At 36.2% G+C, this 121,896-nt stretch overlaps 1 protein-coding gene and 1 pseudogene across 3 annotated transcripts; both read right to left on the bottom strand.

The window, feature by feature from the left end:
- Positions 1 to 4,758: 4,758 nt before the first annotated feature.
- On the bottom strand, positions 4,759 to 118,956 carry MICU3 (mitochondrial calcium uptake family member 3). Of its 2 annotated transcripts, XM_007516278.3 has the most exons (15): positions 118,527 to 118,956; positions 76,947 to 77,100; positions 67,274 to 67,305; positions 58,356 to 58,434; positions 54,312 to 54,359; positions 50,928 to 51,010; positions 50,006 to 50,077; positions 46,424 to 46,462; positions 31,632 to 31,727; positions 24,830 to 24,930; positions 23,155 to 23,326; positions 15,289 to 15,397; positions 11,397 to 11,554; positions 10,097 to 10,165; positions 4,759 to 7,145 (listed from the first exon to the last, which is right to left on the bottom strand). In XM_007516278.3, exons 1-14 carry the CDS (start codon positions 118,911 to 118,913, stop codon positions 10,097 to 10,099), a joined length of 1,599 nt encoding a protein of 532 aa, XP_007516340.1. In that variant the 5' UTR covers positions 118,914 to 118,956; the 3' UTR covers positions 4,759 to 7,145. The 2 variants fall into 2 exon arrangements, with proteins under 2 accessions (XP_007516340.1, XP_016040724.1); XM_016185238.2 differs by lacking the exon at positions 46,424 to 46,462.
- LOC103107478 (tubulin alpha-1A chain-like) lies at positions 81,718 to 83,378 on the bottom strand (annotated as a pseudogene). The gene has a single exon (XR_474966.3). The product of XR_474966.3 is annotated as a tubulin alpha-1A chain-like (transcript).
- Positions 118,957 to 121,896: the final 2,940 nt, after the last annotated feature.

Genomic DNA, 121,896 nt, shown 5'->3' with positions numbered 1-121,896 from the left:
TTGTTGCCCTTGTAAGCCTTGTTGTGGTTATTATTATTGTTGTTGATGTCGTTCGCTGTTGGATAAGACAGAGAGAAATCGAGAGAGGAGGGGAAGACAGAAACGGGGAGAGAAAGATAGACACCTACAGACCTGCTCCACTGCCTGTGAAGCGACTCCCCTGCAGGTGGGGAGCTGGTGGCTCTAACCGGGATCCCTATGCAGTCTTTGCGCTTTGTGCCACGTTTGCTTAACCTGCTGTGCCCACCCCCCTCTAGTGCTGTATTTCTATGAAGTTATTTCATAAATGAATCCCTTTTCCACCCCTAATTTCAAAGTTTAAACCCTCTGATAACTTTGTATAGTCACAATCACTATTATTCTTTTAAATCTTCCCTACCTGCTTTAAGAAGTAACCTAACCGTGATCTATGTTAGGTAGTGCAGTGGAAAAAGCATTGGACTCTCAAGCCATGAGGTCATGAGTTTCAACCTCCCGCAGCATAAGTACGAGACTGATGTTTGGTTCTCTCTCTCTTCATTATAAATAAATAAAACCTAAAAAAAAAGTAGCCTAGCTATATGTGGAGAAATCCTCAAATACATGACCTTCATGATATAGTCCCGATCTTCTAGATTAACATTCTGGGTTTTAAAATGTGCTTTTTTTTTTTTTTTTTTTTTGAAAAGTAAACCATTATTAGCACAATATAATTTTCTTTAGAAAAGGAAAACATATAGTAAAAAGCAGTTCAGTGACAACTCATTAAATACATGAATTTATGCCTCCCCCTTGTTAAATATACTTGTAGCCTATCTTCAGATGTAACTGTTATGTTCCCAATAGGTGTTTCCACATATATTCTGTGTGTTGAGGTTAATTGTTTTGGGCATACATTTTCCCATTCCCTCTTAAGACCTACCAAAATGACAGAACATACAGAAATTAAACAAACATGACAGAAGACTAGAAAAGACAGGACAGGTATAAATTTTTTAAAATTCAGAAACAGATGAAAATACTTTATAGTTCAATGAGACCTTAAATACCTGCAACATAACACCTGAGACAAGGCAGGCTGAGTCTGAAGACTTTCTGAAAGATTTAAGAACTGAAGGATCCAAGTTTCTCTGAAGGCTTTAGTGTAAATGGGGTCAGCTGAAATTTTTTATGAAACATTTCTGTTTTAAGACTGTATAACTCATGCTATTCTAACATACATGTATGCAAATAGAAAATGATTCAGAGGGCAAGTCAATTCAAAGATACAGACTAGTCCAGTTGAAGTCAGGAGCAATGGTATGAAGATAGTGGTTTTAAATAAAGACCTTTATCTACTCAACTCAGAACAAAATAACATCAACTTTGAAATACCAGGCAGGAGAAATCTGACAGGACAGATAGAAATGATCTTTTCTAAACAAGGTCTTTTCTATGAAATACAGCCAGAATAGCAGTAAGTGAAACCTATTAGTCAATATTCACAACAGTACTATTTATAATAGCCAAACTTAGAAACAAACAACCCAAGTATACAAGAACTGGCAGGTGGTTAAGGAAGTTGTGACATATATACACAGGAATACTACTCAGTATAAGAAATAATGAAATCTTTTATTTGCTACAATATGGATGGAATGAGAGAGAATTATGTTCAGCAAAATAAGATAGGAGAAAAAATATTAGATAATCTCACTCTTAGTGGATCATAGGAAACCAAGCAAGGGACAGTGAAACATAAAGCCTTAATGGACTGTGGTCTTTCCCATAAATTCTGAAAATTAAGAAAGATAGATGTGCAATGGGGGAAAATGTTAAGGGGTGCTGGGGAGCTAGTGTCCTATGATGGTGGAGTAAAATGGCTGATGTGTGAAATGATGTATTGTCCTTATTGATTTAACTTGAGTCTCTTTACATTTATTTTTTTCTAAAAATAGCCTACTCAATGCTAATGTTAAAAAGTCTATCTTTGCTCAGACTGACAAGGACACAGAAGTTTCAAAGGCTCCTGTGTTAAATATGAATATATATATATATATATATATATATATATATATATATATATATATATATATATATATCCTAGATCAGATTGATGGGGTATGGGTTAATGATAGTTACATGCTTTCCTCATGTTTGGGAGCTACTCTCTGCCCTAGTCCAGTTTTCTAGTCCTATTCTCAACTCTGATACCATCTTCCCAGACAATATTTTTAGTTCACCTGTATGTTAACTATCATGTTTCCTAGCTTTTTCCCACATGAAGGCCCCTGATTTCATCTGCTCTTGTGCTACCTTTGGGTTCCTGTTTATTAAGCAATTCATCCTGCTTTATATCCTATTACCTCTCAGCCACCAAGTTGCAGATGTTATTATTATGCTATCCTGACTTCCCTTGGGAAAATGACCTCACCAACGTGTCCTAAAGTCTCACCTCTCCAGAGAACTACCCCACTAGAGAAAGATAGAAACAGGCTGGGGGTATGCATTGATCTGCCAACTCCCATGTCTGTGGAGAATCAATTACAGAAGCCAGACCTTCTACCATCTGATCTTTATAAAGATCTTTGGTCCATACTCCCAGAGGGATAAAGAATAAGGAACCCTCCATTTATATACTTTTCCCATATTTGGGAGCTGCTCTCTTCTCTGATCCAGCTTTATAGTCCTATCTCCAACTCTGACACCATCTCCCCAGACAATACCATTAGTCCACCTGCATGTTAGCTGTAGGGCTCAGGCAACACTAAGTAAAGTCAAGGACCCCTTAGAATATACCTAGAGATTTCCTAGCTTTTTCCAAAATGGAGACCAACATCTCCTGTATTCTAACCTCTGGGTTCCTATTTAAGTAAACAAATTGTTCTGTTTTGTTGTTGCTGTTGTTTTTTGCCTCTAGGGTTATCACTGGGTTTGGTAGGTATTTGCATTATAAATCCCCTGCTCCTGGCTGCCATCTTTTTTCTTTTTTCCCATTGTTGTTGTTGCTGTTGTTCGATAGGACAGAAAGAAATTGAGAAAGGAGGAGAAGACAGAGAGGGGGTGAGAAAGCTAGCCCCCACCCAGCAGGTGGGGATCTGAGGACTGTAGGAATTATCCTTACGGGATGTTTGTGCCATCATTGCACTTTGCACTTAACCATGCCATTGCTGGTCCCCAGTTTGTTCTGCTTTGTATCTTAATGATTTTCAGTCACCAAGTTGCAAATGCTACCATGATGCCACCTGGACTTACCTGGGCAGATCACCTCACTAGTGTGTCCTGCAACCTCACACCTCTCCAGAGTCCTGCCCCACTAGGGAAAGACAGAGACAGGCTGGGAGTATGGATCAACCTGCCAATACCCATGTCCAGTGGAGAAACAATTACAAAAGCCAGAGCTTTCACCTTCTGCACCCCACAATGATCCTGGGTCTATATTCCCAGAGGGCTAAGGATAGGAAAGCTTGCAATGGAGGGGATGGGAAATGGAACTCTAGTGGTAGGAATTGTGTGGTATTGTACCCCTCTTATCCTACAGGCTTGCAGATCATTATTAAATTAAAAAAAAAAACAGGAGCCCTCCAATGGAGGGGTGGAACACAGAACTCTGGTGGTGGGGAATTATATGGAATTGTACCCCTGTTATCTTAAAATCTTGTTAATCATTATTAAATCATTAATACAGAAATTTTAAAAGGTCTATCTTCATTCAGGTATTTCCTTTGTTTTACTTTTTTTCTGTGCTATATGCTATAAATACTTTCCTTTTTTTCTCTTACAATATTGGACAAAATGTGTCTTTTCTGGAAAACTTATAGCAATGCTTTTACATCTGAGAATTTTATATATATACAGATATAACTACAGACATAGTACTCAGCTTTTAAGATGCTTATCAGAATACTGATACAAAGGTAATTATAAAAGAGAAATTGTATCTTGTGTTGATTTTCATCCAACAATATTTTATAGAATTTAAGATGTAATTGTGAGGTGTGCCATTTTTTCAAGAGGTAGTAAGAAACAAAATTCTGCCAACCGAAAGAAAAAAAAAAGGTGCCAGGTGGTGGCATACCTGGTTGAGCACACATGTTACTATCCACAAGGACCCGGGTTTAAGTCCCCAGTCCCCACCTACAGGGCAGGGAATTTTCATAAGCCACAAAGCAGTACTGCAGGCGTCTTTCTTTCTCTTTCCCTGTCCCCCCTCCACCTCTCTCAATTTTTCTATTCAGAATAAATTAATAAATATTTTTAAAAAGAAAGAAAAAAACCCACAATGAATTATCATTTAAATTTTTGTTCTATACTGATTGAATACTACAGTTAAGAATTTCATATCCTGTAAACTATTAATCCCCCCAGTAAAGAAATAAAAAAAAAGAAAAAATTTTCATATCATTTGGAAGTAAAGCATTGTTTTAAAATGTAAAGAAAAGGGGGTTGAATTGTTATGTGGAAAACTGAGAAATGCTACACATGTACAAACTATTGTATTTTACTGTCGACTATAGACCATTAATTCCCCAGTAAAGAAATTTTTAAAAAATGTAAAGAAAAAGCACACTAAGTATTAATTTAGTAAAACTAGTAAATTTCTAGAGTTGATTAGTGTATAAAATCTTATTATGTACTTTGAGACTTTATGGCTATGTGATTTATTTACCTATAATGCTATTTGGCAAATTTAATTCAATTGATGTGTACTGCCAAAACAGAGGGTACAGTGACCAAAGAACAGGAATTACATCTTTCAAAGATAATAGTCCATAGCATAGATTAATGCAAAGTACAAAGTTTCTTGATCCAAGAGCAGGTACATTTATTTCAAGATAATATAATGATGGGTATGGCAAGTTGTTTATAATTTTATACTCAGAACCGTAAATGGGAACTTAGGGTAAATTAATTCAATATGAAATAATTAGGCTTTTATCGTGCAGATTTTTTGTTAAAAGGATACTAAAAATTTATATATATATATTCTCTTCAGAAATAAACGTTTGTAGGAGGGAATATTCAGAATAATAGCATACATGTATTTAGCATATTACTACTTTGAAGAACTTAAAATATTGATATAAACAATAATCAAGTGAGACATTTTATCTCCCATTTTATAAATAATAAACATCAAGATGTTAATATTGAAGGGAACCACTGTAATCTACTACTTTTCCTATTTTAATTGATCAGTATATTTCTTATAATTTCATTCTTATATTATGTCTATAATATTGTAAATAGATAAATATTCATTCTTCCCAATAAACAACAAAGAATAAAAAATTGCAAATGTAGTATCACTTAGGGGAGTGTCAGGATGATAATATTAATGAAAAAACTCAGTTTTTAATCTTTATTTCTAAGACTGTTTAAATAGAAGTTTTCCCATGTATGCAAAATAAATCATGGTCAAAGGTAGAAATAAATTGCATTTAAAAATTATCTTAAGACTAAAACAGACCTGGAGCATAATAAATGAGTGGTAGCCATTTTCATTTGGTCAGTTAAATCAACCTTCAAAGTAGGTGAAATTAAGACATTATTATGTGAGTCACTCAAATTTATGAATTACATATTTCTGTATCAGTGTAATAAATAATATCAGGTAAAGAATATAAAAAGTTTAACATATACATAACCAATGGTAATAACATTTACTAAAAAACAATACTTTTACAAATAGGCTAAAATAGAATTAATCAATTTCACATTAACAACTTAAAAAACAAAGTTTTCAATTTCATATGCAAAAACAAGAAAATAGTTGGAGTGTTTATAATTCACATTTAGTACATTTTAGAAGAGAAACTAAAGAACTACTTTCCACATGTAATTTAGGAATATGTCATTTTTAATAATCATTCTACTTTGGTATACTATCCTTTAACAAACTATTTATTTTTAATTAAACAGATTTTCATTAATTGCTATCACATTATTTTTCCACAGAAAACTTTTTTTTTTTCTCCTTTACGACACAAATTAGAAACCATTATATTTAAGTTACTGATTGTTTAGCATCACTTTTGTATCAGGTCCTTTTGCAAGAGATAAAATATTAATTTGTATCTAATATATACTATCAGTTATTAAGCCATTTGATGTTAGCCTATCATAGTATTTATTTTGAGTCTACACACATGTACTAACAATATATAACAAGCTATACAGGTGAAAGATATTATTTTTACTACTAGTTACTAACATACACTTTTGCAATCAGAGTAAAATCATATTTAAGACAGAAACAGTAAGTACTGCTACAGCTACCACTGTTTATACCATCATCAACAACATAAGACTTATTTTTTTGAGAAAAAATATCCTACATTTTAAATTACTGTATAAATAAAAGGATATCATTATGTTACCTTTGGTAAATGAACAATAACAAAATGATTTAAACAATATATATTAAGTACTTTAAAAGTTATACTACATGGTCAGCAAAATAGCTCACTTGGACACTATGCTTGCTTTGTCATGGGCATCAACTAGTTTCAAGCCTGGCCCCTACCATACTGAAAAAAGCTTCAGTAAGGCTGTGTTTTTCTCTCTGTGTGTCTCAAAAAGTTAACCTGGAGCACTGAAGTCCCAGTGAAGACAAAAACAAATAAACACAAACAAATAAAAAACTTAAAGTGCAATGTAAACTATGATTAATTTTAATTTGTTTTTAAAAATAGTTTTTATAAGGGCAAGTAATGAGGATTCATTAACAACTCTAAAAGTGGGCAGATAAATCTCAAGGAATATTCATTTTTTTGAAAAGTTCACAGTTCAAAACTAAAACAAATACATTGTTCATTTTTATGTGATCTACATTCTTAAGAGTCATGTTACTTTGAAATGAGGCAAATTGCTGATAAATAAAAAGTAATGAAAACACAATTTTATACAATCATCAGAAGTATCCATATACTTCTGAAGGGAATGAAAAAGTTCAGTAAGTCAAGGTAAGAGCTCAGGTTGATAATATATAACGTTTTTAGTTGACAATAAGACACATTTTATCTGTCCTATCTTCACGAATTTAGTTCAAGAAATGTATACTTTTCTTAGTGTTTCATCTTTTCCTTCATTTCTACAAGTTCTGATCTCAGAACTACTTCTGCTCTCTGAAACGTTTGCTTCTTTTGTCATTTATAGAATAATTACTCCAACTCTGCTTTGAGTACCTAATTAAAAAAACAAAAGCAGTATTTACTTAGGATAAAATTGAGGGTGATAGTATTAATCAGATATTATCATATTAATAATATGAAACAGTAAGATACAAATTAAAAAGATCATCAGAAAATGTAGAATCAAGGATAACTGAAAACATTTCCTACAAAAGGTATTTTGTTTTGTAACTTTATCAGTTTTATAAAAGCTTACAAGTATTCATGTAAATCTATGATTCATTCATGTAAATCTATGGTTTTATGTACTACTACTGAGAAATTAAGGTGTCAGTGTGACACTACTATAAGATGGTTAGGAATACTATCTATATGGACAAATAAATGACATGGTCCTACTCTTTAAGTGTTTTTCATATGTAAGTTCTTAAAGGCTAATATAAAGTACCATAAAACAAAGATTGAAATGTCTGACTTTTTTGCTGTTATTAGTTTAATCACAACAGTTAATAGCCATAGATAAATCTGCCTCAAAGCTGCTTTACAAATAATAAAGACTGTCATCTTCTGTTTAGAGACAGATGAATAGTAGCATATTAGGATTTGCTAAATTACGGGGAGGGAATCTGTCTCACGATATTTCTTATGCTATTTCTCAAATTCATTTGACTAAGGAATTTTTGTTTCTTTGTTTTTAGAATAGTATACATAGGTATCCTTTGGGGCATTTGGGGAAATACTGGTATAGACAAATGTAATGTTTTTCTATGCAGTGCTGGGCCACAAATCCAGGACCAGATACATGTGCTGAGCTGCCCCAACCCTTTTTTAAAATTCTGTATTTTTCCAAAAGAGAAGGAAACAGGAATAGATTGATGGGAGAGAGGAAGTGAGAAGACAGACAAGAAAGCACTGTTCTATCATTCATGAAGTTCCATCTATCTCTATACTTGGAGCTGGGATTGAATTCAAGGCCTCATGCATGGCAGGTGTGCTTTCTACCTGCTGCGCCAACTCCCCAAACACCAAATATAAAAGTCTTAAGTCAACGCCCATGTTCAGCGGGGAAGCAATTACAGAAGCCATACCTTCTACCTTCTGCAACCCTCAACGACCCTGGGTCCATGCTCCCAGAGGGATAGAGAATGGGAAAGCTACCATGGGAGGGGGTGGGTTATGGAGATTGGGTGGTGGGAATTGTGTGGAGTTGTACCCCTCCTACCTTATGTTTTTGTTCATTAATCCTTTCTTAAATAAAAAATTAAAAACAAACAAACAAACAAAAGTCTTAAGCTTGAGAAAAGCAGGAAGAAGCACACAGACTTGCAGCATATATAAATGAACAAAACCTGCATATAAAGACCTAATTGCTCCAAACATAGAGAAAATAAACATTTTTTATAGCTAGAGTTTATTTTATTCTGTTTTTGGCACTAGGGCTTCATGGGGGGATTTGAACCTGAGTGATTCCACTGATCCTGGTGAACTCTATTTTCTTCTTCATTTTTTTTTCTCTGTATCGTTCCAATTTTAGTATATGTGCTGCCGAAGCAAGCACGTGAACTCTATTTTCTCTCTCCTTCCTTTCTTTCCTTCCCTCCCTCCCTCCCTCCTCCCCTTCCTTCTCTCCTTCCTTCCTTCCTCTCTCTCTCCCTTCCTTCTCTTCCTTCCTTCCTTCCTTTCTCTTTCTTTCTTTCTCTCTCTCTTTCTTTCTTTTTATCCTTCTCCTTCTTTCCAGAAGCTACCCTCTCTTCTCTACCCATGGTGTAATAGGTACCCTTCCAGGTGAGTTATTTTGCTAGCCCTATATTTCACTTTCAAAAGGAAAAATGAACCCCTCATCACAGAGTTCAGCAGTTTGATGCTTCTCTGCATTGAAACAATTTGAAATCTTTCTTAACTATGGTAAAAGTGTAGTAAAAATATTAAAATTATACTTATACAAGTATTTCCCCAAATGATTCCATATGGTACCAAACACATACTATTTTCTCAGACAGAATGAGGCTGATATCATAGTTCTCTAGTAACAAGCTATCTTGGACAAATTACTCACTAAGTCTCTATTTCTCTGCTATAAAATGCAGTATCAGTCTATGGAGGTTAAATGAGAGAACAGCTAGCATAATAGCAGGTACTTTAAAAAGCTCAAAAAGTAACTCCTATTACTGTAGCAGGTGATTGGAACTATGATAGTAAAAGTTAACAATAAATATGGTTTATATGACAATGATCATAGATAAAATCCAATTTTAAACATATGTTCAGAATAAGAGAGAGAACACCAGATTATCACTATAGCATATGTGGTCTTGGGAATGGGAATGGAACTTGGAATCTTATATATGCATATCCTATGTGTAAACCATCACCCCAGCCTCTATAAAATAAAGACCTGTTTTGAATTCACCATATTGTATTTGCTTTGATACAAAATGGCAGTTAAACAGAAAAAAAATTCAATCAGGGTACTTGAGGAGACTTCCAGTCAGATGAGTATTTATTCATGTTCATTTAAAAGACTGATTTAATTGTGACAGAGAGAGGGAAAGAGAGAAGGAGGGGTGGGGGGGGCAGAGAGGGAGAGAGGGAGAGGGAGGTGAAAAGGAGAGGGTGAGAGGGAGTCTGAGAGGGAGAGAAGGAGAGGGAGAGATGGAGATGGAGATGTCAGAGTACTGCTCTAATCTGGCATATATGGTAACCTGAGGACCCATGTATACAGGCTTTGTGCTCTATCTGCTGAGTCACCAGGGCAGTTCCAGTTTACTTTTGGATCACCAAAACTCAGTAGTAACAACCTAATGCTTTGTTATAAAGTCTAAGGCTTAAATTGAATTATTAGTTTTGAGTGAAATCATTGAAATACTAATATTTAAATTCAGCAAGTGGCTTAAAAATATAATATAAATTCTATTTCAGTTTATTTCCTAGGTGTCATAACAGAAAAATTAATTGACTTTTTCTTCACTGTTATTGAATAAATTTAGACAGAGAAGTTAACATACTTATCTGCTATGAAGTTCCTTCTTGAGGCAGGATTTGAAAGTAGTATACTTCTGAACTGTTTTATAGCCCTGTAGACAAAGGATTTAAAAATTGTACAAATGTCAATATGAAGATATAATGATACAGGAACATGATATGCAATATATATGTAACTAAAAATAGTGTTAGAGGTTTACTGCATAGTTCACATTTTAATTTTATCAAACTACTCTAGAACTTTTCTACTGATTTAATACTGTGTGATGTGTGATGTGTGTGTGTGTATGTGTGTGTGTGTGTGTGTGTGTGCATATGCAGCTCACTGCACACACCATCAAAGTCACAGTGCCTTTATACCAGGAGAGCTTTTTTTTCCTGTCTCCCCCAGAAGTGGAGCAGCTTATCAAAATTTTTGAGGAAAAGTAAATGGTTGTCAATACCTTTTTAGTTATTTGTGTATTTGTGAGACCATTGCAAATGTCAACAACTAACCACTAGGTGGCAGTTAAGTCCACAGTATCTTTACTAAGATAAGTCAAGATTTTTAAAAAATCTTCAAAAAACAAATAAAAAACAGTAAGAGGAAGGCCAGCAAGACACTTTGGCAGTGTGCTGTTTTGCCATGTGTGTGATCGAAGTTTGAGCCCCCCCCCCCCCCCCCCCGGCACACAGCACTGGAGAAAGCTTTAGCTCAATGAGGACAGTGACACACACATACACACACACAAAAAAAAAAAACATCAAGAGGAATCTTGATACTTGATGAATGTAACTACTTAGAGGTATGTATTCTTGCCAAAGAAGAAAGATGTATTGGGTCGTGGTATATTTTGTTCCTAAAAACACATTTCAGAGGAAAACTGAATTCTTAGTAGTTCAGTATAAGATATTAACAGGAAAAAATATTTCAATACACAAAAAAAGTTTGTTCCATTATTTTCCTACATAAAATTACTGAATATGCACAGATGAAAATTTTCCTAGTAGAAATTTGTATTGTGTAGCATAATAAGTAGAGGTATTTCTTTGTATACTTATAAATGTGAACAACGTGTAGACTAAGTTAATCAAATATATTTGGCAACTCCAAAAAAACTTGGGATGAAGACTTTAGATTACTTGAGTATTCAAGTAAGCTACTGAAATTCAAACTGACTACCTTTTATCAGGTCAAATTGTTCTTGAAAGCAAACAGAATCTTATATTTTTAATGTATCATATTAAGCTTATATCATAAAGTATTTTTGAAATATGCATGGGTTTTTTTTTTCTTTCAAATTTTAAAAAGGATATCAATAGGATTGAAATGTATAGGTTTACCCGGAATCCTCTATGCAGTCTGTCTTTCATAACTCCAATAAATTCTTTATAACTTAATTGATCATCTTTGTCAACGTCAAAAATCTTGAAGACTGTGTTCACTAAATGTGGTGAAAGTTTGAGGCCAGTAGCTACATAGACGGCACGCTTAAATTCATCTAGATAAATGTTACAAAAAAGGAATGGATTGTTAATAAAATTCTTATAATATGTTAATTACTAGGGTGGTTATAAAATGTCCTTTTCTAAATATGAGTCATGCAACACATGACTTTCCATTAATTGTGCTTTTTTTTTTTAAAGAGAACAACAACTTCTTGTAGCTTTAATTAAAAGGGCGAAGAAGTAGCTGTATCTTCGGTTAATATGTTCACATCTGACAAATGTTTAATGAGCATCTATCAGTCATATATTTTAAAAGTTATTGAGACGATTAAGTTAAGAAACTTACAGTTCAGCAGCACATGGGTTACCAGTTATTGCATAGGACCACACAGAAAGTACTAACAAGGAATTACGGATATGGAAAATTAGTCATTACTTCTGTTTGTAGTGTGGAGCAGGGAAAGGAGAGAGAGGGACAGTGATTAAGAAAGATTCCAATTTTGCATTTTGAACTACTACTGAACTACTCTCTGTAAGATGAGATCTTACAGATTACAGAAATAGGAGATGACTTGAATAAACAAAGGCAAAAGCACCACAGGAAAGTATAAGGTATACTCATAAAACAGTAAATATAGTGAGTATATTGGTTTGAGCAGACTTTATCGGACATAGAGGAGCTGGAGAAGCCCTAAAATGTGACTGAGTCAAGGAGCCTGTGCTTTCTTTAGAGGCACTTAGAGACTAAGAAGACTTCCATAGGAAGTGTGTTATAGAAAGGTTAATCTGTGTTTTAGAGAGATTATTCTATGAGTTGTCTATGAAACATCAGAGAGGAAAATAAAAAATGGCAGGAATACCACCCAAGGTGGTTATTACAAAAGACCTTTCAAGAGGTATTAAACTGAATTAATGTACAAGTAGTAAACATAGGAAAGAGAGAAATATAGCTCGTGTGATATTGTTTCTGTTTTTTAATTTACTTCCCAGCTCCACAAAGTAAAAAGTGCAACTTTATGTTCTAAATCAGGTAAACAGAGACTGATTTTTTTATTTTTAAAATTAATTCGTAAGTTTATTATGGTAGCAAAAGCAAGGTCTCCAAAGATATTGGTTATAAAACACTAAATTGGGTTGTATTGAGAGAATGCCTATTTTAAACATGTAGACTTGACAGAGAATCTATGAAGTATGAATTTTTCAACTTTTCGTCAAGAATAAATAATGAAACTATGTGACAGACTCATGTTTTTTGGGAGATACATATTTACAACTAGAATTTAGGTTCTGCATCTTGGCTTCTCCACTAAAATTGGTAGCAACATCGTAAGACTGTTCATGAGGTTTAAGATTGGGAATTAGCATTTACTACATTATGATTATGGTTGACACAGATAAAATCATACAAAATACAGTACACAGAAATATTCATATGGCAAGAATATTTAAAAAGAAAAAAAAAGGATATAACCATGAGGGGATAGAAAGTGGTTGTAGTCACAGAATCTTAGAAAAAGAACTTAATTTGTTAGATTACTTCTGGAAAGAATGAACTAGCCCTGAGGAAAACAGCATTCTGAATTATTTGACAGCTGTATTTTTTAAAATAAATAAAATTAAATTGATGTTCAGTTTTATATGCCATTTTTAAAAGTTGTCTTATTTTGTTCATATAATGTCCTTTTGACATGTACTTCATTCTTTTTAAATTTCTTCATTGGGAGATTAATGGTTTACAACAGTGTTTACATGTATAACATTTCCACATAATAATACAGCCCCATAAGGCCCTCCTCTGCCATCATGTTCCAGGACCTGAACCCTACCCCCGCACCCCAGTCTTTTACTTTGGTGCAAAAAAACCAACTCCAGTCCAAGTTCTGCTTTGTGTTTTCCCTTCTGATCTTGTTTTTCAATTTCTGTCTATGAGTGACATCATCCCATATTCATTCTTTTGCTTCTGACTCTCACTTAACATGATTTCTTCAGCTCCATCCAAGATAGGGTAAAGAAGGTGAATTCACCATTTTTAATAGCTGAGTAGTATTTCATTGTGTGTGTGTATATATATATATACCACAACTTACTCAGCTACTTATCTGTTGTTGGACACCTGGGTTGCTTCCAGGTTTTGGCTATTATAAATTGTGCTGCTATGAACATAAGTATACACAAATCTCTTTGGATGGGTGTGTTTGGTTCCTTAGGATATATCACCAGGAGAGGAATTGCAGGGTCACATAGGATAGGTCCACTTCTAGGCTTTTTTTTTTTTTTTTAACCAGAGCACTCCTCAGCTCTGTCTTATGGAGGTATGGGGGATTGAACCTGGGACTTGAGAGCCTCAGACATTAAATTCTCTTTGCATAACCATTATGCTATACCTCCACCCTATTTCTAGCCTTCTTAGAGTTCTCCACAAGGTTGTTCTGCAGGGGTTGGACCAATTGACATTCCCACCAACAGTGCAGTAGGGTTCCTTTGTCCCCACAACCTCTCCAGCATTTGTTGCTGCTACCTTTTCTGATGTATGACATTCTCACAGGAGTGAAGTCATATCTCATTGTTGTCTTTATTTGCATTTCTCTAACAATCTATGACTTGGAGCATATTTTCATATGTTTCTTGGCCTTTTGGATCTCTTCTAGGGTGAATATTCTATTCATGTCCTCTCCCCATACTTGGATGGGGTTGTTTTCTTGTTGCTGAGTTTGGTGAGCCCTTTGCCTCTTGCCTGATGTGTGGCATGTAAAGATCTTCTCCCATTCTGTGAGGGGTCTCTTTGGTTGGGTGGCTTCTTTTCCTGTGCAGAAGCTTTTAAATTTGATGTAGTCCTATTGGTTTATTTTTTATTTAGTCTTCTTTGTAATTGGATTCATTTCATTGAAGATGTCTTTAAAATTTATAAGGAAAAGAGTTCTGCCAATATTTTCCTTTAAGTATTTGATAATTTCTGATCAACATTCAAATCATTGATCCATTTGGAATTTACTTTTGTGTTTGATGAAATATTTTAGTGGTTCAATTTCATTCTTCTGCAAATTTCAACCTAATTTTTCCAACACTATTTGTTGAAGAGACTCTCCCCATTTTATGCACTTTATTCTTATAACTCAGATAATATAACACTATGACTAAGAGGTGGCTCTGTTGACAAAATTCAGGAATCTGATCCAGAAGGAATGGTGAATAAAATTAGTTATATAAATCTGATCCTTCTCACTCATAGACAGAAGTTGAGAAATATGAACAGAAAAGGGCTATACAAATTGAACTTGAACTGGGTTTGGTGTATTGCACCAAAGTAAAGGTCTCTGAGGTGGGGTGGGGGGGAGGGAAAGAGTAGCTTTGAGGTCCTGGTGCATGATGGTAGAGGATGACCTAGGCTGCAGAAAACTGAGAAATTTTACACATGTACCAACAGCTGTATATACTGTAAAACCATTAATCTCCCCAATAAAAAAGTAAAAATAAATAAATCTCATAGTGATGTTTGGTTCATGACTGGATCTTTTATAGGTAGACACATAGTCTGCAAGATTACCAAGCATTTTTATGATTGATATTAGGATTTTTCTTCTTTGAAGTTCTACAAAATTTAGATTTTATGCATAATATGTAATAAATAATACAAACATTTAGCTATAGTTCTCATAATTTTAACTTAGAGAAAACAGATTTTCTATTGAAAGCATATAACAAATTTTAGGCAATGTGATGGCTGTTATAGGTTCTAGAAATTATATAGAATTATTTTCTGTTTTAATTTTAAAAAATGATTGCTTACCTTGTCCTATAGAACGACTTGCAAAGTTATACATATTCAAGGCTATTGCAAAGTCTTCTAAGTTGTTCAGAAACTGGAAAAATGACCTGAATTCATCAAATGTGATGCCCTATATTGGGAATATATTTAGTAGTTATATTCAGTATTGCCAAATTTATTGAAAATAAGTATTTGTATTTACTAGAAGAAAATAGGTTAGGTATCTTCAATACAATCTATAAGTAAACATTTTTAGGGCACATTCTGAAACCTTTCTCCAAATAGAACGTAAAATTTACTTAGGTTTATTTTTCACTGGGAGTACTACTATTATGAGTGATAGGTGAAATACATTTTATTTAATTTTATGGAAATATTTTTAAAACACTGTCATATCATCATAGTTTTCAAGAAAATGTGGCAATCTAAATGAATTTAAACCTTTCAATTTTGAAGTATGTATTTCAGGCCTGAATTTTTAAAAAAGATTCATTTATTTTTATAAGAGAAAGAGAAAACAAGCACTTCTGAGCTCTGGCGGATGTGGTTTAGGGAATATAGAACCTTGAGCTTCACACATGAAACTTCTGTTTCTGCTGCTTTATCTCCTTGACTCACAGGCCTGAGTTCCCCTTTTCCCTTTTCTCCTTTCCTTCTTTCCTCCCTTACTTTTTTCCTCCCTCCCTTTCTTTTTCTTCCAACCTTTTAATAGCAGATCTGAATTTTTTTTTTTTTTAGTTTAAAAATTTATTGAGTTTAAAAAAAATTAAATGCAGGTAATATAAACTTAGATTTAAATTAAAATATAGGTAACAGGTTGAACTATTACATAACTATATTATGTGCTTGGATAGACCTGAATTTCTTAAGCCCTGAAAGTAAATATAATAAGGAAAAAAGGGAAATAATTCTTAATTTTTTATTATCTCTATTTGACTGGTAGAAATTGAGAAGAAGCAGGATATAGAATGGAAGAGAGACATAGAGACACCGGCAGCAGTGTTTCATCACTTGTGAAACTTTCCTCCTACAGGTGGGAACTGGGAGCTTGAACCAGGGGCCCTTGTGCACTATAATGTGTGTGCTCAACCAGGTGTGCCATCACCTGGCCTAGAAATAATTCTTTAAAAGTTTTCCATGTGCATTTATTCCTTCAACATAATTCAACATAAAGCCATTAATGTCTTTATTATGATGATGCAGAACTAAGATGTTGCATAAGCTAACAGAAGTGCATTTTTACTTCCTTTTGTAAAGGCTGCTAGCATAGCAGAAGGAGGTAAAATGACTCTTGGGAGGCCCAACACAGGGCTTAGTATGGAATTATGGAAAGGATCTGAATGCCATTTACATAAATAGCAATCACTACTACTGAATAATACTAATAATTCGTTTAAATAGAAATGTTATTTGAAATAAGTACAGTGTATCTCAGATAATAAGTATTATTCAAACACAAGGAGTTTTATTTAATTTACATATACCTTTCAGCAAAATTAATGTAACTGAGAAATAAACAGCAAAGAGTAGAGGGTCAGGAGCATAAGCTTAACAAATTTTGACCTTCGTATGGGAGTAAAAAGAGAAAGGACAATAACAAGGCAGTGCTGAGAAATTAGGAAAAGATCTAGAGGAGAATATTTTCACTTAAGTCACTCACTAAAATTCAGTGATTCATTATATAAATAACATGTTACCAATCTGCTATCAAGACAATAATAGCACTTTTGTAAACACTGTTTCCACTTCAATCACAGCTCTTCTTTACTTGCCACAAAAAGCCTTACTGTATTTCCCTTTCATATGTTTCTTTTCCTTGTAATTCATTTATGGCCACCCCAACCCTGGGTTCTGCTCTGTGAACTGTTCCCACCTGCTATGTTTTCCAAAGAAGGCTGCTTAAATCACTTAGGGAGACTGAGCCAAAAGGGGGTTTGTCCTTATGCAGCAAGCTTGTTGCCAGGGCAACTGGTCACTGTACTACTTATACTGTGACCAGCTGCCATAGCAACAATTTCTGTTTCAAGGTGACATATTAATGCTGGTAAAAATGAAAAATAGGAGCATGAGAGTTTTAAGCAAGGCATAAACAAAAATGCAATACTTCTAAAGAGTGTAACATTATTAAAAAAGTAGAAGGGTATATTTTTTCTTTAAGCATAAGAGAAATGATCTCAGGTGTCTGCAGTGACCTACCTCATGTGCACTTGGTAAGGATAAAGCCATAACATTGCTCTTTTGTCAGACTATTTTTTTGGTGGCTTGGGTGTAGTAATTTAGCCCTAAATGTCATGTTTTTAATCACTGTGACCCTTTACAGGCCAAGTGCTGCAAAGTGTTTTTCTTAGCTATAAAGTGATAAAAAAAAAAAAGCAGAACATTCCCTCAATCTAGTAGGTCCTTAAGGAATCACATACTGTCTAAATTACCACCGCTGCCCTGATAAAACAACTGCTGTTTGTGACCATTTCCCTTCTTTTGTATCAACACCCATGTGATTCCCTGTGTTGGATATTACATTGTGAGTACAGCAAGGATCAGTGCCTCTTGAATAAAAAAAAAAAAAAGCTAATCAACATTCAAGAAAATACAGTGCTTATTAGTCAGACTTTATTTATTTTTAAAAAGGCTTCTTGTTTGAAAAGGCAGGTCAAATTCAAAACCATAAAAACATTTAAACATTATTTATGAGAGGGAGGGAGAGAGATAGAGAGAGACAGAGCCTGCCGCTGAACCAAAGCATGGCTCAACTGTAGCCTATAGTGGTTCTGGAGATTGATCCTGGTATACAGTGTCTCAGATTGTAAATTTTCTAGTCTAATACTGAGTTATCACCTGCTTAATATAGAACTTCTTTTATGTATTTTGAACTGTTGTGTTTGGAAATTTGCAAGGTATATATTTAAAGATAACAGTTTAAAATACATAAAAGAAGTACTGATCTCATTGAAGGCAGTAAAAAATTGTTTAACTTAAAATCTGGGAGTGGGACAGGGACAGAAGATAGCTTACACAGTAGAGCTTGCACAATATCATAGTAAAGCCCCAGGTTCAAGTGTGTGTACCGCATGGGAGCACTGTGGACAGCACTAGGAAAATTCCATGGATAGTGGAACACTGCAGAGGTGCTTCTTTACCTCTTTAACTTTCTCTCTGGTCTCTTTATAAAATAAAGAATGGAAAAATGGCCTGGAGAGGCTGTTCAGCAGTGGTCTAGTGAATGTGTGAGGCCCATTTCCTGTGTAAATCTCATTTCTTGGAGTCACAATAAAAAAAAATCAAATTGTATTGCTATAGGGATAATATATAAATACTATGAAACTTTGGGAGTGCAGTTTTACACTTTTATACATATAGCAGACTCACCATACCTACTGACACAGTTCCAGTGCCATCTATACTATCAAAATAAACCTCTCTAACTATTTCTCTACCACTTTACATCTGATTACCACCATATTTCCCGGGGTCTAAAAGTTATTTCTGTTGTGCTTTGTCCTTTCATTTGCTTTGATTATTTACAGTCCACATATGAGTGAAACTATATATTATTGCTTACCTGGTGAATTATTACACTTAGCATAATCACCTTAAGTTTCACTGATGTTGTCAAGAGTGGCATAATTTCTCTTTCTCTCTCTCTCTCTTTTCTTTATAGTTGGGTAGTATTCCATGGAATTCCATTGAGCAATTAGGTAGAATTCCACTGACTAATTCCATTACTCTTTTAAAATTTTACTTTAGCTTATTTCACAGAAAGGCATTAAGAGGGAAAGGGAAGTAGAGGGAGAGACAACTGCAGCACTGCTTCACTACTTGTGAAGCTTCCCCCTGAGGTGTGTACTGGAGGCTTGAATCCAGGTTTTGTTCATGGTGATGTGCTCATACACTGTGTGTGCCACTGTCTGGTCCTGAAACCTATTCTTAATTCTGAAATCTATTCTTAATTACATTGAGGACAGTCAGTCTGAGAAGCTGACAGAAAAGGTCATTTCTTTTTTTTTTTTTTAATTTTTTATTTAAGAAAGGATTAATGAACAAAAACATAAGGTAGGAGGGGTACAACTCCACACAATTCCCACCACCCAATCTCCATAACCCACCCCCTCCCATGATAGCTTTCCCATTCTCTAGCCCTCTGGGAGCATGGAGAAAAGGTCATTTCTTTTCTACCTCCTCCACCTCCACCACTGAAATAAAAACAAACAAACAAACAAAAACCTTGGGGATTTGAATGTGTCCTAATTATTCTAAGTGGAGTGCAAAGTAGTTTGCATTGTACCACAAATAAAATGATGATAATAGCTAAAAAATTAAAACATCAAAGTATATATACTGAGAATCGTCAAATGGGCCCAATTATCTAAATTTAGGTGATTTTCAGCAAGGGTACCAAGACCATTTATGACACAAATTACAGTTTGGACAGAAAAAGGAAAAAATTTGAACTCTTACTTGGCTCAAGACAAAAATAAATTCAGTGTGTCAAAGACCTAAATTTAATAAATAAAACCACAAAAATCTTACAAAAGGCATAGCGACAAGACTTCATGACTTTGAAAATGGCAAAAGTTTTTTTTAAGTATGATACAAAATGATTAAAAAAGAGAAAAAACAGATCAATGAGTTCTATTAAAATACAAATCTGTGTGCATCAAAGGCCTCAATCATGAAAATAAACAAGACAACCCATGGGATTTAAATATTTGCAAAACATATACCTGATAAGAGTCTTGTGTCGGGACCAGACGGTGGCGCACCTAGTTAAGCGCACACACTAGAGTGTGCAAGGACCCGGGTTCAAGCCCCTGGTCCCCACCTGCAGGGGGAACGCTTCATGAGTGTTGAAGCAGGGCTGCAGGTGTCTCTCTGTCTCTCTCCCTCTCTATCGTCCTTTCCCCTCAATTTCTCTCTGTCTCTATCCAATAATAAATAAATAAAGTTTTTAAAAAAAGAATAAAAAATATTTTAATAAAAAAAAAGTCTTGTGTCCAGAATATTTAACATAAAAAAACCTATCACAGGAGGCCAAACAGTAGTGCACCTTGTTGATGAGACATATTACCATGTGTAATGACCTAGGTTCGAGCTCCCACTCCCCATTTGCAAAAAAGGATACTTCACAGGCAGTGAAGTGGGTCTGCAGGTATCCTTCTCTCTTCCTCTCTGCCACTATTTCCCTTCTCAATTCCTCTCTGTCCTATTGAGTAAAACTATAAATCAGAAGGGAAAAAAGGCCTCCACGAGCAGTGGTTTCACAGTGCAGGTAATGATGAGCACCAGCAATAATACTGGTGGCAGAGAAACAACAACTAAACCCTACTACAAATCAGTAACAAAAAGATAATCTTATTAGAATATGGATGAAAGTCTTGAACTGTCATTTTTCTAAAGATATACAGATGAAAAAAAGCAAACAAACCAACCACCACCACCACCACCACCAAAAAACAAAACAAAACAAAACAAAAAACAGGAAAAGATGCTGAATCTCATTGTTCCTTGAAGGAATGCAACTTAAAAACATGATACTACTACTTTCATCTGCCAGGAAATGAAAAAGGCAGATGGTAATAAGTGTTTACTACGATGTGAAGTTAGACCCTTCATAAATTATTAATGAGACTAGGAAAAACATTTCTGGGGTACAGGCAGGATTGCCCCAGTAAAACACAAACATTACCATACACATGGACCTAAGTTCAAGTCCCTGGTCTCCACCTGCAGTAGGAGAAGCTTTATAAATTATGGAGCAATTCTGCAAGTATCTCTCTTTTTCTTTTCCTTTCTTTTCACTTTCCCTTTCTGCTTCTCACTGTCTCTATTAAATAAAAAAAGGGGGAGGGGGGAGTGGTGTGAGGGGGTTCACCAGGAGTAGTGGATTCATGGTGCAGGAACTGAGTCCCAGCAATAACCCTGGTAACAAAAACAAAGAAATGAAAATACAATTTAGAGGAGTTGGGCGGTAGCGCAGCGGATTAAGCGCACATGGAGCAAAGCGGAAGGACCTGCGTAAGGAACCTGGTTCGAGCCCCCGGCTCCCCACCTGCAGGGGAGTCCCTTCACAGGTGGTGAAGCAGGTCTGCTGGTGTCTATCTTTCTCACCCCCTCCTCTCTCCATTTCTCTATGTCCTAGCCAACAACAATGACATCAATAACTACAACAATAAAACAAGGGCAACAAAAGGGAATAAATATTAAAAATATATATTATTATTATTATTTTATTATTCCTCTAAGGTTATCACTGAGGCTTGGTGCCTGGACTATGAATCCACTCCTCCTGGAGGCCATTTTTTTCCCCATTGCTATTGTTGTTGTTGTTATTGTTGTTGTTGCTGTTGAGGACAGAGAGAGGAAGAGAAAGATAGACACCTGCAGACCTGCTTTACCACTTGCAAAGCAATCCCCCCTTCCAGTTGGGGAGCTGGAGATGGGGAGGTGGGGAGATGGGGAGATCGGGGGGTTGGAGGGCTTGAACCAGGGCCTTGCTTGTGCACTTAACCCAGTGCCCTACTGCCCAGCCCCCCAAAACATTTTTTTTTTACTGTAATGATTATAGTGCTAAAATACAATCAATTAGAGGTTTTCAGAAGCTACATATAACCTAAAATTTAAACTCTGAAAATATTTTAGATGTAAAAAACAGTATAGATAGCTCCACATGTACTGCTTACTCTGTATTGAACTTATCGAATTACAAATTTCTGTAATTTTTCATTTGATAAAAGTAAAAAGAGGGGGCTGGGTGGTGGCCCACCTGGCTAAGCACACACATCACAGTGCACAAGGACCCGGCTTCAAGCTCTTGGTTCTCACTTGCAGGGGAAATGCTTCATGAATGGTGAAACAGGGCTGCAGGTGTCTCTCTGTCTTTCTCTCTCCCTACCAACCCCCCAATTTCTGGCTGTCCCTGTCCAATAAATAAATAAATATAATAAAAATATTTTAAAAATATGAGCAAAAAGATCAAATTCTTCAAGATTTAGATAATATCCTTGGAACTTGAGAAAGAAGTACAATTTTAATGTTTATGTTTGGGAAATAGCTATGAATTCAAAAAAATTACTTTGACATGTGAAGAGGACAAACTTCACTGATCAAAAGGTTATGTTACTAAAGGCCAACTACATCAAATCCCCTTTTCTCATTCATCAGAGGTCTTGGAGAATTGTTAGCACTGTCACAGTGTGTCCATTTTAAACAAAGTCAAACTCTGCAAGTTTTTCTTGGGTAGATTAACTTGATCCTATTACAAACACAAATAGAAGACAATATAGCCAAAACATCCCATGCTTGTAAGTCAGTTCTATTTGTTTGCACTGATGCATTCAAATACCCCTAGATAATGCAAGTGCTCAGAATTACTGACAACACATTTGCTACAAAACAAATAGACAGTCAGGTGTCTCAGGTTTTTAACCATTCACACTATCTAAACTGAGAAAAACCTCACTTCAGCTGCTGATAAGATCACTTACTCTTCAAAGACTGTCTTCAAATGACCTCTTATTAAGGAAATCATAGAAGTGAATGAAGTGTGAATGAATTGATGTCAATATAAGCTATTTTATATGAGGCAATGTTAGTGTAGTAATCAAATAACATATAACTCAGCAGAATTCTTTTGAAGAATGATATGTATAATTTGAGAAAAAACAACTGATAACAACCTTAAGGATTTTCAGTATATCTAAGAAAAACATGGGTGTGTATCTAGGAATGTAACTAGTCAAAAATTCGCTGGAGCATTTGGTTAGAGGGAAAATATAATGAAATATAGTCAAAGTGTCTATTAATCAATTGGTGAACTAACAGGAAAAGATAATATAGCTCTTTGTAATCACATAATAATGCCATGTAACTGTAAATATGGGGGCTAGGTACCTTTTCTTCAGGTATACTGTAACGCACATTTTCCAAAAATACTGAAGTATTTTCCACATTTGTGTATCGTAAAAGAATATGAGCAAAATCTTCTTCACTGATAGTATTCATTCCATTAGAGTAGGAAAGGAATTCTATTTCTAGAACTTCTGTTTGGAGGTTATCCATGAATCTATGACAAAAATATATAAATGAACAAGGGAAATGAGGAGTGTTGGTAGCAGATGGTATTTGGACTCTCAGGACTTAGGCTTTCTCATCTGTATCAATGGTGATAAAAATCTTAGAGGTGTAATAAATCAGGAGTGACTGTGTAGTAAGCACTATATACACTCTTATTTTTTACTCTAACTTATTGAAAATGAAGAATTCCTAGTAATATACTTTAATCTGAGTATACATAAAACTACAGTCACCCAAATGTTCATATTTTTATTATTCATTAACTTCTTATATTTATCAAAATAACCACAAATATATAGGTACGGATGGCATTGAATACTAGTAGAAAGTATCTTCACTTAAGATGAAATTAACAGTCAACGCAACAATTGCCACCTCAACAAGCTTCAGCTCAGACTGTGTCCAGAGACTTCAGGTGTGGAATGACAACCCTTCAGCTTCATTACTCAGGTGAGACCTTTCCTTTCATAGTATTCTCTAATTCCATCCCAGGTGGTTCACTTTCTAACAAAGTCCCAAAACCTAGATATAGACCAGGTTCTGTGAGAGAGCGCATATGTTCACACTTACCCATAAACTAGTGCAAAATATATACCTGAAAGCAGAAGTACACTAGAGTTTGCAGTAAGTACCCCCCTAACACTTCCTCTCCACTATTCCAACCTTTGGGTCCATGATTCTTTAACAATTTGTTTGGCTTTGTATGTTAACTCTCTTTTCAGTCACCAGGTTCCAGATGCCATCAGGATGCTGGCCAGGCTTCCCTGGACTGAAGACCCCACCAATGTGCCCTGGAGCTCCGCTTCCCCAGAGACCCACCCTACTAGGAAAAGAGAGAGGCAGACTGGGAGTATGGACCGACCAGTCAACATCCATGTTCAGCGGGGAAGCAATTACAGAAGCCACACCTTCCACCTTCTGCAACCCACAGTGACCCTGGGTCCATGATCCCAGAGGGATAGAGAATGGGAAAGCTATCAGGGGAGGGGATGGGATATGGAGATTGGGTGGTGGGAATTGTGTGGAGTTGTACCCCTCCTACCCTATGGTTTTATTAATTTATCGTTTCTTTAAAAAATAAATTTAAGGGAGTCGGGCTGTAGCTCAGCGGGTTAAGCACAGGTGGCGCAAAGCACAAGGACTGGCATAAGGATCCCGGTTCGAACCCCGGCTCCCCACCTGCAGGGGAGTCGCTTCACAGGCGGTGAAGCAGGTCTGCAGGTGTCTATCTTTCTCTCCTCTTCTCTGTCTTCCCCTCCTCTCTCCATTTCTCTCTGTCCTATCCAACAACGATAACAACAATAATAACTACAATAATAAAACAACAAGGGCAACAAAAGGGAATAAATAAATAAAATAAATATTAAAAAAAAACTTAAAAAATAAATTTTAAAAAAAGATGAAATTAACAGAGTTGTCACTGCACTAGATGATGTCTATAAATCTTTGTAACGTTAACATTTCTCAAAATAAATATATAAATTAATCTCACCTATAAAAATCTTCAAAGTTGAGTTCAGCTTTTCCTTTCTTTCCGAAAAAGTGTACAAGAAGTGTGGTATCTGTTACTAAACTTGTAATGTCATCAGCACGCTTAAAAAAAAAAATCACAGTTTAAAGGTTAGCTACAAAAAATACAATAGAGATACTAGTATCTTTCACAGAATTTTATCAGTATATATATATATCAAGGATATAAATATGTTAACTTTAGAATGTGAGCATAAGGCTTTATTAATAAATGTCACTACAGTTAAAATGAAGTCCAAAATTTGAAATATAAACAAATTCATCTTTATGTTTTGGAATTTAAGACATAACACTTAAAGTTTACAAACTCAAAGCATGCACATGTGTGTCTATATTTGAAATCATCTAAAACATTCAAAATCATCTAGTAATCATCTAAAATTTTCACTATATCAAGTAATCAAAAAGTTTTTAAAATATTTTTTTATTTTCCTTTTTGTTGCCCTTGTTTTATCGTTGTTGTGGTTATTATTATTGTTGTTATTGATGTTGTCGTTGTTGCTAGACAGGACAGAAAGAAATGGAGAGAGGAGGGGAAGACAGAGAGGGGGAGAGAAAGACAGACAGACACCTGCAGACCTGCTTCACTGACTGCGAAGTGATCCCCCTGTAGGTGGGGAGCCAGGGGCTGGAACTGGGATCCTTAGGCAGGTCCTTGCACTTAGTGCCATGTGCGCTTAACCTGCTGCGCTACCGCCTGACCCCCTATATCAAGTAATTGAATATGGATTTTTCTAATATCTTGAAAAATACATTATTTAGAATGTCCAAGAGGTAAATTATTCGGAATTTAATTCTTCAGCACTGAATATATGAGACTGATAAAAGAATTACCTCAAGCTCCACAAAATGACTTTCTTTAACCATAACATTTTTCTCTTTATTCTATATATATATTTTTATATTTATTTTATTTATTTATTCCCTTTTGTTGCCCTTGTTGTTTTATTGTTTTAGTTATTATTATTGTTGTTGTTGTTGGATAGGACAGAGAGAAATGGAGAGAGGGAGGGGAAGACAGAGAGGAGGAGAGAAAGATAGACACCTGCAGACCTGCTTCACCGCCTGTGAAGTGACTCCCCTGCAGGTGGGGAGCCGGGGTTCGAACCGGGATCCTTATGCCAGTCCTTGTGCTTTGCGCCACCTGTGCTTAGCCCGCTGCACTACAGCCCGACTCCCTCTTTATTCTATATTTAAAGTACTTTGAATGGACAAAAGTTCCAGAAATTTTTTTCCTCAATCAACTTTGTATATTAACTCCCAATAGATATATTATTAAGGGTTTATGTAGTTCTCAGAAAGTTTAATGAGTTATGAAAATCTTCCATCTGTAATATAGTTTTATAGGTTTCCCCTGCCCCACACTCATTCCCTTTCCTTCCTTCTATTTTCATTTAGATATTAACTCAGACATACAAACTTAAGTACAAACCTTAAAAATTTCAACTATTTTTTACATCTCTTAATAATATCCTGGAAGTGTACGAAAAATGGGAAATTACATAACTATAATTTTCTATACTAAAATAGCTGTGAATGTCTATGTAAAAGTACACATAAAATATATTACTTGGCAAGAGTCCCTGACAAAAAGTCACATCTCAGCATTCTTGCACACATTAAATTTAGTAATCGTTTGACTCTTTATATCCCTCGGTTCATGAAAATAGCAATTTCATCTTTTAGGTCCCACTAAAACAAACACTACTGTTCTACAGTTGATCTTAGCCAGAAGACTGAGAAGCAACAAATAGTACTTTTCTAATGACCAGTATGCAATTATAAAATCACATTTTTTGAATTTTTTCTCCCCTCTAACATGTCCTCTTCAATCTACCAAACTGTTTTTATAAAGTGAACTTTGCTACTTTGGTTACAAATTACCTGAAATTGCTAAAATATTTACTAATCATCAAAATGGCCTATTTACACTTAGTCATTTAATTTGTGTTTTCTGAAATTATAACATATACCTTCCTTATAACTGTTTTTTTTTTTTTTTAATTTCCCTACTAACACTCAGTTTAGTTTGCTGAGTTCACTACAATTGAAATAATTGAAAAATTATTTATAATGTAACCACCTTCCTTGAAGATTTGGTATGGGGTTTGATCTGATTATGAGGGGGTAATTAACACAGCCAGGTGTTACATAATATAATTTAAATATACATTCTTCAATAAGCTTAATAAGGATGAAGAATATTAATGGTACCAGTCTTTCAGGGCTCTTTATTGTAATAGTGAACTAGTGGAATTTTGAGTAGTACCCAATAAGCACTACCATTTTTAACAGTAACATGAGTTGAGGAGTCACACTGCTATAATGGAAATAGGCCAGGATATAAAATCAGAATATCTACGTTCATTGACTTTTTGATCCTTATTTGTAAAATGGGATTGTCCCTATCTATACCAGTAATTAAAATTGATAAAATTAGAATGTAAATATAATGAAGGATATAAATGTTCTTACTGACACTCATGAAATAATTTGGGGCTTGGGGAGCATAAAAATTTGAGGGGGGGTCATAATTCTTGCTAATTATAGAATTATCTTGTGGTTGTGTATAACCAAGTCTAATTGGTTTATTATGCATGGAAAGCTTATTTGAGTTAGATAGAAAATGGTTCTGAAGGTATTTGCACTGGGTGTCCATCTAGAAGCTAGGTAATGGAAAGTGGGGGAGGAACAAATTGGATAAGAAGAGGCCGGGGGTGATGGTTTGGAAAAAGTCATTCCACAAATGAATAATGATCAACAAATAAGATGATGGGCTCAAAGGTTATTTCTGGCTTTGAATCTTGATTCCTAGTGAAATTGAAATTAATCTGTCAGAGGGTATTATCCTAAGGAATAACAGTATTACTACACAAAAGGTTGTTGTGATGATTAAGTATCAGATCTGTGACTGGCATATTGGAAATACTCAATATAAAGGAGTTATTATTGATTTCTTTCAAATAAATACACATCAGAAAATTAAAATGGACTATGTAAGATAGATGGAACTATAATATTAAAGTTTAGTGCAAAAAGCATAATTTTGGATATGCATACTTAATTCTATTTTAATTGGAACAGCATGTGTAAGTTAGACCTGAAGAAAATGCCTTAAAATGAAAGGTTCAAGGAACACCAAAAGTTAGATAAACTCGGATGACACAATTGTGGAGTGTTTTCCTCTAGTCCAGTGATGTCCTTAACTTAAAGACTTAATACAATGAAATGAGATGGTTTTGTTTTATACAGGTTTTAAATAATGACCTCATTCAGCCAGTTTTTCTCATGCTCATTGAGCAGAGCTTCACTTACAGTCTTTCATCATCAAAATCTTATTAGACTTAGGTTGCACTTATCCAGATAATCCAGAACCCATGGAGGCATAAGTAACTATTTGACATTAAAAAAAAAAAGAAGGAAAATTAGAAATAGAAATGTAGAAAACTCCTCTCCTCCACTACCAGTCTCCACCCCCTTTCAGTGAAAGGGAGTACTTTGGGAGTTACTGAAAACTATACCAGTGTCCTTTGGTATCCTAACTGTGTTATATAACTTAAGTCAAAGGAGAGTTGAGACAAAAATAGAGATTTTATCCCTTTTGATTCTTGTGTTCATTGTTAAAATAAAGTGAATTCAGGTGTTTTCATAACAAAGAAAGAACACAAAAGAACCCATGGGCCATTTATATGAAAGACCATTATCTAACTTTGTTTTGATTCAAACTGAAATGATATCATAAAAAAATGAAATAAACTGACAAACTGTACATAAAGTAAGTATGGTTAATGATTAAAATAGGGAGTTGTAAGGTAGTCTTTCAACATAATTTTATTGGTTGTAATTATATGAGTCATAACAGCCTCCAACAAAAGACTGGAGAAAATCTTCAAACTCAATTTTTTAGTGAAGATCTGAAGAAATACACGGAGAATAAGTAATGTTTATTACAGGTAAAAAAAAAAGACTCAAAGGTGGGGCCAGGTGTTGGCACACTGGTTAAGCGCACATATTAAAGTATGCAAGGGCCCAGGTTCAAGCCCCTGGCTGAAAAGCTTCATGAATGGTGAAGCAGAGCTGCAGGTGTCTTTGTTCCTTTCTTCCTCTCTATCTCCCCTTCCTCTCTCAATTTCTCTTTGTCTCTATCCAATAATAAACAACAACAAAAATTTTTAAAAGAAAGAAAAAAAAAAGAAAAAAGAAAAAATTCAGTGTCTAGTAAGATAGCTCACGTGGATATTGTGCTTACATATTCATGAGCACATCCCAAGCTTGATCCTGGCCTCTACTCTACTGCCCTGAGGGAAGCTTCAGGGGTGTGGTGTCTTCCTGTCTCCATTTCTGTCATTCTATTTGATAAAGTCAGCCTGGAGAAGTGAATTGCTTGAGGAATGATAAAAGGGGAAAATCATATATTCAAACTTTCATCATAATGTCATTTATTTATATGTTTACTTTACTGCCACCAGAGTTGTTGCTGAGGCTAAGTGCTTGTGGGACAAATCTACCATTCATGCTGGACATTTTTTTTAAATAATAACTTTAATAAGTTCTGACTTGAGTTGGAAGGAGGATAGAGAAGGAAAGAGAGACAGAAAGACAAACACCTGTCTCATCACTCAGGAAGTCTCTCCTGCTTGAGGATTTGGGACTTGAAACCAAGTCTTTAAGCATAGTAATGTGTGTGTTCTACCGAGTGTTGTCCCCATCATAACATGGTTTTGCTATTACTGAAAAAGTCTATGGTCAGAAGCAGTTCTAGAATAAGAATGTACAAGGTCATTTTCAAATCTACCTACAATATTTAAAAATTTTTCTAGTCAATGATTATGTTTTAAATAAATAATAAAATAAATACACAAATACATATCTTTCTTTATGAACTAATTTGAATTGAACTAATTCTGAGATACTGATACTACAAACATTGAATATCATACTAGTATCAATATTAACCTATAAGGAATTACTGTGAGCTGTAACTTAGCTATATTTAATTCTTTTTTAAAAAAATATTTATTTATTTTCTCTTTAATTGCCCTTGTTGTTTTATTGTTGTTGTTATTGATGTCATCATTGTTGGATAGGACAGAGAGAATGGAGAGAGTAGGGAAAGACAGAGAGGAGGAGAGAAAGATAGACACCTGCAGACCTGCTTCACTGCCTGTGAAGTGACCCCCCTGCAGGTGGGGAGCCTGGGGCTCAAATCAGGATCTTTATGGTGGCCCTTAAGCTTTGCGCCATGTGCACTTAACCCATTGCGCTACCGCCTGGCCCCCATGTCTATCTTTCTCTTTCCATTTCTCTCCCTCTTCTCTGAATTTCTTTTGACCTATCTAATAAAAAAAAGAAAAAGAAAGAAAAGGATCAGGGGAAAGGAAAAAAATGGTCTTTGGGAGTGGTAGATCCTTCTTGCAAGTACCAAACCCCAGCATTAAACCTGGTGGGAAAAAAATAATGAAAACAAAGAGAAGGGGGAGAGAGAGAAAAAGAAGAGGAGGAGGGAGCGGGAGAAGGAGGAAGAGATGACTTGGTTTGGTAAATTTTAGTAGAGTTTAGTGAGATTAAGGATAGGATGTAGGTTGAGATGGAGACAGTCTAATATGAGGAAAGAAAACTGGTATTATTGTCAGTTTGAAGTTAGGCCACTCTAAGAACTAGGACTCTAAGAATTCCGATGTTTAGGTGGTCTTACTTTCAAATACTGATTACCCCTGTGTAAATGAACACAGAATTATGTACTCAAATGTATCAGTAAATGGATTATTAACTACTATACTATGCCTAAAAGTAGTTCAAATTTAAAAGGCAAAATTTAAATTAATTGTTTATATTTAAATATTTACATACCATAGATAGATAAGACAAAATGCTTTAACTATTTGTTGTCAGCTTTCAAAATCAAGTTTTGGTGACAAAATTAACATTTCCAAATGTTTGCCCCAGGGTAGAGTTGTCAATTGAGTAAGGCTGTATGTTTGAATAACAGAAGTTGCATATACTTTCAGCTTACTTTTATATCTTTAGGTGTATTTTTTCAAAGTAGGGAAAAATAATTCAACATTAAAGAGAAAAAGGTAATCAAAAATGTAGCTCAATCATCACTGACAGTCATCTAGGAAACAAAAGAGTGCTTAATCTACAAGAAGAACTCCATTAAATAACAAAGGAGTAGTTTACAGTGGGATGATGGGCCAGTCTACCTGAAGGTCTTTTATCATTTTCAAAAACAGCAAGAAAAAACTGGCAATAATAATTCTAAGAATTTGAATTGTTAGTAACAATTACATGGCAATCCTAACAGTGCCCTGCATTTGAAAATCCAGCTACTATAAATAGTAGAACATTGTTAAATCTGCCATAACTCTAAAGTACTAGCTGTGGGTTGTCAAGTAAGACATTTCAGAATTTGAACATGGAAAATTGTAAGATAACAGTTTCACTGAGAATGTAAAATAGCATTTCTGAATACCTTGAATTTGATTTTTAAATGAATAAACTCTTATTGAGTTGAAAAGTTATCTTCAGCAAGTTAGCTGTTTTAACACAGACCTTGTAGGTGACTACAGCTCTTATCAGCATAGCTGACACATTCAAATACCACATATACATATTGAATTAATATATATGTGATGGCTTTACTAGAGACAAGGAAAAATAGAAAGTATATTTTTGGTCTCATCATTGAAACAAAGATCAAATTAACAAAATGAGAAATTGTACAAGGAACTGGTTAAGGGTTTTTTTTGTTTTGTTTTTTATACCTCTGCGAGATCTGAAAAGAGTGCTTGGCTTGTATTGCGTCTCAGTGTATCCCAATAGCTTCTGGAGACATGTTCCTCAGCATCTGTTTTAAGTACCTGTAGAAGTTTCAAGAGGCACAACTTAAATCTCAAGAACAGTCACAAAGAATGATAATTTATACACTTTAAATATCTTCTAACTAGCCTTGAAAAGAAAGCACACTAGCTTACCTTTTGGTTTTGTTTTCTGTCGCACACAACAGTATTACATTACACAGCTGGTAAGCTCAGCATATTTTCAATGGTGTAATGGTATATAACTACTATTTCTAAGTAGAATGTGGTGTTGTCAAATAGAATTGTGTCCCCTCTCCCATTTCCTTGTACTCAAACAAGCATAACTTCTAAGAAAGAGCAAAATAATTTTATTCACATTTTATGTGAAGTGAATTTATTTGAAAAAGTTATTGAAAACATTGCAGCCATCTGTAAAAATGTAGTGAACATGTAACTCTAGTAATTACAGTAACCATAGTGCGCCTGCACAGTGTGATAAAGACAGAGACATATGTATGCATAGGATAAGATGTCAACCCAAACCTGATTGGCCAATGGAAATGTAACCTTAAAACCAGAGGCAAGTTAAATATAAGTAAAGGTTCAGAAACCAGTTGAATGAAGCACTTTCACCATTACTGACTGGTGCTGCTAAAGAGTTAAGTACACATGGCTAGGCTAAGTAACCGCTTCCCCAGCTTCCAGGGACCCTTGCTCATCTCTAGTGGAGAGAGCAACAATGCAGGAAGTGCCTAGCATACTAATGAAAACTATAGAGGACTTAGACAAAGACAGAGTATGGGGCAAAAGGCTAGCCATTAATATGGTAAAGAAATGGAGAGAAACTAATCCTTTCAAGGGGATGGATAGAAGATGGGCCAGAAGTCACCCCATCCTTCCCAGTTACATCATCCACAGTCCAAATCCCAGGTCCATGCACCCGGGGAATAGGCAAACCTGGTGAAATACTGACTGAAACAAGAACTTACACTCCCCAAGAGGTACAGCAGATGAGACAAGAATATGCCCAAAACAGTATGAAGGACGCTTCATACATGGTCAAGTTCTGGGAAAAAGGAGCTGACACTATAATGTTGACAGATGCAGAAATGAGAAAGATAAAAAATATTATAGAAAATCCGACTATACATGATGCTCTAGAGCAAGTTTTAGAAACAGGCAGAGAAGACACTAAACCCCTGATTGACTGGGTCACAGCAGCTTGGAGATTAGCATTCCCCACGCTAGACCTAACTAATTTTGAAGCCTCAGGAAAATGGAATACTTATCAAGACACTATAGCCATGTTAAGAAAATTAGGTATAGTTGGGTATATATATAACCAAGCTGACATTCCACAAGCTTCACCTATAACCCCACAATTCAGGACGCTTATGCTAAGGAACACTCCTCCTAACATGAGGCTGTCTCTGGCAGGCATACTACAAGTCTGTAAAACTATTGCAGAAAGGATAGAACTCTTTAAACAATATAGGGAACTGGAACAGGATAAGGTAGTCTCCGTCCAAGTTAATGTAAAACCCAAAAGGAGAACCTTTCACAATATTAGACCCTTTGGGAATATACCTATGACTATGCCCATTAGGCACCCACCACCGAGACCCTGGCACCCCTTTAAAAATATAACAGTGAGACCCATATATACAGACCCATGGGAAAAGCTGTGCCAGACTCAAACCCAACAGAACTTTTTTTTAGGGCAGGGTCAGGGCCATTGGCACCCCAGATTGGCACCCCAGGGAGCCTACACGGATGCTCCTTGGCTCCCATGGAGCAGGAACAATTGCTATCCCCAGGGACCCAGGCCCCCACAGCAGAGCAGACATTGGTTTCAAAACTGAAACCAATTCACACTGTCAAACAACTAATGAATCATTGCTACCATGTGACTTTACAGGGCTTAGCTGGTAAAGCCACAGCACCTTCAGTCACTATGACTTTGCTGGTATATCAAAATAAATTTGATATTATCTTTGCATGCAGTAATTCCCCACAAAATTTGCTAGGAATCAATCATTACTATATTCTCTGACTTTCTAAATTAAAAGAAAAATTACATCGAAAAATCCCATGCAATTTTGCAACAGTAAAGATACCAGACATAAAACTCCCACCCACCAAACCCAGTTTTACCAACCAATATCCAACTAAGGGAGGTTCAACTGAACAGAAACCATAGAAAACTTACTGTAAGAAAATATAATAGAACCTACCCAAAGCTTTAATTATAACAGCCCAATTTGGCCAGTGCTGAAACTTAATAGCAAATGGAGAACGACAGTTGACTATAGAAGAGTTAATGAGCTTACTGAAAAAATGCCAGGCCAACTTCCAGATGTTGAGGATATATTTCTCAGAATTAGACAATTTAACCCTAAGTGGTTGGCTACCATTGACCTTAGTGATATGTTCTTTGCCATCCCACTTGCACCTGAATCCAGGGAACTCACCACATTTTCATGGCAAGGCAAACAATATCAGTTCACTAGAGTTCTACAAGGCTACAAAAATAGCCCTATTATTGCACACAACACCCTTAGATGGAGCCTAGAAACACTTCAGTTACCTAGTGATTGTCAGATATTTTCTTATATAGATGATTTATTACTAGTGGGAACAGACAAAAATCAGTTAGGGACTGCCCTACATAACACTATAACTCACTTAAGGTCTCATGGATGGACCATTAATGAGGACAAAGTACAGGGCCCAGCTGAATCAGTTAAATTTTTAGGTGTCCATTGGTCTACCACTGGTCCCAGAATACCTGACCAGGTCATTGATAAACTAGTAAACCTCAGACCACCCACAAATAAAACAGAGACGCCACATGTGATAGGCATGTTTGCCTACTGGAGACAGCATATTTCATACTTACAACTTATACTAAAGCCCCTATATGATATCATGAAAAAGGCTTCTGATTTCATGTGGGATAAACCACAACAAGAAGCATTCTCATTGGCAAAACAAATGGCCAGTGAACACAAACAATTCACTTATATATCTGAAGGAGACATTGTAGTTATAGATCTCCTGTACATGAGTGGATATGGCAATTGGAACATATTTAGCAAAAGAAACTCATACTGACCCCAGTGGGATTTTATTGCCGCAAATTCCCATGGTCAGAGAATAAATTCTCTCTATTTGAGAAACATGTCTGGACTGCTTATGAAGTGCTGCGTACATGCCATTCAATCCTAAGAAATAACCTTGTGGCACTCAGATCCACAGTACCCATTACTGACTGTGTAAAGATACTGGCAGAGGCATGTGCAGGCTTACCCATGGAAGGTAAGGTACTCCAACGGAAATGGTACCTGAGTATCTTCATGGAGCATCCCTGATTGCAAAGGGGACAATACCCATGATGTCGAAGCAACCCTACAAAGCACATCAGCTCTGGTGGAAGGTTACACGCCTCCACTGACATCTCCCCTCCCCAGAAACAGGTACCAATAGGGCATTGGGGGTCAGGGCAATACTCTCCCTCTCTGGTTAATGCCTGGTTCACAGATGGATCAGCCACCATCACCAAGAATAATGTGGTACACTGGAAAGCTGCAGCCTTCCATGCAGAGGATGGTATGATCATAATAGACCAAGGCACTGCTAAATCAGCACAACATACTGAGGTTATTGCAGCACTACTCACATCCAAACAATCATTGGCTGAGAAAAAAGCCCTGCATTTATTTACAAACTAATGATGTGTTGCCAATGGAATTACAATGTGGTCAGTAAAATGGAAATTAACTGACTGGAAAACTAATGGCAAAGACCTATGGTCCAGAGAGGCTTGGAAGGAACTTGATCTCATAAGTAAAAATATCAAAATCTATGTTTATCATGTAGATGCTCACAAAAAGGATGGGAAATTGTTATCTGAATACAATAATAAGGTAGACAGACTAGCTGCATTAGCCATAAAGCTGAAAACTAAGTGGGATGTAGACAATTTAGGTCCAACCAAACAAAATTAAAAAACAATGGGAAACTGAGGACCCCAATACACAGCAAGATGATATCACCACGTAAGAAATATTACACATACATAAATTTTTAGGACACACAAGTACACATGGAACATATGGCTGGTTTCAAAGAAGGAAAATTAAAGTGATATGGCAAAGAACAAAATCTGCTATTAGCAACTGTAAAGAATGCCCCAGAGATATTAAAATATTTAACCACAATTATCATGGCAGCATTTCCCACAGGTTACGGTTCAATAAATTACTACAAATAGATTTCACTGGACCATTGAATGCATATAAAGGCAGTTATGCATGCAATATTGTGGATATATGCACTGGTCTAGGACTGGCTAGAGCAGGCCAGCACCTAATCAGAAACTTGCTACCTTAACTATCTGGAACTGGATTTCAAATTTTGGTATACCAGACATTATTCAATCAGATCAGGGAACTCACTTTATAGGCAAACACATTCAGGACTTTATCAAACTCATGAAAACACAATGGGATTTTTGTACAGCCTATAACCCTACAGCTGCAGGCTCCACTGAAACATGGAATGGTCTGATAAAAGCTTAATTACATAATAATCCTAACAAAAATCTGAACGAAGCCTTACTTACTGTCTGTTATGAACTAAACAACAGACCCAGACTAAATAGGGACAGCCCCATCCAAGAAGCCCTTAGATATGATATTAACATAGATAACCCTAATTTACCAGACAGATGCTTAGCCATATTCCTGTATCCAAAGGAGCAAAAAAGATCAGTACCTATCAAGTGCTGAGATCATTGCCTTGGGACAAGGAAACACAGTGTGCATTACTCAGGGAAAAAGTGACTTAAAATTATCCAACCTAGAAGATCTTGCATGACCTATGTGCCACTAAGGATGTGTAGGACCATACTCTACACTGCCTTCTTCATTCGTATAGCCATTTACAGCATCTCACCACTCATTCACTGGACAACTCATTTTTGTGACTCTGTCCATAAGACCAACGCTAGCACAACCATGAGAGCTGTTGGAGTAACTATTTCAAATTGGACTGTTTGTTGGGCTGAACACTTTATCAACAGCACATAAGAATGGAGAGCTCTCACCCACATCACTGGTTTTGCTTGTTTATCTTGCTAATAACATGTACCCTCTCTTCAGCGGATGGCACTACTTCCCCTACCACTCTTAGTAAAAGACTCCTATTGTGCAGAAGGCATTTGCACTCTAAATATATTGCAGATATTCCTTGATAACACCTACATAGCATACCATACTCAATCAGTGCCACAAAAATTAGGAGACCAATGGGTAGTTACCACTGACCATTTCCTGTGGTCTGCCCTGAACACAATAGATACAGCAATGTTCATACATTTGTTCTATAGAAGATAGTATTCGGGAAAATCAATTGTATGTCTCAAAGTTTCTCAAAACACAAACTGAATCTTTTTAATATATAGGCTGTGTATTTGATATGCAGACTCTCCCAAAAGCCTAGACCAAGTAGATTAGAAGCATCCAATAGCACAGCTATATACAAGATACTGGATACTATACAGCAAACCATAACAAAAGGACTTTTCAAAGTTAACCCAATTACCAAGTAATGTGATGATAACATTAACTATCGATTGTCTTTTTGAACCCTAAGACAGCAGGAACCTCACATCTCCACTATAGAGCCCCTCCTTCCCCCAGTCCTGGAACCCTTGGATAGGGCCCACTTTCCCGTATGCGTCTCCCAATCCATACAAATAATATTGCATCTGCCTATCACAACCTAACCAACGCAACGATTGCCACCTCAACATGCTTCACCTCAGACTGTGTCCAGACTTCACGTGTGGAATGACAACCCTTCAGCTTCATTACTCGGGTGACACCTTTCCTTTTATAGTACACTCTAATTTCATCTCAGGTGGTTCACTTTCTAACAAAGTCCCATAACCTAGATATACACCAGTCTTTGTGAGAGAGAGCTTATGTTCACACGTATCCATAAACTACTGCAAAATATATACCTGAAAGCAGAAGTACACTAGAGTTTACAGTGAGTACCTCCCTAACACTTCCTCTCCACTATTCCAAGCTTTGGGTCCATGATTGCTCAACAATTTGTTTGGCTTCCTATGTTAACTCTCTTTTCAATCACCAGGTTTCAGATGCCACCAGGATGCTGGCCAGGCTTCCCTAGACTGAAGACCCCACCAATGTGTCCTGGAGCTCAGCTTCCCCAGAGACACATCCTACTAGGGAAAGAGAGAGGCAGACTGGGAGTATGGACTGACCAGTCAACACCCATGTTCAGTGGGGAAGCAATTACAGAAGCCAGACCTTCTACCTTCTGCAACCCTCAATGACCCTGGGTCCATGCTCCCAGAGGGATAGAGAATGGGAAAGCTATCAGGGGAGGGGGTGGGTTATGGAGATTGGGTGGTGGGAATTGTGTGGAGCTGTACCCCTCCTACCTTATGGTTTTGTTAATTAATCCTTTCTTAAATAAAAAAAAGAAGATAGTATTCGAATTGGACCCACAGTGTACATATACACAAATACTCCTGAAAAAAAACTGACTACTACAAACTTAGCTTCAGCATATTATTCCAAACATGTTGAAAGATTTAGGCGATTACTCATTCCTGGCCTGCACTAGAGACAAGACCATCTTAACATGCTCATTCCTAGATAGACACTCCCTTATAGAAAATAAAACTCTATATGAACTTGATACTGGCTGTTATGTTGTATCTAACTGCTCCATGGTTTCAATGTATAACACATCAAGAATAACCATTAGACCTGAACAAAAACATTACTTTGACTCTACTGGTTTGTTTGACTTTAACCTTGAATGGGATAACTACTAAAATTATTTAGATAGCTCAAGACATAATGGACATTGTTACACACAATGAAAAACAGCTTGACAGTATACACAAAATGATAGTACAGCACGAATCCATCCTCAATGCACACCTTCAGGACGTAAACAAATTTGTAGGAATACTGCAGACTAATACATTCATACAGGAAGATTGGGCCAAAGGTATACAGAAATGCTCCTTTTGGGAGACTGTTGTGAGAGCTGTACAACTTGATTTTGTTTGCATTCCCATATTTAATTGGTGGCATTGGATAAAGGAAATATTTTGGTTCATGTGCTTGATTATTGCACTTGTAATGCTGGCAAAGGTTTTTGTTATTTTATTTAGACTGAAATCATAGTTTTTGTTATTTTCTTTAGGTTTTTGTTATTTTCTTTAGACCACCATGCTTCCAAAACGTTGCAAAAGAAACAGGATCGCGAATCCTTGGGACTCCGGCCGTGAATGTGACCTAGGCTCTCCCAGGAAGAGACTTTGCTTCTATAGCTGCTACAAGAAATACTGCAAAAGCACTGAAGATGTCTTCCATATCAGCAATGGCAGAAACCCAATGAGTGCCCATATTGTGAAAATAAATTCGCAATCATTCGTCTCCCAGGAAACCCACATCTGTGAACGTCCCGCCAAAAACCATTGTTACACCCGTGCTGCATCACTCAATGGACACTGAACCCTCCACTTAGCAGACTTCAGTGCCCAGAGGATGGAATGTAGTGAACATGTAACTCTAGTAACTATAGTAACCATAGTGCACCTGCATAGTGTGATAAAGACGGACATAATGTATGCATAGGATAAGATGTCAACCCAAACCCGATTGGCCAATGGAAATGTAACCTTAAAACCAGAGGCAAGCTAAATATAAGTAAAGGCTCAGAAACCAGCGGGATGGAGCTCTTTCACCGTTACTGACCAGGATGCTGCTGGTGCTGCTAAAGAATTAAGCACACATGGCTAGGCTAAGTAACCGCTTCCCCAGCTTCCAGGAACCCTTGCTCATCCGGTTGCGCCAGTGGATGAAGGACCTCCAGTCTGGCAACACAGCAGCAGATGGTGACCACGTAGTGAGCCTTACCTGGGAACAACTATTTAAGGAGAGGTATCGGGTTGACTGTGTGTTGTGTGAATTGTGTGACCTTTCTCTGCCATCTAAAATAAGTAAAGAATTATTGCTTAACCCCGACACACTCTCCAAGTAAGTCCTTGCTCTAATTCCTTGCTCGTGACAAAAAAATCATGCTTAATTTACAAATGAGTTATTATTATTTAGCATTCATAATGTCAGTGCATTAAAGAAACAAAATGAGTATATTCTTTTTGAGAGACAAAATTAAAAAATGCAAAAATAAAAAAAAAAATTCTACTCAGAGTTAGTTACTCAAGGATTTGGTAAGTGTGTTGATTGTAAAAAGCAATGGACAGTCTGTTACAAAGGTAGAATACTTGCCCCTACCACAGTATTGGCCAGTGTGAAGAAGGCAACACCAAGGTTAATAAGTCTTTTGAAATCATAGAACTATAAGCTTAACTTGGATTTCTATAGACAAAAAGATGTATTTTTCTGGCAGGATTTATTAAGATGAAGATTTCATATGTTTTTAGGCTTGGTGTTCTTCTGGCTATTGTGAGAAGAAATTGTTGCAAATATAGTTTTCTTGGTCTTAATTTTTAAAAATCTATTACCACTAATAAATTATTATGCATCTGGGAATTATTTCATAGGACAAAATTTTAACTCATTAATAACTAGAAAAGCACTGCTCATGGCTCATATTTTCATGTAATATTAATAAAATGATACTAATGTTTATCAGAAATTACACTTACGCACAAATACAGTGTGCCATAGGTACAAATGCAGTCATGTAACAGACTCTGGCCATGTGCATTTAGCCCACTGTGCTACCGCCCAACTCTAACAGACTCTGATCATTATCCCCTTTAGTAATAAGCTCTAGTCAGGGAGTCAGGCTGTAGCGCAGCAGGTTAAGCGCAGGTGGCGCAAAGCACAAGGACTGGCATAAGGATACCGGTTCGAACCCCAGCTTCCCACCTGCAGGGGAGTCGCTTCACAGGCGGTGAAGCAGGTCTGCAGGTGTCTATCTTTCTCTCCTCCTCTCTGTCTTCCCCTCCTCTCTCCATTTCTCTCTGTCCTATCCAACAATGACAACAATAATAATAACTACAACAATAAAAAACAACAAGGGCAACAAAAGGGAATAAATAAATAATAAAATAAATATTAAAAAAAAGAGAAAAAAAGCTCTAGTCAAACAGCGGTAAACAAAGTAAGTAAATATAATCGAATATAAAATTAACAAAGTTCATTTTCTTTTATGTGGCTATGGCAAAACTTTGATAAATGGTAGCTACAATGAATACTCTGTAAATATCATCTGAATATTTTAAGTTGGATGCATTTTTAAATTGTAACTTGAAAAGTTACTGCATGATAAAGAGTTGTTAACATATCGAATTGGAAAATGGTGCTTACTCACTATTCCTGAGAAGATAACAAATTACTTATTTTGGGAAGTCATATCTGTGCCCAACTTCCCAATAATACCATCTCTCTCTCTCTCTCTCTCTCTCTCTCTCTCTCTCTCTCACACACACACACACACACACACACTAGCATTAGAAAAAAAACAACTTAGTAACTGACAAGATTAGTTTAACAAGCTATACTGGCATAGATCTCTTTAGAAAAAAATATTTTGAGCATAGAAAATTTATACTGAAATAATGTGAATGTTGAGATTTAATACTTTCTGCTTTGTTATATTTGAAAATATCTTAAGAATATATATTCATCTTTCAAAGAAATAAGGTCTTAAAAATCTTTTTTTAAAAAAGATAATTTTTATTATTTAAAATTTTTTATTATCTTTATTTATTTATTGGATAGAGCCAGCCAGAAATTGAGAGGGAAAAAGAAGACAGAGAGGGAGAGACACAGAGAGAAACCTGCAGCCCTGCTTCACCACTTGTGAAGCTTTCCTCCTGCTGGGGGGTTTTGGGGACTTGAACCTGGATCCTTGCACACTGTAACATGTGCACGCTCAACCAGGTGCGCCACCATCTGGCCTCCAAAAGGTAATTTTTTTTACATGTGAGATCATATAGATATATTGAGAGAGTGCAAGGGTACATGTTTCAAGTATTCACATTCCTGGCTTCCAAGCAAAAAATTTTTGGGGGGCAAAATAGTTTCTACAGGACTATTTACAGGAACGTCTAATGTGTAGGATTTCACATCTCCCCATGATAGATGTCAAAACAATAACTCTTATCTAGAACACTCCAACTTAATGTTCCCCTCTGCAAAATGCTCTTCCACTCATCATTAAATTCTAAAGAATAAATTATGTAGTATAACTGAACTGTTATGTAGTATAACTTAACTGTTCTTAAGACAACTATTGTAATTTCTTTTATTAAGTATCATGTACTATGTAGGTCATATAATCAATAGGAGAAATAACTGATACATGAGTGATTTTCCTGGAAGAGTCATTTATGCCTATTTATCTATCTACTCAGGAACCAGTACATACTTTTAAAAAAGTTGATTGACAGATATAAAAGAGACAAAGAGAGACCAGTTTTGCCATATGTTGATGCCAATGACTGAACCCAAGACTTCTGGGGTTCAAGCATGCAAACTGGTGCTCTAGCAAGTTGAGCTATCTCCCCACCCCTCAGTATTTGGTTTTATAATTAAAGACTTGGATGATAACGATGATAAAATTATGAATAAATTTATAGTGGACTAGGAGATAGCTCACCTGGTAAATTGCCTGCACCATGCTTGAAAACCTGGGTTCAACTCCCCTAGACACTACATGGGAGCATCATGCAAAGGGTAATCTTTCCAAGCTGTAGAGGCGTCCTGTGCTGTTTCTCATCCTTTACACTTTGTTTCTCCCTCTCTTTCCTACATCCTCTGTCTGGAAAAAAAAAAAGTAAAAGAATCTGCCAGAAACAGTGAAACTCTGCAGTCAGGCATGAAGCCTCAGCAAAATCCTTGATGTCTTGAGAAAAAAATATTTGTGTATTATGTTTCCATTCTGATTTCCCTGGGCAGATGAACTCACCAATGTGTCCCAGAACCTCTCCTCTCCAGAGCCCCATCCCACTAAGGAAAGAAAGAAATAGGCTAGGGGTATGAATCAACCTCCTAATGCCCATGTTCAGCAGAGAAGTAATTACAGAAGCCAGAGCTCCCATCTTCTGCACCCCAGAACTTCAACTCCATCAGGACCCAGGAAGAGAAGAGGAAAAGGGAGGGACATCTGGATGTAGTAATAGGTGTATGTGTGACTTGGAAAGGAAGAGAAAATTGGACTATAGAGAAAAATGGGCAAATATATACAACTATTGACAGATAGTTGTAGAAATAATATTAACTCACATCTACAACCTTAAGAGAACTACTCTAGCTTACAATGGAGGAACTTGGGATTCAGAATTCTGGTGGTAGGAATGTGTGGAATTGTACACCTGTTATCTTGTAATTTTGTAAATCAATATTAAATCACTCACTAATAAAAAATAGTGTGGAAATGTAAACTATCCACTCTTTTCTCCCTCCATGACTCACCATTTTACTTGAAAGAATAGGTATTAATCAAGCTGTGATTATTCAGATGTTGATATCTGAGCAATTATTTTTTTGTGAATGAACAAAATGAGTCTGTCAACTCAAGGTAAACAAGAGGTAGTCTGTTGCCAAAAATAACATATTGCAATATATTATATGGAGATTGATTCATGAGAAATCATATATCTTCTATTGAGCTAGATATTAGAGATTTGCAAAAAATTACAAAATATCACCTTCTTTAGTTTTTAAATAGAAGCATTTACATTAATATAAAATCTTGACTGCTACTTTAAAATGTCAATATTATATAATTTGTTTTAACTTTAGATATGATAAATAAAGGTAGATATAAAAAAGCTCTTTTGGATCTTCAATAATTTTCAGCAATGTAAAGGCTATCTAAGGTCAATAATATTTATGAGGACATCTACGGATTGCAACAAAAGTGAATGAACTAGGTTGAGATGTAATTATATAGGTTAAATTGACAATCATGATACTGAGTTACAGAAGGAAGGAAGAAAATAAAGTCATTATATAAAATAATACAATTTATATGAAATGGGAAAAACTAAGCCATAATATTTACGATGCATACATGGTGACAAAATTACAAAGCAAGGAATTAATTTACATAAAAGTCATGATCAGGATTATTTTTTGGAGGGGAAGGAAGAATTATGATTGGAGAACTAGTGGGTTGTCATTATGTATTTTTCTGTTTTCCTATGTCACTACTTTTCCAACAACCCAAATATATTAAAGATTTTTTTTAGCAATGTTTTAGTGATTTACCTATATGGTGGCTAAACTTTTTTTAAATTTATATTTTATTTATGGTAATTAATAGGGATTTTAAAAGTCAGGGAAAACTTTATCATTAGTAAATGAAGGAAAAAAAAAATACCCAATGCACGATGATGAAGGAGGACCCAAGTTTGTGATACAATTGGTATGCAGGCACCTATCAGAGAAGGATGAGAAATTGATCTCATCTGTACCCATATGTCTAGTAAATTATTGTTTTTCTGATACAACAAAACTAAAAACAAAGTGATAAGTCCCTGTCAGTGAATATTACAATAAAAAGAACAATAATGAAATTACTATATAATAAATTTTTAAGTGATAATAAAATAAAAACATCATAGTTATTTTGACAACTAAAACAGATTGCAAGGCAATTGGTTAAGGAAAATAAGAAAAAATAAGTGAAAAATCATATAATCTATTTAAGACTGGATAACAATGATATCAAATTGCATCACTTTAAAATGTGTTTTAGGGGCTGGGAAGGTACAGGACATGCCTTGCTTACATATGATTCTGCGTATGCTCCCCAGCATTGCATAAAATGATTTATTAATACTCTGTTCTCTCTCTCAACAAAATGAAATTGAACAATTTTTAAATGTGAAAACTGTTATATTTCACATATGCAATTTCCATCTCCCTGGGCTTTTCTTTTTCTTTTCCTTTTTTAAATCCAGATAGAGAGAAGAGGTGATATCACACCACAGTACTGACTCATTGTCTCGTGTCATGGTACTTCCCATGTAGTACTGGGCTTAACCCTCGCTCATGTGCAATGAAGGCAGCTTACTTTCCAGTTCATAAATAAGGATTAAAAAAAATATTTCAGATTCTTAGATGGACAAAGATAAAATCTTTAGAAAAACAGCATATATATCACATAGTTTAAGAAAATGTAAAATCACAAGCATTTATGAATTTAAAGGAAAAATGACAATTGCTATGGTTGATAATCAATTACATGTTAGATTAAAAAATAAAGACATAAGTATTATTAAGTTTCACAAGAAACATGGCACATAATGTCAATTAGATTTTACACATTTTTGTAGTTTTGAAATGATTAACAGAGAGATACTTTAGAATTTTAAGCAAGTGATAGACTTTAATAGAAACCAGTAATAAATTTTACAGAAAAATCTTAAAATAGGGGAAGAGGTGGTGGTACACCTGGTTAAGTGAATAGGTCCTGGTATATGCAAGGACTCAAGTTCAAGCTCCTGGTCCCCACATACATGGGGAAAGCTTCGTAAGTGGTGAAGCAGGGCTGCAGGTATCCCTCTGTCTCTCTGCTGTATCTCCCCATCCCTTCTTAATATACCTCTGTCTCTACCAGTACTAAATAAAAATATTTATAAAGTAGTTTTAAAAAAAGAAAAGAAAAATTTTAAATGATCAAAATAATCACAAGGCTCTTAGCTTTAGTATCCCATTTCTTTTGACTTAAACAAAAATATCTCAGGCTTACTTTATGGTCAATTATTCTCCAGTGTATATGTTCAAGTCTAGTACAGAGACAGTTCTTATTGTATGAAATTTTGACAAACTATCCCATAAAGGAGACACCACATCTACTTTTGTTGATACAAATTATAATGGGAACACTTTCATCAGAAAAATACAGAGTTACAGAACTCTGAATTCAAGGACTTCCCACAATAGAATTTATATACTTTGAGGGATCCAACTTATGGATTTTTAAAGAAATTAAATGAACTGTACATGTTTACATCCAAAAGGGCTCTTGGTTTGTTTGGTAGTGTGGCTTACCAACAAGCTCTGACTTTCCAGGAAGAAGGAAAATTAAAGGAAAGAATAACATAAGAGTGCATTTAGGAGGTCATTTGCATGAACTCCCAACTTTTTCAAAATCAGCAAGGTTTGAAAATCATAGTCTTCCTTGAAAACTAAAGTGCATGACTTATATTTTAAACACATCAAGTGTCATTTTATAAGCCTTTTGTATAGATCGATCATAGGCAGTAGGCAGGCACTGAAGGTTTTAGAAAGCATTTGAAGGAAACACAAAAACTATAAAAAGTCTATCAATTAGCATATCCCTTCATTAGAATTGAGAAAGACCTGTATTATGGATAGATTTAGTACTTAAAAATACCTATGTTATGCAGAAGAATAGTCTGAGACTTTGTTTCATAATTGTATTTAACTCACAGATAATCTTGACAATAAAAAATTTCAGTTATTCTTCATGACTTTTGGTTGTTAAATTTTTTCACTGTTTTTCTTTATTTTGATATAAAGTTAAAACATACAATTGTACTGTATACTTTAGTCTTCTCAGAAATCTAGGAAAGAGATATGAAAGTTTGCTTTGGTTATATCTATTCAATAATTTCTCAATAGCAAATAATATATATATAGAAATTACATTATCAAGTATAAAGGTGAGAGCTATTTACATAAAGAACATTTAAAGTATGTACATACACTATTAGTAGGAGAATGGTATCCATAAAGTTGAAGACGCTGACATAGAGCACAAAGGGCCAAATGAAGTGTCACATTTCAGAATGAACCCAAGTATAGCAAAAGAAAAAAAAGAAAAGGACGACAAAATAATCAATTAGGAAGGGCAAATCATTATGCTACATTCTAAATAGAGCACACACACAATTAGGATAAATGTTAAAGATGAGTAGCAAAGTTTTTTTTAATGTCATGTAATTAAACATTCAATGAATTTGTGCTTACTCCAGCTATTTTCATTAGCTTTCTGATAGAACTACTTCTTTGAGTAAAAGGTTCTTTTTAAGTAAGTGGCATTATTTAGACATACTTCAGTAATTTCACACAGGATAGGGCAAAGTCTAGATGTGAAGCATGACAGTGGAAATGGTATGAAAGACCTGTCTAAGAATCTTGTCCTGCTCTTATTGTTGTGTTGTTCTGTCAGCTTGAGCAAGTTAATCAAAATCTCTATGACTGTTTTCTTATCTGTGGATGTATTTAATACTTACCTGACAGAAAAGTAATGCTAAATTGCTAAAATAAGGGGCTGCAACATTTATAATGGCTATAGCAAGGAGCTTAGCACAAAGTGTCTAAAGAAATGTTATGTTTACTATCTTCTTTTTTTTCTGAAACTTAGTTTCATTTTGCTATGTAAATATATCTAAATTTAGTTTTGATTTAATTTTTATATTGGTGTATAAATGAAGAAACTGAGGCACAGAGAGGTTAAGAACCTTGTTCAAGGTCACCAAGTTAAGGAGTAGCAGAGCTAATAGCCCATTTCTGAAAAATTGGCTGCTGACCTTGTCCTATACTGTCTCTTAAACATAAATTATGTATTTTCACTACAGATAAATTTCAGTTGCTTCAAGACTCTAGTATATCACCAGTTTAGATTAACATTATTAATGTGCTGATTACAGATAAGTTACTAATTACTATCATCAAATACTGTTTAAAAAAAAAGACTAGAGCTGTATTGATGTAGAGCACTCTTTAGTTCAGAGGCTAGAGAATATGTATGAATTGTTTCAAGGAATATAAAATTTGAATTATGTAAATGAGATTTTAGTGGTACTATTTAACCTAAATTCCTCTGAGCTAACTGTGGAGATCACTAAATCCAGTAAGCATTCTTTTACATATGTAAGCAAGTTACTTATTTCATTAAATATTTTATTGGGAGGATTAAGTTTATAGTTGACAATACAATAGTTGGTACATGTATAATATTTCTCAGTTTTCTGCATAAACTATCCACCATTATGCTCCAAAACCTGAACCCTTCTCACTCTCCCAAGAATGTTTTACTTTGGTGCAATACACCAAACCCAGTCTGAGTTCTGCTTTGTGTTTTCCCTTCTGTTCTTATTTTTCAACTTCAAGTATGAGTGAGATCATCCCCTATCCATCCTTCTCTTTCTGGCTTATCTCACTTAACATGATTCCTTCAAGTTCCATCCAAGATGAAGTGAAGATGGTAAATTCACCATTTCTAATAGCTAAGTAGTATTCCATTGTGTATATATACATATTTAAAATTTGTTATTTATATATTTTTAAATTTGTTATTTAAAACTAGATTTGTGAGGGCTCAGTGGTGGCACAAGCAGTAGAGCACACATGCCACCATGGACCGCCTGCAGTGGGGAAGCTTCAGGAATGGTGAACTGGTGCTGTAGCTGTCTCTCTTTCTCTGTTTCCCTCTTCCTACTCCTCTCTCTATTTCTGATTGCTTCTGTAATGAAACAAAAAAGGCTGCTGGGCCCAGTGGAGTCACTCTGCAGATATTAATCCCCAGTCATAACCCTAGTGGCAAAAAAAAAAAAGTAATTCTGTGCTGATACTGTGCTTTTCCCAACATGGTTGGTTGCTATTATTTAATTCTAATATTTTTGAACCTTCCCCAATCACACGTTGACAGAATTTATGAAAAAAACTGAAAATAAGGTTGATTAGAAACTTAGCCAGTGTTAAACAGGATACTAGGAGTTCTCTAAATTCAGGTCTCATGATTTTCAAATTATAGTCAATAAATCCTATCCATAAATTAATTTTTAGAGAAAGTACCTATGTATCTTCCAGTAATCAATATGCAACTGTACTGATTAACATCTACTAAATACCTAAGTTTCTTACTAGAAGATACATAAGTACTTTCTGGCTGTAATGTAAATAAACAGAAACATTATATTTATACCTATTAAAATATTATCAATTTTATTACTACAGCATCACAAGGATTCATTACCATAATTAAAACTCCTAAATGTTACTTTATTAAAAAGTTTCCTATTAAGTCAATTATAGTTAGTATGTAAAATTTTAAATAATTAATTTTTCTATATATTATCTATATAAAATAAAATTTATGAATATATTTATCTCAGTCTTATTTATTAATACTCTAAAATTTCAAGTCGGCTTGTGACTGGGGGAGGCTCAAAAATTTTAGAATATATCACAATCAAATATCCTACAAAATAATCTATTTCAAAATTATGATCCTCTGCTTTTATCAATATATACATATATTTCATAAGTATAGTGGAGTTGAATAGAGCACCTATCTCAACAGATAATCATTTCCCCCACTAAAACTAATACATCTCATTCTAACAATGAGAATAATAAATAATGTGACAAATGTCTTGATTTTATTATTTAAATTCTAGGTAAAACAAATTACTGGGGGGCTAATTGGCAAGAGAAACTTACATGCCAAAAAAATTCAGTGTTTTCGCTGAGTGCCAGATGAACAAATGTGTTATAGTTAGTAAATGTAGAGGTTTGGGAGCTGGTCAGACATAGGTTTATATCTTGACCTTTCCATTTAATAGCTATGTAATTTTGGACAAGATTCTTAAATTTTCCTGCTATCAGTTTCCTCATTCACAATTACAAATAATAAGAGTAGGATTGGGTGGAAAATGTATATTGAGCATTTAGTACAGTGTTTAATAGTAAGGTGTCAGTATCTGTTTATTATTTTTATTATGTGAGCATGAAATTTTGTCAGGCTAGAAAGCTTGAGACAAGCAAAAAAAAAATACTGGTAGGAAAATGGAGAGAAGTGTGGCCTATATGTACCTTCAGAGTAACATAAAACACTATTCATCTAAGATGAAAAATTTATAATATATACTTCTAAGAAAGCAAAAAAAAATTTCTTTGTTTTATTCAACATTCCTATTGTTATAGTACCACGAGGTAGATTTATGTGTGTAATTAAGTCTTTGCAATTCACCTTTAAATTTTACATGCATAATGATCTGTTTTAATCTATCATAAGATAAAACCTTCAAATCTCATGAATAACAACAATATAGATGAAAATGATTAAATGAATGTAGTTATGGATACGTATATTGAATATCAATATTTGATCTAAATATTGATATTGATGCATATAGATACTGAAGCGATTTTCTACATAAGAACTTTAAAAAAGCTCTTGAGAAAGGGACAAAGTTATCGATTTTTATTATTGTTTTCAACATGAATAAAAACAATTCTTTCTTAGAAAACCCACCTGACACTACTATAAACTATTCTTACCAGCATCGCACGCTTTTCTTCATCTCCTTTAGTTTCTCTCTTTTCATTTTTTTTTCTGAATATCTCTTGAAGCTGAAAAGAAAATTAACCATGAAGCACATATGCAATAAGAGTTTCTGGGTACTATGGGGAATAAATTGGCATGAATCTCTATTTGGGAGAGAAAACAGCACACACATTTTGTCACAGTAGTAGATGGAGGACACATGAGTAAAATGAAATAGAAAATTTGGAAGGGAGAGTAGTAGAATGAAAAAGCAGCAGAAAATGTCAATAGAGCACCACCAATATAAGATGTTTGGTGAGACAGAGTATGTTAGAACAATCTTACTTCTCCCACTTTATTTTTTGTTAAAAACTTTTATTTGTGATGAATAATGGTTTACAAGACTATAAAATTACAGAGGTATAGTTCCACACTGCACACATAGTCTAAGTTCTGTGCCCTCCCCCACCCCACTTTGATCAGTCCCATTAATCAAAGATAGGAGACTGAATTAGGAAAATAAGAACAAGACTAAAATATAAGGCAGTAATGAATGGAAGAAAAAAAAACAAAAAGAAAAATAAATCCTATAATGAGAAGGAAGGGAAGTTCCAGTGATAGAGTTATAATTTGATGGCTAATATGATAGGGAGAGAGTATTAAATGGATATATGTTTAATCTCAGAATTACCTGTTACCTACCCGACAGAAAATATTTGATATATTTCAAACTTCCATAAAATGTGTAAACAACTATAATTATCTTTATACACTATGTATAATTTATATTTTTATAATATAAAATTATTCACAGTACACACCTTTATAGTTTTTATTAAATTAAATCATACTTTTTACTCTCCAACAGTATTCCAAATAATGCAAAACACAAAATATAAGTATATAATATTTAATTAATAATCAACACATACTTACCACCAAAAACTCCTTTTTATCTACCATCTCATTGCCATTAGTGTCAAACATGTTGAAAGCTATTCTAAAACCTGCATGTGGCTCTGCCAGGAAGAATGGAGAAAAGAAAAAGATTTGTGAAAAAGAAAAATGTATTTTAAAGTACAGAATCCATATTAGTAATGATAAGCTATTAATATTCTGTACTGAAATATTATCTTTTGCAAGAAGTAAAAAGCAATTTGTTACTTTTACTTAAATTTAACAAAGGCTACACAAGTCTACTTCATACATTACTAAGACACTTAGAACCAGAATTACAAATGCACTTTATAAGTACTATGCAATACTTGTTTAATAGTACTGACAAATTTTTTGACTCTTTTCTTCTCAGAATATTTATTTTTCTCTTTTAGGACATGTTTGTTTAAAAGGAATATGCCAGGATCATCATAGTAGAAACATTTTCATCATATTCAATTATTTAGAGTAACAGAATAAAAATATGATGTGATAGAATAGTTTAAATTCTTGGGGAAATTATATTGGAGATAAACTACAAAAATAAATGTCAAATAAGAGAAACTACATATGTGTGTTTAAACTTCTACCAACTTCAAAAACAAATATAAGAAATAAAGATAGCTTGAATAATCAATGCTCAATTCTCCTCAACACAAAACACAATTACTTTTTAACAGTCTATAAACTGCTTTAATTTTGTGAACCTTGTAATCAGGTTCGATCACTTTTCTATTTTTACTTGTAAAGCATAAATAAAAAAGATCTTGGACAAAAGAAAACTTAGCATTTTCTTCAAAGAGGAGGTTAGTGTACATGTCTTTTGTACAAAAAAATTTTTTTTTAATAAAACCATCTGACTTCTTTTGAGATGATCAACAAGAAATTTAAAAAAAAAGGACCTCCCACAAATACAATTTCCATGGCCTGTTGTACATTCTGGAACCTATCAAAAAGGAAGTATATAGCCCCACTTTCTAAATGAGTAATGGCTGTTTCTGAAAATAATAGAAACGGAAGCCAGTTTTTATGCAAGCTCATACTGTGTATGTATTTTAAGAATATAAACTTAATTTCATTGTCATTCATGTGAGAAGAAAATTTAAAAAACTGTGCCTTAAAACCCAGCTCTAAGGCTTTTTTTTTTTCTTTCTTTTTAAAAATTTTATTTAAGAATGGAGACATTAACAAAATCATAGGATGGGAGGTTACAACTCCACACAATTCCCGCCACCCAATCTCTATATCCCGTCCCCTCCCCACTAGCTTTCCCAGTCTCTATCCCTCTGGGAGCATGGACCCAGGGTCATTGTGGGTTGCAGAAGGTGGAAGCTCTAAGTTTTAAAAATACCTTGTATGTAACCATAGGAAGGAAATCCTTATAAGCATTGCTTGGAAGGGAAAATAGAGTCAAAATAATGAAAGGTACAAAGGAGAAAACAATAGACAGGCTATGCAGATCATCTAGCTCACTTCTTGCTAGCTCTGTGTTCATAGTTTTTCTTGTTCCAAAGTAAACAACATTCATAATTTTTCAATATAAATCTGAGAAGTTTCTGAGATAGATCCTATACTACAAAGGAAGATTTGCATCACTTAAGGTGATAGATAAGCTGTGTATTTTTTCCTACTCCTTGGTGAAAAAAAATAGTGACTGAATTTTCTCCTTTAACTCACAGCCAGTCCTGTTTTGACAAGCGGCTTTCTGAACCAGTTCTATTTTCTTCTTGTTTATTACAGTTGATTTAAATACTTGAACATCTTCTTTTACATTCAAAGTTATTTTTATTTTAGCTAAGAATATATCTTTCCTTTCTTTTTTTTTGTAGCAAGTTCTGAGATATTGGTGACAACTAATTTGTCTAATTTTCATGGTAGCATTTGTTACTGTTTGGACTCAAGTAAATTATGCCTTTTCAATATGAAGCAAGCTCAGTCTTATTAAGTCCCATTATCTAATACACAAACTTATTCTATAGATAATCATAATCTTGAAACACACACATACACCACATCAGACCTCATGCAGCAGAACTCTAACGTAAGATAATACATTTGTTACTAAATTTCAAATACTATTGACTGAATTTTCTAATTATATAAGCACAAGAAATTTAAGAAAACATTTCTAAAGATAGAGTTTTCTTGTTCTTTCCATACATCTCCACAAATTCCTACAATAGGGAGTCGGGCTGTAGTGCAGCGGGTTAAGCGCAGGTGGCGCAAAGCACAAGGACTGGCATAAGGATCCCGGTTCGAACCCCGGCTCCCCACCTGCAGGGGCGTCGCTTCAAAGGCGGTGAAGCAGGTCTGCAGGTGTCTTTCTCTCCCCCTCTCTGTCTTCCCCTCCTCTCTCCATTTCTCTCTGTCCTATCCAACAATGACAACAACAATAACTACAACAATAAAAAAAAAAAAAACAACAAGGGCAACAAAAGGGAATAAATAAAAAAAAAAAATTCCTACAATAAGAAATTTCACTAGCAATATTCCTTTATCCATTCCTTTCTTCATTCGTTAAAAACAAAACTATTTTTCAGAGACTAGTATATGTCAGACACTTCCTTTATAAAGAAACTAAAAGATAAAAATCTTTCCCATCATCAACTGTAAATTCAATTAGGGGAGACAAACAAGAATATATCACATATAATAAATACTTCCAAATAGTCTCAGTATTATAAGAAAACAAAAACATGGTGAAAGGATAAAAAGGTATAAAGTGAGAGAAAACTATTTTCGGGAGGACCATCAAGTAAAAATTCTCTACATCTTTACATTTCAAAGGAAACCTGCATGATGTTTGTTATCACCAGGATCTTAAGACACTGATGGTAGAGTGAGCAGTATGTACAAATTCCTAATGTAGGAATCCAAAGAATAAAATGGTTAAGGTATATAGAGTATGGCCAGCTCCAGTATGCATGTTCCTCCATTAAATAAATAAAACTTTTTTTAAATAAATAAAATTTAATTGAAAACCTTAGCAAACCATTCATATATTTCATAACAATTACTGCATCTGAAAGGAAAGCAGCAACACTGTTGAGGATTTATAATGAGTCTTTTGACTAACTAAAATACTCATCCTTTCATATTAGTCTTACAGAAAATGGAGGGAAACTTACAAATAATTATAGGCCCTGATTAAACCAGGAGAACTGACTTATGATATTATACTATAATTTTCTATCTATATTTGTGACTCTTGATCGTGCTGTCTTTGGTATTTTCTGCTAGCATTTAGCCACAAATTTTACAAAACAGCACTGATAAATTTAAAGTGATTTTCAGTAGCGAGAGAATCAAAGTCTGATTTGTTTTCCAATATTCTGATTAAGAAAGAAAATTACATCCAGAAATAAATTTAATAAGCATACTTACTTGTTAAAATACATAACAGAAACAGATATTCTGTGTAGGAAATCACACCTAAAAATAAGAAAATAACAGTTGTGCTATACATACATATTTCTTTACATTTATGAATAAATAGTATTACTATGATAGCTATATTAAAATAGTAAAAGAAACAAAATTAATTCTACTTTCACATATCTCTACAGAAGCCCATATAAAAGCAAAATCATAATTAGAAAAACAAATTTGACAGTTGTTTCTAGTTTTCAGTGAAATAATAATGATATTAAAAGGTTGCAAGTACTTAACACTGTATAATGCTAAACTACTTGTAACACTTGAATAAGACATTCAGACATTTTTGTTTAGAAATTTGATTTCTGTATTGTATTAAAAACAATATATATATCACTTTCTGCTTGCAAATTATCATTCTGAACATAATTAATGCTCATACTAAATGTGCTTAAGAAATTTTTATTTTAGCTAGATGACTTACTCTTTCTGGATAATTCATCCTGAGTTCTCTGTAGTCCTGTTATTATAGACTATAAATAAAGTTTGTTTGGAGTTAATAAAAATTCACATTTTTATCACTCACATTTCTGTGTGGGGACTATAACACCCCAAACCTGAATTCCTGCCTTAAGTGATATTCCACGTGAGTCCTGAGAAAAAATCAGGAAGAAGGCAATAACACTTATCAGATACTCCTGGTATTTGGTAAAAAGATATAAAAATCCTTAAGTAATCAGATTGTGCCCTTTAAAACCCCATTTTACCTGAGGTTCTTTGAGGCTGCCCTCTTTGTTAAAGAACAAAGACAGAAGAGGAGTCACTGTCAGGCAGTTTGTCACAGGACATGAAGAGAGCTAGCCAGGAGGCTTTGAAAGCATTCCCTTCTTTTGTTTATACTAGAATATTGTAACCTATAGACAGATAGTTCTGGTTGGTTGCCATGAATGTTATGGGAGAAAGATTTTGGAATCTTTCTCCCATATGTATATAAAGACAGTCTACCTAGATTCCATACAGATCCCTAAAAAAATATTTTTTAATTAAAAAAGAAAGGAAGGAAGTATATAGGTAACAGGAAATTGGCTCTCTCTCCACAATCTCAGTTTATTGACTTGTTCTGATTGATATGGTAGAATAGACAAGATACTTGCTGAGGTTTAAAGAAGCTTAATACTGATATACATTTCTGGTTTTTTTTGTGGTACCAGGGCCTTATACTTGCACTTAGATATTATAACCAAATCTGTATGAGGTATCTCCTATTGTAGATGCATTCACTTGATAATTCAGCCCGTTTGACAGATCTGCAATGTCTTAGAAAAAAGTCTTTTAGTCACATGTGGCTATTTAAGTTAAAAAAAAAAAACTAAAATACCCAATGGACTTGATAATTATAACTAAATCAATTTAAAAAAGAAAGAACTAATATAAATAAAATATTTAGTTCCTCTATAACATTTTAGCTGACTAATAGTCACATTTGATCAGTGGCTACCGTATGAGACAACACAGAAGTAGATTTCTATCATTGTAGTTAGCTTTATTGCATAGAAAATTGTTCTCCTGAAAAAACTATGCAAATAACATGAGAATTATGGTATGCCTAAACCCAGAGACTCCAGATTTGACCTCTCCCCCTAGCTAAAAAGAATGTCCTTCTTCTGTGCATTTATGTTTCTAAGGTATTTAGTCTACTTTGTATTTTCCCATGAGAGATATTAAGGAAATTATTATTAAATTTACTTGATCCTTTTGAGCTTGAGTTTTTCTTTATCTTATCCTACCCTAAAATCAAATGACAATCTTTAAGACAAATTCCAGGTAAAAAAAGATTGTCTTAGGGTTTTTCAAAGATAGCTTGCCTCAAATTTTATAAAGATAGAAAAACTCCAATTATAAGGGAGTCGGGCGGAAGCACAGTGGGTTAAGCGCATGTGGCACAAAGTGCAAGGACGGACGGAAGGATCCTGGTTCGAGCCCCGGCTCCCCACCTGCAGGGGAGTCTCTTCACAGGTGGTCAAGCAAATCTGCAGGTGTCTATGTTTTTCTCTCCTTCTCAGTCTTCCCCTCCTCTCTCCATTTCTCTCTGTCCTATCCAACAACGACATAAATAACTACAACAGTAAAACAACAAGGACAACAAAAGGAAATAGATATTTAAAAAAAACTCTGATTATAAAACAACAACAATAAAAGCTAAGGTGCTTTAATTATCCATATTACATAGAACCAGGTGGAAACAATGTGTACTTTTAAATTTACTTAGATTAAAATGGATGTATTATAACTATTCTTTTTTATTGGGAGATTAATAATTTACAGTACAGTTGCTGATACACGGGTACAATTTCCCATCTTGCCATGATAGGTGTCTGCAAAACACTCTCACTTCTAGACTGGGGTTTTTTAAAAAAATAAATAAATACTATTTATTTATTCTTATTTTTTTATTACCTTTATTTATTTATTGGATAGAGATAGCCAGAAATTGAGAGGGAAGTGGATGATAGCGAAGAGAAACAGAGTGACACCTGCAGCCCTGCTTCACCACTCATGAAGTTTTCCCCCTGCAGGTGGGGGTCAGAGGCTCGAATCCGGGTCTTTGTGCACTGGAACTTGTGTACTCAGCCAGGTGCACCACCACCCAGCCCTGGGTCTTTTTTCATCATCATGTATCAGGTCCTGAAAGCCCCACTTCACCCAACTCCTCTCACTGTCCTCCTTCCTGAGAGTCCTTTGCCTTGGTTCAATATTCCCAACCAATCCAAATTTTATTTTATTTCTATTTTTCTTTCTTAAGTTCTGCCCATGAATGAGACCATCTTGTACTCATTTTTCTCTATTTTGCTTATGTCACTTAACATGATTCCTTAGAGCTCTATCCAAGATGATGTGAAGAAATTGAGATCATCATTTTTAGTATCTGAGTAGTTTACATTGTATATATATATATATATACCACAACTTTTTTAGCCACTTATCTGTTATTGGAGACCTAGGTTGCTCCAAATTTTGGGCTATTATAAATTGTGATGCTATGCACCTAGGTATAATGGATCTCTTTAGATGGGTATGTTTGTTTCCTTAGTATGTATCCCCAGGAGAAGAATTTCCAGGCCAACTACTCTTCTAAATTTTGACTTCATATGGATGCAAAATAAAAGTATAATTTTATGTATTTAAAACATTCACATTTTGTAATATTTTTAACTTGAGAATACAAAAAGCATATTTCTATGAAACATTCCTCCATCTTGCCATTTTTGTTGGGTTGTAGTTAAATGGTTTAAGATACGGTAAGATATGGGTATGATTTCTCCCTGTGATAGGTATCATCAAAACACATAAACAATTCTTGTTATATGTATAAAAACTGCACTGTCATATTTGCTATAAAGGAAATGTAAGAATTAATGAGGTAGCTTAGATATGTAGATATGGATAATATAATATTGAAGCAAGTGACTTTTGCAGTGAGTAGTGTTTTTAAAAGAAACATATGGGTACTGGTCCAGTACAGCAGCTCATCCAGGAGACTGCCTGCTTTGCAACGCAAGATCGAGTCTAGCTCCCACCACACAAGAGGAAGCTTCAGTGCTATGATGCTTCCCCCATTCTCCTTCTTTCTCTGAACAAAGTTGAACTGAAGCAGTGAAATCCCTATTGTAGAGAAAGAGAGACTATCGAGAAATATATAGAAAAAGGAGGGAGAGAGGAGAAGAGTAGAGAGAGAAAGGAAAAAGAGAGATAAAGGAAGAGAGTACAGATGACACACACGCACAATTTTCTCTGTTGTAAACATTTCAGAGTTGTACATAATGGAAAAAGTAAACTATAAAATTACTCTTGATCACACCACTCTCCCAAAAATCAGTATTAATATCTTGGTGCTTCTTTTTCATTTTTTTTCATTTTTTCCTCCATAAACACACATCCACACATATGTGCACACATACACACAACTGAAATTAAGCATGAAGAAAATATGCATCTATAAATATTATAAATAATATAATTTTTAAAAACATATAAGTAGCAATATTAGTATACCTCTTTCTTTAAGACTCCGAAATAGTTTTGATGATCCCTTCCAAACTGGAGGTGTTTCTGACAGCATGTGATTTAATTCCTATGAAATAAGTTATTATAATACTGATTAATAGGCAGAAAAACTTATCTATAAAGAAGATAAAAAGTATTTAAATGCTTAGGCACAAATTTTTTCCAGTTAAAAGGTTTGAGACATAGATGTATTTATCTGACTTTATAGCTGTTGTTCATTCAACCAGAATCCAAATTTTACTCACAAAACAAACATAAAATAAATACATAGCAAATAAGCTGTTTAAATTCAAGTAGAACTACAAAAAACATCGGATAATTTGATAAATAGGAGTATAAAATAGATATAAGAGACTCAAGGTAAGATAAAATAATGCGTTTAAGTTCTGGAGTCACAAAGGGATAATTTCATAAAACACAGAAAAAAAGTAAATTACGCTCTCTTTCTCTCTCTCTTTTTTTTTTTTTTTTGTAGCCCTTCTGAATAGAGGGTGTTTTTTGGTAGTGGGATTAATGGGCAAAGTTCATAATAAAAAGGAAGACAAGATAATTTTTTAAAATTATCGTTATTTATTTATTGGAGACAGCCAGATATTAAGAGCAAGGGGAAGGTAGAGAGGGAGAGACCTGCAGCGTTGTTTCACCACTCACAAAGCTTTCCCCCTGCAGGTGAACCCGGGAGCTTGAACCTGGGTCCTTGCACATTGTAGTATATGCAGTCAACCAGGAAAATCAGTTATTTGTTTCATTGTCCCCAGTGTTAATGCTGCGGGTAGATGTCTACATGATGATTCCACCACTCCCACTGGCTATTATTATTGTTATTATTATCATCATCATTATCTTCATAGAAACAGAGAAAAATTGAGAGGGAAGGAGACAGAGGAGAAAGAGAGATACCTGCAGTACTGCTTCACTGCTCATGAAGCTTACCCCTGCAGGCAGGGACCAGGGACTTGAACTCGGGTCTTTGCTTATGTAATATTCTATCATCTGGCCCTCTAGAGGACATTTTAACAAGAATGATGACATGAGATGAAGTGAGCATACAGGAGTATTGGGTTATTTTGGTCACTTTCAATTTTTCTTTTTTTAATTGTATTAATTTTTAAAAATTTATTTCCCTTTTGTTACCCTCGTTTTATTGTTGTTGTTGTTGGATAGGACAGAGAGAAATGGAGAGAGGAGGGGAAGACAGAGAAAGGGAGAGAAACATAGACACCTGCAGACCTGCTTCACCGCCTGTGAAGGGACTCCCCTGCAGGTGGGGAGCCAGTGGGGCTTGAACCGGGATCCTTACACCAGTCCTTGTACTTAGCGCCACCTGTGCTTAACCTGCTGCGCTACCGACTGACTCCCTATTTTCAATTTTTCTAATTTTCCCTTACTGATTAAAGAACAATCATTTATATTGCTGCTTAATCAATGTCTTTTAAAAGTTATCAAACTATCACAGTTGTAATACTATTTGGGGTAATACATATTTGAATCATTGCTCATATGCTAAAATAACTTTGAGTTTATTGTGCACTCTTTGTTAAAATAGCTAAGTGAAAAGTATAATGGGTTAACTGTGAAGAAAGAAAAAACTATTAAAGTATCTGGTGAGATAACTTAAAAACATTTGCCGTTAAAAAAAAAAAGTAGTTTGCAAAGTAACACAGAGCAAAGACACTAAAGAGGCCAGGCGGAGAATGTACATGTGATCACGTGCAAGGACCTAGATTCAAGCCCTTGCTGCCCACCTGGGATGCTGGGGAGCAGTGTTGCAGATGTTTCTCTTTTACTCCTTCTCTAGTCCTGGGGGGGGGGGGGGGGAAGGGGGAGAGAAAAAATAGAGAAAAAGAAAAGACACTATAGATTGTTCTATTTTTTGAATCTGAGTTTTGATGCTCAAACTGTGGGTCCTTAATAGAATGCATTGATTCTGTGAAGCCTTTCCTTTTCTCCTATTTGAAAAATTCGGTCTGGAGCAGTAAAGCCCTAGAGATGACCAAAAAAATAAAATTAAATAAATAAATAAATAAATACATTCAATTGGTCATTGTCCCTTTTTCTGGAAGGGAGATACAAAATCCTTGGAACACATCTGAATTTTTTTTTTCCTTTTAATTTTATTGAGGGGGGGGGTCTGTGGGTTAACAGTTTACCATACAATTGTAATATGGATACAATTTATCTTTTCCCCATGATAGTTGTCTGCAAAGCACTCTCACCTTCAACAATCCTTTTCTGCCATCATATACTAGGACCCTAACAACCAACCACCTCCCCACCCCAAATGATTCAAGATTAGACTCATTGTCAAAAGGCAACGATGTGATTAGAAGGCCTGGTCTTTGAGCTAGTCTGACCTCTGGGAAGAGGAGAGGGACTGAAGGTTGAGTTCAAGCACATGACCAGCAATTTAATCAACCAAGCCTACATGATGAAATACAAAGCTTTGAACACAAAGCACAGTGGACAGTGGAACTTTCCAGTTGCTAAATATAATTATGACCTGATAGGATGATGCATGCTGATTTCACAAGGAAATGGCAGAAAACCTCTCTGTTTTGAAGCTTCCTAAACTAAACCTGATCTTATGTGCCACTTCACTTGACTTGCCTTCAAAAATTAACAGACTTGTGAGGAGGAGTTGTGGGAATCTCCTGGATTTGAGTAGACTGGGCAGAATTGTAGGTTGCTTGGGATTTCTGAATTTGTGACTGTATCTGAAATGAGGGTAGTCTAGTTAGGAACTGTGCTCTTAAACATGTCACCAAAATAATCTGAGTCACCAAGATAATCTCGGGTAGTTAGTGTCAGAATTATAACTACTAGGTATAAAATAAATGTTTCTAGATGAAATGACTATTTCCTAGAATTGCAATTGATTTGGGTCAGGAAGATAGCACAGCCAGCAGCATACCAGACTCGTGTGCCAGTGGTCCTAAGGTTCCCATGTTAAATGCCTGCCACCACCATAAACCAGAACTAAATGGTACTCTAGTTATTGTCTCTTATTTAAAAAAAAAAATCAATGCATCATCACAAAAAGATGTATAGTTGTTCTTTAGAGGATCTACGAATGTTTTCTTAAATGAGTATATTTTTCTCATTAAAAAAGTTTTATGTATTTATTTATGAGACAGAGGAAAAAGAGGGGGGAACCAGATCATCAATATGGTACATATGGTACTGGGGTTTAAACTTTGGACCACATGCTTTGGTGGAGTCCCAGGATTTATTCATTATGCCACCTTCCAGACCACAAATACACTTATCTTATTATATAGTTAGTATGTATTATAGAAAAATTAGTAAGTCAGTAAAAAAAAAAGGAATTGTAATTCAGAGGTTGCCTAGAATTAAAATTTTATTTCATTCATTTAGTGCGTTTATTTTCTTTTTGTTGATTATTTTGCTATACAGAAAAGTTGTTTGATATAGTCCTATTGTCTATTTTTGCTTTTGATCTTGGTGTAAAATTAAAAATATTGTCAATACCTATGTCAGAAAGCTTAGCACCTGTTTTCTTACAGACGTGCTATGATCTCAGATTTAAGGTAATTTTTGTGCTAGCGGCCCAGACCCATTCTTTAGCATGTAGTGGCCCAATTTCCCTAGTATCACTTGTTAAAGAGACAATTATTTCATACTACATATTCTTGACTCTTGACTACTCTTGTTGTAAATTAATTGCCCATATATGCATGAAATATTTCTGGACTCATGATTCTGTTCCATTGGCCTGTATATCCACTTTTTTCCCCAATACCATACCATTTTAATTACTACAGGCTTGTACTATAGTTTGAAATCAGGAAGTGTGATGCTTCCAGCTTTGTTCTTCTTTTTCAAGATTGTTTTACTTGAAATTAATTACAATTCCATACAAATTTTAGGATTGTTTCATTTCTGTGAAAAATGGCACTGGAACTATATTAGCATCTGCATTTCATTATGATAGTTATAAATTCTTATGAATATATTAATTTCTTCTAGTTGTCCAATTTGTACACATAGTAATCCAATGTTATTTTGTATTTTTATATATTTCCTCTTTCCTCTCCAACTTCTAAATCTTTTTATTTTCTTGGTAAATCCAGCTGAAATGCACTGTTTTACTCAATCGTGTGTTTTCTGTATCTCTTCATGTTGGTAAACTTAGTTCTTATTAATTTTAGCTGTGGATTAATATGTAGTCCCTTGACATATATAGATTCACAGTTGTTTTATTTCTCTACTGATCAACATTTATATTGCTTCTGTCATCCATTTTTTGGGTATTGAAATCAATGCTGCAGGGAACACATTTAGGGCTTCTGGAGCAAATACACAAATGCATTTCTAGTATTAATATTTAAAATTAGAAATTTTATATATATTTTCAACTTTATTAGATATTGCAAAATTTTTCCCAAAGTGAATGTACCAATCTACTTTCTTATCTGGTTCTTTCTTTGTTTTACCTTGCTAATATTAGTGCTATTAAATTTCTGAAAGCTGACAATTTGATCACTATAAATAGCATCACGAAACTGGTATAATCTGAACACCACTGACTTCTAGTGAGGTTGAATTCCTATACAGTGGTCATCCTAGCTAATTTTTTTTTTTTTTTTTGCTTATTAGTGAGATAACTAGACTTTTAATCTTTATTACAGGAAAGTCAAAGCCAAAACCAGGAATTATAATCCATTTCATAAATTATAAAACTAATTCCAGGAACTGAGTACTAGCTCACTCAGTAGAACACATGTCTTACTATGCATGAGGTCTTAGGTTTGAGTCCCATACCACATGGGCACATCCTAGATAACAACTGGGGAATTCCAGGGAGGGTGGATTGGTATTGTGGTATCTTTGTTATCCCTTTCTATAATTAATTAATTATGGATAGAGATAAAGAAGTTGAAAGGGAAGAGGGAAGACTGAGAGGGAGAAAGACATCTGCAACACTGCTTCACCACTTTTGAAGTTACACAAACTGCAGGTATGGACCTGGACTTGAACCTCGGTCTGAGTGCGCTGTATAATGTGTGCTCTACTGGGTGCACCACTAACTGGCCCCTTTTCTCTTTCTTTCTCTCTCTTATTCCTTTTCCTTTCCCCTTTACTAAATACAAAGAGGGAAATATTTAGACAGGAAGGTCACTCAGTGGTTAAGGTATTTGCATTAGAGCCTGGGTTCATTCTCCAGTGCCATATAAAATGTTAATTAATTAAAAATGAAAACTAATTCTGAAAAATCAATCAATCTAAATTAAAATAAAATAAATGTAATACATATTAAATATAAAGTTAAAATACTTCAGAAATAGAAAACAATCAGTATTTTAAAAGGCTTTTAGGGACTGGTGATCATTCTCTACTCCCCAGAGATAAATATTGTCATATATATAATTCCTTAATATTCACACATATAGATGTATCTTTAAACAATGTGATTTCATTTCCCTATTTGGATAATTTATACAAATGGAATTATACTTCATATTTTTGTCAACTGCTTATTTTATCATTATGTTTCTGAGATTCCTCCAGCTAAGGCATTGCTATAATTTGTTTTCATTGTTGTATATTAGTCACTGTACAAATATATAAACATTTATTTATCAAATTTACTACTGCTATTGTATCATTTTATTTGACCAACATGGACAATATGCAGACATCCCTGTGAACCTCTCCTACAATAAGCAAGAGTTACTCTAGGTAAATGCATTGGTCAGTAGTTATTATATCATAGGATATACTCAATTTTTAAATTTACAAGGCACTGTATATGCAATACTATAGTACTTATTTATTTAATTATTTATTGAAGAGTTGGGGCCTCACATATGATCAATATCACTGCTCTGGGTATTTTTTTTTTCATTCAGCTAGATAGACAGATATAGAAAGATACCAGAGCACTAGAGCCTATGGCATTACCACTTGGCATTGAGGCTTGAACGTGGGCTGCATGGATGGCAAGGCATAAACCATACTCTGTGAACTATCTCTCTACCCTAGTCCTGTAGAATTTAAACTGAGGAGTGGAATTCTTAGGCATAGATTATATGTATCTTAATTATGGTAGATAATATCAAACTGCTTTCTAAATTTTATATACCAATATATATTTATATCAGAATTACTGATCCATATTTTTACCAACTCCTCCACCTTTTTAATTTCTGTTAATCTGAAGGGTAAAAAAATAACTCTTTGCAGTAAACAAAATCAACAGACTCTTACTTAGATTCATAAAACAAACAAACAAACAAAAAAGGGAGTTGGTGTATTGCACCAAAGGAAAAGACTCTGGGGTGGGTGGTGGAGAGTACAGGTCCTAGAAAAGGATGACAGAGGACCTAGTGGGGGTTGTACTGCTTGTGGAAAACTGAGAAATGTTATGTACAAACTATTGTATTTACTATTGACTGTAAAACATCAATCCCCCAATAAAAGGGGGGGTAAAGGGAGAAGACTCATAAAAATAGGATTGTAATGACAGAGGAGATATCACAATAGATACCACAGAAATCCAATGTACCACGTGAGGCTTCTATGAACAACTATATGCCGCCAAACTAGAGAACCTGGAAGAAATGGACAAGTTCCTAGATACCTACAAACTTCCAAAGTTAAACAAAGAGGAACTAGAAAATATGAACAGGCCAATCACAGCCAAAGACATTGAAGCAGTTATTAAGAATCTTTCCAACAATAAAAGTCTAGGACTTGATGACTTTAGAAATAAATTCTACAAAACCTTCAAGCAAGAGTTAATAATTCTACTTTTTTATTTTATTTTATTTTATTTATTTATTTATTTACTTAAGCAAGGAGACATTAACAAAATCATAGGATGGGGAGGTACAACTCCACACAATTCCTGCCACCCAATCTCCATATCCCATCCCCTCCCCAATAGCTTTTCCATTCTCTACCCCTCTGGGAGCATGGACCCTGGGTCATTGTGGGTTGCAGAAGGTGGGAGGTCTGGTTTCTGTAATTGCTTCCCCTCACACTTCCACTATAGAGCCTAAACTTTCCCCAGTCCTAGGACCCTAGGGTAGGGCCCACTTTCCTGTATGCTTCTTCTAATAACTATACTTCTAATAACTATACTTTTAAAACTCTTCCAAAATATTGAAGACATAGGAATAATCTCTTCCAGCTTCAATGAAGCCAACATCACTCTAATAGTTAAAACACAGCAAAAGAAACCATCACCCAAACAAAGAGACCCCTCACAGAATGGGAAAAGATCTTTACATGCCATATATCAGACAAAAGGCGAATAACCAAAATATATAAACAGCTCACCAAACTCAGAAAAAAAAAAGACCCTATCCAAAAATGGGGAGAAGATATGAACAGAATATATATTTTTTAAAAGACTGACTTTTGGGAGTCGGGTGGTGGAGCAGCGGGTTAAGCGCAGGTGGCACAAAGCACAAGGACTGGCAGAAGGGTCCCGGTTTGAGCCCCCGGCTCCCCACCTGCAGGGGAGTCACTTCACAAGCCGTGAAGCAGATTCTGCAGGTGTCTATCTTTCTCTCCCTGTCTCTGTCTTCCTCTCCTCTCTCCATTTCTCTCCGTCCTATCCAACAACAATGGCATCAATAACCACAACAATGTTAAACAACAAGGGCAACAAAAGGGAAAATAAATAAATAAATAAATATAAAAGATTTAAATAAAAGACTGACTTTTTAAAAAATAATTTATTTATTTATTCATGAGAAAGATATCACTTGCTATGGGGATCGAACTCAGGGCCTCATGGCTGAGAATCCAATGCTTTTTTATTAATGGCTAACACCTTTTCAATTTGCTATATTCTTTTGCAAATGGCATTGTGGGCAAGGACCTGGGTTTGAACTCATGCTCTCTTCCTAGAGGGTATACTTTACAAGTTGTGAAGCAGGTCTGCAGTTGTCTCTCATTCTATCTCTCTCCCTTCCCTTCCCCTCTCAATTTCTCTCTTTCCTATCAAATAAAACAGAAAGGGAAAAAAAGAAAGGAAAAAATGGCCACCAGGAGTGGTGGAAGAATCCAATGCTTTATCCACTGCGCCACCACCTGGACCACATGAACAGAATATTCACTATAGAAGAGATCCAAAGGCCAACAAACATGAAAAAATGCTCTGGGAGTCGGGCGGTAGTGCAGCGGGTTAAGCGCACGTGGTGCAAAGTGCAAGGACCTGCATAAGGATCCGGGTTCTAACCCTGGGCTCCCCATCTGTAGGGGAGTTATTTCACAGGCGGTGAAGCAGATCTGCAGGTGTCTTTCTCTCCCTTTCTGTCTTCCCCTCCTCTCTCTGTTTTTTCTGTCCTATGCAACAACAACAACAATAATAACTACAACAATAAAACAATAAGGGCAACAAAGGGGAATAAATAAATATTTAAAAAATAAAAGGAGAAGAAAGACATATTTAAAAAATGGTGAATTCAACCTCTTTACCTCATCTTGGATGGAACTTGAAATCATGTTAAATGAGATAAGTCAGAAAGAGAAGGATAAATACAGGCTGATCTTACTCATAGGCATATTCTGTACTTGAATAACAAGTACAGAAGAGGAAACATAAATCAGAGCTTGGACTGGGTTGGTGTATTGCACCAAAGTAAAAGACTCTAGGGTGGGGGGAAAGGCCCAGGTCCTGGAACATGATGGCAGAGCAATACCTAGTAGCAATACCTAGATTGAATTGTTATGTGGAAAACTGAGAAATGTTACACATATATAAATTATTGTATTTTACTGTCAACTGTAAACCATTAACCCCCAATAAAGAAATTTAAAAAATAATTTTTGCTATGATTTATTTATAAGAAAAAATATATCACATTTAATCCATATATATAGATAGATAGATGATAGATAGAGTATGTGCATATACACTAAGAGCTTTACCTTACCTGTTTGGAAAATGACTTCCACGTTTTAGCAACTATAATAAATAAACACAAGACAATTAGATAATAAATGCTTGGTGTAAAATACATCCAAATTCAGTATCCATCAATAACCATGACTCATAACACTAAGATTATATCTAAAAATGAAGACTTTTTTTAGCCTCAAGATCTGAACTTAAGGTAGTGTTTTATGTATATTATATATTTGGTTCATGTACTATAAACTATTTAAAATATATAATATCAGCAGAATAGGCAGCACATTTTTCATAATCTTACCTTGGGAACTTTGAGACTAATGAAGTTAAACATCATGTTAAACAGTCTCTGAGTTAAAAAAAAAAACATAAGTAATAATTATTAAATACTCATACTAGAATATAAAATTTTAAAATAGAGAAATTAAAATTTTAAGGTGTTATAATTTCACCATACTAGTTGTCTCTGAAATTAATTCATAGGTCAGGTCTTTCTAAAGTCAAGGGCCATGAGACAACGAAATAAGAAAAAGCATAGGTAATGTGAGAAGGAGATTCTTGTCTGTTGTTCTTTTTTTTTTTTCCTATTAACTTTTAAAAGGCAGCTTTGGAATAAAATAGAGCTGAATAAAATACATGTCTCACTACCTTTTTCTTTCTTTCTTTCTTTCTTTCTTTCTTTCTCTCTTTCATTCTTTTTGTTTTTTATATGTATTCTATTTATGTCATGAAATAGAAAGAATGCAGAAAGATAGAGGCCAGAGCAGTGCTGGGTAATCAAACTTAGAACCTCATACTTTTAAATTCAAAGCTCTACCATTGTGCTACCTCCTGTACAGCCACTTTATTTTTGATTCCTCTCCACACCATGAAAGCTCTCCAACATTAATAATTTTTTAGCATATTGAAATAAATGTGCTTTGAATAATGCTGCTTCCTTTGTTCAAAACTGAACACAGGGATCTCTAGTACCTTTCCAGGAATATGCCTAGGTCTTATGATACTGTTCTATGATAAACTGTTAATATGAACTATTTCAGGTATGTTACAGTGAGAGAAATTAATTTTTCTACATGACAATGTGTGTAATTAACTACAGTTAATGAAGGCAATATATAAAATTTAGCATTTGTGCAACATAGGTTCAGGCCTCTCACCCTCTACAGAGGGGGAAGTTGTGCTGCGGGTCTCTCTCTCTCTCTGTCTTCCTCTCTCTCTCTCTCTCTCTCTCTCCATCTCCTCTCTATTTCTCTCTGATCTATCAAATAAAAAGAAAGAAAATAAGTAAAAAGGATAAAAAAAAAAAAAAAAAGACTACTAGGAGCAGTGAATCCATCTGCATGCAGACTCCAAGTCCTAGCATTAAATTTGGTGGCAATTAAACTAATAATAACTATTATTATTATTAGAGTAGTAATATAGAATAAAATAGAATATTTAAGACTGTCTAGCTTTGCTATACAGTTTTCTTTTTTTAAAACAGCACAAGTGGGAGCTGGGCGGTAGTGCAGCGGGTTAAGCGCAGCAGGCCCGAATCGCAAGGTTCCAGCCCTGGGCTCCCCACCTGTAGAGGAGTCTCTTCACAAGCAATGAAGCAGGTCTGCAGGTGTCTATCTTTCTCTCCCCCTCTCTGTCTTCCCCTCCTCTCTCCATTTCTCTCTGTCCTATCCAACAACAGCGACATCAATAACAACAACAATAAAACAACAAGGGCAACAAAAGGGAATAAATAAATAAATATTTAAAAAAACAACAAAACAGGGAGTCAGGCTTTAGCACAGCGGGTTAAGAGCAGATGGCGCAAAGCACAAGGACGGGCATAAGGATCTGTTCGAGCCCCTGTTCGAGTTCCCACCTGCAGGGAAGTCGCTTCACAAGAGGTGAAGCAGGTCTGCAGGTGTCTGTCTTTCTTTCCCCTTCTCTGTCTTCCCCCTGCTCTCTCCATTTCTCTCTGTCCTATCCAACAACGACGACGATAATAACTACAACAATAAAACAAGGGCAACAAAAGGGAATATATATATATATATATATATATATATATATATATATATATATTAAAAAAGCAGCATAAGCTGTTTTGAAGACATCTATCAAGGGAAATTGTACCCATGTACCAACAACTGTACTGTAAACCATTAACCGTCCCCCCCGCCCAAAAAGAAAGAGGCAAACCCATTTATTTATTTATTTTTAAAAAAACTAAATTATATTTATTTATTTGATAGAGACAGCCAGAAATCAAGAGGGAAGGTGAGATAGAGAGCGAGAAAGACAGACACCTGCATGCAGCCCTGCTTCACCACTTGTGAAGCTTTCTGCTTGTGAGGGGGGACCAGCGACCTGAATCTGGGACCTTGCACACTGTAGTGTGTGCACTTAACCAGTTGCGCCACCACTTGGCCTCATTAGCTCATTTAAGATCAAAAGGGAGGGACTGACAGTATTGCAACTCATCAAGTGCCCAAGTTATCATACCCAGAGATCCAGATTCAAGTCTCCAGTCCTCACTTTCAGTAGGTGGGGGCAAAGGGAGGAAGATGGAGCTTCATGAGTGGTAGAACAGGCTGCAAGTTTTTCCATCTATATCCCTTTCTATCACCCTATTTATTTATTTATTTGTGTCTTTATCATAATAAAAACACATTATTTAAAAAGATCAACAGGGAATCAAATACTATAAAATTTAGCAAAATTATTTAATGGAGTAATATTTCTTTCCTATATAGTAGTAACATTCTTCCTTTACTCAAAATAATTTATACACATTTATAATCAAGTGATTAGTGTCAACAAATCTGCAAAAAAGAATTCAGCATTTGACCTAAACTATGATGCTGCATACATCCATTTTATAAAGACATCCTCTTTATCATAATATAGAAAATATAAATAATGTATATTATTCTCTGGGTTTTGAAATACAGCACTAAGAAAAGAAGGAAAATAAACAGTGCAAAAGTATATGTATGTGCTCTTATGCAATGTGCAGAAGCTATTAATCAAAAGAGGAAGTCAGACACACTCGAGTTTTGTAGGGTGTATGAGATTTCCAGGGTAAATTATTCACAAAAGGCATATTCATTCAGCTGGATGTGTCACCATGTTCAATATTACTATCTCTTTTTTTTAATATATAAAGACTAGAGAGCCATTAAGATTGTTCTTCAAAGGATTTTCTGATTTTCTAAATTCTTTGTTTTGGGTGACTACTACATATATAAATATACAGTATCTTGGGTGAAGAAGAACTTCAATTTATTGAAAACATTTTATTTCTTATGCTATAGATTGATGTTCATTTTATTGTAAATATTTTAGACACATCTTTAAAAAATAATAATGCTATTTGAAGTTATATATAAAATTTCAACTACTTATTCTTGTTCTATAAGTCAACTTATAGGATCTTGTTTAAGTAGGGAAGATAAAATTTCTGGATTTTGACACAAAGTTAAAATCAATAACCAGGTGTATATAATGATTAACATTTATTTGAATTATAGTTATTAAGCAAATACTTACATAACATATAATTTTCCTGTTGAATGCCAACATGAATTATACATCAAATACTTAAAAAATCATGGTGATGATAAAAATAGCAATCAATATTTATTTTTTTTTAATATTTATTTTCTTTATTTATTCCCTTTTGTTGCCCTTGTTGTTTTATTGTTGTAGTTATTATTGTTGTTGTCATTGTTGGATAGGACAGAGAGAAATGGAGAGAGGAGGGGAAGGCAGAGAGGAGGAGAGAAAGATAGACACCTGCAGACCTGCTTCACCGCCTGTGAAGCCACTCCCCTGCAGGTGGGGAGCCGGGGTTCGAACCGGGATCCTTATGCCGGTCCTTGTGCTTTGCGCCACCTGCGCTTAACCCGCTGCGCTACAGCCCGACTCCCAGCAATCAATATTTATTAAGTGCTTATGGCACTATACTAAACACAAATGGTATTCAATTTTCAAGAAGTTTCATGAGGCTACTTATGTTTCTACATTTAGCACTGAGGAAACAAAAGATTAGGTAACTTAACCAAGTTTGCAAAGATAGTAAACAAGTGTAACATTTTTACACAACTTTGTCTTATTTCAGCATACTGCTTAGATATGAATATAGTATTTTCTCTTCTGAGGTTATCATTTCTCATTAAAACTATATAGTTTTGAAAAAGTTTTTTTTTTTTACAAATATCATATTTCTTTAATTTTTAAAAAATTATTTTTTATTGGATAGAGACAGAAACTGAGCGGAGAGTGAGAGATACAGAGACAGAGAGACACCTGCAAGCCTGCTTCACCACTTGTAAAGCTTTCCCTCTGCCGGTGGGGATCAGTACTTTGAACCTGGGTCCCTGCACACTGTAGTGTGTGCACTTAACCAGGTGTGCCAACTCCTGGCCCCCAAATATCCTGGGTTTAAAAAAATGGATCTACATTTCTTATTTTATGTGATTTTGGGACCAGGAAGTGGTTCACCAGGTGGAGAGCAACTGTTAGTATGTGAAAGGGCCTAGCTTCAAGTCTCTGCCACTACATTGCAGTATCTTTGGGGGGTGGATGACAGGGAGTTACATAGGCATCGACACAGTGCTGTGATGCTTCTCCTCTGTCTCTTTCCTTTTCAGTCTCTCTGCCTTTCACCGTCTATCTATAGAAAAGCAGGGGGGAAATGCTCACTAGAAGCTGTGGACTGCAACAGGCATCAGTCCCCAGAAATAACCTGGGTGAAAAAAAAAGACTAATTTCTCAAATTTAAATTTGATGAAAATTATATAAAATTTGATGCACAATTTAAGTGATATTACAAGAAGCCTGATCATTTTTATCAAATCTATATGAATTTAATAAATACCAAACTTCACATCATACAAAATTAAACAAAGATGTATGGAATATGTGTATGTCTACTTATATAGAAGGGTCTTTAGTACATGTGGAATTTCTACTATCAGGAAACATACCATATTGTAAGAAGACAAAAATATAAAAACAATCCCAATGCGAGATATTTGGTACATAGTAAGACTTAATAAATATTTCCTGGAGAACAGGAAGGAATGGAGGGCAAAAGGAGCACAGAAAAATATATCTTTATCATAGTCTTAGATTTCTCAACAAATGGGACCATATGAATGTCTAGTCATTTCTACCACTGTTAACTTAATATTCCCAAAGTGAACTACTACAAGTATACCATTTTTTTTCATAGTTTTGCTTATGCCTCTCCTTTAGATGCTATTTTCTTTTCTTTCTTTTTTTAAAAAATGTTTTTTTTCTTTTTTAATTTAGACCAGAGTACTGCTCAGTTCTGGCTTATGGTGGTGCTGGGGATTAAACCCGAGATCTCAGATCTCAGGCTTTTAAGGCATTTGCATGACCATTATGCTATCTCACAAGCCCAGTTGCTATTTTCAAAGTCCCCTATTAAACACTTGGACAATGAAATTTCTACTTCAAATTCTACTTCTACTTTAGTTCCTCTCTTTTACAGGCAAGTATCTTGAATATCTTCTATCCAATGCCTTCATTTCATTTTTTTTAAAGATTATTTTATTGGGAAGTAATGGTTCACAGTACAGTTGCTGATTCAGGAGTAAAATTTCTCATTTTTCCATCATAGACGTCTGTAGTACACATGCACACTCTGCCCCAGCTTAGGTCCTGTCCATCATTATGCACCAAGAGTCCAACACCCTCTCCGCTCCTTCCCATTCCTTTTCCCCATAGTTCTTTACTTTGATCCAACACACCACTCCCAGTCCAAATTTCACCTTGCATCTTCCTTTTCTTTCCTTGGTTCTTGAGTTTCACCTATAAGTGAGAGCACTGTATTTCTCCTTTTGGCTTATCTCACTTCACATGATTTCTTCAAGATCTATCCAAGATGTGATAGAGGAGATGACTTCATCATTTTTAACAGCTGAGCAGTATCCCATTGTGTATAAAGACCACAACATTCTTATTCATTCATCTGTTCATCTGTCACTGCACCCAATTGTAGCACAAGGGAGCTGATTCGCCCTTCAGAGTGAGAGCTACTCATACCCCCTGGTGTTAGGTGAGGGGGTGAATTGTTTCCAAACAACTGCAACTGTCTTCATTATGTACATCTTCTACTGACTTCTGTAATCTAGTATTTGTCTTATTCACTACACTGAAACATTATTTTTAAAAAATCATCAATTGTTTCATTATCACTAAATCTACTAGACTTCTTTCTTCATCTGATCTGATCAGCTAATCTGACTTCTCAGTAGTATTCCATTCAACTAACCATTCTGCAAATTTCCTTTGACTTCTTCTATTACTTCATATTTTTCTAACTTTCTTCCTATTTCTCTAGACACTCATATGTATCCTTTAAAAGATTACAAGTCTTTGCACTTTCAATCTTTAAAGTGTAAGGGGTCTTTAAGGATCTGTTCTTGTCATCTTTTTTCTTAAACTATACAGTCTCTGTAGCCAATCTCACCCATACACATTAAATTTAAAATTATGTACAAATAAATCCTAAGTATATATTTATATTTAGTCTTCTTTCAACATCCAAATTCTAAACCATCAAAATTAATCTATCAGTACTTAATTTGGAAGTAGGAAGTTTTCTAGGTTATCACTTTTTATCTTTTTATGAATTTCCCACTTCATATATTTGCCATTTGTTGTTATTATTGGAAGTATCAAGTATGCAATACAATATTAGCAACTGCAATCAAGACAGTATACATTAGATCTTGAAGATTTATTTTCATATTTGATCTTTCCATATACTTGTGTCTGAAGAAAAGTGGCTCTAATAGTTCTAACTTAACTTAAAATACCTATTTAACATTTATAAGCAGGTTATTAAATAATTGCTTATTTGGACAAAGATCTTCAATAAAATGAAATAAATGACCAAGATCCAGATTTATCTGCTCCCTTAATATCTTCTCTTTTTGTAGTTTTTTCCCCTTTTTGGTCCCTACTGCCATCCATCAAGTTAAGCCAGCCAGAAATCATTAGTATTCATTAGTCCATCATCACTATTCCCACAATCATTAGAAGTTTTTGAATCCTGAAAAGAATCTCCTTTCTGAACTGCTCATGTCTACACTGGCCCTCTCCAATCTATCTTCACTCTGAAAGATGTTCCCAAAACACAAGGTAACTAATCATGGCAAGCAACTATCAAAAGCAGGGCAACAGGTCCAAAATGGAGCCACTTTTGCTAATCCCCACATCACCAAACTGAGACTAATTACATTTCAGCTCTCCCAGAAAAGGAATCTTAAACCAATCCATCAGGAATTGCCTGATCAGCACTAGTTATATAATTTCCTTGACAGATTCCTGACATCCTCTAAAGAAAGGTAACCCCCAAATAGTTAACCTGCTTTTTTTCTACTATAACTTTGTTTATTCTTTCTTATCTAGTAAAGTCATTTTGTGCAGTTCCATTTTGCTGGATTCATAAATTACTGAATTAATGTTAAAACAAAAAAGTGTCTAAATTTACTCAGTTGAATTTATTTAATATACCAAATTATTCTGTTGTTCAAACCACTACTATGGTTTTCACTACTTTGAGGATAAAAAATGCAAATGTTTAATATAAACTTAGAAGATTCTGGTTGCCCCCACTTCACATACCTAGTTTCACTTGTTCCCAAGTTCCTCTTTTGCTGTTTTACACTGCAATCACCAGAGCAATTTTTCTCTCCTCAAATGTATCATATAGTTTTTAATTATGATGTCTCAAAGAATATTGATTCTTTTACTGCAATTCTACAATCCCAAAGTGATATTTACTTAATTCATGCTTGTATGAATAATACTCCATACTCATAACTATTTCCTGAGCATTCTAAGTAGGTCAAGTCTCAAAATGATGCTCTCATAGAGGCAAGTTCCTTTGCTTTTATGGCACTTAACACAGTCACAATGTGTTGTTTATTTATGCATTTCATTGACCAGTATTGGTTTCTTTTGCCAGATTGTAAACATCATGAAGGAGAGAACTTATGCTTTGCTTCTCTCACCCTTGTGCCTACAGCTGATGCGTTCATGCAATTTACTATTCTGTGGAATTAAATGGAAAGCGTGCATGAAGTACTTCTGTTGCATTTCCAAGTACTATTATTGTCTTGATAAAAAGCACTGTGTAATTATTTGAGTTTTTAAATGAATTAGTTTTTTTTTCACAGAATACATTTTTTACTTGAAAGAACAACTGACAGACAAATTATGGTTATTTAGAGTTAGGTATTTGGCAGACATATTCTTACAAATGAACAAAGTCAGCTTACTGTTTAAGGAAAATAATTGAAAGTATTTATTGTTAATGATAACATGTGAAGTTTCAAGTGAAAACTAGAATTTTAGAAAACTAATGTACACCATCATGAATTTGACATCTTCCCAATGGCTACAATTTTCTGACAAAACTATGACATTAAGGGGTATAATTAAAATATTGTATAGTGAAATATATTAACATTTAGAAGAACTCTACAATTCAACGTGTTTCAGTTTACGTTAGAACATTATCTAGCAGCAAAAGATCTACTCAGAGTGAAGGTCTATAGGTTTTTGGTGACAACAACAATGTTTTAGGTTCCACATTGCAACTGAACTTAGCCAAGTGCTGCTACAGTATCAAAGAAAAACATTTACTATTATCTGGAAGAACTATTAAAATAACCTTTCATTTTCCCAGTTCTGTATCTCTGGTAGATTTTTTTTTGAACATACAGAGCCATAAGTAATACAGAGATACTGGCAGAATTCTTGCCCACATCTTACTTCAAAGCCAGTTCTTTGAGGTACTCTGTTCATGCTGCATATAAAAGCTGAATAGGCAGAATACAAGATTATTCTTAAAAATCATAAAGAAGAAAATGCTGCTTGAGACTGGAGCACTGGGGGGGGGGGCAGGTGGTGGCACATCTGGGTAAGCTCAAATATTGCAGTGTACAAGGACCCAGGTTCAAGCTCCTGGTCCCTACCTCCAAGGGGAAAGTTTCCTGAATGGTGAAGTAGGACTGCAGATGTCTGTCTCTGTCTCTTTAGCTCTCTATTTGCCCCTCCCCTCTCAATTTCTTTCTGTACCTATCTAATAAATAAAATAAAATACAAAAAAAAAAACCCTCATGTTTTTTTTAAAAAAGTTTGAAACACTACATGTCTAAGAAAACAGCTTAGCTAAAAGAGTAGAACTTGCAAGCCTAAGGTTCTAGGTTAGAGGCCCAGTGGTGAATATACTACAGTGTTGGTCTGTTTTTTCTTTCCTTCTCTATCATATAATTTAATGAAAAATAGGAGTATTTTTTTAAAAAAGTGTTAGTTGTTCGAAATCCCTAGCCTCTACCTACCGGAAGAGGAAGCTTCATTGGCAGTGAAACAGTGCTGTAGGTGTCTCCCCCACCTCTCTCTCTATCTCCTTCCCTTTCAATTTCTCTCAATGTCTAACCTAAATAAATAAGTTTAGAAGAAAGGTAAGTATATTTATTGAAAGAGAAGACACAATTGAAAGTTTCTGAAAATAGATAACTGTTGCAGTTTATAGGAAATATTATTAGTCTGATAACTTTTTATGTCTTTTTAAATACATTACTTAATTCAGAAACATTTATACTGCTTCATACTTTAAAGGCTAACAATAAGAAAAATATATTGTAAAATTATTAAGATAATTTAAAAGGTATACTTACATTTAGGCTCGTCTGTTGTAACAGCCAAAATAAAATCATATGGAGTCATGAATAACTGGCCTTCACATTCTATAGAAGCAAACAAACGAAATCGCCTTTCCCGAGAAGTGGCGTAGAGGTCTAAGTCTTCAATGTCTGTTCTGCCGATAGCAATCTAAAGTTAAGAAAATAAATAAATTTGAACCACGAAAAATAGCATTCCCTTTAAGAAGATACATGTGTTTTAAGTATGCTCAAAGTAAGCTGACACCGTAAGAGAAAAGCCTGAAAACATTGTCTTCTGATGGACTAAGGAGAGTGCAATCACAGTAGAAAGGATTTGTGTGAGAGAAGTCCCAAGTCTAAGCCCTTGCATTACCACTAGCCATAATCAGTTGTGTGGTGGTTTGATTTTTTTTTTAAAGTCCTCTCTTCTGGATAACTTAAATTTACATATAAAATAAATGGAAAGATCCTACACAAGAATGTCACTAAAGGATCTGAAGATTTTTAAATTGTACTTTGTAGAACTTGTGACTTATTTCTTAGAGTTTTAGACTAAGAATGTTAACTTTTGAGCTACTACTTTTGTAGTTTTTTTTTGGTTTCTAACATGAGTATCAACACTTACTATCTGCTATGCACCTTCTATTTAGGCTTGTTTATGCAAGCAGAAATCTATTCACTATAGTTTACTAATTTTCTAAAAGAGAAAGTGAAGGTACGATATGGTTTTTCATAACCACCACTAAGAACTAGAAGTTGCTAACTCTAGATCACTATTATATAATTAGCATTAGTCTTCATTCAGAATCCTACCTACAGTTAAGGTTAACAGATTTAAAAAGTGTGTGTGTGTGTGTGTGTGTGTGTGTGTGTGTTGGTTGGTAGGATTGAGTGTCTGTTGTTTTACTTAATTTTAAGATATTTTCTAGTAAATAATGTTTTAACTATTTTCCCTCCCTCTGAACTATAGCAAATTTGAAGCAAATTTATTTTTAAAAGGACTATTCCTTACATAGTGATGTATGTAATTTACAAGGTAGAATTTAAATAAAAATTTAATTAGCTTTCTAATTTGGCATTTAAAATGGGACTAAATTAAACTGTTCATCACCCTTATTATTTATTAATATATTATGGTAATTTCCCCATAACTGAATATCCCAGTAGATCATTTAAAATAGTTATATATGTAATGTTTTATTTAAATATTTGAAGTATAATTCATGTAGCATAATTAATTCCATGTAGATGGATATTTAGGTGATTCATTTTTATTATAGTAAAACAAGGTTATATTGATTAGCTTTGAAGAATATTTAGATATAATACAGTGTCTTGGAAAAAATTCTAGGAGTGGACTTAATTGTTCAGGCAAAATATTTCCTGAAGATTTAATTTCTATGAGAGAGATATATAGAAAGAGTGATGAGAGAATCACTCATCTCTGCCCTATAGTGATGCAAGGCCTTGAACCAGGAACCTTTGAGGCTTCAGAAATGCAAATCTTTTGCTTTAACACATTGAGTCATCTTTTTTTTTTAAAGGACTGACAATATTTTATTTTTTATTATCTTTATTTATTGGATAGAGACAACTAGAAATTGAGAGGGTAGGGGAGAAGACAGGGGGAGAGAAAGAGAGACACCTGCAACACTGCTTCACCACTCAACAAAACTTTCCCCCTGCAGGTGGGCACTGGGGACTTGAATCCAGTCCTTGTGCATTGCAACATGTGAGTTCAACCACGTGTGTCACCACCAGGCGATGATCAGTAGTCTTTAAATGCTTTTCTTCCACTAGACTCGAGAAGTAGCTCACTCAGTAGAATACATAGCTTGCTGTGCATGAGGCTCTAGGTTCCATCATTTTTCTCAGTGCTGGCTCCCGACAGCAATTTTTTTTCTTACCAACTTTTTAAGATTATGAATACATAGTTTCCACCTTCAAGGAATAAATGATTCTTAAGAAAAAAGGAAATGTTTCCATTTAGAGAGCAGAAAAATACTTCTCTTTAAGGTTGATAAGATTTTGGAAATTAAAAACATAAATTTTAATATCTGGAAGCTATATGAGCATCCTAGATCTACTCAGCATAATTTAAAGATAGTAAATATCTTCTTGAATCAGAGAATTTGCATTCATGGGAAAGGGTAACTAAATTTAGTGTTAGTTAGTCTACATTTACCATTACTTAATATGAACTTGATTTGTGACTTGTACCCATGTCTGGTGCTGTCACTGTTACTAAATTAGTGTCTCAATTTTCTCATCAAACTTCCTTAAGTACCCTCTATATTTGTCCCAGAATGTCGAACCTGTTTGACCATTGAAACTGAGAATTTGATCCAATTTCTATGAGCTAAGGCTGACAACTCCTCCTTCTCTTTGACCTGTACTAGTAATTAACAACGCTTGTTGTTCTCACTCTAATTTCTCACACCCAGCCAGTGCCACCAGCTGAGCAAGAACTCATTTACTTACATAAAGTTTTACAATGAACTAAATTTGATTTTTGTTTTTAATCTATTGTACAATGATAAGAAAAGAAAACACACAACAGTTAGAAGGGGTTGTATTTAACCCCCCAAATAAGAGTATCAGCAGAAACCTGATGAAGGTTAAAAGTTTCTATGAAAGCACTATTTGAATTGGTTTTAGGGACTAGGAGATGGTTCACCTGATGAGCACGTACTACTTTGTAGGGACCGGAGTTTGAAGTTCATGTCATATGAAAACACACCTACCTGCATGGGGAACCTTCACAAGTGGTGAAGTAGTGCTGTAGTGTCTCCCCTTATCTCTCTCCCTATTGTCCTCTAGCTGTATGGTGTGGATGAATCATGAAGGCATGGGCACCAAGGTTAATCTTGCTGGCAAAATAAATAATTCCGACTGTTTTTGTTTGACATGACAGTGACTTTTGGTTTAATTTAGGAGATTTAGTTTTTCTCAATTGGGAACACAGATGTTAAATTATTCAGGTCTTCAGCTATGTTTTTCAGTAAAGTTTGGCATTTCATATAAATTTAAGATAGTCTTGATAGATTTACTTCTATATATTTTACAGTTTCTGTTTAGTAGTAATTTGGGAATGGGACACATGTGTGTTTGTATTCTGGTCATTTCCCCTCCCTTTCTCATTCTAACAGTTAAATTAATTAAAAAAGAAATATATGGGGGTCAGAACAGTAGCACAGTAGGTTAAGTGCACATGACGCAAAGCGCAAGGACCGATGCAGAAAACTGGGTTTGAGCTCCTGCTCCCCATGTGTAGGGGATTGCTTCACAAGCGGTGAAGCAGGTCTGCAGGTGTCTGTCTTTCTCTTTCCCTCTATGTCTTCCCCTCCTCTCTCGATTTCTCTCTGTCCTATCCAACAACGACAACAATAACAACAACAACAGTAATAACCATAACAGCAATAAACAACAAGGGCAACAAAAGGGAAAAAATGGCCTCCAGAAGCAGTGGATTCATAGTGCAGGCACTGAGCCCCAGCAGTAACCCTGGAGGCAAAAAGAAAGAAAAAATATATATATTATGATAGTAGATGTGAAGCCTTTGTGCTCCATATGAAGAAATGAATAAGGAACATTGTAATATCTTAGTAAAATTTAGAAATAATAGTATATATAATAACCATAGGGGCTGAATGGTGGCGCACCTGGTTGAGTGCACATGTTACAATGCAAGGACCTGAGTTCAAGCCCCCATTCCCTACTTGCAAGGGGAAAGCTTCACAAGTGGTGAAGCAGGTCTGCAGGTGTCTCTCTGTCTCTTCTTCTCTGTCTCCCCTTTCCCTCTTGATATCTGGCTGTCTCTACCAAACAAAGATAATGAAAAAAATTTTAAAAAATAACTATAGTCTTAAGTTTTCTTCTGATATGGATCTGAATTGCCGTAACATTTATTATTGAATTTGACACTTACAATTTAATCTGGTTATTAAATGTTTCATAGTTTTAGCTATACATGAAATTATTGAACAGCAAACCACACCAACAGTTAAACTGAGATGAATAATCCTAGGTTATACGTGAGTCAAGAATAAGTATGTAATTAGATTCATTCACTCTTTTTTTTCCCTTTTATAATTTCACTATTAATTTTTTGGGAAAATATTTACAGGTTTTCTGTTGACACCATTGTACATTTACACATTCCCTCAAGATACGTATCAGTACATTTCATGCTCAACTAAACCATCATCTTATTCTAACACAGGGACTTAGGTCTCCAAGCTCCTTCTTCTCCTTCTCAGTCCCTGAATTTGCTTTGATGTACTATAGTTGGCATAACTCCTAGTTCCATTCATCTTGTAACGAGGAAACACATCAAAGTTTCTTGCAGTTTTGTAGCATTCTTTATGTGTATATGACACAACTTCTTCAACCATTCATATGTTGGACAATTTGGTTGTTTCTAAATGTTGTCTATTACAAATAGCACTATTAACATATATATATTTGCCTCCAGGGGTATTGCTGGGGCTCGGTGCCTGATCTGAGTGAGAAGACACTGTTCCTAGAGGCCACTTTTTTTTCCTATTTTTCCATTTTACTGGATAAGACAGATAAATTGAGAGGGAGGGAAGATGGGGAGAGAGACAGAGAGACACCTGCGGACCTGCTTCACTGCTCCTGAAGCTTTCCTCCTGCAGGTTGGGAGCGGGGCTTGAAGAACCCGGATCCCTGTGGGGTCTTTACGCTTCCTACTAGGTGCACTTAATCTGCAGCGTTACCGCCTGGCCCCCTGCATAGATCGTTTTTTTTTTTTTTTTTTTTCATGTAAGACAGGGAATACTTTATTCAAGCCTGTCACAGAAACGAAAGCTTGGTCTGTGACAGAGCGTCTTGTTTGAAAGCATAGGCAGTAATTGCATATGAGCGCACACACTGTTACAGACAAATTAACTGACCAGATCGTAACTTCTCAATGTTGAGAACAGAATAAGCTTCCCTGTAAAAGCAGCACCTTTGTGACATTTTACATTTAGTATTCCTCTCCTTCCTCCTCACCCTCTCCTTCAACAGAATCCATACCCACCTCCTCATAATCCTTCTCCAGGGCAGCCATGTCCTCACGGGCCTCAGAAAACTCTCCCTCCTCCATGCCCTCACCCACATACCAAAGAACAAAGGCACGCTTGGCGTACATCACAGGTCAAACTTGTGGTCCAGCCGGGCCCAGGCCTCAGCGATGGCCGTGGTGTTGCTCAGCATGCACACAGCCCGCTGGACCTTGGCCAGGTCTCCACTAGGGACCACAGTGGGAGGCTGGTAATTAATGCCAACTTTGAAGCCAGTGGGGTACCAGTCCACAAACTGGATGGTACGTTTGGTCTTGATGGTGGCAATGGCAGCATTGACATTTTTGGGGACCACATCACCATGGTACAACAGGTAGCAGGCCATGTATTTACCATGGCGAGGGTCACATTTCACCATCTGGTTGGCTGGCTCAAAGCACGCATTGGTGATCTCTGCAACAGAAAGCTGTTCATGGTAGGCTTTCTCAGCAGAGATGACAGGGGCGTAGGTGGCCAGAGGGAAGTGGATGCGGGGGTAGGGCACCAGGTTGGTCTGGAATTCTGTCTGATCAATATTCAGGGCTCCATCAAACCTCAGGGAAGCAGTGATGGAGGACACAATCTGACCTATCAACCTATTCAGGTTAGTGTAGGTTGGGCGCTCGATATTAAGGTTTCTACGACAGATGTCATAGATGGCCTCATTGTCTACCATGAAGGCACAGTCAGAGTGCTCCAGGGTGGTGTGGGTGGTGAGGATGGAGTTGTAGGGCTCCACTACAGCTGTGGAGACCTGGGGGGCTGGGTAGATGGAGAACTCAAGCTTGGACTTCTTGCCATAGTCCACAGAGAGCCGCTCCATCAGCAGAGAGGTGAACCCAGAACCGGTTCCCCCACCAAAGCTGTGGAAAACCAGGAAGCCCTGAAGCCCTGTGCACTGGTCGGCCAGCTTCCGGATTCGGTCCAAGACGAGGTCCATAATCTCCTTGCCAATGGTGTAGTGGCCACGGGCATAGTTATTGGCAGCATCTTCCTTGCCTGTGATAAGCTGCTCAGGGTGGAAGAGCTGGCGGTAGGTGCCAGTGCGAACTTCATCGATGACTGTGGGTTCCAGGTCTACAAACACTGCCCTGGGCACATGCTTGCCAGCGCCCATCTCACTGAAGAAGGTGTTGAAGGAGTCATCTCCTCCCCCAATGGTCTTGTCACTGGGCATCTGGCCATCAGGCTGGATGCCGTGTTCCAGGCAGTAGAGCTCCCAGCAGGCATTGCCGATCTGGACACCAGCCTGGCCAATGCGGATGGAGATGCACTCACGCATGGTTGCTGCTTTGCGGCTGCCTAGCAAATGGCAGAGAGGAGGAGGAGAGGTGGTAGCTTCTTACAGAGCGACTCTTAGGCGGTCGATGTAAGAGAACCTGCCCATAGATCGTTTTAAATAGGTTTTCTTTAATTAGTAATTTAATAATGATTAACAAGATTGTAAGATAAGAGGCACACAATTCCATATAATTCCCACCACCAGAGTTCCTCAGAACAGTAGAAATTAACCTATCCTATGGCTCCCCACTTCTTCTAAGGATCACAAAGAACACAAAACCACCTTCCTAACAGATTTGTATACACCTATGCTTATAACATCACAGTTATAATAGATCAATCCTGGAAGCAACCCAGATGTCTAGCAACAAAGAGTGATTAAGAAAAGTTGTGGTATATATTACACTATCCATATGTAAAAAATGATGAAATCTCCTTTGCCATATCTTATGCAGACCTTGACTTACATTGAGAGTAGGAGAAGAGCAAACAATGGATGATATCACTTAAGATGAAACTTAAGATATAAGGAAAGAAGTGCACATGGTTGAGCACACACACTACCATGCATAAGGACCTGGGTTTAAGACCTTGGCTCCCAGTTTCAGGTGGATGATTTATGAGAGATGAAGCAAGGCTGCAGGTGTTTCTCTTTTTCTCTTCCTATCTTTCTCTTTCTCCCTCTCATTTTTTTTGTTGTTCTATCAAAAATTAAAATAAAAAAAGACCTTCATGAGTGGTGGATTCATCTTGTAAACACTGAGCCCCAGTGATAATCCTGGTGTCAGTAAGAAAGACAGGAAGAAAGGGAGAAAGAAAGAAAGAAAGAAAGAAAGACAAGAAAAGAAGAAAAAAGAAACAAGGAGGCTGGGTGGTCACACAGCCAATTAAGTGCACATACTACTAAGCACAAGGATCCTAGTTCAAGCTTCCACTTCCCACCTGCAGGAGGGATGCTTCACAAATGGTGAAGCAGGTCTGCAGGTGTTTCTCCTTCTTTCCCTCTCTACCTCCCTCCCCCCCCTCAATTTCTCTCTGTCCTATCCAATAAAATAGAAAAATTGAGGAGCAGTGGATTTGTAGTGCACTGAGCCCCAGCAATAACCTTGGAAGCAGATAAAAAAAAGAAAAAGAAAGAAAGTAAAAGAAAAGAAAAAAGAAACAAAGGAAAGAGGAGGGGAACATGAAGTGTTGGATAGTCATGATAAGCTGCAGCAATGCAAAGGTCTCTGGTGCTAGGAGGAGATGGAAGGAGGCAGAGAGGTAACTGGGGACCCAATGCATGATAGTGAAGAGGAACTTGGGTTGGTGGCAGTGGGAGTGCTGTGCAGATACCTATCATAGGAAGATAAGAAATCATACCCATGTGTCAAAAACTGTCCTGTAAACCATCATTTTCATGATAAAATAACTTGAAAACTATCTATAGAATTGTATATAGTTCATAAAGAGGCTATTTTTAAATCTTTTAAAAATAATTTTATTTACTTTAATGAGAGAGAGATAAGATAGAGACCAGTGCACTGCTCAGCTCTGGCTGGAGATTGAACCTGGGGCCTTGATCCTCAGGCATGAAAGTCTTTTTGCATAAGCCCTATGCTATCTCCCCAGCCACAAGATATTACTTTTTAATGAATGGCACAGTTGAAGAATACTTTGTTTTATCTCTGGGACCATTCCAACAAAGTTAGACTTTATAGTATTCGTGAGGTTGATATGGAGCAGTGGTCCATAAAGTTCAGTCAGTGGAATCTCAGAAGAAAGGGACAGTTTCAAGAGAGCAGACTAGCAAATATGAGAAGGAATGACAGCTTTAAAAGATTCAACTTTGTTTTTAAACTTTCCAGTATTAAAAAAACAAAACCTAAACATTCGGAAGTTTAAACATCACTATTATGAACATTAAGAAACAATAGCCAATAAATACAGATGGAAAATGATATTCAAACCAGTTTACTAATTCCCTTGGTAGTCTCCCTTGCCTTCAAATGACAATGATATATATATTTTTAACATTTCCTTAAATTTTATTACAAACTTAATATCTTTACAATATTCTTTTTTTTATGTTTACATTCAACAGTAAATACAATAGTTCGTGCATGCATAACATTCCCCAGTTTCCCATATAACGATACAATCCCCACTAGGTCTTCTGAATCCTTCTTGGACCTGTATTCTCCCCACCCAGCCGCCCCAGAGTCTTTTACTTTGGTGCGATACGCCAATTCCATTTCAGGTTCTACTTGTGTTTTCTTTTCTGATCTTGTTTTTCAACTTCTGCCCAAGAGTGAAATCATCCCATATTCATCCTTCTGTTTCTGACTTATTTCACTCAACATGATTTTTTCAAGGTCCATCCAAGATCAGCTGAAAATGGTGAAGTCACCATTTTTTACAGCTGAGTAGTATTCCATTCCCCCATTTCATTTTTTAAAATTTATTTCTTTATTGGGGAATTAATGTTTTATATTCAACAGTAAATACAATAGTTTTTTACATGCATAACATTCCCCAGTTTCCCATTGCCAAATGACAATGATCTTGTATCACATTAATGTGCTGAGCCTTTTAAAAACAACTATAGTCATTTCCCTAGAGCACACTGGCATGAAACTGTGGGTATACTCCTTATATTACAAGAAGTAGGCTAAGTACACCAGTATTAATTGAAAAATCTAGTTTTTAATAATTTATTTATGTCTAATGAGAGAGATACAAGAGAAAGACCAGAGTACTGTGTATCTCTGACTTATAGATGTGCTGGGGATTGAATCTAGGACCTTAGAGCTTCAGGTATGAAAGTCTTTTGCATAACCACTAAGCTGTCTCCCTAGCCCCTGGCTAATCTATTTTATTTTTATTAAGTGGAATATGTCCTTTAAAGTTAATTTCTAAAGTATAAAATAGTCTAAAGTTTCTAAAATAATCTAGATTTCTAAAGTCCAAAATAATGTAAACATCTTTTACTAATACATGAATATATATGTAATACATTTTATATCACAAATTACCAATACAGTTAAAAAGTCATCAATATAATCAACCAAGAAAAATAATAAATCTAAACTAAGACCCCAAATCCTAAACTATACTTACTTGGTTATTAAAATATTAATTGCTAAGATGAGACTATTATCATTCTAATATATTTACCTAATAATTAAGCCATTCGAAAGTGCTAAAGTATAGTTGAACAACCATTATAAATAATAGGGAGAAGAATGAAAAGATTCCAGGAAAATTCTCAGCTTCTTGTCCCCATATCTCTGGCCAACTAATTTTTGACAAAGGAGCCCAAACCCAAACCCAGTCTCTTCAACAAATGGTGTTGGGAAAATCGAATTGTAACATACAAGTGGATGAAACTGAACCACCATCATTTATCACCAAACACAAAAGTCAAATCTAAGAGGGTCAAGGAGTGGATATTAGGCCAGAAACTATGAAATACATAGAAGAAAACATTGGCAGGACACTTCATGACCTATGCTTCAAAAAAGCCTTTGAGGATTCAAATCCAACAGCAAAGAAAACAAAAGCAAAAATAAACCAATGGGACTACATCAAACTGACAAGCTTCTGCACAGCAAAGAATACCATCACCCAAATAGAAAGACACCCTACAGCTCAGATCTTTATACAAAACATCTTAGACTGATGACTAGTAAACAAAGTACACAGAGCTCAGCAAGCTTAACACCAAAAAAAAAAGCAGTCCCACTAGAAAATGCAGTAAGGACATGGGCAGACATTTCACCTAGAAAGAGATCCAGAGGGCCAGCGGACAGTGCTCAAAGTCAATGATCATCAGAAAAATGCAAATAAAGACAATAGTGAGATACTCCTATGAGAATGTCATAATCAGCACAGAAACAACAAATGCTGGAGAGGATGTGGGGTAAAAGGGACACTTCTTCATTGCTGGTGGGAGTGTGAAATGGTCCAACCCTTGTGGAAAACAGTGTACAGACTTCTCAGCACACTAGCAGTTGATCTACTGTACAACCAAGCAATTCTGCTCCTGGGGATATACCCAAAGGAAACAAAAACACCAATCAGAAGGGATCTATGTATACCTATATTTATAGAAGCACAATTTGTTCCAGAGCCCAGAAACAACCCAGATGTCCAACATCATATGAGTGGCTAAAAAAACTGTGGTTTATATACATGATGGAGTACTACTCAGCTGTCAAAAATGATGAAGTCATCACCTTTGCATCATAATGAATGAAACTTGAAGATATCATGTTAGGTATGATAAGCCAAAAGAGGACAAATACCAAATGATCTCACATATAAGCAGGACTTAATATATGCTGAAAGGGAGAGAAGGAAAAAAGTAAAATATGAACTGGACATGGTATATGCTATCAAAGCAAAAGACTCTGAAAATCAGGGGGAAGGGAGGACTTCTCCACTGTAAACTAAGTTTAGAAAAGAAAAAAAATTCAATATTGTAAGCTAATGTAACACCACTAAGTTCCTTTAGTATGTCAACTGCCATCAATCAATTCTTGCTATATTAAAATGTTGCATTTTGAAATAAAAAAGTTCTAAACTTCTATAATTTGACAGTTGAGCTGCAAACAATTTGGGAAATTGAGGAAATGTCTTTAAATTGCTGTGGAATATGAAAGAGAAAAAATTTTACTCTTATAATAGCTATAAGACAAACAACTTGCTGAGGTGAGGACAGGAATCAGTCCAAAACTCAGAGTTTGTAGCTAGGAAATGCAGTGTGTGTGTGTGTGGGGGGGGGAGCTGAGCACCCCCTGGAGGACCCTGCTGCTCTCATGGGCACTTTGGAGCAGTCCATGGGGTGCTGGCCTCCCCCTAGACCTCAGCTCTACAGCTCTTAAGTCTCTCGATTCAGCCCTTCTGCTTCACCTAGGTCTCCACCTCAGCCCTCAATTGGTACTTCACCTGGCATTAGTTGATGATAAGAAACTATAGATGGAAGCGTAGATGGGGAAAATGGCTAATTTAGCTACAAAGAAATAATCTCTCTCCTCCTGCACTGCTGGTGGGAATGTCAGTTGGTCCAACCTCTGTGGAGAACAGTCTGGAGAACTCTCAGAAGGCTAGAAATGGAACTACCCTATGATCCTGCAATTCCTCTCCTGAGCATATATCCTAAGGAACCCAATATATCCATCCAAAAAGATCTGTGTACACATATGTTCTTAGCAGCACAATTTGTAATAGCCAAAACCTGGAAGCAACCCAGGTGTCCAACAACAGATGAGTGGCTGAGAAAGTCGTGTTATATATACAAAATAGACTACTACTCAGCTATTAAAAACGGTGACTTTACCATTTTCAGCCGATCTTGGATGGACCTTGAAAAATTCATGTTAAGTGAAATAAGTCAGAAACAGAAGGATGAATATGGGATGATCTCACTCTCAGGCAGAAGATGAAAAAAAAGATCAGAAGAGAAAACACAAGTAGAACCTGAACTGGAGTTGGTGTATTGCACCAAAGTAAAAGACTCTGGGGTGGGTTTTGGGGAGAATACAGGTCCAAAAAGGGTAACAGAGGACCTAGTGGGGGTTGTATTGTTATATGGAAAGCTAGCAAATGTTATGCATGTACAAACTATTGTATTTACTGTCGAATGTAAAACATTAATTCTCCATTAAAGAAATTTAAAAAAAGGAATCTCTCCAATGTAAACACAATGTGAAGTTGAGCAAAGTTTCCATATGTCATTTGTCCTGAAGATACCTTTTCAAATGGTTTTTTATAAAGTGAAATTCTTCCTTGGCATTTATCTCTGCCTTTAATGGGATTTTTGTTTGTATGTCACTTGTTTTTATCAGTAAATCCACCAAGAAAACTCTTAAGTACTGCAATAATTAAATATATTTTGGTTAGGAAATAAGTAGTATATCAAAATATGAAGTTTAGCTTATTAGCAGTTGCCTTTATCACCTTATGTGGCATTAAGGAATGAATACATATGTGTTTTACTACTGTTAAGTGTCCTTTTTAGACCAATTTTCTTTCATAGTTTATTTTAGATAAAGGGAAAAGGACAGAGAGAGAGACAACATAGCACCACTCCACTATCCGCAATGCTTCTCTAGTATCATTCACGGTGCTACAATATGGTGCTGGGGATCAAATCCATGGTCTTCCACATGGTAAACTGCACACTCTATTTAGTCTCTGGGCTCCAATCACTGATATGTAAAATTTGTTCCAATTTAAAATTCTAAGAGAGCCAGAGGGGATAGCATTGTGGTAATGCAAAAAATACTTTGGCTGGAGGCTCCAGGGCCCGAGATTCAATCACCTACACTATCATAGGCCAGAGCTAAGCAGTGCTGATAATACATGTGTGCATACATCTATACACACACACACACACACACACACACACACACACACACACACACACACGCCTATAATTCTATGAGACTGTATATATTTTATGCTCTCTGAATTAATATTTCTTTATTTAATGTGGAAAAGGGAAGGCTTGTGCATGCATGATTTCACTGGTCCCAAGATGCTCATTCATTCAGCAGAACCAGAGAGAGAAAGATTCAGCAAGAGAGATGCCATAGTACCAGTGTCCCCATTGCCATGTACCTCCCATGTGGTTCTGGGACTCAACCATGGACCATATGTAGGGGCAAGGCACATGGTAAGCCAAGTTCCCTGGTCTTTCCCTGGATTTTATCACAAACATAGTCTTACTGTGAGAACTCAGAAATCACACTTTCAACTTCCTCTTCCTATAATCACATGAGGTTGAAGTTACTAACTGTACTGTTCACACCAGTAATGTGGGACCAAATCTGTACTGTCAATTCTAAGAGGTGGGTGGTATTATCTGTCTTATTCTGACAACAGCAACTGAGCTGATTTGCTTCCTATCATCAAAGTCTACCCCTTAATTTTCAAAATTTCAATATCTGGGTTCCTACCTGTCAACCTTTACACACACACACACACGTGTGTGTGTGTGTATGTATTTACATACTTACATATATTTACTGATACTTCAGTAGATCCCCTGGAATTAAACTGCATGCTTACTTCCCCACTCCTGTGCTGGGTGGTAAGCTGCCAGTTTCTTTGGGTGCTTTTTTAGATTGTGTGTGATACTTTTAGATCTGTATACTAGTTTCCTATTCAATCGCTGTTTACTCTCGAGCCTTAATAAAACCAACTAACCTAGTACTAAGCAAATGTCTATGTAAACTGCTGGTCGAAAAAGAGTCTGATTTTACTCTATGCCTGGATGAGCTCTGGGAAATGTAATGGTCTATGAGCTACAATAGAGTTAGTACTTTAGCTCAACTCCAGTTTCCAGCTTTAGATTTTAAATCTTCTGTAGGTAAGCCTGATACCTTTGCAGCTCTTGCCAAGGAAATTAATCTTTGTCTCCTATCAAATGGTCTACGTGATTCTTAGACTCTCAGAAAGGCTACCTGCCAGAAAACTTCTGCTGCCACACCTTCTCTAGTATATATATATTCCTAATTATTCATACTTCAAAATGTGCAATTTGGAAAAATATTACTTGTTTAATGTAATACAATTATTGACTTCATTCTGGCACAGCCTAAAAAATAAGCTATGATTTTATAGAGCTGTTTTTCATAAAATGGGAAAATATACATGTAACAATTCAAGTTAGCTCAGCAGTGTTTTAAAGCAAACTTTGTTGAGGAAATGAAAAATTTCATATCAGCTTTCTTTTAAAACTGCACCAACTTCAGCAGGGGCAAATAAATTATCTTATTTGTAAGTACTCATATATAAGGTCACACATCATAGAAGTAAAAATCACAGAAATCTAAATCTAGAAAAGAATTACAACTTCCCTTTGAGGACAGAGAATTAGATCACAGGGTATTGTGTTCCCAGACATGTGTACAGTCCAGGTTTGAGCCCCAGTACCATACCACACGAGGAATTGGCATAAAGTGCCATAATTGGCACTAAAGTAAATTCTAGTTCTGTGGTGGTGGTGGTGATGTTTTTCTTCTTTTCTTCCTCCTCCTTCTCCAGCTCTTCTTCCTTCTTCTCCTCTACTTCCCCTTCTCTCTCTTCCTCCCTCTCAGTGAAAAAGGGCTTTGACAAGTCTTCATCTGCAATATTCTTGTCTTTAGGTTCATGATTAGTCAACCATTTGTTCTTCCTTATATCTTAACTCTTTTTTAGCCATCAGGTTCCAGATGCTAGCATGATGCCAACATGAATTCCCTGAAAAGATAACCCCACCAAGGTGGCCTAGAGCCTCACTAGGGAAAGAGAGAGACAGGCTGAGAGTATGGATCTACCTGTCAGTGCCCATATTCAGCAGAGAAGAAATTACAGAAGCCAGACCTTCCACCTTCTGCACCCCACAATGATCCTGGGTCCATACTCCCAGAGGGACAAAGAATAGGAAAGATTTCAAGGGAGGGATTGGATATGGAGTTCTGGTAGTGGAAATTTTATCCCTCTTATCCTATGGTCTTGTCAATACTTCCATTTTATAAATAACTAAAAAAGGGTTTTGAAATAGTTAAATAGTTAAAAGGGTTTTGAAATAGTTAAATAGTTAATAGTTAATAGTTAAATAGTTAAATAGTTAAATAGTTAAATAGTTAAATAGTTAATAGTTATCAAATCCTGCCTTGCAATACTAATAAGTAAAACTTGCTTTTTCCATTGTACTCCTTCTAGAAAATTATATTTTACAGTTTTAGTAGATTTTTCTATGGGAATAGCCTATCATCTTTTTCAAGTTTACTTAAAATATTTAGAGAAAATCCTTTTAGTTATGGAAAGCTGTCTTTTCTGTTTTTAAGAAATTATTAACAACATTTCAATTCTTTAATCATTGTTTTCTTAATTAGAAAAATAGAGAATCCATATTGGAAATAAAAAATTCAAATATACATATAAAATTATCACACATAATATATTTGTAAAAATAAGGAAAGATAATTTTCGTTAGTTTTGTGGATCTGCTAAGTCATATTTTCATAAATAAGATGAATGACTTAAAGAGGTAGAAATAATAAAAATTACATTTTCTAATTGCCTAAATGAATGCAAATATTGTGCCAACACAAATTATCTTCCCTGGAATTTCCAAGTACAAAACTTTGCAACTCATGCTTAGATATTTCTTCTTAAGGTAGTAAAACTCGGGCCTTCAGGCAACAGAGTACATCATTATCCTTCCTATGAATAGCAGAAAGCAAAGGTTCACTGCCAAGGCACAGTCTCATGTTACTTCAGGTCAGCAATTCGAAAATTTACTCTGTGGTGAGGTCTGGTTTTCCCAGGGAGGCAAGATTAAATGCCAGATAAAGGATTCACTACTTGACAATTAAAGAAACTGATGCCTACAAGCTGATAATACCCTAAAGAGGTAACTTGAAACAATTATATCAACTAACTAAACACCATATAATGTACTACATTTAAGCAGCTGAGAAACAAGAATGAGAATGATAAATTTAAAAAGAAAAATTCTCACTTGTATTAACCAAAATTAAAGAATTATTCATCCTTATTAGCTTATTTTTAAAAAATTGTTATGTACTAAATTGAACCAGTACTAATTTTTTAAACGACGAATATATTTTTTTCTTTATTGGGGGATTAATGTCTTAGAGTTGACCATAAATACAGTAGTTTGTATATGTATAAAATTTCTCAGTTTTCCACACAAAAATACAACCTCCACTAGGTCCTCTGCGATCCTGTTCCTGGACCTGAATTCTCCCTTGCACTCACACCAGAGTCTTTTACTTTGGTGCAATATGATGAATACATTTCAAGTGTAATTTCTTTTCTTTTTTTTTTTTATTTAAGAAAGGATTAATTAACAAAACCATAGGGTAGGAGGGGTACAACTCCACACAATTTCCACCACCCAATCTCCATATCCCACCCCCTTCCCCGATAGCTTTCCCATTCTCTATCCCTCTGGGAGCATGGACCCAGGGTCATTGAGGGTTGCAGAAGGTAGAAGGTCTGGCTTCTGTAATTGCTTCCCCACTGAACATGGGCGTTGACTGGTCGGTCCATGCTCCCAGTGTGCCTCTCTCTTTCCCTAGTAGGGTGTGTCTCTGGGGAAGCTGAGCTCCAGGACACATTGGTGGGGTCTTCAATCCAGGGAAGCCTGGCTAGCATCCTGATGGCATCTGGAACCTGGTGATTGAAAAGAGAGTTAACATACAAAGCCAAACAAATTGTTGAGCAATCATGGACCCAAAGCTTGTGTAATTTATTTTCTTGTAGAAAGTTAATCATCAGGAGAAGTATTGTAGCTTCCAATGGAGGGGATGGGGATACAGAACTCTGGTGGTGGGAATGGTGAAGAATTATAACCATTATAACTTTGTAAAACATTATTAAGTCACTAATAAAAATTAAGATAAGATAAGAAAAAGATCATTGGCATTAGACATGAGATTCTATTCAAACAGGTAAAGTGTGCTCATGGAAGCACTACATTTGGCTTCCCCTTATGGCTTCAGGCTTATTTAAAAGCTTCTAAGAAGATAAAAGGGGTAACATCTTCTTTGCTTGTTGGGTGGTCGAAAGGTTAAACATCAAATTCCCTGTGTGGGAAAACCCCAAGGTACTCTAGGTGAAATGTTTTGATGCTTAGAAAATGTGTCTATGTGGAAATACATACAGTTGAAGATCAGCCAATATTATTTCCCTGATTGAAATAATAATAATAATAGAATGGGGGAAAAGTAAATGACCTCATGATTTTAAAGTCTCTACCTACTTACATTATCATCATAACTTAAATTATACGGTGCTTTACAAGTATACAATGTAGTTTCACATGTTTTCTCACTATTTGGTATTAGTAAAAGTATCTAAGAAGGCTGTATACACTGGGGTTTAAAGTATATCTCTCTTCTTGCTTATTCAGACTTTGCTCCAGCAACAGGCTATTTCTTCCTCTTCTACTTAGCACCTTTCTCTAGAATTCACACATAAACATTTTCCCCATCTTAAAAAATTTCCTGTCCTACTTCTCTGTTTAGCTTCTTTCCCATCATTTCCTTCTTGTTTTTCTATAGCAAAGTTACTAGAGAGAATTTCCTGCATTCCCTCCTATTTCCTCTACTTCAGCAGGTCCCCTTTCTATCAAACCACTAAAACAGGTTATCAAAGTACAGATGACCTCCTTGCAACTAAATCTTAGTTTCCTGATTTTTCTCTTAATTGTCTAACAGTTCCTTCTGCATATGTTTGTTGGTACTTTTTCTCTGCAAAGTGCCCTAAAACCTGTCCTTAGACTTCCTCTCATTTTTAAATATGTAAACACTCTATGATTCATCTAGTCTTTACACATTATAAATGTACTGACAAAACCAAAATGTATGTCTCTAGGCTTCCACAGTAATATAAGCTCCATGAAGGCTAGAAATTGTTATACATTTCAGTTTCTTTACTGCCAGAAGATTTGCTAACTTGTAACATATTCTCAAGTATTTTTGAATAAATGAATAAGTAACTACGGTTGCAAAACCTGTTGTAGTTGTTAAATAATGAAGTCCTTAGAAAGTAAGTGATAGGGGCCAGGTGTGGCTCACTTAGTTAAGCACACACATTACAGTGCACACGGACCTGGGTTTAAATACCCCATTCTTACTTGTAGGAGGAAAGCTTCACAAGCGGTGAAGCAGGTCTGCAGGTTATATCTGTCTCCCTTCCTATTTCCTTTTTCTCTCTAAGTTTCTCTCTGTCCTATCAAATAAAATAGATAAAGTTAAAAAAATAAAAATAAATTATAAAAAGAAAAGAAAGTAGGGAGTCGGACGGTAGTGCAGCAGGTTAAGCGCAGGTGGTACAAAGCCCAAGGACCAGCATGAGAAACCTGGTTTGAGTCCCCAGCTCCCCACCTGCAGGGGAGTCTCTTCACAAGCAGTGAAACAGGTCTGCAGGTGTCTACCTTTCTCTCCTCCTCTCTGTCTTCCCCTCCTCTCTCCATTTCTCTGTCCTATCCAACAACGACAACATCAACAACAGTAATAACTACAACAACAATAGAAACAAGGACAACAAAAAGGAAATAAATAAATATTAAAAAATCTAAAAAAAAACCAAACAAACAAAAAAAGAAAAGAAAGTAAACGATAATATACTGGTGTGGTTGGTAGTTCACTTGCCTGTGATGACCCTGGTTGCGGGGAAAAAAAATCTGTATCTTATGCTAGGAATGAAGCTGACTTCAGAAATTGTGAGGTAGGGAGGACAGTATACTAACACATATCCAAATGATTTATCTTTTTTGTAATGAAAAATTTTCTGATATTGATTTATTATCATTTCACATATATAAAAGATGCCAGAATTAGTTGACCTTGTGCCTGAGGACCCAGTTTCAAACTCTGCCACCACAAAGAAACATTATGGACGGCACCAAGGGAAAGCTACAAAAAATGATGGGGCACAGCCATGGTACTCCTTTCTCTGCTTCTCTCCCTCCCCCACCATCCCATGAAAAGATTTTCAGATAGCTGTAATATTCTCATCACTACAGACATATTTAAGAAAAACTTACAGTAAGGAACAACAAAAAAGACCCCTTTGTGGACACCCCCCCACAAAGGACCTTGCCCACAACTTGGATCAACAATGGTGGAGAATGTTCCATCCTCCGAAAAGAGGATGGACAACATACTCTATACACCTGAGGAAGATGGGTTGCTTTGATATTGGGGCAGCTTGGAATATTCCTACCGATGACCACAGAATGTGAGCTCAGATCTACAGGGATGCAGAGGTCACATAGGCTCCTAAGCTGAATATGGGCCCCAAACCAAATCAAATCGATGGGGTTTACAGTCAACAGTATTTATACCCCTTCCCCATATTAGGGAGCTACTCTCTTCCCTGATTCAGCTTTCTGTCCCTTTTCCAGCCATGACATCACCTCCCCAACAATAACTTGGATCCACCTGCATATCAGATTTCAGGCTCAAAAAAATCAATCAAACAAACAAACAAACAAAAAACTAGTATAGCTATAGGCCCTTTGAAATATAACTAAAATATGCCTACTAGCTATCTACAAAATGGAGGACCCCCCAACACTTCATCTGCACTATTATAGCCTTTAGGTCCATGATTGTTCAACAATTTGTTTGGCTTTGTATGTTAACTTTCTTTTCAGCCACCAGGTTCCAGATGCTTAGCATGATGCTGACCAGACTTCCTGGACTTAGGACCCCATCAATGTGTCCTGGAGCTCTGCTTCCCCAGAGCACAACCCTACTAGGGAAAGAGAGAGGCAGGCTGGGAGTATGGATGGACCTGTCAACGCCCATGTTCAACGGGGAAGCAATTACAGAAGCCAGACCTTCAACCTTCTGTACCCCACAGTGACCTTGGGTCCATACTCCCAGAGGGTTATAGAATAGGAAAGCTATCAGGGGAGGGGATGGGATATGGAGATCTGGTGGTTTGTAATTGTGTGGAGTTGTACCCTTCTTATCCTATGGTTTTGTTAATGTCTCCTTTTTTAAATAAATAAAAGAATTAAAAAAAAAAGAAAAACAGTATAATTAAAGTACTTGATATTTCAAAGTTAATGCATGGAGCTTTGCTGTCCAAGTTGTCTTTGTAACCTGCTGATTAATAAAGCTGGAAGACTACAGTATTTGACTTACAAATGTTGAACAATCCTTATATCTTCAGGAGAAATCCCAACTTCACCTATATATAACTTTATATATACAACTTTATTTATTTATTTTCCTTTTTTGTTGCCCTTGTTGTTTTTATCATTGTTGTTGTTGATGTTGTTGTTGCCAGATAGGACAGAGAGAAATGGAGAAAGGAGGGAAAGACAGAGATGGGGAGAGAAAGATAGGCACCTGCAGACCTGTTTCACCGTTTGTGAAGCGACCCCCCTGCAGGTGGGGAGCCGGAGGCTGGAACCCGGATCCTTACGCTGGTCCTCTAGTTTTGCGCCATGTGCACTTAACCCGGGAGCTACAGCCCGACCCCCAATATACAACTTTTAAACATAGTAATTAATCCTGTTTGTTAAGATTTTGTTCAGAGTTTTAACATCTCCATTGACCACAGATATTGATTGGCATGTAGTCTTCATTCTTTGCAATTTCTCTGACAATTTTTGGCATAAGGTTGGTGCTGGCTTCATAGAAAATATTAGGTAGTATTCCTGTATCTTTAACTTCTTGGAAAACAAAGAAAATAGGTAATAGGGCCTTCCTGAATGATAAAACTCTAGTGAAGTCACCTGGTCTTGGCTGTCAGTTTTGGGGGGAGATTTTTTATTAATGTTTCATTTTCCTTGATTGTAACTAGACTGTTCATGTTTTTAAATTTCTCCTGATTCAGTTTGGGGAGGTCATGTGATTCCTCAAATTTATCTATATTTTATACATTCACAAGCATAGTAGAAAATTGTTTTTCATAGAAATCGCTCATTGTCATTTGAATTTCTGTGTATCTGTTGTAACTACTCCTCTTTCATTTACCATCTTATTTATTTAGATTCTCTCTCTCTCTTTTGTGAATCTGGATCCTACATTATAGGATTATTAAGAAAGCTGACAATGACAAGGCACATAGTAAGGTCATGGTACATGTAAGTTGTTTGTCTTTTCTTTTTTAAATATTTGGCAAAGGTTTCATTTTTGGTTGCTCATATTCATTCATTTATTTAAGCCACTTTTTAAAATGTGATAAATGATGGTTTACAAGGTTGTAGGATTACAGTGTATATCGTTATACTGCTCCCAACGCCAAAGCTCTGTGCTCACAGATGTATGGATGACAGCAAGGATACCTTTCCAGTTTGAAGGTTAGTGACTCAGCTCCAAATCTATCTTTATTTTCCTGTTTCTAATACTAGTGTTGGTGATACTGGTTGCAACATTTCTCTTTTGCTTATAGAGATTTTACCAAGGAGACTGCTAATGGAAGAGGTTTCTCTCTCTAACTCTGGCATACCTCTGTTCTGCCTGCTCCCGAGACAACACTGGAACACCCAATGGCACCTGTCTTTAAGCTATTCTGTATCAGTCAGGGACCAGTGAGTAGACAGAAACCATACCATAACTTAAACATACATGATTTAACATAAAGAATTATTAATTATGTAGAAATTAACTGCTAAGTAGAATTCAAGTATAAAAAGAATGTCCTAGGGTCGGCAAAAGAGCTCACTTGGATTCTGTGCTGCCTTGTCATTTCAGCAGCTCTGATTTGAGCTGAACTGAAAGAAGCTTTAGTGTATGGTCTTTTTCAGTCTTTTTCTTTCCCCACCCCTACCCCCTATGCCTTCTCTGCGTTTATCTTAAAAAAAAAAAAAAAAAGAAAAGAAAAAAGAGGAGGAAAAAGAAAGGAATGCCTTAGAGTTATGGAAGAGTACCCAAGTCAAAAGCAAATTTGGAGGTGGAACTGCTTCCCTGGTTTAGAATTCAGACCTCTATGAAAAAAGTATATTCACAACTATAACTTCTCCATAGTTGTTGCACCTTGGCTGGCAGACAAGGAGACACAAGCTGATACTAGAAACCTAGATGTCGGGAGTCGGGCTGTAGCGCAGCGGGTTAAGCGCAGGTGGCGCACAAGGACCGGCATAAGGATCCCGGTTCGAACCCCGGATCCCCACCTGCAGGGGAGTTGCTTCACAGGCGGTGAAGCAGGTCTGCAGGTGTCTGTCTTTCTCTCCTCCTCTGTCTTCCCCTCCTCTCTCCATTTCTCTCTGTCCTATGCAACAACAACTACAACAATAAAACAACAAGGGCAACAAAAGGGAATAAATAAATAAAATAAATATTTAAAAAAAAAAAAAGAAACCTAGATGTCACCTTCTAGGTTGCCACTAGATCAACACTGGCAGATAGGGAACCATGTTCAGGAAGTGTCATGTAGAAGACTGCACTAGGTTGCAGGAAAACCAAGGCTATTTGGTGGGCAAGGAACCTCAAGTTACGGCTAATAAGCAGGAACTAATTCACTGGGGTATAGTTGGACTAACAATTTTAGAACTTCATATTCTTATTTATTTCCTTGATTACAAATGACACCAAAGAGAATATAAAATGGAAATTTTCAATAGTTAAGAAAGCAGACAGCAAAATGCCATCTCAAAGGGAATGACCTACCAGAATATGTTTAGGAACTGAATAAGTAGTAAAAAAGAAAGAAAGAAAGAAAGAAAGAAGAAAAAGAAAAAAAGAAGAAGAATGAAAAGCATATACATCTTTCTATGTTATGAACTGAATATTTGTCCCATGTCAGATACTCATGTTGAAGTCCTAACTTTAACGTGAGTGCATTAGAAAGGGAACTTCTGAGATAGTAACTAAAGTTAAAAGAGATTCTAAGAGAAGGAGCCCTAATCTAGTAGGTTTGCTATTAAAGTTATAGAACAATGTTGCAGAATTTTACCTGAAGCAAGAAAGTTCATAGAATTTCCAAAGCAATCTTAAGAAAAAATAGTTAAGAATAGAGGCATGATGCTTGCTATACTCCACCTACACTACAGGGATATATTAGTCAAAATTAAAAGGAACCAGGACAAAACTAGATACTTAGATCAATAAAGCAGAACTGAAAGACCAGAAATAAGTCCTCAAACATATGGACAGTCAATTTATGTAAAGGGTCCCAGAGCACTAAATGGAGAAAGGTGAGTCTTATTGTTTTGGGAAAAGTAGATAGTTGTGTGCAGAAGAATAGAACACCACATCTCACACAGATTGATCATTAAAGATTTAGGTCTTAGCCTGGAAACCACAAAGGGCATAGAGGAAAATATTGGGAGAACACTACATGATGCCTGCTCTGGAAATGTCATTGGAGACTGAAGTTCAATAGTAAGAACAACAAAAGCAAGGATAAATCAATGGTATTACACCAAGCTGAAAAGCTTCTGTATAGCAAAAAGAAACTATTCCCAAAAAAGAGACACCTTACCAATTAATAGAAGGCATTTGTATACTACAGATCAGACAAAGGGCTAGTAACTAAAATATGTAAGGAATTCACAAAATTTAAAACCAGCAACAAAAGCCAACCTTATTTTAAAATGGGGAACGACCTGAATAGACTTTTGTCTATCAAACTGTCAAAAGACATAATAGAAGATGCTCAAGGTCACTGATTATCAGATATATACAAATCAAGATAATACTGATATACCAACTTACCCATGTGGCATTGGCCTACATCAAAAAAGACAGGAAAACCTGTGTTGGTGAGGACGTGGAAAGATGCTCTTTTACAAACTGGTGAGAATATAAATTGGTCTAGGCCCTGTGGAAACGAGTAAAAAATCTCAACATTGCAAATGGACCTACGATGGCCCAACAATTCCTCTCCTAGGCATTCATCCAAAGAATACAAAAACATATGATGAGATCTATCACAACTATGTTCATGGTAGTGCTACGTGTAACAGACAAAATATGGAAGCAATTCAAGTTTCCAGTGACAGTTGAGTAGTTAAAAAAAAAAAGCTGTGGTATATGCACATAATCAAATGCTGCACAGCTGCAAGAAATGATAAAATCTTCTTTTGTTACAACATGTATGAACCTGGAGAGGAGCATGATGAATGAAGTAAACCAGTGGGAGAAGGAAGAACACTGGACAATCATAAGTGATGCCTAAGAAACAAAGCAAGGAATAATTCAGGGTGACACCTCAATGTCTATCAAAGTGGATCCAGGAATTCAGAGTGGAAGGAGAGGGCATAAACAGGGTATGGTCAAAGATCTAATGTCTGATGGTGGAGGATGACAGTTTAGGGGAGGGGGAGGTGTACTGACACTTAATCTTGGGAAAATGTAGAATTGTACTCTCATCACAACAATACTACAAATCAATATTTACTCAATAAAGTTATACTGACCTTGAAAAGAAAAAAAAAACATGTTAAAAAAAAAGAGGGGAGTCGGGCTGTAGCGCAGCGGGTTAAGCGCAGGTGGTGCAAAGCACAAGGACCGGCATGAGGATCCCGGTTCGAACCCCGGCTCCCCACCTGCAGGGGAGTCGAGGTCTGCAGGTGTCTATCTTTCTCTCCCCTTCTCTGTCTTCCCCTCCTCTCTCCATTTCTCTCTGTCCTATCCAACAACGACAACAACAATAATAACTACAACAATAAAACAACAAGGGCAGCAAAAGGGAATAAATAAGTAAAATAAAATATTTTTTAAAAAAAAAACAAAAAGACTGTAGATACGTATCTTTAGGTTTCCTTAGTAAGAGAATTTGATTTTTGGCTAGGCACACAGCACAGGAAAAAAAGTTACACTTGTATTTTGTTACAGCTAGGCAAGTACATTTGACTAAAATTTGACCATTGAAATGTAAATATTTCTTCAGACATACTGGAAGGTCAATTAAAAGACAATGCCATTATCTTGACCCTCATCTCTTCACTCCAGGCTAACTGCTATTTATTGCACCTTGCTCTTATTTATTTCAACTTTGGCCATTATAAAAAGCACTTTAATCTCTGAACTTAAAGCTGATGTAGAAGGGAGTTATAAGTGGAAAGCAACAAAGGTATTATAGGGGAAGACTACCTTTGGCAAAAGTTTAATTTCAAAGGAGCTGAATGAAGCTTACCTTTAAAACATTCACATGTAAATATCTTCTTTAAAACCTTCTCCAAGAGAAGATAAAAGCAGGACAAATCTACATGCCTTTGTTTTATTGTGCCTTTTTAGTTTTCATTTTCTGGTATCTTTTATAAATCATTTTTCCTTTCTCCATCCCAACACCCTCTATATTATCTATTTAAAAATGGACTCTGTGGGGGGTCTGTGGGGGGCAGTAGCGCAGCAGGTTAAGTGCACATGGCACAAAGCTCAAGGGCTGGAGTAAGGATCCTGGTTTGAGCCCCCAGCTCCCCAACTGCAGGGGGTTGCTTCACAAGCAGTGAAGCCGGTCTGCAGGTGTCTTTCTCTCCTCCTCTCTGTCTTCCCCTTCTTTCTCGATTTCTCTGTCCTATCCAACAACAACAGCTATGACAACAGTAATAACTATAACAAGCACAACAAGGGCAAAAAATTGGGAAAAAATAGCCTCCAGAAGCAGTGAATTCCTGCAGGCACTGAACCCCAGTGATACCCCTGGAGGCAAAAAAAAAAAAGGAAAAAAAATTGAGTCTGTGATTATGTGGCAGTAAGTTAGTAAGCCTTGCTGTTTATCTCCCATATACAGGAATTATGCATCTTATTAATATTTTTTCTTATCAATATGATGCTTATTTAACTTGTCCAGCCAGTAAAGAATTCAGATGCGTAAAGGATGATTTCTTTTTTGCCTTAAAAATATCATTGTAGAGTTAGGGCATGAAGGAAGGGAATGGGAGATTTACGTTTTCCTAAAAATAAGCTAGACATCCAAGTCTGCTTTCAGACTTGAAAGCATGTTAAGTGAAATAAGCCAAGAAGAAAAGGACAAATACCAAATAATTCACTTCCATGTGGAACTTAAAAAATAAGGACAGGTGTAAAATGGTATCTCATTGTTGTCTTTATTTGCATTTCTCTCATAGTCAGTGACTGAGTACTTTTTCATCTGTCTGTTGGCTTTCCGGATTTCTTCCTTAGTAAAGGTTTCTGTCCAAGTCCTTGCCCCATTTTCTAATGTTTTTTTTTTTTTCTTTCTTTCTTTCTTTTTTTTTTTTTTTTTGATGTTTAGAGTTCTTTATAAATTTTGGCTAATAGTTCATTATCTGAAGAATGTTGTATAAAAATCTCCAATTCTGTAAGGTGTTAAGAGCAATATCCAATCATATATATATATAATTTTTGCCTCCAGGGTTAGCGCTGTGCCTGCACTACAAATCCACTGCTTCTGGCGGCCATCTTTTTTTCTTTCCCTCCAGGGTTACTGCTGGGCTCGTTGCCTGCACCATGAATCCACCGCTCCTGGAGGCCATTTTTCCCCCCTTTTGTTGCCCTTGTTGTTGTAGCCTCGTTGTGGTTATTATTATTGCCATTGTTGATGTTGTTCGTTGTTGGATAGGACAGAGAGAAATGGAGAGAGGAGGGGAAGACAGAGGGGGGAGAGAAAGACAGACCTGCTTCACCGCCTGTGAAGCGACTCCCCTGCGGGGGGGGGGGGGGGGGGGGGGGGGGGGGGGGGGGGGGGCCTGGGCGCTCGAACCTGGATTCTTACACCGGTCCTTGCGCTTTGCAGTGCGCTTAACCCACTGCACCACTGCCCGAACCCCGGCGGCCATATTTTTTTCCATTGTTGTTGCTGTTATTGTTGTTATTAGATAGGACAGAGAGAAATTAAGAGAGGGGGAAAGACACTTGCAGACCTGCTTCACCACTTGCAAAGCGATGCCCCCTGCAGGTGAGGAGCCAGGGGCTTGAACTGGGATCCTTAAACTGGTCCTTGCGCTTCACACTATGTGAACTTAACTGGGTGTGCTACCGCCCAGCCTCGTTTTATATTTTTAAATATTTATTTATATATTTTTTTGAAAGTGAAAAACAGAGCACTAATTAGTTCTGGTATATGATAGTGCGTGTGGCTGAACCTAGGCTCTCAGGTGTGTAGCCCTATACACTAATTCATTAAGTGATCTCCCTGGCACAACAGTACTTAGTAATTGTTCTTTTATTTCTACCACCAGGATTGTTGTTGGTGGTGGTGGGGTTTTTGGTGGCTGCATGACGAATTCACCATTCCTGGCAGCCATTTTATTTTCTTCTAATTTTTGTAGGACAGAAACAAATGAGAGGGGCTAGTGTGGTGCCGCACCTGGTTGAACACACTACAGTGCACAAGGACCCAGGTTCAAGCCCTCAGTCCCCACCTGCAGGGGTAAAGCTTTGCAAGTGAAGAAGCAGCATTGCAAGTGTCTGTCTTTCTCCCTATCTCCCCTACCCTCTTCATTTCTGGCTGTCTCCAATAAATAAAGATGATAATAATAATAAATTTTTTTAAAAAGAAAATATTGAGAAAGATAAAGAGGGAGAGAGAAAGAGAGACACTTGCAGCACTGCTTCACCATTTGTGAAGGTTCCTTCCTGCTGGTGGGGACTGTGGGCTTGAACTAGTATCTTTGTACATGGTGACATGTGTGACCCATTATTTTGGACTGAAAGCAGTTTAAAGGAAGTCATGTGATAACAAAGATTGGGGAAAAGAAATCTGAGTCATACTTATTTCCCTTCACTGCAAACCATAGTCTCAAAGTTGCCTATTATTTCCTTAGGACTCTGTCATATTGCTTAATGAAAGTAATCTATCAAAGTCTTCCTTAATTTCTTGGAGACAATCAATGAATCATCTTATGTGTGTATGAAGATTGTAAGCCACATCCCATCTTTACTAAGAATGAATTTAAAGTGGTTGGAAGAAATTTAGATTATCCTATTTGAATAGAGATAATTTTAACAGGTTAGCACTTGCACAAAATAAATCTGACTAAAGAATTTTTCTGAACTTATTGTGGAGGCAGTTAGGAAAAGGACACTTAGAACTATTGCAAACAGTTTGTAAAATCTGTTACATCTCTTTCAGAGAGAGAAATAATTCAAGAGTCTGACCAGGTCAATACTTATGGTATTACATGAATAGATATATTCTTTTTTTTTTAATAATTTATTTCTTTATTGGGGAATTAATGCTTTACATTCAACAGTAAATACAATAGTTTGAACATGCATAACATTCCCCAGATTCCCATTTAACAATACAACCCCCACTATTTCATTCATCATTTTTCATGGACCTGTATTCTCCCCACCCACCCACCCACCCCAGAGTCTTTTACTTTGGTGTAATACTCCAATTCCATTTCAGGTTCGACTTGTGTTTTCTTTTCTGGTCTTGTTTTTCAACTTTGGCCTGAGAGTGAGATCATCCCATATTCATCCTTCTGTTTCTGACTTATTTCACTCAAGATGATTTTTTCAAGGTCCATCCAAGATCGGCTGAAAACGGTGAAGTCACCATTTTTTACAGCTGAGTAGTATTCCATTGTGTATATATACCACAACTTGCTCAGCCACTCATCTGTTGTTGGACACCTGGGTTACTTCCAGGTTTTGGCTATTACAAATTGTGCCGCCAAGAACATATGTGTACACAGATCTTTTTGGATGGATGTGTTGGGTTCCTTAGGATATATCCCCAGGAGGGGAATTGCAGGGTCATAGGGTAGGTCCATTTCTAGCCTTCTGAGAGTTCTCCAGACTGTTCTCCACAGAGGTTGGACCAATTTACATTCCCACCAGCAGTGCAGGAGGGTTCCTTTGACCCCACACCCTCTCCAGCATGCTGTTACCTTTTCTGATGTATGACATTCTCACAGGAGTGAAGTGATATCTCATTGTTGTCTTGATTTGCATTTCTCTGACAGTCAGAGACTTGGAGCATTTTTTCATGTGTTTCTCGGCCTTTTGGATCTCTTCTGTGGTGAATATTCTGTCCAAGTCCTCCCCCCATTTTTGGATGGGGTTATTTGTTGTCTTGTTGTTGAGTCTGGCAAGCTCTTTATATATATTGGTTATTAAACTCTTATCTGATGTATGGCATGTAAAGATCTTCTCCCACTCTTGGTTTGGGTAGTGGTTTCTTTTGCTGTGAAGAAGGTTTTTGATTTGATGTAGTCCCATAGGTTTATGCCTGCCTTAGTCTTCCTTGTAATTGGATTCGTTTCATTGAAAATGTCTTTAAAATTTATGCGGAAAAAAGTTCTGCCAATATTTTCCTCTAAGTATCTGATAGTTTCTGGTCTAACATCCAAGTCCTTGATCCACTTGGAATTTACTTTTGTATTTGGTGAAATACAGTGATTCAGTTTCATTCTTCTGCATGTTTCAACCCATTGTTTCCAACACCATTTGTTGAAGAGACTCTGCTTTCCCCATGTAATAGTCTGGGCCCCTTTGTCAAAGATTAGATGTCCATACGTGTGGGGCCTCATTTCTGGGCTCTCAATTCTATTCCACTGGTCAGTGTGTCTGTTCATGTTCCAGTACCAAGCAGTTTTGATGACAATGGCCCTATAATACAGTTTGAGATCTGGGAGTGTGATGCCTCCGGTTCTATTCTTTTTTCTCAAGATTGTTTTGGCAATTCTAGGTCTTTTCTGGTTCCAGATAAACATTTGTAGCATTTGTTCTATTCTCCTAAAAAATGTGCTTGGGATCTTGATGGGGATAGCATTAAATTTGTAGATGGCTCTGGGTAATATATTCATTTTGATGATGTTAATTCTTCTAACCCATGAACATGGAATATCTTTCCACTTCTTTGTGTCTTTTTCAATTTCTTTGAGTAGTGACTCATAATTTTCAGTATACAAGTCTTTCACTTCTTTGGTTAGGTTTACTCCTAGATATTTTATTGTTTTTGTTGCTATAGAAAAAGGAACTGATTTCTGGATTTCAATTTCTTCTAACTTAGTGTTTGCATAGAGGAATGCCACTGACTTTTGAATGTTAATTTTATAGCCTGACACCTTACTGTATTGCCTGATGATTTCCAAAAGCTTCTTGCTGGATTCCTTAGGTTTTTCCATGTATACTATGTATACATGTATACTAAATGAAGAGATAGATAAACTAGAACTATTGGACATTTTCAGAGTCATTCACCCCAAGAAACTGGAATACACATTTTACTCAAATCCACATGGATCATTCTCAAGGATAGACCATATGTTAGGCCACAAAGACAGCATCAGCAAATTCAAGAGCACTGAAATCATCCCAAGCATCTTCTCAGACCACAGTGGAATTAAACTAACACTTAACAATCAACAAAAGACTAGTAACAGTCCCAAAATGTGGAAGCTCAACAGTACACTTCTTAACAACTTCTGGGTCAAAGAGGAAATCAAGGAAGAAATCAAAATGTTTCGAGAGTTCAATGAAAATGAAGACACAAGCTATCAAATTATTTGGGACACAGCTAAAGCAGTCCTAAGAGGGAAGTTCATAGCTATACAAGCACACATTAGGAAACAAGAAAAGGCACAAATAAACAGCCTGATTGCACATCTTAAAGACCTAGAAGAAGAACAACAAAGGAATCCTAAAGCAACCAGAAGGACAGAAATCACTAAAGTTAGGGCAGAAATAAATAACATTGAGAATAGGAAAACCTTACAAAAGATCAATGAAAGTAAATGTTGGTTCTTCGAAAGAGTAAACAAAATCGACAAACCTGTAGCCAGACTCACAAAACAAAAAAGGGAGAAGACCCAAATAAATCGGATAGTAAATGAAAGAGGAGATATCACAACAGACACTGCAGAAATTCACCATATCATGCGAGGCTTCTATGAACAACTATATGCCACCAAGCTAGAGAACCTGGAAGAAATGAATGATTTCCTAGATACCTACCAACTTCCAAAACTAAGTAAAGAGGAAGTGGATAACATGAACAGGCCCATCACAGCTAATGAAATTGAAACAGTTATCAAAAATCTTCCCAAAAATAAAAGTCCTGGACCAGATGGTTTTACAAATGAATTCTACAAAACTTTCAAAGAAGAACTAATACCTCTACTTTTAAAAGTCTTCCAGAAGATTGAAGACACTGGAATAAGACACTGGAATACTCCCTGCCAGCTTCTATGAAGCCAACATCACCCTGATACCAAAAGCAGACAGGGATACAACCAAAAAAGAAAACTACAGACCAATATCTCTGATGAACATAGATGCAAAAATATTGAACAAAATTCTAGCTAACCGGATACAGCAGTATATCAAAAAGATTGTTCATCATGACCAAGTGGGGTTTATCCCAGGCATGCAAGGTTGGTTTAATATACGTAAATCAATCAATGTGATCCACCACATCAACAAAAGCAAGACCAAAAACCACATGGTCATATCAATAGATGCAGAGAAAGCCTTTGACAAAATACAACATCCCTTTATGATCAAAACACTACAAAAAATGGGAATAGACGGAAAATTCCTGAAGATAGTGGAGTCTATATATAGCAAACCTACAGCCAACATCATACTCAATGGTGAAAAACTGGAAGCATTTCCCCTCAGATCAGGTACTAGACAGGGCTGCCCACTATCACCATTACTATTCAACATAGTGTTGGAAGTTCTTGCCATAGCAATCAGGCAGGAGCAAGGAATTAAAGGGATACAGATTGGAAGAGAAGAAGTCAAACTCTCCTTATTTGCAGATGACATGATAGAATAGATATATTCTTATCAGAAAGCAGAAAAATGGAATGACTTGAAATTCTCTTTTATATAGTTCAAGTTTTTTATTGTTATAGATTTAATTACTAAATTGTTTAGTAAAGCTAATTACCTATTAAACTGATTAGATGACATTTTAGTGAGTGGGGGAAAAGCAGAAAACATGGATTCTACTTCTCCAATTTATAAAAACATCTTTAAATTAGAGAGATATATAGAGAGGAGAGACATCTCAGCAAAGCTCCATCATTCCTGGAGCTTCCCCTTGTGCTATGTATGGTGCTCCCAAGCGGTAAACTCCAATCCAGGTTCTCCTGTTAGGTAAAGTATGTGCTCTACTAGCTGAGCTATCTCTCTGAGTCAGGTAAACTACTCTTTCCTGCACAAATACTTACAAAGCTAGCCAATTTTCCAATGAACACTGAAGTTCCATATTTTACTTAGAATTAATAATCTACCAATTTATAAGAGAATGGGGTAAATGGCTACTTAATGGGGAAGGTAATGAAAAACTATATCTAGGAAATCTTGCTTTCTATTCGACTGGGTGTTTTCTTTAATGCTACATAATGCCATAACTTGGATTTTTTTTTCTTTTCTCTTCTTTTTTTTATTTATTTAAGAAAGGAGACATTAACAAAACCGTAAGATAGGAGGGGCACAACTCCACACAATTCCCGCCAACCCATCATAACTTGGATTTTTAAAAACATCTCTTGTCTCCATCTTAAGTGTTTTCAATATACCAAATTAAGCTAATTTCTTACTGTTTAGCACAATAATTACTAATCAGTGAGAAATAGCATTCTCAGTTTAAGCTTGCGTATGAAGTCTAAACATAAAGAATAAAATTCATAGTGTACTGTGATCTTGGTCCATTTTCTCTGTAATTCCACCATAGGTTAGTATTAATTATGTGGAAAACTGGAAAATGCATGTACAAATTATTGTATTTACTGTTGATTGTAAAACATTAATCCCCTAATAAAGAAAAAAATAGAAAGAATTGATAATAACCAGGTGATACACTTCAACAAAAAGGATGACATAAACAAGAATTAAAACAGCAAAAGATGTGACCATGTAAACATATTTATTGAAAAACTTCTACATTACATGAGCAAGTTCGGATTCACTTTATTAGTTTAAAACACACATATCACCTTGCAAATACAAAGCATAAGCAAATTTTAAATCATTGTTTTCTAGTTTTTTGTAAGTGACTATTTTAATTCTCTATTCTCCAAATCTCTCTATCAGGTTTAATTCAAAACTTCTATAGTATTATCTTGATCAAAAGGTATTATCATTTCCTAGTTCAAAGAGAAAATAAAAGTCAACAGACAAGAACTCATTCAGCCACTTGCACTAAAAATATACACTCTTGTATATGTTTCTTCCATCTATTATATTGGAAATAGTATCCTTCTCAACTCTGGGGCTCGGTGCCTACACTATGAATCCACTATTCCCAGTGGCCCCATTCCACCATCACCACCACCCCTTTTCCCTTTTATTTGTCAGGACAGAAAGAAATTGAGGGGAATGGAAAATGGAGAGGGAGAGAGAAAGAAACCATCAGAAGCCCTGCTTTATCACTCCTGAAGCTTCCCCTGCTGCAGGTGGGGACTGCTGATTGAACCCAGGTCCTTGAAAATGGTACTGTGTGGGCTCAAATGGTTGCACCACCACCAGGCCACCAAATAAACAAATCTTTGAAAAAAGAAAATAATTTATTAAAATCTTATGAGGGATAAGACTGATATACTAGAATATAGCACATAAATAAAACCTAGGTAAACTTCAAAAATTTGAGTTAATATGATTATATGATTATTTTAATGCTATCAGATGTATTCTTTAAATTTTAGGTAGAAAATAGGACCCATTTCTCAAAAATTATTGAAGACAAATTATATATATTTAGTAAACAGGAGGGCAGTTTTATTTTAGCACTCATAAATAGTTCAGCTTAAAATTATTTAAGCAAGGGGGCCGGCGGCAGTGCAGCAGGTCAAGCGCACTTGGTGTAAAGCTCAAGGAATGGCGTAAGGTCCCCGGTTCGAATCTCCACACCCCCACTTGAGAAGGGGGTCACATCACAAGCAGTGCAGCAAGTCTGCAGGTGTCTATCTTTCTGTCCACCTGTCTTCCCTTCCTTTCTCAATTTTTCTCTGTCCCATCCGACAACAACGACAGCAATAGGAACAATAATAATAACAACAAAGGCGACAATAAACAACAAGGGCAACAAAAGGGGGAAAATTGCCTCCAGGAGCAGTGGATTAGTAGTGCAGGCACCAAGCCCCAGTGATAGCCCTGGAGGCAAAAAATATATATATATTTAAGCAGAATTGTATATTAACCTGCCAGTCAATTACGAAGTCATCTTAAACTTAAACACTTAAAAATTATTTAATAATGAGTCAGAGAAATAGAGAACCAGAATATTCACTCTGGCACACGCAATGCTAGGGAAAGAACTAGGATCTAATATTTTGAAGTCCAATATTTCATTCACTGTTCTACCTCATGGGCTATAAACTTAATTACTATTTAAATATCCAAAACAAAATATAACTCAATGAATACTGCTTCGTTGTTTGGTCACTGTTGAGACTTTATGATTTGGAGCTTTTTCAGACAGAGAAGGAGAGACACCACTGAGCCAAAAATTTTGTGGGTGCTCTGGGGGGGGCAGGGCTCAAACTTGGGTCATGTGCATAGCAAAGTAGGTATGCTACCAAGCTAGCTATCTAGATGGCCCGTTTTTTTTTTTTTTCCATAACATGGAAATTTTATAGACCAAAAGAATAAAAGAATCTCTCTCAAACTAATTTCTGTGCATTGACAATTTTCAGGTCTGTGAATAAATTTGTAAGCAATATACATAATTTATATTTTAAAATTTATTTTATCTTATTTACTTATTTGGATACAGACAGAGAGAAATTAAGAGGGAAGGGGGAGATCAAGAGAGAGAGATAGATAGACACCTGCAACACTACTTCACCATTTCTGAAACTACCCCCTCCACCCCTCCCATCCAGCTCCTGCAGATAGGGACCAAGACCTTGAATTGGGATCCTACAAATTGTAACATGTGCACTCTATCAGATATGCTAACACCTGGCCCCTTATAGGTGGTTTTTATTTTAAATTTAAATTTAATGCCATGATAGTTTCATGTACGGACTCTCAATGAAAGTCTGAAACTAAAAATCCACAAAATGTAATTATCCTTCATTATAACCCAGGACAAAAGGTACATGCATTCCCTGCATTTCCTGGTTTGGCATAACCAAAATAAGAAAATATTATTTTCCAAACTTTACTCTGTGATTTACTTAGAAAAAGTCTACATTCAAATTATTTTAGGAAATCAAAAGTGGGAATCACTAATTTAGCTTCCTGTACAATATTATCTTACACAGACTTGATCTATCTTCAGTTTCCATCTATTTATTCCCCTCACTCTAAAAATAATTGAGGAATTTTAGACATTTATGCATATGGAAAGCTCTTCAGCATAATCCTAAAGAATATGTATAACTTGGACTGGGCAAACAGCATAATAGTCATGCAAAAGACTTTCTTGCCTGAGGCTTTGTGGTCCCAGGGTCAATCCCCAGCACCACCATAAACAACTCAGGAGTAGTGCTCTGGTCTTTCTCTCTGTATCTCTCTCATTAAAAATAAAATGTAAAAAATAAATAGAAGTAGTCCTCTTGGTATGGAGTTTATTTAAAATAAAATTTTAATTTATTTAAAATGTATAACTTCCTTCTTGATGCATGCTGTCTCACAGAGAGTTTGGAAGAGATAAGCAGAAAAAGAAAGTTAACTTCACTGGATTACTGGCAAATATTATAAAAACATACAAAAACGATAAAAACAAACAAACAAATAAACAAAAACTTGGTCTCTTTTCCACTTAAGAGATAAAGCAAATTAAGCTGAAATTTCTTAAGATGACCAAATTTAGGAAACATACATGTTACCATGTCCAAGGTTCCCAGGTTTGAACCCCCACTCTCCACCTAGAAAGGGGAAGCTTTGTGAGCGGTGAAACAAGTCTGCAGATGTTTCTCTTTCTCTCTTCCTCTCTATCTCTTCCTCTTTTCTCAAATTCTCTCTGCCCTATCAAATAAAAAAAGGAGAAATAGACACAAGGAACAGTGGATTAATAGTGCAGGCACCAAACCCCAATAAACCTGGTGACAAAAAAAAAGAAAAAGACAAAACTGTAGAATAGATTATAGATTATGTTATTTGTATAATAGACAACATACTTAGCTCAAAAGTATGTTAAGTAATCGAGCAGATATTTGAAGTTTGGACCTAAAAAAAAAGGCAATTCTAGAACAAAAATGTTTCCACGGATAAAAATGATTTAGGCTAAACTATATGGTTCTAGACACTATCTTGTCAATCTCTTTATAATACCAATAAGGTTCAATGCCATGTTTACAGAAAAAAATTGGCAAGCAAACTTTGCACAATTAAAATAAATAGTGTCACGTGATATGGTCTCCCAAAGCCTGGAATTTTGACCTTGACTGAAGTCTTCCGAATTCTAATGCCATAAATATCAACTTTAGCTGAACAAAATGTCAAACTTTTAATTCAGAGTATATGCCTTTTCAGTGTATATGTCCCATGTAAATATTTAACATGTGAGTATTCATTCAACAAAAATGTATTTGTATCCCAGAGTTTGGATCCTTGCCAGCAGTGGAGATACATGAAAGTGATCAAGACCAATATAGTGCCTCTCTTTAAATGGGCTATTAGATAAGCAAAGAAAATTGACAGCAAGTATTGCAAGAAGTTGTGATGTCAGCATAGAGCATAAACAGAGGTATTTTAACAAATCTATAGTTAGGGAAGGCCTCTTGGAGCAAATTTTGGGTAATGCCTTTAAAGCAAAACAAAGAAAAAATAACCTTCAAGATTATGGTACCAAAGCTTCTCTGCAGATTATTGTTGTTCTCTCCCATCAGTTAAATTATCTTCAACACAAACATGTTTATTTAGATATATTAGAATACATGCTAATTTGTATAATTGTTTAAAAGAGGATTATTAAATCAAAGATTCTTCCATTTAGTGTCAGGCATCAAAATATTTTTCAGGAAAATCAAGCATAAGTGAGATAACATGGGTTTAAAATATTTCTGCAATGATTCTTTTTTCTTTTTTATTTCATATTAATTAAATAGTGGTTTATATGTTTACATTTTAATAGGATTGTACATAAACACCACTCCCACCAAATGATTCTTTTTTCATTGAACTAAAAGTACACTATAACATTAAGTTTTAAATGTGCATCACTGGAAAGCAACACAAATGAATACTAAATTAAGTTCATCATTAACAGTTCAAATCTATACTTTACCATAAATTAGGAGGAAAAAAATTCACAAGTGACAGATGAAATATATTAAATGTTAAAAATAAAATATAAAAGAAAAATGATAAGACACTAGGAAAGCATTACAAAGGTTAAACACCAAACTTTCCTGAATGATGCCTGGAGAAACCAGGTTCAAACCCTGGCGTCACCATATGCCAAAACTGAGCAGTGCTATGGTTGGTATCTTCTGTCATTAAAATAAAGTAAATACATCTAAAAAGAAAAAAAGAAAAATGATAAGAAATGGACATAATCAAATGTAGCTAGAAAAACAATTTTAAAAACCAAACTGTTTAAAGAAAACCATCAAACAAACAAATGGAATAAAACAGTGATTGCAATGTACAAAAACTAAAACAGAAAAAAATGTTTTTTTAAATACATCTATGAAGTCATCAACAACAAAAATTTCTGAGAAATGCAGACTAACCTCAGGAGTCTTTTTCAATCTCATCTCCTGCTGCCCCCAGCCATATTAAAATCACAATAAAGGAACTTTTCAAAGTGTAAGAATGCAAGAACTAAGACTGAGAAGAGGAGAGGAAACCAAATCATTCAAGAGTTCATCAAATTTTTATGAAACACACACACACACACACACACACACACACACACACTAGTTGAATTGAGCAGAGAAACTACCTGAGTACTAAGGAGGATGACACCAATTGGAAATGAGCTAATTTAATATACAGATTACAGTAAGGAAAAGTAAATTTTTGAGAACAAACTGTGGTGGCAGAATAGTGGTGAGGCTGAAAATAATTTGATAATAAATTATAAGTCAGTCATTGGATATACTCCAACACACAGGCTCTCATGTACTTGTGCATTAACACCTGTACCCAGGTTACAGCTCCTCCTACCTATTCTTTGGAGATACTCAATGACACTTGAGAAAAAGAAAGAGAACTATGAAAAACTGTCATTTAGATGTCACTCACATAAAAAACTCAGATCACCAAACGAAAATTCATGAACAATGTGCTTCTGAGTAACTCTAAAATATAGATAATAAATAACTACAGACATGTGAGGAACACCTCCAAAATGAAAGTGAGAGTTTACAAAATCAAGCAAGAATATGAAAAATGTGAATGAAAAAACATAATCCATGGAGCAAAAGACAATTAAAAAAGAAAACCATACTTCATGTCCTTAGATTGTAGTAAAAAGAAAACTTAGAAGTCATAAAACAGATCACAATAACATATGAATATTAGAGAACACAAAATAATTCCTTGAATTAAAAAATTTGAATAGAATAGCAGGGATAAGACATTCAATGGAAAGGTTGAGAGATAAAGTCAAGGCTATTTTCCCTAAAATCAAACTTAAAAAAGACTTAAAAAATGGGAACATAATAAAGATCAGAATTAGTAATATGTTAGGGTCTGTTGGCAGGTATAACATAAGACCAACAGCATTTCCATTGTGTGTGTGGAGGGAGGGGAGGAGACAGCACTGCAGTGGTACATAGGACTTGGCATACAAAAGGTCTCTGGTTTGAGCCCCAGCACCACTAATAGCTATAGCTGATCATTGTTCTGGTAAAAAAAAAACAAAAAAAAACAAGAAAACAAAACATGACAACCACGAGAGAAAATGGAAAAGACTGCCCAAAAAAACACTACTAGAAAAGTATACAGAAAGCTTGTATTCATTCATTCATTCATTCATTCATTCATTCATTCATTCATTCATTCATTCATTCATTCATTATGAGACAGGGCCTTGCGCATGTGTAACCTTATCGCCAAGGGCCTCTAAAATTAAGATGAACAGGGAGTCGGGGGTAGCGCAGTGGGTTAAGCACAGGTGGCGCAACGCGCAAGGACCCGCTGAAGTATCGCGGTTCGAGCCCCTGGCTCCCCAAATGCAGGGGACTCCCTTCACAGGAGGTGAAGCAGGTCTCAGGTGTCTGTCTTTTTCTCTCCCTCTCTGTCTTCCCCTCCTCTCTCCATTTCTCTCTGTCCTATCCAACAATGATGACATCAATAACAATAATAACTACAACAACAATGAAACAAGGGCAACAAAAAGGAAATAAATAAATATAAAAAAGAAAAAAAATTAAGATAAACATAGAAGAGAGGACCAGAGCACAAACAAGGCCCCTTGTTCTGTAGCACACCCATGTGGAACCAGAACTCAAACCTGGACTGCAAGGCAAGTGCCCTGCTCAGAAAGCTACTCTTTCAGTTCTTATACAGACCATTTTAACACACTGAAAGGGCACTCAAAAACCTAGCATAATATAAATATGTCTACACTCATGTTCATTATTGAACACATTACAAACAGCAGGAATAAAAGCTTATGATAAAAGTTTTTTTTTTTTTACACTATCTTTACTTACTGATTGGCTAGAGAGAGCCAGAAATCAAGATGGAAGGGGGTGATAGAGAAATAGAGAAGAAGAGAGTCAGAAAAACACTTGCAACACTGCTTCACCACCCGTCCCTTGCAGGTGGGGAGCAGGGGATTGAACCTGGGTCCTAGCACATTGTAACATGTGCGCTCAACCAGGTGCACCATCACCCAGCCCCATGATAAAAGTTTTCAGAAAGGAATTAAAGGTTGCATACAAAAGAATCAATATCACCATAGAAAGACCAATTGGCAGAGTATAGGGCTTGCATATCTGAGGTGCAGCTTCCAGTTAAATCCCCAGCACAACATTATGTATCAGAGTGCTCCTTTAACTTCTCTCTCTCTCTCTCTCTCAATTTTCTTATTTCATATGAAATAAAAATCTATGCACACACACTTTCACTGCAGCATTATTTGCAATAACCCAAATTTGGAAGCAACCAAAATATCCAAAAACGAATGGTTAATCAAATATAATATATATATATACATATATACATATATACATATATATATATATATATTATACACACACAGTGGAATACTACACAATTATAAGAAATGATACAATATTTTCTTCTGCTACAACTTGGATGGAACTGGAGGGAGTTAAGTGAATTAAACCAGAAGGAGAAAGATGAAAACCAGATAATCTTACTCAGGTGGAACTTACAACAAAGGGGACAAAAAGGGTAAAAATTACTTCAAAAAGAACTACTGCAGCAGACCTAAGGAGTCTAAAAAGAAGGTAGGGATGCCAGTGTCCCATGATGGAGGAAGAGGACAAGCTGGTGAAGGGCGTGGTATGCTGACACCTTTCCTAGGGAGGTGTGTAATTGTATACGTGACAAGAACAGTCTTGTAATTCAATATTCCCCAAAGTAACCTATAAATAAAAACTTAAAAAGCAAAGATATCTTCAGTCATAACTATGACAGGGTACTTGGGAAGAGTAAGATAGAACTCTAGTGTTACTTAACTTCCACACAAAGTATGGGAATTTCTATAAACACTTAGCAGCAATGGTTTAAGTAAGTAAAAGACAATAAATAAATGAACATACAAAATAAAAAGTAAATTTACTGAGTGTACACTACATGCTATGGGTACCATTCTGTTGTAATGTTCTAAGCTGATTTATGAGGATTATCCTAACAACTACATTTTACAGATAAGGGTATGGGTTATATGTTTGTGATTCATGGCTAGAAGCTCCACAGTGTAGATTCCCTGCCTGACCTAAAGGCATCAATAACATCCTCCAAAAACAGATGCACTTATATGAATTTGGACAAAGTATAAAGGGCATGAAGATTTCACTAAAGTTAAAAAGATGGCTCGTTTCTAAATTGACATCTAAGTCCTTCATATTGTGTAGTTATACATAAAAATTTTCACAGGTAATATTCCTATTTATTTATATAACTATTCAATATACTGATATGACAAAAACAACATACTCCTTTACTCATTTTTCCTTAGTCTCTTTACCGTATGATATCAACTACATAGTGATACTTGAACATTTTAATTTGATGTCCCTTTTTAGGTATTAACTTCATTAACAGTTTCCTAGCTATCTTGTCTGCTCATTTATTGTACTAACTTGAGTGATTTTTGTATTACTGGGGGGGGGGGTAGGAGGGTAAAGAAATATATTCTTTTTGATATTTCTTTTCTTTATTCAAGCTGGTGGCATCTTTATTCCTTCTGAACTATGAGAAAGAGGTTACACAAATTTGACATTTCCTCTCTCAGGAGTAATAAACTTGCGTATTATTATGTGTTGCCCTTTGAGAGTCAGCCCACTACCAAAGTCCTATGGCACTGGGCCTTTGCCTGGACCTGGATCTTTCCTGTGGCACTGGGCCTTTGGGGTCATTTCCTTTTGCCTGGACCTGGCCGGGTGTCCCCTTCTCTCACACAGGCAGCCTTGTCATGGCTTCTGAGTCCTTGCTCTGTTTTGTCTTGATACTGCATTCTGGTTGCTACATGACAGCTGGAGCAACCTTCAAAGTCCTGATGCATCAATGGGCAGCATCTTCTGTATCTTTCCTACTCCTACGCCAAAGAATCGGGGCTGCCAGGCCTAAAGGATCTAGGTCTTGTTCATAGAAGGTTCCCCACTGGCAGCCGCAGAGGAGACTCTCCGAACCTCCGAAGTGCCAGTCTCAGGGTCACAGTGTCCCTCCCCGCGCTCAGGTGCCACACCTGGCGGTCCCACCCCGGGGCGTCACCTGCGCACCAGCCCCTTGCGCGCACGCGCTCACTCACATACCGTCTCCTTTGCGGCCGCGACCGGGATGGGCAGAAGCCCCCGGCCGCGGGGCGGATCCTCGAGCTCCGTGGCCGCAGTCTCGGAGGGGCACTCGGGGGCCAGAGCCCTCGCGGAGTCGCCCCGGGGGTCCCCGTACAGATGGTAGCACAGGAGGCCGACCAGACCCCCTCCGGCTGCAGCCGCGATGCTCAGCTCCCCCCAGCGCCGCCGCTGTCCCCACGCAGCCTCGGCCACAGCCCCTTCCTCCTCCCGGCAGGAGAAGGGCCGGCCCGGTGCGCCCGCGGCCACCCCCGCGGGCCTCCCCCAGGGCGCGGGGCAGGGGTGGTGGGAAGAGAGCGGGGGCGGGAGCCGAGGCGGTGGCCACAGGAGCCTCCGCAGCGCAGCCATAGCGGGAGCTGCCTGCACAAGAGCTTGAAAAGGAAAGGGGGGGGAGGATGCCGAAACCTCGCGAGAAGTTAGTTTGCCGAGGTTCGCTGTTGTCCGAGAGCAGCCCCGCACAGACTCTTAGCAAGAGGGGTGTCCTATGAATGGGGCAGCTTTGGACTAGGGGGTTCAAGGGTCTGGTAGCTGAAAGAACCAGAAATGGGGGAGAAAGGGGGCCGATACGGGCTGTCCCTCCACCCCACACATACCTAGCCCTGCCCTGTGGTTGTAAATAGCTGAGCCCGCGCCCGCGACACCTGACAGTGCGGGAACCCAACACCTCATGGTTCCTCGGAGTCAGCGCCCTCGTGGCCTGGGGTGACCGGCGCCACTACGGCTCCTGGCCCCTTCTCTTCTGCTTTGTTGGGAGGGTCTCATATAATGGTAGCGTCCCCCCCCCCCCCCAAACAGTGATAGATATTCCCTAAAGGTCTCATTTCATCTCTTGACACAAGGTCTTAAATAATTTGCAATTGTATCTTTAGGTGTACAACAAAAATGAAATATAAGACTGACTCCAGTCAGCGAAGATGGCAGATTATGTCAGAGGACATTCTGATTACACAATGACAGTGTTTGTACTTTTGACAGGGGAGCCTAATGCTTTTTTTTTTTTTTTTGCCTTCAGGGTTATCTCTGGGGTTCTGTGCTGTGGAGGCTATTTTTTCCCCTCTTGTTGCCGTTGTTGTTTATCATTGCTGTTATTACTATTGCTGTTAGTAGTATTGTTGTTGGATAGGACAGCTAGAAATGGAGAGAGGACGGGAAGACAGGGGAAGAGAAAGATAGACACCTGCAGACCTGCTTCACTACCTATGAAGCGACCCCCCTGCAGGTGGGGATCCTTATGGGGTCCTTGCGCTTCACGCCATGTGTGCTTAACCCGCTGCACCACCTTCCGGCGCCTCCCCTTTTTCCCCTTTGCTTGTTTCTCTAAATTTGCCATTTTGGGGGCCACTTAATTAAATGGTGATTACTTTTTTATTTTTAATTTTTTGTATTATCTTTATTTATTGGATAGAGACCCCCCCGAAGACGAGAGGGAAGAGGGTAATAGAGAGGGATAGAAACAGAGACACCTGCAACACTACACCATTTGCAAAACTTTCCCTGTGCTGGTGAGGACTGAAGGCTCGAATCAGGGGTTCTTGCGCCTTATAACACTTGCGCTCAACCAGGTGCACCACCACTCGGCCCCCACGGTGCTTAGTTTTAGGGAGAAACAGTTGCTGTAAAAGTAAAATAAATCTAGAAGTATGTGGTGTCATCTTTATTTTGCGTAATTGCTGTGCCCATTTGTTTTGCTACATTGTTAGTATCACTGGAGGTGGGAGAGTATGTATATATATATATATCACTCACAGGAGTTTCTTTGCTTCTGATCTCAATTTTGGTAATTGCCTGTGCTTATTTTGGCCTCTGTACGATGAAATGTTGCCAAGAGTTTCTAAAATATTTTGGGCCTAAGGGTGTACATAACTAAATCTAGTGGACTCAGTTGAGCTGTAGTCACAAGGGAATACGTCTTTTTTTTTTTTTTTCCGAGCACTTCCTATGAAGACTAATCACGGTCTTCAGAAGCATATAAAACTGGTTTTCTGGCTCATCTTACTATTACTTCAGACTGACTAACCCCTTTGCCTCTAAGTAATCCATCAGATTCACTTAACTTATATTTTGTTTTGGTTAATGGAATCTTCCCTTAATACCACTAAAAGTGGTAAACAGAAAAATACTCTATAACACAATGACAAACCAATTCAATTTGAGGATACTGTTTTTGTTTTTCTTTCACTTTCAACTGGATGGCTTTATGTAGCTAATATCTTGAGGAAGAGTCAGTGCTAGCTCTTTGCAATTTTGCCTCTTCTGAACTCTATGAATTTTAGTTGTCCACAAAGAAGCATTTGTTAACTGAATATATTTACTTCAAGGTGAACACAAATTTGTATATTCCCCTTAAATTTCCAACATGATCTAATGGAAGAATTCTTGGGCAGAAGTATTAATTTTCATTAACTGAATGTTGAAAGAGTACTTCTTGTGACTAGAAAGTACTGGGTAGGATGAAATGTTGTCTATCTTTCTCTCCCCCTCTGTCTTCCCCTCCTCTCTCCATTTCTATCTAACAATGACAACATCAATAACAACAATAACTACAAAAAAATAAAAAACAAGGGCAACAAAAGGTTAAATAAATAATAATAATAATAATAATAATAATAATAAATGTTTTGCCAGGCATGGTCCAGGCCAAGCCATAGCATCACATGGGAAAAGCTCTGGTACTGTTCTATATTTCTCTCTCTCTCTTTCTCTCAGTCACTCACTCACTTTCTATCTCATAGAAAAAGTGAGGAACATTACTATCATTTGTGTGCAAGTTCTTAGATCTGCAGGAAGTAGTGGAGGAGGTAAAGGGGAAGAGGAGGAGGAGTCATAAGACAGCTAATGAGAATTAGGAATTTATCAATAATATAATATCATATTTATTGATAAGAAAAATTGGAGAAATTCTCCATCTGACAGAACATGTATATTCTGTGCATGTATATAATGTGCAATTTCTTTCCTTTTTTAAAAAAAGAAATTTTTCTTTTCTATTTTTAATTTAATTTTTTATTTATAAAAAGGAAACATTGACTAAACCATAAGATAAGAGGGGTACAACTTCACACAATTCCCACCACCAGAACTCTGTATCCCATCCCCTCCCCTGATAGCTTTCCTATTCTTTAACCCTCTGGGAGTATGGACCCAAGGTCACTGTGGGGTGCAGAAGGTGGAAGGTCTGGCTTCTGTAATTGCTTACCCGCTGAACATGGGCATTGGCAGGTCCTTCCATACTCCCAGCCTGTCTCTTGCTTTCCCTAGTGGGGAAGGGCTCTGCAGAAGCAGAGCTCCAGGGCATATTGGTGGGGTTGTCTGTCCAGGGAAGTCTGGTTGG

This window comes from Erinaceus europaeus, chromosome 2 (assembly GCF_950295315.1).
Source record: "Erinaceus europaeus chromosome 2, mEriEur2.1, whole genome shotgun sequence".
Taxonomy (NCBI): Eukaryota; Metazoa; Chordata; class Mammalia; order Eulipotyphla; family Erinaceidae; genus Erinaceus; species Erinaceus europaeus.
This window is presented reverse-complemented; position numbering and strand designations above follow the sequence as displayed.

What these genes read in the sequence shown, in the direction of transcription:
- MICU3 (XM_007516278.3), bottom strand. Translation starts at nt 118,913, where the DNA reads ATGGCTGCGCTGCGGAGGCTCCTGTGGCCACCGCCTCGGCTCCCGCCC. An exon ending in TCTTTTCAGATCTCGCAGAG is followed by an intron (nt 24,931 to 31,631) that starts GTATAAAAAACA and finishes TTTTTTTTTAAG; the next exon opens with CGTGCTGATGACATTACAAG. An exon ending in AACTTTGAAGATTTTTATAG is followed by an intron (nt 23,327 to 24,829) that starts GTGAGATTAATT and finishes TTTTTGTCATAG; the next exon opens with ATTCATGGATAACCTCCAAA.